This window comes from Lithobates pipiens, unplaced genomic scaffold (genome assembly GCF_037356315.1).
Source record: "Lithobates pipiens isolate NorthernLeopardFrog02 unplaced genomic scaffold, aLitPip1_a1.2 Scaffold_13, whole genome shotgun sequence".
Classification (NCBI taxonomy): Eukaryota; Metazoa; Chordata; class Amphibia; order Anura; family Ranidae; genus Lithobates; species Lithobates pipiens.
In genome coordinates, this window is record NW_027507718.1 from 129,087,244 (window position 1) to 129,231,422 (window position 144,179).

The 144,179-nt window shown below is 44.7% G+C and overlaps 1 protein-coding gene across 3 annotated transcripts; it reads right to left on the reverse strand.

The window, feature by feature from the left end:
* Nucleotides 1-28,956: 28,956 nt before the first annotated feature.
* Nucleotides 28,957-84,987, reverse strand: LOC143974317 (N-acetyllactosaminide beta-1,3-N-acetylglucosaminyltransferase 3-like). Of its 3 annotated transcripts, none has more exons than XM_077475554.1 (3): nt 84,842-84,954; nt 79,827-80,057; nt 28,957-30,408 (listed from the first exon to the last, which is right to left on the reverse strand). In XM_077475554.1, exon 3 carries the CDS (start codon nt 30,399-30,401, stop codon nt 29,262-29,264), a length of 1,140 nt encoding a protein of 379 aa, XP_077331680.1. In that variant the 5' UTR covers nt 30,402-30,408; nt 79,827-80,057; nt 84,842-84,954; the 3' UTR covers nt 28,957-29,261. The 3 variants fall into 3 exon arrangements, with proteins under 3 accessions (XP_077331680.1, XP_077331681.1, XP_077331679.1); XM_077475555.1 differs by lacking the exon at nt 79,827-80,057 and adding an exon at nt 53,585-53,674 and having other exon boundaries at nt 84,842-84,938; XM_077475553.1 differs by lacking the exon at nt 79,827-80,057 and having other exon boundaries at nt 84,842-84,987.
* Nucleotides 84,988-144,179: the final 59,192 nt, after the last annotated feature.

The following is a 144,179-nucleotide window of genomic DNA, read 5'->3' on the forward strand; positions in this document are numbered from 1 at the left end:
AGTAAAAGTGATACAGAACAAAATGCTGATGCGTTTCACACTGAAATCAGTGCTTACTCATAGCTGAGTTATAGCTTACTCATAGAGCTACGAGTAAGCACTGATTTCAGTGTGAAACGAGTCAACATTTTGTTCTGTATCACTTTTGCTGTGGATCGTGTTATGTGATCTTTATTTTACAATAAAAGGCACAAGAAAATAGATTATTTTCGGAGTGTGGCTGTCCAGAGTCTCATAGTTTCATAGTTAGTAAGGTTGAATAAAGACACCAGTCCATCCAGTTCAACCTGGGTGAGTGTCTACAATTTCCCCTATCCCTGTACATTGCACGCTCACATCGCACATCCCTACCCTCAGGGAGCCCACAATCCAAGGTCCCCATTCATATACTAAGGCCAATTTTAGACAGGGGCCAATTGGCCTGCCTGCTGTCTTTGGGTTGTGGGGGGGGGTGCCTGGGGGGGCCTGGGGGGGCGTGCGGGCTCTGGGGGAGTGGTGCGGTGGTTTGGATTTTAACCAGTGACCCTTCCTACTGCTAGGTGAGATCGCTAACCACTAAACCACTGTGCCGCCCCCACCTTTCCCATCCTTCCTTATCAGAGCACTTTGATTGCCCAAAGCATGCAGGTCAGGTGCATGCTTTGGCCAATCATACAGCAATGCACTGCGATCGAACCATACAGAAATGCGGCACTCAAATTTTCCACGAACGCCCCATAATTTTCGCTGCACTGCAAATGGGCAAACACCTGATGTTCGTGTCTAATTTATGTTCAACCCGAACAATGAGATCATCCCTAATTAGAAATGAAAAGACTACAGATAACACTGCAGAGTAAAATTGGTCAGCAGCAGGACATATCTTATCAGGGCTAATGATTCATGCTCAACGTACTATTTAACAATGGGGCAATTGGGGGGGGGGGGGATAAATGTGAGTGATATGTCCTTGTACCTTTTTTTAAAACAATTTACTTGGATGCTGCAAACAAAAAGGTAGTTCCTAAAACAGATGGTCAATTACAAGTGATTGTTGTGTTTAAGCACCAACATAAAATAGCATTGAAACCCCCAACAACGGAAGCCCCAAATAGCACCCCTGAAGCAAAAGCTCAAAGTCTTGAATTCACCCCAGATGCAAGTAGACAGTGATTTTCGGCAGCGGCTACAGCAGCCGAATTTGGAGGGCTGGTTGTACCCAAGTTGATTGATCGAGCGATCAACTTGGTACATTCAGCCTGCCCATTAATGGTTTGAATCTCGGCCCGTTCCTGCTGAACTGTGTATGGTCAGACTTACTGCAGTTCAACCTGAAAAAATAGCCCTATCAGCTTTTTATCCTTCGTACACACAACCAGACTTTCCGGCAGACTAGGTCCGACGGACTTTCGGCGGTGTTCCGACAGACTTTCCAAATGAACGGACTTGGCCACATACAATCACACCAAAGTCCGACGGATTCAAATGTGATGACGTACAACCGGACTAGAATAAGGAAGTTCATAGCCAGTAGCCAATAGCTGCCCTAGTGTTGGTTTTCGTCCATCGGACTAGCATATAGTCGAGCGGATTTCTCCATAGGAACTGGGTCCGGAGGAGTTCCGGCAGAAAAATTTGAAACATGTTCTATTGCTAAAGTCCATCGGATTTTTGGACAGCAAAGGTCAGATGGAGCCCACACACGATCGAATTGTCCAACGGATTCGTTCCGTTGGACCATTGCTGTCGAAAAGTCCGGTTGTGTGTACGCGGCATTAGAAAAACATACCCACAAAATGGGTGGGCGGCCGGAACAGCAGTCATCTCAAATCAACCATAGTGTTAAATAATACCAACAAAATCTCCAATATTGAGAACAAAATGTCAGTAAAGAAGTTGAATGCCTAAAAAGTTAGCAATCACAACAAAACACACACATCCCAACTATCCCTTATCTTTCCCTATGCAGTTTGCTATTTTTGCCTATACTTCCCCTAAAGCAACTTCCAATACACTGGCCCTATGAGTTCTCTGAACAACTCCCTCACTTTTATAGTGGGGGTGCTGGCTTATCAAAATGCCTCCTTAGTAGACCAGTGTGGACCAGGGTGGGAAGCTTAAGTGAATCTGATTTTATTTCATCTAAGAAAGTGAAGAAGCTCCAGCTATCCAAAATCAGCTGTACCAAGGACTGCTGAGCCCATTAGTATTGTTGAAGGGACGTGCCACATGAGGACTGGTTGGCTGTCCTGCCTGTCATCTCAGTTGAATACCCTTGCACAAGATGCCCATAATAATTCAGATGCTTCTGGTTAAATGTGCAGCAATTGCTATAGCAGGATTTTTAAATAACTGGTCTCGGTGTTTACAGTTTTTCACCTCAAGGGATCCACACAAGGGTTTCTCTGCCTTATTGGAGCATCCAAGGTCAGGGACTGTGCTAGGTCAGATTATGAATTTACAAAAGGACAAGGTGATATATTTCACCCCTTTACACTGGTTGTAACTTCTGTGAGGACAACCTTTTCAACATCAAGGAACACTTAAATTACTTTGTGGTCTCAGGGAACACCTGAAAATAATCACTATATCTACTGTACATCTCTACTGTGGGATGGTCAGTAGAAAGAATGCTCCTTACACTTGTTGTCATAGGGAAGAATTACCACCTTACAGATAACTAAAAGGATCAATGGCGTCAGTGGGAACTCTTCTGAGAGGCATGAATGGCTCACTGCTCAAGGAACCTCTTTCAACTTCTGGAAGAACCATAGGCTTTTATGGAACTCTGGTTGAAAAACCTTGCCTTATAACTTGACCAGAGGGTGGAAGTAGGTGGGGCCATTACCACCTGTATTCTGCCATATAAGCACCAGAAAAACATTCCACCAGAAAAACCTAGTCCTCCCCAGGACTGCATATTTTTCCTTGTTCTGTTCTGCCTTCAAGAACAAAGGAAAATCATGTGCAAGCTATTGGTTGCCGGAGTAAGTAATATGTGATGGCGGTTTGTAAATAAAAACAGGCCTGTTTCTGTGTCTTGAAGGGGCAAAGCACAAACTTATGTATGTAGCGCTGGCTCCTGACGAGCAGGTGCTATGGTTTTTGAAACATTAATTTGTCTGAAACCACAGTTGGGTTTACTATTTCTCCAAATTTCTGGTCTCAGTACCAGTCCAGCTGGGTTGCACTGGGTTCTCCTTGACCGCAGGTGTCGCTGTCACCGCCAACAAGAGTAGAAACACAGTCTAGCTGGGTGCATTGAATGCCACTATTCTCTCGTGTTTTCCTGCTGTGCATTCTGGGGGGTGGTAGTTAAGGTACCGACGCCACGTTGGTGGGGTCGTTTTATTTTCTGTCTGTTCGGTTCTGGTGGTCCTCCTGACCCGGCCCCATGGCCCTCCTGGCCTGGGGTGCGGAACCATGCATCCTGAGTCTCGGGCCTCCTGGCCCGAGGCGACGCAACTGTAGGGACAGGCCTGAGCGAATTTCGGGGCCCACTGATCCAAGGGTGGTCCGGTGCCATCTCATCTGAAGAGAGAGGCCCAGCAACTGAAGAACCCCAGGGGAGGACTCTTTCAGGAGAAGACCGTGAGCAAGGCTGGTTTCTCTGAAGGAGCCTGGAGGCTTAGTTGAAGGACGCAACCTGGATCAACACTCATATGGTATCACCGGATCGGCTGAGAGAACCTGGTACCGTATGTCAGTTCTTTAAATTTATCTATGTCCCTCAGTAACGTTCAAGTGTATCTCACAAGTCTGTGGCAGAGACTTTGTGGAGCATCCCTCTGGCTGATAGGCCTAGTGAGAGAGGTCTCTCTGGGGGTTGTTAAATCCCGTTGTGAAACGGTTTCTATTCTCTGGATTTTCTCTAAAGGCTTCCATTTTTGCAATCTAAGTGCCTGAATTCACTCCTAACCCTCTACCCTTTAAGAGACTCTGTTCTGTTCTAAATAAATAACCCAAAAGAGAATTCAGTGTTTCCACATTCTTTGAGCCATTTACCATGGGATTCCCAAGAGAGAGAAGCAACCAAGTGAGGTAACGGTAAGCCCAAATAAAACCAGAAGCTCCTTCGGGGGTCAGTGCTACATGTGGGGGCTCGAGTACGGGATTTGCCGTTACCTCTCACAACTAAAGAGAACTGTTTGTGTGGAATTTATACGGTAGAGGGTTGTTGTTTTTTTGCATGCGCCATTTTTACAAGGAGTGATTGCGGGCCGCTGCCTGGCGCGTAGACTGTGGGCGGATTTGAGAAAAACCCGCAAGTTGCGTGACCAGAGGAACCAGTGGAAGGAGTCTTGCACTTTTTTGTTTTGTTTTTTCTGCACGAGGCACCGCATGAGTGTGTCGAAGAAAAAAAGAAAGAAGAGTTTGTTTTTCTTTGCTAAGAGAAAAAAATGTTCCAGATACCAGGAACACCGTCCATCATGGGACCAAGGATGCCTTCCGTGGGAAACACCACAAGTGTGAGAATGCCTGGGACTTTGCTTACAGATACAGGAATTTGCCTGAGACCGCAGGGGCATTTTGTACTTTATACGATGAGAGATGTCGAGGCACTGGAAATGCTCTGCAACAAGTGCGAGGGACTGGTCACAAGTCTCCGGCCATTTGTCCGATGCCTGCAATGCGGAGAATACCTATTTAAGGTGGAGCAACCCACCGTGCCCCCTCGTGTATATCGTATGGACTGGGCCACAGGCATCGCCACGAGGAGTCTGCTGTATATGCTCCTGTGGCAAGGCCTGCATCTTGTGTACCGATCACTACAACCAGTATCCCGGAGGAGATGCTGTTACTACCATCACCGGAGGAGCCACTCCAGACATCATGGACACTGCTTCATCCACCATTACTACAATCCCTACACCTGCTCAGAAAAAAGTAGGGTATGTGAAAGCCTCCCGTGGCCGCGGTAGAGGCCTATCTCAGATCTCGCCTGGATCGGATCAGGGGAAAGTGATCACTCCCAAGGAATCCGCTGCAGATACGGTTGAGAACTCTGGGGAAATTGTAATGAGTGGGACTGTGTGCCAGCAGAGGAGTTGCGGGACTCAGAAATAGATTCCCTGTCTGACTTATCAGGGGATGATGAGCTGTTCGAGACTATGTGCCAAAAAGTGTTATGAGCAAATGCAGATGATGTGGCTGCAACATGCAATGTATCTGGCTGGTTAGCTTTGAATTCGGGGAGTGTATCGCCTCGGGCGGGAACCCCTGCAACTATTGACAAGACTTTACCCAAAAATGTCAGTTTGTCCGAACCTAAGGGATTGCCTTTTACCGTGGTACGGAAATCACCTCATTCTTGTGTGCCTCCCGGGGATGGAAGTGCCCAAGCTCTGTCTAGGCTGGCACAATCCCAGCGGCTGCTGAACAAGCAGGTGGCTACAGAGTATGGTTTGAAATTTTCTTATTTTCCCAGAGAAATCATGCAAGAGATTGAGAAAAACCGAGAGCATTGGTATGCCAGTGATTTGTGGGACTATCTGAAAGTACCAAAGCCCTTTAGGAAAAAAGGATGTTCCCCCAGTATGTACGAACACTTCACTGGGTGTCTTCAGCACTGGAGCTTTGGGAGACATATACTGTATACTCTGACAAAGTTGCTATTTGCCGGCTGGGAAAGGACAACGTAATATACTTTATAACCACTGTGGATGCAAATTGGAAAACATTAACTTTGACCCTCGCTTTTATTGGTAAAGTAATTATTGAGACTGTTTTTCCTCTGCTTGGAAAAAGTTTTTCTTCTGCAAAAAGTACAAGGACTGTGGGACTAGTTAGATAGTGTCAGGTTTACTAGAGGAAAGCTCCATGTCAAGGTCATCTACCGGCCACAGCACTTGTATGAAAGACAAATACTTGGGCAATTGCACTTAGACATGTAGGTCAAAAACACTGGAGAGAGAGTCTCATTTTCCTGTTGGGAATGGGACTTTGCCTCCTATACTGTACAATATGTGTTTTTGTGGTTTTTGTGTATTTTCTTTTCAGGAATCACCAAGATCCTCTATCAAGCTGCCGTAGAGTGGGTGGTGTAGATAGTCAGGTATTGGGGTTTGTGTTATAATAAGACTTGTTTTATGTCAACTGTTCAATGTATTGTATGTTAATTTTTTTTTTCCCTTTTCCTTTCCATCCCTCATCCCAATTTTGAGTTCAAGTACCCGACTTTCAGGACTGAAAGTCTTTATTTTTTTCCTTCCCAGAGGACATCATCTAAATGGGAGGGGGGAGTATGTAGCACTGGCTCCTGACGGGCAGGCGCTATGGTTTTTGAAAAGGTTATTTGCCTGAAACCACAGTTGGGTTTCGGGACTATTTCTCCAAATTTCTGGTCTCAGTACCAGTCCAGCTGGGTTGCACTGGGTTCTCCTTAACCACAGGTGTAGCTGTCTCCGCCAGCAAGAGTAGAAACACAGTCTAGCTGGGTGCATTGAATGCTACTATTCTCTTGGAACCAGCCCAGTGGGAGTGTTTTCCTGCTGTGCAATCTGGGGGGTGGTATTTAAGGTACGGACGCCACATTGGCGGGCCATTTTATTTTCTGTCTGTTCGGTTCTGGTGGTCCTCCTGACCCAGCCCCATGGCCTCCTGGTCTAGGGTGCGGCTGGCCTGAGGCGATGCAACTTCAGGGACAGGCCCAAGCAAATTTTGGGGCCTACTGATTCAAGGGTGGTCCAGTGCCGTCTCATCTGAAGGGAGAGGCCCAGCAACTGAAGAACCCCAGGGGAGGGCTCTTTCAGGAGCAGAACGTGCCCAAGGCTGGTTTCTCTGAATGAGCCTGGAGGCTTAGTTGAAGGACGCAACCTGGATCAACACTCATATGGTATTGCTGAATCGGCTGAGAGAACCTGGTCAGTTCTTTAAATTTATCTATGTCCCTCAGTAAATGTCATGAAAATCGCAGGAAGAGACTGACCTCCAGGTCTTCTGGTTTACGATCGTCGCAGGTACGCACGATCGTACGAACGTGCATGCGTTCGTACGCAGGTGCCCGTGCACGTGCGCGGTCGCGTGCATGCGTCCGTGTTGGCGCCAAGCGGCCTATTTAAACTAGCCTCTTGCTAATGGTCTCTGCTGTCTGCTCTACAGCGTTATACCTGTGAGACCTGATCCGTAGTGTTCGTTCCTGTTTGACCCGGCCTGCCTGTGACCCATCTGCTATCTGCCTGCACCCGACCCCGGCTTGTTGTGACGATTCTCCTGCCTGTTCCCTTGTACTTAGTTTCCAGTCTGATATCCGACCTGGCTTGCTTTGACCATCCGTCTGCTAAAGGTGAACCTGCTTATATTGAACTGTCTCATCTGCTGCAAGTAACCTGCTTGTATTGAACTGTTCACCTGCTGCAAGTACCTGCTTATATTGCGCTGTTCATCTGCTTCAAGTCACTTGTCATATTGCGCTGTTCATCTGCTTCAAGTCACTTGTCTTATTGAACTGTTCACCTGCTGCAAGTGCCTGCTCATATTGAACTGTTTATCTGCTGCAAGTACCTGTGTATACTGCACTGTTCATCTGCAACAAGTTGCCAACTTCCCTGCACTGCTTATCATCAAGTTACCTGTTCCATTGAACTGTGTTATCTGCTATAAATTACCTGCTCCACTGAACTTCACCTACCCATCCTACTCATCTGTTGATCCTGCCAGGCAACTGTACCCCTCCTTACTCCTGTGTTCCCTGTTACATTGCCAGGAAACCGGTAGTGGGAGTTGTAAGGGAGGTCTCTCTCCGCAATCCGGGCTCGCTACTAGAAGTTACGTGACAGTAACGCTCAAGTGTATCTCACAAGTCTGTGGCAGAGACTTTGTCGAGCACCCTGCCGGCTGCTAGGCCTAGTGAGAGAGGTCTATCTAGGGGTTGTTAAATCCAGTTGTGACATGGTTTCTATTCTCTGTATTTTCTCTAAAGACTTCCATTTTTGCAATCTAAGTGCCTGAACTCACTCCTATCCCTCTACCCTTTATTGAGAGACTCTGTTATGTTCTAAATAAATAACCCAAAAGAGGATTCAGTGTCAGTTTCCACATTCTTTGGGCCATCTACCAAGGGAACCCCAAGAAGCAGAAGCAACTAAGTGAGGTAACGGTAAGCCCAAATAAAACCAGAAGCTCCTTCGGGGTATGTACATATTATAAAAATTGAAAAACGATATATTAATTTTCCACATTGTATACAATTATTTCTAGCCCACTGCTATTGAGCTGAATGATTTAAAGTTAGTAAATTTACTTTGTGAAGGTCTCCACAAATTTACTTCCTTGAATTATGTGACAGATATTCACTTTGCCCTGTGAGTTAGCACTGCTGTGTCACATTTTACAGAGCCTGCCTTTTGAACTACAGAGGTGCGAAGAGGAGGAGATTCAGAAGGCAAAATCAATACAGGAATCACAGCTTGAGGGCAGCAATGTACCATGGAATATGTAGTCCTTAGAAATTGAAATGAAAAAGGCAGAGGAGAATGTGTAAAGCATGCAGGGAATCTAGGACGTTGTGGAAAGAGATGGTCAGCAGACAAGCAGCACTCTCAAAATTGATTTGTGATTTTTTAAGGAAGTTTATTTTAGATTACTAAATAACCATTGTTTGCATTACTATTAACATTCTAGTATTATAAAATGAAAGCGTGTGCTGTGCCTATAGATGATCTTTAGGTTAAATGTATCCCCGTTATATTAATATGAACATTTGTCATATCAGCCTAGCATTCTCTCTCATACATCCTAACATTATTCATTTTACAAGTATCAGCTTTCTATATTGGTTCTGCATATCACTTTACATCAGCTTGGTGACATTGCTGCTTCCCTGCAGCCTCACTGACTTGCCTTCTGCTCATACTAACAGTCACGTATTTTCCAGCCCTACACCATTTCTATTTTCATTTTAATGTTAGAGAGCTGAATCTAATTACAACAAATTAGCCTCCACCTACTTTTAATTTCCAGTTTTCCCAACAATTTTGCCATCACCAAAAATCTAGCAATCATTATCCTACCTAGACAGTATGCCTTCTGTTGCAGTGCTCTAATATGGAGTCTGCATTTTTAATGGGGCTAGTGGTGGTGTGTGCCTCTTGTTCTCGCGCCACTGCACTTACAGGCTCACAAATACACTGTGGGGTTGATTTACTAAAACTAGAGTTTAAGCTCTGCATGGTAGCCAATCAGCTTCTAACTTCCACTTGTTCAATTTAGCTGTGACAAAAAACCTGAAAGCTGATTGGTTTCTTTGCAGAACTGTATCTTACACCCAAGATGCATGCATCAGCCTTTTTCATCCCTCTTTCATTGTTGCTGCTTTCTTAATTTGTCTCTGCTTCCCAAATGCTCAAAATCCAAGTTTTCTGTCTTCGACAGATTTCCGATTTTGCCCTACACATGAGGTTAGTTCATGGTGACCTTTAATGAGAGAAATACATAGACTGCCATTGCTGAATAATGAAAATGCAGGTTGACTAGCTAACATTAACCAGTTCCGGACCAGCTGCCGCAGTTATACTCGGCCCGGCTGCACAAAGCATCGTATCTATACGGCCACCTGAGGGCCTCCTGGCGAAAGAGATCCTTCCCCTGCATGTCATGGCATGTCAAGTGATGTCATCTCTCCTCATGGAAGTCTTTTCGTTCCAGAGAGAGGAGCGAAGTAAGTGCACCAACACTACACTGACACCAGTTCATATAGGTACACTTGTCACCCCCGATCGCTCCCCCAGTTAACCCCTTCACCCACTGTCACTGTGTCACCCAGTGCAGTGTTCATATTTTTTTTTTAATCACTCTACTGGTGCCATTAGTGACAAAAATCAGTGTTTGGGTACTTACTGTAGACCCAGATAGGTCTAGGGACCCCCTCCAAGCCCCCTAATAAAGGTCTGACCCCTTGATCACTGTGTCACAGGTGAAGCTGGTTAGCTAGTTTATTTTTTATAGCATCAGGGCACCTGCCATATTTTGCATAAATAAAGGTTTAACACCCTGATCACCCGGCAGGTGATATCAGTTAGGTTTTAGCGTCAGTCAGGGTCTGCGTCACACCAGGCAGCATCAGATTAGTGCCAGTAGTGCTAACACCCACCCACGCACGCACCATACACTTCCCTCAGTAGTATAGTATCTGAACGGATCATTATCTGTTCTGATCAGATCTATACTAGCATCCCCAGCAGTTTAGGGTTCCCAAAAATGCAGTGTTAGCGGGATCAGCCCAGATACTTGCTAATAATATAGACATATAGTATAAATCAACCCTTATCCTTCATGACATTACACTATATTGACAGCGCTAAAATAAAAATATTTTACAATCCAATGTGCAAAAAAAGTATATAAAAACAGAAAAAAAAAAAGATGACAGTTTCTCAAGGAATAGAATGCACCAAAAATTTTTTTTTGAAACGCCCACAGACGAAGACGTAGTGATGAAATGCGTATGGGCGTGACTAAGCAGCCGTACATCATCGCAAGGGAGAAGGCTTGAAATTTTACCCGGGATCCGCCGTGGACGCTGAGAACGATTACTAGCTTTGCATCTCAGGACTGCGGTGAGACAAACCTGATCGCTCTGCGTATGATTAATGACCTGATGAATTGTACATTGTGTACGTATGTTTTTATTAAGCGCATGAGAATTTTGAATAAATAAAATGGTTTGCACTATGGAATATTTTTATTTTTCCTACATGTCAATATATGCTGAATGGAGTACTATTGAACCAAAGATAGAGCGAGTTTAAACTATTCGTGCTGACAACTGTATTGGCATTTGGTTTGATTGGAAGCACTATTACGAGGAATCTGAGCAACCAATGTGTTTTGTGATGTGCCTGTAACCCTTTAAGTTCTGGTAAGTGCTTTACCATAAGGGGTGTCACTTAGTGTGAAGTTACTACGCACTGGTGTCTTTCACTGGGAGATGGACTATCTTTTTCATCACCTCGGGAATACTACAATGGATGACATTTAAACACCTGTGTTTGGACTTTCAAAAAAAACTTTTTGGTGCATTCTATTCCTTGAGAAACTGTCATCTTCTTTTTTTTCTTTTTTCTGTTTTTATATACTTTTTTTGCACATTGGATTGTAAAATATTTTTATTTTAGCACTGTCAATATAGTGTAATGTCATGAAGGATAAGGGTTGATTTATACTATATGTCTATATTATTGGTAATTTAATTAATGATAGCAGCTGTTAATTGGATGAGATTTTGAGAACTTGCTTTCCTTTTGGGCGCTGGGATCAGTGAGGAATAGTTCATATTGTTCAGTGATATTAGTATTGTACCAGATACCTGCTAGCACTTCCAGTTAGCCCCTCCGCCCAGCCCACCCAAGTGCAGTGTCAATCGATCAATGTCATTTACAAAACACAACACACATAACTGCAGCGTTCCCAGAGTCAGGCCTGATCCCTGCGAACGCTAAAAGGTTTTTTGTAGCGTTTGAAGCAGTCGCTGACAGGAGCTTTTTTTCCTGTGAGTCTCACTACTGTACCAGTAACTTTAGAGACCAAAATGTAAAATCAAAAGGTACAGTAGTGAAGAGGCCTACACGTTTCTGAGCATGACAGATAGTGAAGAGGAAGTCACTCATCTGTCAGATTCAGGCTCAGAATACAAACCGGTAGACAGCAGTGCCAATCTGACAGATAGATCTGACGATGGAGTTGTGGTCCCTGCCAAAGTCAGGCGTACCCGACCCCGTTCTTCTGCTGTCGTTAAGGTTCAAGAACTCTCGTATGGAGCAGAGAGCCAGTACTAGTGCCGCTCATCCTTCTGGTGAACTGGCAAGCACCAGCGGCCTACTACATCCTAGTCATACATCCAGCACTGCAGTAAAACTTGGTGATTTTGTGAGTCCCATAAGTGCAGTTCAAACTGGCTAACACGAGTAGTGTCCCACTGCCACCAAGAAGAAGACAAACACAGGCCCATCGAGCCCATAGTGGCCTTCCTGCTGCATTCGCCAATCCTATCTGGGAGCCCACCACTTCTGCAGCACCCGTACTTCCCCCATTCACTGGCCAACCTGGAATTCAGGTGGAAACAGTTGCTTTTACATCACTTGATTTTTATTCGCTGTTTTTCTCTATAGATCTATTGTGGACCAAAGAAATTTGTATGCTGATCAATTCATCACCGCTAATCCCTAGTTGACCCTTGCCAGAGATTAGAGACCTATTACGGTATCCAAATTTAAGACCTTCCTGGGCCTATCCCTCCTCATAGGCATAAATAAAAAGAGTGAGTTGCGGTCATATTGGTCCATTGACCCAATTCACCATATACTAGTGTTCTCTGCCTCTATGACCAGGACACGATACGAGCAGATTTTGTGGTTCATGCACTTCAATGATGATGAACTCTGTCATCCTCAGGATGACCCTGGATTTGATCGACTCTACAAAATTCAGCCCCTCATAAACCACTTCAACCAACAGTTTGCAGCCTTGTTTACTCCTGAGCAAGTCATCTGCGTTGATGAGTCCCTGATTACGTTTTCTGGCCGCTTGTCTACCAAACATTATCTTCCCAGCAACCGTGCCAGATATGAGGTCAAGATGTATAAGCTCTGTGACAGGGCAACAGGCTATACATATAGTTTTATGGTTTACTTGTATGTGGACAATTATTAGACAAGCATGCCCCTTTTTAATCATCTTTTTTATTATGAAATTGGGGCATTTGGCACTGTGCAATCTAATCACTGGGGCTTCCCCCAACGGCTTGTAGAATCCCGATTTAGACGGGGGAGAGAGCCTGCTTGAAGTGTAATAAATTTGTTAGCAGAGAAGTGGGGGGATTCACTGAATGTTTTTGTTCTGTCCTCCCTTCACGCAGATACAACAGTCCAAATTGCTACAGTGACTGGTGTTGTGGAGAAATCCTGTGTCCACAAATACAACCTTAATATGGGAGGGGTGGACCTCAACAACCAGTTGTTGGCGCCGTACCCAATTGCCCGTAAGGCCAGATGCTGGTACAAAAAAGTGTGTATATTTATTTCAGTTGGCTCTGCTGAACGCGTTTGTGCTATACAAAGCTTTAGAATGGACTGTATCCTTCCTTAAATTCCAGAAAGAGATTGTCACAGCCCTTCTTTTTCCAGATGGTGCTGTGGCCCAACTTCCCAATCCAAATGCAGTAAGCCGGCTGCATGTCCTCCCTGTTACCCCTACCCAAAGAACACCCCAAATAAGATGTGTCTGCAGAAAATGCTGATTTAGGCATGACATCCGCTTTTATTGTCCCTCCTGTATTAGCGTAGGGTACAGTATTAGCGTAGGGTACAGCACTACACAGTCCTAGGGCACACTAACAGGGGGTCTTAGTTTACAGTTTTTATAAAAGTGAAAAAAAATAAAAATAAAAAAGCCAAAAATAGTTGTGGTTTTATTTTTCTTCTCTCTTATGTTCGCTTTCTACTATCCACTCACTATTGTTCTATATCTATTGTTCTCTATTTTATTATGTTTTATTGTATTTGCTTTGTGTCAGAAACCATGAATCAGACAGACAGAAATACAATTAAATCACACTTGTTTATAGCCAGAGTCCAGTAAACAGATCGGGTAGTCAGCCAGTCCAAAGTTCAATAACCAGGTCAGGTAATCAGCCAGGCCTGAAGTCAGGGATCCAAGTAGAGCAACTGCAAGCAGGATAAGGAGCTAGGAGGGATGTCAGCAAGCCAGTCTTGAAACAAACCGCAGGAGATGGTTTCTTGTGATGTGACCAACACGAAGGCAGAGGTGAAGTGAGCTGGAAGGCTTTAAAGTGGGAGTTCCACCGTTTTTTTTTTTAAGTCAGCAGCTACAAATACTGCAGCTGCTGACTTTTAAAATAAGGACACTTACCCGCCCAGTGCGCCCGCGATGTCGGCACCCGAAGCCGATCTCTCGATCGTCTCTCGGGTGCTGCCGCCGCCATCTTGGGTATGGGAATCAGGAAGTGGAGCCTTGTGGCTTCATTTCCCGGTTCCCTACTGCGCATGCGTGAGTCGCGCTGCGCAATACGGACGGTCCCCGCTGTCTCTGGGATCCGTGTGTTTCCCAGCAGACAGCGGGGGACCTGCAGGAAGTGGCGTAAATATCCGCAGATTCTGCGGATATCTATGCCAGAAGTGGGTGCAGATACCTGTACTGTACAGGTATCTGCACCCCCTCCCCCATGAAAGGTGCCAATTGTGGTGCCGGGGGGTGGGGTTTCCAATGAGCGGAAGTTCCACATTAGGGTGGAGCTCCGCTTTAAGTAGACAGGTCAGACGAGCATCATCGGGAACAGCTGTTAACTGTGGAGAAAAGAGAGAGCTGGCAAATAGCTGACAGCTGAGCGGCCAGCCCAGAGAAGGAAGGACTAATGCCGCGTACACACGATCAAACAATCGGGTGGAAAAGTCCGGCAAACTCAAGTCCAGACAATTCCCCCGTGTGTAGCCTCCGGCGGACTTTTTTTTACCCGAAAGTACGGCGAACTTAGAAAGTAGTTTTGCACTCCAATCTTCCCGCCGGACTTGCATTTTGGCGGACAATCCAGCCGTGCGTATGCCAGTCCGCCGTACTTTTGAAATGAACGGACTTTTCCCGCCCGGAGAAAAGTCCGCTCATTTTGAGCACTTCTCCAGGTAGGCGGGGCCCGCGAAGGATGCGTCGCGGGCCCCGCCACCTGGTATGGACTTAAAGGGGAATCCCAACGCCGAAAAAAAAAATCGGCGTGGGGGGTCTTCCCCAGGTCCACATCAGACCCTTGTCCGAGCACGCTACCCGGCCAGCCAGGAAAGGGGGGACGAGCGCCCCCCCCCCACCCCAAAGCACCTTGTCCCCATGTTGATGAGGACAAGGGCCTCTTCCCGACAACCCTGGTCGTTGGTTGGGTCTGCGGGCGGGGGGCTTATCGGAATCCGAGAGCCCCCTTTAATAAGGGGGCCCCCGGATCCCGGCCCCCCACCCTATGGGAATGAGTATGGGGTACAATGTACCCCTACCCATTCACCTGTAAAAAAAAAACACAAACACACAAGGGTTAAAATAGTTTATTGCACAGTTCCGAGGGTCTTCCATCTTCGGGGGTCTTCTCGCCAGACTCCTCCGTTATCTTCTGCTAGCTCTTTTACTAGCGGAGGAGCCCGGCATTCTTCCTCGCCGCCGCCCTCTTCTTCCAACTTCGGGGGTCTTGTCCCCCTCTTCGGTTCTTGCCGGGCCACCGCGCCTTCTTCTTGCTTTATTACAGGCGGTGGCCTGGTCTTGTCGCCGCCGTCGTCTTCTGTTCTTCTCCAGCGACGTCTCCTTTGCGGGCCCCGCCTACCTGGAGACGCGCTCAAAATGAGCGGACTTTCCTCCGCGTGTGTGGGCGAGTCCGTTCATTTCAAAAGTACGGCGGATAGTCCGGCGGACTTAGTACGCCATATTAGTCCGCTGAAAAAGGGCCGTGTGTGGGCAAGTAGCCCGTTCGGAAAGTCCGGCGGACAGTCCGGCGGGAAGTCCGTCAGACTAAGTCCTCCGGATAGTCGGCTACGTGTGTACGCGACATAAGCCAGCCCTGACACTTTGCAGCTATGGTATATTATACTGTAATGTTGCTTTGTTTTATCATTTGCTTAGCAGGTACGCCATTCAGCTGCAGCACGAGTTTATTTATTCTGACAGCAACAGCGTTTTCTCCCACGATACGTAAAGCCGTGACACCAGCGACGTCGGAGGTGATTTCACCACCACAGTTAAAAAAAAAAAAAAAAAAGAGCATATATGCCAAAGCATGAGGGCAGGGGTGGAGGAGCGATTTGCTCCTAACATTAGGGGTGGCTAACCCCTATGCTTCGGCATATATTTTTTAGGCACAGATGGCAGTGTTTTATTTTGACTATGTTTTATTGTATTTGCTTTGCAGGTATGGCAAGTCTTACTGTTATACTGTAACGTTACTTTGTTTTATTATTAACCATAATTTGCTTAGCAGGTAGGCCATTCAGCTGCAGCACAGGTTTATTTATCTTGACAGCAACAGCGTTTGCTCCCACGATACATAAAGCTGTGACTCCAGCACTGTAGGAGGTGATTTTACCACCACAGTTAAAAAAATAATAATTGGTGCATGTATGCCCATCATTAGCAGTGGGTGGATGAAGGGCGTTATTCTAAATGGTGGGCATACCCACTGATCAATCTTTTTTTCATTCAGCCCAAAAGAACATTACAATGTATGGTCAACAAGGACCAGCAACGTACTGGTATGAATATAAATATTAACAGGGAAAAGGGGAAATAGGAGGAAAAATAAAAAAAAGGAATAAAAGAACCTTCACATAAAAGACCTCAAAAGAAAAAATGTGGGTTCAGTTGGACTTTTTAGGCATAAAGAAAGTTGTAAACACAACCAGTATATTCAAAAAGAATTATTTCTATTTATTTTTAAAAAAAGAAAGACAATTTTTTAAAAAAAGAACAGGGAAAAGTTCCATTTCCTTTTTACACAAAAAAAAAAGGAAAATGTTTCCTCCTTAAAACTACACATTTAAGACCTAATTGACATCCTATCAAACATAGTAAAATCCATTTCAAATTTCCAAAAAGGAAAGAAAAAAACAAAATATATATCTATACAAATATAGGATCAAGGATATCAATCATACAGTCAACGATTACATATATTTTTGGTACTCTACATGTTTCGCGTCTACGATGACGCTTCTTCAGGAGCTGATAATAATGTTCTAAATTATTCCTTCGTAAAGTGTGTCCCAAATAGGGATATCACCGTTTCCAAAGGAGGAAGTTGGTACGATTGATTACACAAAACTCATAAAGTTTAAATCTTCAGTGTTTAGTAAAAATTCTTGAGGCGTAAGTGAACACAAGTAAATCCGTGATGGATACTGTTTAGTATCCCCTGAGGTGGTCCTGAGTTGGTGTTGGTATATTTTGATATTGATCGTTTCGTATTAGGTAGTGATGGAGTAGTTGATGCGGATGAATCAGATTCAGTATCTTCCTATTCCTTCGTAAAGTGTGTCCCAAGGACAAGGGCCTCTTCCCGACAACCCTGGCCGTTGGTTGTCGGGGTCTGCGGGCGAGGGGCTTATCGGAATCCGGGAGCCCCCTTTAATAAGGGGGCCCCTGGATACCGGCCCCCCACCCTATGTGAATGAGTATGGGGTACAATGTACCCCTACCCATTCACCTGTAAAATAAAGTACAAAAAAAAAACACAACACACAAGATAAAATAAATTTATTGCACAGCTCCGGGGGTCTTCCGACTTCGGGGGTCTTGTCCCCCTCTTTGGTTCTGCTGGGCCACCGCGCCTTCTTATAGCTCTTTTACAGGCGGTGGCCCGGTCTTCTGTCGCCGCCGCCGCCGCCTTCCGTTCTTCTTCTCCTGGAGATGTTGACTCGAAGCTCTCTCCGGCCGCAAATGCCAGGGACGCGCTGCGCGGTGACTTATATAGGGACAAGGGGCGGGGTCATCGGTTGATGTCACATGGGTTGATGTCACATGGTGACCCTGCCCCCTTACGATGTCACAGTCCCGGAGGATGCTGGGACTGTTGCCATGTGACATCAACCGATGACCCCGCCCCTTGTCCCTATATAAGTCACCGCGCAGCGCGTCCCTGGCATTGTGGCCGGAGAGAGCTTCGAGTCAACATCTCCAGGAGAAGAAGAAGAAGAACAGAAGGCGGCGGCGACAGAAGACCGGGCCACCGTCTGTAAAAGAGCTATAAGAAGGGGCGGTGGCCCGGCAGAAGAACCGAAGAGGGGGACAAGACCCCCGAAGTCGGAAGAAGAGGCCGCGGCGACGAAGAAGAATGCCGGGCTCCTCCGCTAGCAAAAGAGCTACAAGAAGATAGCGGAGGAGTCCGGCGACAAGACCCCCGAAGACGGAAGACCCCCGGAGCTGTGCAATAAACTATTTTATCTTGTGTGTTGTGTTTTTTTTGTACTTTATTTTACAGGTGAATGGGTAGGGGTACATTGTACTCCATACTCATTCACATAGGGTGGGGGGGGCGGTTATCCGGGGGCCCGCTTATTAAAGGGGGCTCCCGGATTCCGATAAGCCCCCGCCCGCAGACCCCGACAGCCAACGGCCAGGGTTGTCGGGAAGAGGCCCTTGTCCTCATCAACATGGGGACAAGGTGCTTTGGGGTGGGGGGGCGCGCGGCCCCCCTTTCCCAAAGGCACCCCCCATGTTGAGGGCACGCAGCATGGTACGGCTCAGGAGGGGGGGGGGTGCTCGCTCGCCCCTCCTTTCCTGGCCGGCCGGGTAGCGATTTTTTTTTGGCCTACCTGGAGACGCGCTCGAAATGAGCAGACTTTCCTCCGCGTGCGTGGGCGAGTCCGTTCAGTAGGGCGGATATTACGGCGCACTTAGTACGCCGTATTAGTCCGCTGAAAAAGTGCCGTGTGTGGGCAAGTAGCCTGTTCGGAAAGTCCGGCTGACAGTCTGGCGGGAAGTCCGCCAGACTAAGTCCGTCGGATAGACGGCTACGTGTGTACGCGGCATTAGTGCATTAAAATTATAAAAAAGAAAAGTGTGTTTTTTCCAAAAAAAAATTGCAACAATTTTATTCTGTAGGACTTTTTCTTTAACAAAATATATAATGTTTGGGGATTCAAAGTAATTGTCTTGGGAAAAAAAATTTATTACAGAAAGTTGTCACTAATCGATAAATTGCTCAAAGATGCCATGGTCATATAGGAAATTGCACCCCAAAACACATTCTGTTACTTCTCCCGAGTACGGGGATACCACATGTGAGACTTCTTGGGAGTCTAACCACGTAGAGGACCCAAAAAACCAAGCAAGACTTTTTCATTTATAGTGTAAAAGATAAAAATCAGAGGCAATTAATTAGTGGAGAAAAAAAAAGTACACAAATTTTGTTTGGGTACAACATTGCATGAGCGTGCAATTACCAGTTAAAACAGCGCAGTGCCAAATTGTAAAAGGTGCTCTGGTCATTGAGCAGCCTAATCTTCCAGGGTTGAAGTGGTTAATCTTAACTAGGAAAAAAGAAAGAAAAAAAACACGCTTACAGTTGATCCAGATAAATTCAGCAAATAGTAAAAAGATAAGCAGCAATTCTACTGTGTGATATCGGCACATAAACAAACATTAGTATGGAACAGAGTCGTGCTAAACAGAAAGGATATTAAATCTCGCAAAATAGTAAAAGTACAACATAAAATGTCCCAATCATGTGATAAAACAGGTTTTCTGTTGAGCTTGCAGGCAACATGCATCTCAGTCAGGGTGACACTCAGTCATTAAACAGTCCCCTGTGTGACTGATCACCATAAACACCGCCACCTTAAGTGGGAAGTGTGTCTGCTTACCAGCAGTACTGCACCTCTTTATTATAAAAAGGCCAGTAACACGTTTGGCTGATTACCCCACCAGGGCCTTTAGATGATGTTCCTGTAGACCCACAATGGCCATCAATGGACCTTTGAAAAAATCCTCCTACGGGGGTGTCCATGATGTCAGGCACAATAATAAAAGATGTGTCACAGTGCAAAATCCCAATGCAGTTTATTTATAAAAAAAAAAAAAAGAGTTGGATTACACTCACCTTTTCGTAAAAGTATGCATAAAAAAAAATAACAACTTGCCGGCCGGAGGATATAACAGCATGTCTGTGCAGCTGTATTGCGATTTTACACTATGTGGAACATCTTTTATTTTTGAGCCTAACATCAAGGACACCCCGGGAGGAGGATTCTTTCAAAGGTCCATTGAGGGTCTACATGAACATCATCTAAAAGGGGTAATCAGCCAAAAGTGTTACTGGCCCTTTTGTAATAAAGAGGTCCAGTACTGCTGGCAAGCAGGCATTCTTCACACACTTAGCCCTTGTATACACGGTCGGAGAATCCATCGGAATGTGTACTATCGGACCGTGTCGTTGGATAATCCGACTGTGTGTGGTATGCATCGGACTGATTCCGTCGGAATATCCGTCGGACCCAGTTTTCCAACATGTTGGAAAAATTTCCCGACCAACTGGGCCGATCGGACATACTCCGATCATGTGTAGAGAATTTTGATTGCATGCTCAGATCAAATTCCTACATCAAAGCTATTGGCTACTAGCCTGAATGTAGTCCCATCATAACGAAATTACGCCATCACGTTCTGAAAGATCGGATTTTTTCGCCAACTTTGTCCGACCGTGTGTATGCAACAGTTTCGGACAAGATCCGACGGACAAAATCCGACAGGCAAAATCCGACGGATTTGGTTGTGGAAATCTCCGACCGTGTGTACAGGGGCTTAGACCTCTTTCACACTGGGGTGCTTTTCAGGAATTTTGCCGCTAAAAATAGCACCTGTAAAGCATATGAAAAGCACCTCTCATACCTCTCCAGCGTGAAAACCAGAGTGCTTTCACACTGGGGCAGTGCGCTTGCAAGACAGAAAAAAAAGTCTTGCAAGCAGCATCTTTGGGGAGGTGGGGGAGTGGTTTATACACCGCTTCCAAAATGCCCTGCCCATTGAAATGAATGGGCAGCGCGAATCGCCTACAAAGCGCTTCGGCAGTGCCACAACACAGGTGCTTTTAACTCTTTCTTCGACCGCTAGTGGGGGTTAAAAGTGCCTCACTAGCGGCAGAAAAGCGCCACTATAACAGCGGTAAAGCGCCGTAAAGCTTTACTGTTAATGCCGGCACTGCCCCAGTGTGTAAGTACCCTCAAGGTGGCAGTGTTTATGGTGGTCAGTCACACAGGGGACTGTTTAACCACTTCAGTCCCAGAAGGTTTTACCCCCTTCCTGACCAGAGCACTTTTTACAATTTGGCACTGCATCAATTTAACTGACAATTTCACGGTCGTGCAACGCTGTACCCAGACTAAACGTGCATCCCATTTCCCCCCCACAAATAGAGCTTTCTTTTGGTGGTATATGCTCACCTCTGCAGTTTTTATTTTTGCGCTATAAACAAAAGACCATTAAATTTTGAAACATTTTTTTTTTTTTTTTTTTTTTTACTTCCCGCTATAATAAATATCCCCCAAAAATATGTAAAAAAAACTAAAATTTCTTCCTCAGTTTCGGCCGATATGTATTCTACATATTTTTGGTAAAAAATAAAAAAATAAAAAAATAATGCAATAAGTGTATAATAGTTTGGGCAAAAGTTATAGCATCTACAAAATAGGGGATAGATTTATGGCATTTTTTTTTTTTTTTTTTTATTACTAGTAATGGTGGCGATCTGGCATTTTTAACCACTTTCAGACCGGACCATTTTGCTGGTAAATGACCAGAGGTCTTTTTACACTTTGGCACTGCGCTGCTTTAACTGGTAATTGCGCGGTCATGCAATGTTGTACCCAAACAAAATTTGCGTCCTTTTCTTCCCACAAATAGAGCTTTCTTTTGATGGTATTTGATTGCCTCTGCGATTTTTATTTTTTGCGATATAAACGTAAAAAGACCGCAAATTTTGAAAAAAAATGATATTTTCTACTTTTTGTTATTAGAAAAATCCAATAAACTAAATTTTAGTCATACATTTAGGCCAAAATGTATTCAGCCACATGTCTTTGGTAAAAAAAAAGTCAATAATTGTATATTTATTGGTTTGCGCAAAAGTTGTCACATCTACAAACTAAGGTACGTTTTCTGGAATTTACGCAGCTTTTAGTTTACGACTGCCTATCTCATTTCTTGAGGTGCTAAAATGGCAGGGCAGTACAAAACCCCCCCAAATGACCCCATTTTGGAAAGTAGACCCCCTAAGGAAATTGATAAGAGGCATGTTGAGCCCATTGAATATTTTATTTTTTTGCCTCAAGCGATTGAATAATGACAAAAAAAAAATATTTTTTTTTTTTTACACAAAGTTGTCACTAAATGATATATTGCTCACACATGCTATGGGCGTATGTGAAATGACACCCCAAAATAAATTCTGCTGCTTCTCCTGAGTACGGGGATACCACATATGTGGGACTTTTTGGGAGCCTAGCCGCGTACGGGGCCCCGAAAACCAAGCACCGCCTTCAGGCTTTCTAAGGGCGTAAATTTTTGAGTTCACTTCTCACTACCTATTACAGTTTTGAAGGCCATAAAATGCCAAGATGGCACAAAACCCCCACAAATGACCCCATTTTAGAAAGTAGACAACCCAAGCTATTTGCTGAGAGGCATGTTGAGTTCATGGAATATTTTATATTTTGCCACAAGTTGCGGGAAAATTACAAACTTTTTTTTTTTTTTTTTTTTTTTTCACAAAGTTGTCACTAAATGATATATTGCTCATGCATGCCATGGGCATATGTGAAATGACACCCCAAAATAAATTCTGCTGCTTCTCCTGAGTACGGGGATACCACATATGTGGGACTTTTTGGGAGCCTAGCCGCGTACGGGGCCCCGAAAACCAAGCACCGCCTTCAGGCTTTCTAAGGGCGTAAATTTTTGAGTTCACTTCTCACTACCTATTACAGTTTTGAAGGCCATAAAATGCCAAGATTGCACAAAACCCCCACAAATGACCCCATTTTAGAAAGTAGACACCCCAAGCTATTTGCTGAGAGGCATGTTGAGTCCATGGAATATTTTATATTTTGCCACAAGTTGCGGGAAAATTACAAACTTTTTTTTTTTATTTTTTTTTTCACAAAGTTGTCACTAAATGATATATTGCTCACGCATGCCATGGGCATATGTGAAATGACACCCCAAAATAAATTCTGCTGCTTCTCCTGAGTACGGGGATACCACATATGTGGGATTTTTTGGGAGCCTAGCCGCGTACGGGGCCCCGAAAACCAAGCACCGCCTTCAGGCTTTCTAAGGGCGTTACAGTTTTGAAGGCCATAAAATGCCAAGATGGCACAAACCCCCCCCAAATGACCCCATTTTGGAAAGTAGACACCCCTAAATTTAGGGGTACACTAGTGAGACTAGGTAATAAATGGCGGGTGCCCTGAAACTATAAAAAAATAACTAACCAACCAGCGTCACCTGTAACAGTTATATGGTGATCACTGGTGAAAGGGTTAACTAGGGGGCAATCAGGGGGCTTTATGCGGTAGTATATGGGGGTCTCTGGCGCTATAAAAAGCTGCGGCGAACCTAAATACCTACCTGCCTAACTAGCGTCACCTGTGACACTAATACGGCGATCAGAAAAACGATCGCTTATTAGGCTGGGTTCACACTGGAGCGATGCGGGAACGCCACGAATGCGCGGCGGGTTCCCGCATCGCATGCCTCCCGGCGGCAGTTCACACTGCCCTATGCGAACTGCTGGGAGTGTCAGTGAAATGTTACTGACACCCCCAGATCAGTTCGCATATCGCAGTGCGATCTGCAAACTCGGATCGCATGGTGTGAACACCCATGCGATCCGATTCTGCTGCGGGCCAAAAAAAGGGTCCCGTGCGAATTTGCAGCGGGTGCGGCGGGTGTGGCGGGTGCGGCGAATGGCTGAACTCGAATCGCACAGAGATCGGATGTGATTTGCACTGCAGTGCGGTGCGAATCACATCCGTTCTCATAAACCGCTGCAATGTGAACCCAGCCTTAGTGACACTGGCGACGGGGGGTGATCACGGGGTTAAACCTTTATTGGGGGGGTTAGGGGGGTACCTTAGAACTAAAGGGGGCTAACCCTAACTGCCCTAACAGTTATTAGTCACAAATGACACCCGCCGGGTGATCAGGGGGTTAAACCTTTATTAGGTAATAAATGGCGGGTGCCCTGAAACTATAAAAAAATAACTAACCAACCAGCGTCACCTGTAACAGTTATATGGTGATCACAGGTGAAAGGGTTAACTAGGGGGCAATCAGGGGGCTTTATGCGGTAGTATATGGGGGTCCCTGGCGCTATAAAAAGCTGCGGCGAACCTAAATACCTACCTGCCTAACTAGCGTCACCTGTGACACTAATACGGCGATCAGAAAAATGATCGCTTATTAGGCTGGGTTCACACTGGAGCGATGCGGAAACGCCGCGAATCCGCGGCGGGTTCCCGCATCGCATGCCTCCCGGCGGCAGTTCACACTGCCCTATGCGAACTGCTGGGAGTGTCAGTGAAATGTTACTGACACCCCCAGATCAGTTCGCATATCGCAGTGCGATCTGCAAACTCGGATCGCATAGTGTGAACACCCATGCGATCCGATTCTGCTGCGGGCCAAAAAAAGGGTCCCGTGCGAATTTGCGGCGGGTGTGGCGGGTGCGGCGAATGGCTGAACTCGAATCGCACAGAGATCGGATGTGATTTGCACTGCAGTGCGGTGCGAATCACATTCGTTCTCATAAACCGCTGCAATGTGAACCCAGCCTTAGTGACACTGGCGACGGATCACGGGGTTAAACCTTTATTGGGGGGGTTAGGGGGGTACATTAGAACTAAAGGGGGCTAACTCTAACTGCCCTAACAGTTATTACAGTCACAAATGACACCAATGCAAAAAAAAAAAAAATATGACATTGGTGTCACTGTGACTGGGGGGCAGGGGTAATTGGGGGGGTGATCGGGGGGTAAAGGGGGGGTGTGAGTGTGCCTGGCATGTTCTACTGTGTGTGTAGAGTGTTGGTGCAACTCACCGATCCGCTCTCCTCCGTGTCGGAACGAAAAATACCGACACGGAGGAGAGAATACATCACTTCCTCTCCTGTGTTTACATTACAGGAGAGGAAGTGATGTCACGGGGGATTCCTATTCGTCGGGAGCGATCGCGAGGGGGTGGCCATGAATGGCCGCCCCCTCATCCCGGATCGCTCTCGAAGGAATGCCGACCGCCGCAGGCACCGGGGGGGGCCCGATCGGGCCCCCCACCCGCGGGCAGGCAGGGACTTATATATACGCCCATATGCCTGCCCGTGCCATTCTGCCGACGTATATCGTCGTGTGGCGGTCGGCAAGTGGTTAATCATGACTGCGACATTGTGGCAGACAGATCAGACACCTTTGACACTATTTTGGGACCTCTGATATATATATACAGCGATCAGAGCTAAAAATAGGCACCGATTACTATATGCATGTCACTGGCAGGGGTTAAACACTGGGGGGTGATCAAGGGGTTAAGTGTGTTCCCTCAGCGTGATCTGATTCCAATGAGTGTGTGAACACCCATTAGAACCGGGGGGGGGTCGTTAACTTTGTATTGACACCCACCCTTTGTTAGGATAAACCTCCCACCCCCTAGGGGGGGAGGCTACCACTGACATGACAGGGAACAGAAGATCCATCATGTTACTAGGCAGAACAGGGGAATGCCTTGTTTACATAGGCAGTACCCTGTTCTGTGTCTCCTTGCCATGATCATGAGCTGCCAGCGGACATTGAGTCCACGGGACCCATTGGCACACTCCTGCAGCAGGCACGCACAACCGCTATCATGGTTTTGCGGACTGACGTAGAGGTACGCAGGAGTGCTATTCTGACAACGTATAGTGATGTGAGCTGATCGGCAAGCAGTTAATGACCGAGTGTTACCAACACATAGTTACATAGTTAGTAAGGTTGAATAAAGACACCAGTCCATCCAGTTCAACCTGAGTGAGTTTCTACAATTGTCCCTATCCCTGTACATTGCACACTCACATTGGTCCCTACCCTCAAGGAGCCCACAGTCCAAGGTCCCCAATCATATACTAGGGCCAATTTTTGACAGAAGCCAAAAAAAAACAGAAGCCAGAAAAAAAAAACCCAAACAAAAAAAAATACTGAAAGCCAGTTTCTAGATTTTTCAGAAATTTAACTATGGTTGTCTAAAGGTTTCTCATATTTCTCTTATGACAAGCATTCTTTCACATTGGCAGTGCCAAGCTTTTAATTTCAACTACCGTATTTATGGGTATATAACACACACACACACACACACAAAATGTAATTTTAAATAAGGAACTTTCAATCAAAATAAGGGTCAGTGCCCATCTGCAGCCTCACCATTGCCGTCAATGCAGCCTCACCACTGCCATTAATGCAGCAGCCTCACCATGGCCATAACAGCAGCCTGATCAGATTCCCATCTGCAGCCTAGGGGGGACAGGGAGGGGGGCGGGATGAGTGTCGACAGATTACATGCAGCGAGAATCTCTTATGATAGACAGAACAGTGGTCCAATGGCGGCCCAGGAGACGGTACTTCCTATTACAGAGGCCACCAAGTAAACAGGAGATTCTCACTGTATGTAATCTGATGGCGCTCGTCCCGCCCCCCTCCCTGTCCTCTCCAAGGCAGATAAAATTTAAGTATTGGCGTATAACACGCACACACTATTTGTACCTGATTTTCATGGTGAAAAAGTGAGAGTTATAAGCCAATAAATACAATAGTTTATACTGCCACATAGCATGTAAAATACTTTAGAAAGCACACCCTCAACTTTATTTTCACTACACTTTGTACTTCTACCCGCCTTAGTAACCAAGATTTCCAACTTTTCAAAATATAACCTTAAGTATCTGTGCCCTATGCCTTTACTCAGGTTTTTCAAAACCTGCTTGATCACAGAGATCTATGCAATGATAAGTACAGCGTTTCCTTGAAATTTTCTTGTTCTCAACTCCTGACCTCTTCTGATCTAGATGCTTCCACAACAGTAGATTATCACCTTGAGCCTGTGTTCACACTATTGCAGGCACAAACCTTGCATGTGATTTGCACTATATTTCTGTGCAATGCAAATTCAGCCATAGAGTTTTATGGCTGAACTAGCATTAGTTTTGCATGAAAGGTGCAGGAACCTTTTTTTCTTTGCATTGGAATCGGATCACATGGGTGTTCACACACCCATGTGATCTGATTCCAATGAGTGTGTGAACACCCATTGGAATTGGGGGGGGGGGGGGGGTCGTTAACTTTGTATTGATACCCACCCTTTGTTAGGATAAACCTAGTTACATCTAGTTATAAATCTAGTTACAATTGAGAATTAAGATCTGCCTGCACAGTACAGACAGGATAAAACTGGCCATAGATGGACCAAATCTCGGCTGGTTCAGCAGGGACTTGTATGGTTTCTTTTACATGTGATTACTGTCGGTGGCAATAGCCATTAGCAGTAATCATTGCGTTCTGCTGTCTGGGAAGGCTCCATGTTGGCAGAACACAATAGAGCTGCAAGAGGGATTCTCCATTTGCACTGAATGTGTCGATAGGGGAATTGGGTGATTTCCTTTTCTTCCACTTGTAATGGAAGGAAAGAAAATCGGATCATCTATGGCTTGCCTAAATTATGGCAAACACAGCTGCCCAGTCCCCTCAAAAACAGACAGCACTATAGTAGCAGTTTTCCTTGTTGGAGGGTTCAGAACATAGCATCTAAAAAGATATGCTGCAATGTTTAAATATGTTTTATTTTTATAATTATTTTATATTTACAAAATGTTTGATTTTTTCAGTTACGTTCTGTGAATGTGTAACAAATATAAAGTGGGTATTTCAATTTAGCTGCAAAAATGAAATAAACTTTTAATCCAGTCCTCAAAGTCACTCTGGCGTACTTGTGATACCATATCAATGCAAAAAAAGGTTGAATACTGTGTATAACTAAACCCAGTTGTGGCATTAGTCAAACTTTACTGCTAAAGCAGTCCTCAAACTCACTCTAGCAATTGATTTCTGTACAACCACCCTGCTGGAAAATTTCCTCTATAGCCAAAATGACAGCGGGAGGATTGAATGTGGGCAGTACAGTGGTGTAGTGGGCAGCACTCTCTCCTAGCAGTAAAAAGGGTTGCTGGTTTGAATCCCAACCACGACACTACCTGCCTGGAGTTTGCATGTTCTTGAGGGTAGGGTTTGTTCATGTTCTTGAGGGAAGGGGCTGATGTGAATGTACAATGTATATGTAAAGTGCTGCGTAAATTGACAGTGCAATAGAAAATACCTTAAAAGTACCTTAAATAATAAATGTGTGGATGGGGGAATCTGGTGTTTTTTTCCCTCATTCAACCTACAAAACAAAAAAACCTGACATCTATGGGCAGCTTAAGGCACTGCTGCCTCTGACTGCAAGTCTAAGGAGTTGTGATTGGGTAATTATTGTGCTTCTTAGGCCGCGTACACACGCGCGGACTGTTCGCCCAACCTTGTCCGCTGAACAGTGTTTGGGCGGACAGTCCGCTCGTGTGTGGGGCTTCAGCGGACAGTTTCAGCGGACAGTTGGCCGAACAAGGTCTTACGGAAATTCCGAAAAACTGTCCGCTGAAACAAGGTTTCAGCGGACTGTTCGCTCGTGTGTAGGCTTGTTCGGCCAACTAAGTCTCGCGCATGGTCAGAAAGGATTTCCACGTCGGAAGGTTGCATTGCAGTGTATAGGACGTCGTATTTTTCGTCCCGTCGTACGTGCCGTTCACGTCATCGCGCACGGTTTCAGCAAACTGTTCGTCCGTCGTGTGTGGCCATGTCCGTCCATGCTAAGTTTGAGCGGACTGTTCGCTCAAACTGTTGGACGGACAAAGTTGGGCCAACAGTCCGCGCGTGTGTACGCGGCCTTAGTGTTCTCCTTGTTGGTGGCCCTTATCTGTATGTAGACCACATGGAATATTGTTGACAAGTCCTTTGCCCTCTCCCTCCATTTTTTCTGCACAGTTTTCAGAGTTTAGATCTTTCTTAACCATTCCATATCTGAATACTTAGTCTACCCCTAAACATTCTGAGCCATTAAACCTTGTCTAAAATTAAACGTCTACATGAGTTTCTATCTCCCAAACATTTAACCCCTAAAAGTATCTAACACTTAACTTAAGTGTGTCCTTAACACTTACATTTAGGTTCAACAACCTCTAAAAACACTGAATCCCAGTGTCTCCTACTGACACAAACCAGATCTAATCCCTGGAATTAATCTTAAAAAATAATTAACTATTTCCTGCTGCTTACTTTCCTTGTCCTACCTCAAAATCCTTTGTGCTGATAGTATGTAGGTTCCATGCCAAAAGCATACTTCAATATTATCTCCAATAAGCTAACAATATGAAGAAAGGTATGTACACCATATGGTTAAATTACTTTAATACAAAATTGAGAATAAGTTAACAAAAGAAGCATAAACAAGTCTAAAGACAGGTGCTTAACCAAGTAACATAATGGCTCTTAACAAAAGGAAGGAAAATGTTTCAAGTCTCATTCTCTCATTCATAGTGTACATGAGAGAATAAACAGTTTGATTCAGATTTCTACTTTGGTTTCCGATTTGCATGGGCAATACAGATTTTCCTTTTTTCGGGTCTTCTAGGTAAGACTGTTTGTTAGAAGTGTCAAATGGTATATGGCTTAAAAATATTCCCAAGTCCATCCCTGTTACTGGCCTATATATAAAGAGAGCTTCTGTCCACAGTTGAGATGAGGATCTTGTATAGCTTTCCACATGACCAGCATCTGATATGGCACAAAACGATGTACCATTAGAAGTTCTCTATAATAGCATGGGTTAAAAGAGTCTAATTTGTCAGATGGCACACGCACACCTACTGTCCTCATTCCCATGTGAGAGGCTGGGACTAAGCCAGCCTTTGCCAGACACATGCCAAGATAAACATCATCAATAGGGAATAGGGAAATTTCCAAGGATTTATTGTAAATGGTATGAGCAGTGAATCTTGATAGAAGAATTCCCCCACCGCCACAATACATTGGGTAGGAATTGGAACTGGTTACCTGTATGGGCACATAATATTTGCTACCAGATTCACGAATAGGTCCAACATTGGCTATCAGCTGTCCAACAAAGAGGTGATCATCTGCCTTCAGTCCATGTAGATAGGTGACAACATTGAAGGTGTTCACAAATACATCATCATCCCCATTAAAAATAAAATGAGCTCCTGGGCAATTATCCTCTAACCACTGGTGGAAGAGGAACTGTTTCAATGTCAGGTTGAAAAAAGTGTCATGGAAGTTCCATTGTAAAATATCACCATAGGTTTCGCTTTCAATTTTTAGAAGTTGCCTCAAATGTTTGTTCTCCCTCTCATTTTGGGAAGTTCCAGAGAGAAAAATCCTTCTGACATGGGCACCATTATAGCTGCTTTCCTCTCCCCAAGTCTGGCGAATGATAGCCCTCCTTTCATAATTTCCAGGGGAAGACTTTATGGCAAGAAGCAGAAATACCCCCATAGATTCAGCTCTTCCACCGCACTTCTGTGGTGCGTTAAGGATCTGTGGAAAGCTTCTGCAATGTCTATATCTCAAAAAGTCTTTAATGTGTTCAGGTAGTTTGGAAAATCCATCAATATTTTCCACTGAGGAGTTAGCCTCACAGTGAGAGACCCATTCAATTTTTTGGGGTGTAACAGCTCCATGAGTAACATGAGGCGCAAGGACAGGCGGTTCTACAATTTCTTTTATTCCATTTTCACTTTCTTGCATAATGAACAAGAGACCAACAAGCCCCACGCACAGCAGTAGTAAGCCTTCCACTGTTAAAATAGACCGCCTCATGCTGACTCTGTAAAAAAAAAAAAATTAAAAAAGTTAAGTAAAGAAAGTCTTATTTTTCGCAACAAATGCATTGCAATATTTATTAAAGTGGAACTTTAGTCAGAATATTAAGTCCTGCTAGATCACTTAATGCTGGCCCCTTCTGCAAGTCCCTTTTGCAGGTTTAGCTATGTAAAACATTAAAAACAAGTGCCTATATGGTTAAAATCTAAACAATTTACTGCCGCTCATGGACTCTTGGCTTCATCAAAATGGCAGCCTCCGGGACGAAGAAACAGGAGCAATGCTGGAGGAAATGTACAGCAAACACTAATTTTGGCAGCATAATTAACGTTGAACGCACTTTCACTGCTAAAAAAAAAACATTTTATCTAGTGGTTTTTGGTAAATGTTAGCTTTCAATCAGTTTTTTTTAAGCTATCATTTACATGAAGAGTGGATCCATGAAAAATTTCTATTTTAGTGTTTAATAGGTGCTGCAGAGTGAAAGAGTCTGCAAGCCCCCGACCGTCCCTCCTCACAGGAGATGCCCGATAGGCAGTCAATGGCTCCCGCTGCTGCCCATCAGTTGCTGTGTAAAGAGGGAAAGAGGAGAGCAGAATGCAGCCAGTCACAGCACTGAATTGATCCAGCAGTCAGGTGTTTAGAGGGGGCACTGCAAGTCATAAAACTTTTACTTTAACCACTTAACCTCCAGGAGATTTACCCCCCTCATGACCAGGCCATTCTTTGCAATATGGCACTGCATTATTTTAACTGACAATTGGGCAGTCGTGCAACGCTGTACCCAAATATGTCCTTTTGTTCCCACAATAGAGCTTTCTTTTCTTTTCGCCTCTGTGGTTTTAATTCTTTGTGCTATAAACAAAAAATAAAAATAAGGACGATAAAAATAAATAAAAAAAGTTTTACTTCCTGCTGTAAAATACATCCAATAAAAAAATAAAAGGTCTTCATCAAGTTACGCAAATATGTATTCTGCTACGTATTTTAGGTAAAAACAAATAAGTGTATATTGACTGGTTTGCGCAAAAGTTATAGCATCTACAAACCTAGGAATATTTTTATTTATATGTTAACAGTATGAGGGATGAATGTGAGGCAATTATGACCCTACAAAAAAGGTACCATTCCATATAAAACATTTACTGAATGAGAACAAAAATGGGGTGAGACTTTACAAGTACCTTGCAGGGTCAACTCTAATACATACACATACCAAATAGGCTTAAAAAATAAACAAATCTTTAAATTTCCATATACAAATGGTTAGCTTTAAAAAAAAAAGTTGAATACAACTAGTTAAAACCACAGTTATCCAGGATGTGCTGGTCTTGGCTGGAGAATTGAGAAAACTGTTTTTTTTTTTTGAACATGGAGAAATCTGTTGCATTTCTTCCATCTAACCATAGAAAATCTGTAGATAATGTATAGATGTATGATTTTACCTGAATGACAGAATGTCAATCTGCTTCGTTTACATAGGCAGACCACCGGTCTGTCTGTGTAACGAACGATCCCACCGAGTGCCAGCGGACACTGAGTCCATGGTACCTGGCGTTTATGGAGGGGCATATGTTGGAACAAGACGCTGAGATACCCATTAGCAAGGCACGAAGCTGTTGTCACAGAGTTGCGAATTTAAATAACACTGTACATAGTTGGTGCACTGGAGCAGCTTGTGCATGGGAGTGTAATATATTTATTATAATGAAGTTCAAAGTTTTAAACAGCCTAAGCACTCTCTTTTGCATGCAGCGGTTAAGCACTGCCATTTGGAGACACATACAGACAAAGTGGAAGGAGAAAAAGACATCTCATTAGTCCTGGGAGACTAAAAAAAAAAAAAAAAAAAAAAAATCGCTTTTTCTAACCAAACTTAGTTGTGAGGTCACATCAAATGATGGGAGCACAAAACCTGAGGGGGGGACATTGGGGAGCAAGTTTTATTTTATGGACAAGAAGATTACCACAGTATCATTTTGCACAGGAGATATACTGGACTTTGAACCGAACCACATAGATAAAATCACACATTGAAATAGAGGTTTAAGGAATGTGTCACTGAAGTTTATGTTTTTCATGTTTTGATTCTTCACAAGCTGATTTAATTAGTTCACTGCACACTTTAAGGAAGAAATTAATCAATGTTGATGGCACAGTTTTTGATTTTGAATATGGATTGCAACAATTAAAGCAACTGTTTATTTACCCAGCGTTTATCTCCCGCTGTGTATAACTCACAGTGGGAGCGGGCGGCCACTACCACTCAGAAGTGCTGGATCAAGTACTAGGTATAAGATTCAGTGCAGTAGACCCACCATGCTGCCATATATCTAAGGGCCCATACACACGATCTGACTTTTTGACAACAAACATGGAAATTAGCCGTTTTAAAAGGCAACATCCGACCGTGTGTGCGCTCCATCAGACAAACTTTTTTGGTTTTCATCTGACTTTTGTTGGCTGTGCGAACGGGCAAACTTTTTGACAACATAAGTCCGATGGAGCAAAGTCCGATCGTGTGTACACAAAACCATCAGACTTTTGTACAAAAGTACAAGCACACATGCTCACAACCAATGCAAAAGATCAGACAACAATACAGAAGTTGACCAAAGGGTGGCGCGGGAGTAATTGAACGTCCTCTTTTGAAGTGTCGTCTGTTCATTGAAACGTCACTACATTCACGTTGCAATACAAATTTACAGCCAATGCCCTTTATACAAAAGTCCATGGGAAAGTTTGTACAAAGTCCGATCGCGTGTATGAGGCTTAAGTGATACAGTTGGCAAGCAGTTAATGCAGTAAGGTAAACATGTTTTAGCTTTAGAAGCACTTTAGCCATCAATATTTCTCTCGGGGACTCAAGTATTTGAGCCCATTGGGTTCCACCACAGCCATTGTGAGATGATTCATCAATCACTGCTAGATTTGCAATTCATTTTATATAACAGGGAATGCAATATGAGCAAGCGGGGGGGGGGGGGCGTTGGGAGCATTCCAATATGCATGGGGACATTCAAAACACTAAGGGGGCAGGAACAAAGCCAGGAATAAATCACAGGGGAATTAATGGGAAACACCAAAAAGGATATAATAAGCCAACAAAACACTCAGTGCACCAGGTTCCATCTATAATGAAAAGATTTCTGAGTGGACCCTTTAAAAAGTGATTCATAAATAAAAGTATGCTACATAAGCATATACAAGTGAATTTAAGATATTAGATATTCAGCGGAAAAAAAGCATTAGGAGAATGCAAAACAAATAAAGTACTGTAATTGTGCTCCCAAAAAAATATTTAATGAAAATTGGAGGTTGACTACAATAAAAAGGAATCTGTAAGGGTAGAAATACAGAAACTGCCATTGCCGACTTGGTTTTTAAAGTTGTAGGCCGTGAAGTGGTCAGGCATACCTGGACTTCGCCAAGAATTCCTGACCTGGAGTAGGCACAGTACACACTTTTTACACTTTGTTGGCTGCAGACCTGTCAGGTCAGTGAGTCTCAACATTTTTCAGTTGTGGTGTCCTTTAAAATTCTGCACAATTATGTAAAAAACAAAAAACAGATATACATAACACGGCAACATCCATACACATAAGACGGCCAACGTTAGAGAGGATTTTATTGTTCTAAAGCAAATACTTTTGTACACTCATACTGTTCCATCATTTATCTTCTTCCCTAGGCTAAATGACCCCAGTGCTGACGGAGATGGGGAAGGGAGGGTCAAAGATGTTAGGGCACCGGCGCTGCAAGGTTGTAATGGTGGACAATGAAAACCTGTGGCTTTGCGCAACTAAAAGGCAGGCTTCATCCACCCACTGGCTTGTATACAATTTATGGGCAGTTTTTAGGCATTTTGCCAAAGGACCCCAGGGTGCAAAAGCTTCAGAATGATCAGTGAAATGGCATCCACCCGTGTACAATTAATGTGTCACTTAACTTGTGTTTTTTCTGTTTTTAAGATATGTTACTTAAATAATAATTGCACTATTGCATACTCCGCTCACATGAATGAGCCTGAAGAGTACTATACACCTTCAAAATGACTGCGCCTGGGAGTACAGGTGTTTGCGTACAGCTGCCTGTACAAATAATTGGCAGGCTACGGGCTGTACACTGGTAAAAAAAACACAAACTTTTTTGCATGCATCCAGGGATGGGTAAACGCTGTGGACGCAAGCGGCTTGTGTCCAAGGTGCACATTCCTCACTGTATATATGCAAAATTCTCAGATGTGCAGTTAACAGCATACAACCACAGATTGTCAAAGATTTGATTTTTACTCAAACACCTGTGACTTTTGGGTGCAGAAATAGGTTTCTTTTATGGCGTACAAGACTCAACCCCCTAGGGGTTAATAATAATAAAAAAAAAAAAAAATGTAGATTTTCTAGTGCAAAATTATAGACTGCTTTATGTAGATCAGTAACAAATCCGTAAAGTCTTTGTGCTGAAATTCAAGCTGGGAGTTCAGCATTGAGTAATAAATAGTGTACATCACTGTTTCTCAGCCGCAGGCTTCATGTAACCCAAACCAAATCAGGTTTTAAGAATTTCCCTTAGATGACATGGCTGTGATAAAATTACCAAGCCCAAAATACCTGTACAAGGTGGAAAAATTTTTAAAAATATCACCCTGTTGAGGATACTCGAAGAATGGAAATCTGATATTCTCTTTTACTTTGCCTATAGTCTAGGACTAGGTAAAATAATCTTTTACTTTGATTATAAACTATATAAAAATAAATAAATTCTATACTTCAACCTCATTCACATGGATAGTGAGGCTGAAAATATGCTGGGTGTAACATTTTAGCCGATTTCTCATTCCGAGGGAGCCACGTACAAGTAAATGGTCCACGTTCGGCAAATACATCTTGTACGTATGAACGGGTAAATGACAATGCACTGAAGAAGCATCTACGCTTAGATGAGTATATGCACTTGTATGGCAGGCTGTAGGTGCACCTGCAGCTCCAGATTTTTCTTCCCACCATATTTTCTGCCAAATTTTATGCCCAGCAATTTTCAGCCTCTTACCACCCATGTGCATGAGGCCAAACACTCAAAAAAAAATCTTATTTGAGCCTTCAAATCTAAACAAGTATCCTTGCTTTTTACAGTTGCTATTCTAACCATAAAAATTAGCTCTCAATCAACAAACACAATTATAAACATCACAGTTCTTCCACAAAGATCATTCCTGTACATCCTCCCTGCCATTATATAAACCCTAGATCACTGGAGTCAGCACAGGGTAGAAGTACGTACAGTCCAATTGGATTTGGGGTACTTAGCAGTGAGATAAAAAAAAAGGTAAGAAGAAATAAACATTTGTATTTTATTTTTTTAAAGGAGGTTTATTTGGTTCCAGACAATTATGGGTCCTTCAGAAGAGTGGACCTTGCACTTCCTCAAAAATATTAAGCACCCTTTTATCAAATCCTATGGGAAATTTGGAGTTGGGCCTTCTAAGCCCTAGCAATCAAGGGAGCAACAAGTTTCACTAACTTAGTCATAGAAACATGCATAACACCAGGGTGGTATTCCTCTCTTCAACACTGAAAAAAAATTATTTTTATATAATATATATATATATATATATATATATATATATATATATATATATATATATATATATATATATAAAATAAAATTTGGGGTGGCATGGTTGTGCTACCGAAGGAGCTGTATGGGGGCAGCTTTACACTGCTCCAGACAACAGAGACATAATGGTGTCTACAGGCAGAACTTTGGAAACTTTAGCATGGCATACACATGCAGGAGACGTACACCCAGAGCATGGCAAGAGTACACAGCTGACAGGAGCAAAACCTGCATGCACATACAGGACTCTCACCGGACATTGTTGGATAGTCACTGAACAGCTGAACCCAATATGTGCCCTGGGTGCACATGCAGGACTTGAGCTGGGCACCGGTTGGATGCTCACTGTATGACTGACTGACAGTGCTCACTTGTAGAAAACAGCAGTAACAGCCCCAAGATGTAATAAAGAGGAGGGTTCCACAAAAAGCAAAGTACAATCCACAGCATGTAAATGTAAAATGGTGCATCAGAGGTGTATCAGAGAACCTAGGAAAGAAAGTGTCAACTTCTGCAGCAATTTGTTTTACCCTCTCTCTGCCAGACGGATTGCTGTAAAGGAGGATCTTCACTCATTATAACCACTTGGTGGTGTTCTAATGAGGAAAACTGCAGTGTCAGAGTTTGCTTCACGCAAGCGGCATGCAAAGCCTCTTTTTCCGGGACTTGACTCCCTCCCCATCAGCAGAGCAGCACAGGGAAGTGTCAGTGAGACACTAATGCATTCCAATTTCAGAATTCCCCACCCTGCACTGAGGGGGAGGCACTGTGCCCCCACACATTGTAAAAGATGGGAAACATTATTTGGTTCTATAACTTTGCTGCAATCATCAGCTTTTGTGATGGGGAAAAGATTGGGTGCAGTTTGCTGGGGGGGGGGGTCCCTGTTTCCAGGAGGAGGAAGACTGTCATTGGCTATTGCTAAAGCCAATCACAGTCCTGCTAGCCTGGTCCACCATCTGGAGGAAGCTTAAGCAATAGATATGTTTGGAAAACCCTTTATGAGGACAGTAAGGAAACCAGTATTGAAGGAACATGTAGATTGTCGTTGCTGACCTCTCCTTAAAATGCTGATTGCCTGGTGTCCAAACTGATGACACTGAACAGCAACAAATCTGCAAAACAAGTCTTCTACCTCTGCCCTGACTTGGGCTGCTGCAGACAATATAAATCGAAGAGCGAACATCTCCCCAGCGTACCAGCAGCAGAGGCCAGATAGCAGCACAGTGGCTTATACTGTGAAAGCCCATCCAACCCCACAGGGGTATAAGTTCTGGTGAGAGCATTCACATTACCACAGCACTGAGTGGCGCACCGGGGATGACTGTTTTCTCTGTATTGAAGATTGGCACTTTCTGCACTAGTCACTTTATTTTGTGTCACTGTTACCTGAGACATTATTATATGGGACATTTTTAGTGATCCTAGGACGCGTCTTTGAAAGTTTTTTCCACGTGCAATGATGTTGGCACAATAATTTTTGAATGAATTTCTGTGTAACTGTTATATGCAATTTATATTAATTTGGCACAGCAGTGTCAGCACGTATTTCACACATCAATTATTATAATTTTTAATTAACCTCATAATGCCCAAATAATATTTCAGCACTGAGTTACAGTTTTTGTATCAAATGTTTTGCACATAGATCACCAACTAGTTTTATATTATATATTTTTTCACAGACAGGCTACAATACGCCAGGTATATAATTTAGGTTTAGCTCCATAACCTATCATTTACACCTTTTAAACCCAATACCCCCCCCCCCCCCATTCTCGGGGGCAGAGGTTTTTAGGTAAAGGCAGCTCTAACCCATTCACTTTTTTCTTCATTTATTTTATTTCAATCTTCACTTAGCTTTACTTTAGTCACTTTAGGGTGGGCAGTCCGTAGCGCGACTTTATTTACTTATTCACAATGAAAAAAAAAAAAATCACACCCAACTTTTGCTGCGGCGCAGAGTGCCGCACTTTTTCTAAGCTGTGGGGACCCAACACATGATTCTGCACACAGGCTCACTGCTTTCAGAAAATGCCACTGACCGGAGTTCATCATTGCGCATCCATTCCAGATGCTTGTATGCGACATAACATACAAGCAGGTGGTCTGGATGCGAGAGGTGGGTCAGCAGGATGAGTGTGCCAGGACAGATAGATGCGTCTCATCTCTGCTTCCTTTCACCACTCTGCATATCACACATATCATAGATAAGAGAGTACTGCGGTGGGGACAATGAGCAGGAGGGGTTCAGAGGTGGGACAGAAGATCAGGAGGGTACAACGCTGGGGTAGATGTGTAGGGAGGTACAGTAGTGGAAGAGATGAGAAGGGGGTTCAGCAGTGGGAATGAAGAGCGGGGGGAGGGGTACAGAGGTGAGACAGATGTGCAGGAGGTACATTTGGTGGGGCAGATGAGAAAGCAGGCTACAGTGGTGGGGCAGATGAGCAGATGGGTTTAGTGTTAGGACAGATGAAAAGGTGATTCATTAGTGAGACAAAAGAGTATGGGGATACAGTGGTGGAGCAGATGTGCAGGGAGGTACAATGGTGGGGCAGAGGAGAAAAGGGGTACATTGAAGGGGTAGATGAGCAGTGGGGTTACAGAGATGGGACAGAAGAGCAGGGGTGTACAGTGGTGGGGCAGATGTGGAGGAGGTACAGTAATGGGCAGTAGTGGGAGGAATGAGCAGGGGGTAGGACAGATAAGCGTTGTGGGGGGGGGGGGGGGAGTTCAGTGTTGGGGCAGATGAGAAGGCGGTTCAGTGATGGGGCAAATGTGAAAGGAGTTGCATTAGTGAGACAGAAGAGCAGGGGGTACAGAGGTGGGGCAGATATACAGGGGGGTACAGTTGGGGGCAGAAGAGAAAGGAGGTACACTGGTGGGACAGATGAGCAGGGGGTTACAGCGGTGGGGCAGAGGCACAGGAGGGTACAGAGGAGAAAGGGGGTACATCGTGGAACACATGAGCAGGGGAAACAGATGAGAAAGGGGGGTTACAGTGGTGGGGCAGAAGAGCAGGGGAAACAGATGAGAAAGGGGGGTTACAGTGGTGGGGCAGAAGAGCAGGGGAAACAGATGAAAAAAGGGTTACAGTGGTGGGGCAGATAAGCAGATAAGTTCACTGTTAGGACAGATGAGCAGATGATTCAGCGCTTAGACAGACGAGCATGGAGGTACGGCAGATGTACAGGGGCAAACGAGCATGGGGGTACAGCAGATGTGCAGGGGGCTACAGTGGTGGGGCAGATGTGTAGGGGGACAGTGATCTGATGTATGAAGGTGCATGAATTGGGGCTGATCTGAGGCCTGAGTGCAGGATGTTAAAAACATTTCTCACTACTACTCAAGTAATTTACAGCATTTACTTTATTTAAAAAATCCTTTTCGTGATTGAGAATGTGAAGTTGACATATTTTTTTGTTATAAAATTGGCATGCTCAATTTCTTTGATAACATTTTTCAGCACGCTGTGCTCAAAACGTTGCCTACCCCTACCTTAGGAGTATCTTGCATCAAAATTAATTTCCTGTTGTCCTATTGCAGGGGATACCTGAAATTTTACTTGTATGGATGCATAGGCTTCAGTTTTTTTTAACCTTAATGCATTCTCTGCAATAGGGTAAAAACCTTTTATGTGTAGCTGCCCCCCCCCCCAATACTTACTTGAGCCCATTCTTGATCCAAAGCTGCTCTCACTCGCCCCTCCCACTGAACTCCACGAGAGCAGCCAGAATTATTAGCTCCTGCTGCGGTCCATCAAATCTAATGATGAGGGAGCATTGCCAAGCCGCACGGTGTGTCAACAGACACACGCGGCGCTGTTCAGGATCAAGCCCACACATGTGTGACCATAGGAACCGGCTTCCTGTGATGGTACACTGAGAAAGAGGAGCCCAGAGCACTAGCAGAGGAACCCAGAGTGGGGAAGATAAGGGCCGCTCTGTGCAAAACCGTTGCATTGAGCAAGCTTGGTATTAAAAAGAAACTCCAAAAAATAAATAAATATAAAAAAAAAAAATGGGAAAGAGAAGAACCCTTACAAATCACTATTGCCTCACACTACTGCAGCTTTCACAAAAAATGCCTTAAATTCTTTATTTATGGTTTTCAGAATACAAAAGAGCCAATTTTAGTACAAGAAAAACATTCAATAAGCCGAAAAAGGCCAGAGTATACAGCACTGGCCTAAATATGCATATAAAAAGAAGCAAAATCAAACAAAGAATGGCATATACACAACTCATTTGAGCTGGCATCAGACCAGTAGCCCATGGATGGTTTGCCTCAATAAGTGTCATAAGTTGAAAATGTCAGGGATGGCATGATGCAAGATAAACAAAAGAGAGCAGCCACGGTTCACCCTCCTTCTCCCATGGGCAGAGTAATACAGTACCCAGCAGAAAGTGTTCTTCTCTGTGGTTGGCCTTGTTTTTTAATCTTATTTCAATTAAAAATGAACCTCATTTGATGCAAGTAAACTAACAGAGGCTAGGGGATTGTATCCTCAAAGCCCTCACTGCACCCCCCTGAAAAAAACAATGCAGATGATTGCATTTTTATAGAACTAGGCACACCCCCACTTCCCATTCTGAAGTGAAACAGAACTCTGTAAGCCATGTCCAGAGAAAGGCAGGTTGAGGGAGGGTAAAGGGAATAATCGCCTCTATTCTCTGTTGTCTACCTGCAGCTAATCTTTCCCTACTACTGACATATCATGCCTTGCTCTGCGCTGTATCTCTGTGTGGAAGTGGCCATCTTGATAGAGGCATGCTTGGTTTACTCACGCCAGAGCCTCCAGTAAGGAGAATAGTGAGCAGCACAATAGTGTCATCACCACATCTTACTCCAAATCTCCTGAGACTTGCAGTAAAGTACAGCTAGTCCTTTTTTTAGTTTGTTCAACAAAAACTGACCGTTCCGGTTGGAGCCGCTGCACTAACACCCCGACGTTAGTACAGTGATCTCTCCTACTGAACTATTGTGTTCTGACAGGGGGCCATTGGCTGAGCACGCTGACTGGGAGACAGTTGGCTGATGGTTTTCCAGCATGCTCTTCCGAGAGAAGCTGGCCAAAACGTGTGCATGTCAGTCTGCTTCTGTCGGACCGGCTAACATACACATGGGCCAAATGGCAGCCGCTTTTTATTAAGGCAGTCAATGTCTCCTCACATGCAGCCTGTGTGTACTAAGCATTTGATTTCACACTGCAGCATACATCCCTCCGCCCCCCCAACCTTCTGAGACGGGAAAGAGGGACATAAGGTACATAGGCAAACCCCTCTCAAACTCTGCATAATTGAAATGCAGAACATGATTTGATAAACCTGCAAGTGCTTCCAATCGGCACTGCTTTTGAGTTATACTGGCTTTTAAAAAGAAGTAATGCAATAAAAAAACAAAACAAAAAAAAAACACTTTGCATGAAAGGTTTACTGCAGTGGGTTTATTGTGCTATAAAACTTTTGGTAGTTAAATAATCCTTTCGTAATGGCGGTCATAAGCAGTAAGCACACCAATTGCTGTCTTGAGATCATGGACAAGATTCTCCCGTGTAGTTCTGGGCTATTTCCTCACTGTTATTTAAAATCCTCGAGGTGAGATTTTGCATGGAGCCCCAGAACGAGGGAGATTGACAGTTATTTTGCGTTTCTTCAATTTGCAAATAAATCACACCAACTGTTGTCACCCTCTCTCCAAGTTGCTTGGTGATGGCCTTTTAGCCCATTCAAGCCTTGTGTGGGTCTACAATCTTGTCCCTGTCATCCTTGGACAGCTCTTGGCCATGGTGGAGAGATTGGAATCGGATTGATTGCTTCTGTGGACAGGTGTCTTTTATACAGGTAACAAGCTGAGATTAGGAGCACTCCCTTTAAGAGAGTGCTCCTAATCTCAGCTCGTTACCTGTATAGAAGACACCTGAGAGCCAGAAATCTTGCTGATTGACAGGGAATCAAATACTTATTTCACTCATTAAAATGCAAAATCAATTTATAAAAAAAATCATTTTTCTTCTTATTTTTGTTATTCTGCCTTTCGCTGTTAAAATAACCCTACCATTATAGACTGATCATTTCTTTGTCAGTGGGCAAATGTAGAAAATCAGCAGGGATCAAATAATTTTTTACCCTCACTGTATAAGCGTTCCCTACACTAAAGCGAATCTTCACTTTTTAGGTTCAAAGTGCTTGGGCCTTGCAAGCAAGAGCAAAAAAAAACCAAAAAAAAAAAAAAAAAAAAAAAAAGGAAGAGTACTGGCGTATTTTGGAACTACCAGATTATTCATTCCACGAGCAAAGTAATAAAATATTGGAGGTGTCAGAGCTGGCAAAAAAGCATTGCTAGATTATTTGAAAGATAGACAACTTAAAGTGATTGTAAAGCTTTGTTCATTTATAAAAAGAAACAAAAACATGTTATACTTGCCTCCTCTGTGCAAGGGTTTTGCACAGAGCAGCCCCGATCCTCCTCTACTGAGAGCAGCTTTCCATGGAGTCCTACTGCTGCTACGTCCTTTTGACAAAGACAGCAGGACTCGGCCCTGCCACGGCTCCCGTGTCGCTTGGCTCCCGCTGCTATCAATCTATCCAATGAGGACCTGAGAGAGGCTGGAGTGGCTTTGCTCGTCCCCGTAACGATCAGGAAAGAAAAAGGGGGGTGCTGAACCACAAAAGGTTTTACAACCCCTTTAATATGAAGTTTGGAACATATTGGTTCTTTTTAGTAAACAGCAGACTATGGAGGCCCAGAGCAAAAGGTCAACATATTTTAACAGATTCACGTCTCCATTTCCTTGGCTTCTGGGTTCTGTCAGACTGCAAGTTGCACAACCTTTCAGACTTCAAACTTTTATGATTAGATAACATACAGTAATAAACTGCAAGCAAACACCAGAGACTACATATTATTTTGCCCTGTGTAGATGAAGCACAAATATGTAAAATCATATGGACAAAGCTGATGCCACACACCCATTATCATATAAATAGCTGCAGAGTTGTGGCGTTTATTAAAATGCTTCTAAAAAACCCAACGTGTCATGTTTGTGCTAAAAACAAAAGTTATTTTGCTACTTGTACTAAACTTCTAGGGCAGGTTTGAATTTGTCAGCTGGCTCAAAGACATGAATTTCAGCTGTTAGCAAGAATGTGAACATACATTAGACTTATCACATTATGATTCCTGGAAACTGTTACATTTGTATTAGGGCTGTTACTGATTAAAATGTCCGTGTTCGATTAAATCGATTTAGTGACTAATTTCAATTATAAACACACATACAGATCCAACTACTTTTAGCTGATCTCCTTGCATTGCAACTCTGCATTAGTCAGTGGTAAATGTGGTATCCACTATATACAATCACCCGACACTAGTTAGTTTCCACAACCCATTACTTAACTTCACAGTTCACACAAATACGTTTTAAATTTAAACTGTAGCACTGACGTAAGTCATTTTTTTTCCCACAGTAGCGTGACAATCCCTCCACCTCGGGTCTAACTAATCACTCTGGACCCCTGTGCAAACAGGTGGTCATGCAAGCGGGTATCAAAGGGGTTAACACGGACCATAAACTTCTCTCAAGTCTCCTTATATCTTTTCTTTCTACCCATGACCTGGCATCCTTGCTGAGATCTAAGTGCTCACCGCTTAACCACTTTCAGACCGGACCATTTTGCTGGTCAATGACCAGAGGTCTTTTTACAATTTGGCACTGGCTTTAACTGGTAATTGCGCGGTCATGCAATGTTGTACCCAAACAAAATTTGCGTCCTTTTCTTCCCACAAATAGAGCTTTCTTTTGATGGTATTTGATTGCCTCTGCGATTTTTATTTTTTGCGATATAAACGTAAAAAGACCGCAAATTTTGAAAAAAAATGATATTTTCTACTTTTTGTTATTAGAAAAATCCAATAAACTCAATTTTAGTCATACATTTAGGCCAAAATGTATTCAGCCACATGTCTTTGGTAAAAAAAAAGTCAATAACTGTATATTTATTGGTTTGCGCAAAAGTTGTCACATCTACAAACTAAGGTACGTTTTCTGGAATTTACGCAGCTTTTAGTTTACGACTGCCTATCTCATTTCTTGAGGTGCTAAAATGGCAGGGCAGTACAAAACCCCCCCAAATGACCCCATTTTGGAAAGTAGACCCCCTAAGGAAATTGATAAGTGGCATGTTGAGCCCATTGAATATTTTATTTTTTTGCCTCAAGCGATTGAATAATGACAAAAAAATTTTTTTTTTTTATTTTTTTTTTTTACACAAAGTTGTCACTAAATGATATATTGCTCACACATGCTATGGGCATATGTGAAATGACACCCCAAAATAAATTTTGCTGCTTCTCCTGAGTACGGGGATACCACATGTGTGGGATTTTTTGGGAGCCTCGCCGCGTACGGGGCCCCGAAAGCCAAGAACCGCCTTCAGGTTTTCTAAGGGCGTAAATATTTGACTTCACTCCTCACTACCTATTACAGTTTTGAAGGCCATAAAATGCCAAGATGGCACAAAACCCCCACAAATGACCCCATTTTAGAAAGTAGACACCCCAAGCTATTTGCTGAGAGGCATGTTGAGTCCATGGAATATTTTATATTTTGCCACAAGTTGCGGGAAAATTACAAACTTTTTTTTTTTTTCACAAAGTTGTCACTAAATGATATATTGCTCACGCATGCCATGGGCATATGTGAAATGACACCCCAAAATAAATTCTGCTGCTTCTCCTGAGTACGGGGATACCACATATGTGGGACTTTTTGGGAGCCTAGCCGCGTACGGGGCCCCGAAAACCAAGCACCGCCTTCAGGCTTTCTAAGGGCGTTACAGTTTTGAAGGCCATAAAATGCCAAGATGGCACAAACCCCCCCCCCAAATGACCCCATTTTGGAAAGTAGACACCCCTAAATTTAGGGGTACACTAGTGAGACTAGGTAATAAATGGCGGGTGCCCTGAAACTATAAAAAAATAACTAACCAACCAGCGTCACCTGTAACAGTTATATGGTGATCACTGGTGAAAGGGTTAACTAGGGGGCAATCAGGGGGCTTTATGCGGTAGTATATGGGGGTCCCTGGCGCTATAAAAAGCTGCGGCGAACCTAAATACCTACCTGCCTAACTAGCATCACCTGTGACACTAATACAGCGATCAGAAAAACGATCGCTTATTAGGCTGGGTTCACACTGGAGCGATGCGGGAACGCCACGAATCCGCGGCGGGTTCCCGCATCGCATGCCTCCCGGCGGCAGTTCACACTGCCCTATGCGAACTGCTGGGAGTGTCAGTGAAATGTTAATGACACCCCCAGATCAGTTCGCATATCGCAGTGCGATCTGCAAACTCGGATCGCATGGTGTGAACACCCATGCGATCCGATTCTGCTGCGGACCAAAAAAAGGGTCCCGTGCGAATTTGCGGCGGGCGCGGCGCGAATTCAGCCATACTATCTGTATGGCTGAACTCGAATCGCACAGAGATCGGATGTGATTTGCACTGCAGTGCGGTGCGAATCACATTCGTTCTCATAAACCGCTGCAATGTGAACCCAGCCTTAGTGACACTGGCGACGGGGGGTGATCACGGGGTTAAACCTTTATTGGGGGGGTTAGGGGGGTACATTAGAACTAAAGGGGGCTAACCCTAACTGCCCTAACAGTTATTACAGTCACAAATGACACCAATGCAAAAAAAATAAAAAAAATGACATTGGTGTCACTGTGACTGGGGGGCAGGGGTAATTGGGGGGGTGATCGGGGGGGGGGGGGTGTGAGTGTGCCTGGCATGTTCTACTGTGTAGTGTCGTGTTGGTGCAACTCACCGATCCTCTCTCCTCGGTGTCGGAACGAATACCGACACGGAGGAGAGATTACATCACTTCCTCTCCTGTGTTTACATTACAGGAGAGGAAGTGATGTCACGGAGGATTTTCATTCGTCGGGAGCGATCGCGAGGGGGTGGCCATGAATGAATGGCCGCCCCCTCATCCCGGATCGCTCCCGAACGAATACTGACCGCCGCAGACACCGGGGGGGGCCCGATCGGGCCCCCCACCCGCGGGAAGGCAGGGACGTACATGTACGCCCATATGCCTGCCCGTGCCATTCTGTCGACGTACATCGTCGTGCGGCGGTCGGCAAGTGGTTAAGTATAAGATTTAATTTTTGTGTTCAAACACATAAAGATGATAAAAACACAGCATGTAAAGCCGACAATCGTGTTAGTTCCGTGGGGCAGCATCGGGTGACGTCATGTGTAGCTCCTCCCCCGTACGCATTATGTTCAATCAGAACTTCAACATCACCGGACTCCTCCCCCCTTCCCTTCATTAGCAGGGGAAGGCTCTTGGGGAAGGGGGAAGGAGTCCAGCGACGTCACTGTCCATGACATCACCGGATGTCCGACGGAACTCCCTGAAGACCTGGAAGCCGGCTGAGAGGTGAGTACCAATCAAAAGAATTTTCATTGATCAAAACAATTAATCGACTAATCAAGAAATTCATCTTAAAATTTCCACAGCCCTAATTTGTATATAACATTTTAAACCAGGGGTAGTCAACCCCCGGGCCGTGGCCTTTCTGCTGCTGGGCCGCGGGCCAGGGCAGCCGGCATGAGACACCTGGGCGGCTGCCATAAGAGAGCCGGGCAGGTGGCATATGACGATGTTGATGGAAGAAGCGAGCGGGCAAGCAGAGATTACATCATCTCTCTTCCGCCCTCAGTGTCCTGTCAGCCTCAGTGTCGGAGGTGGGGCGGGAAGCAGAGAGACGACATCTCTCACTGCCCGCCCTGCATCAGCACTCTGCCTTCATTGACGTGACAAGTGACATTCCACATCTGGTGACAGGCAACGTGGCAGGTAGCGTGGCAAGTGACAGGCAATGTGGCAGGTGGCATGGCAAATAACATTCTGTATCTGGTGACAGGCAACGTGGCAGGTGGTGTGGCAAGTGGCAAGTGACATGCTCAGGGCTCCCACTGATTCTGCATTATGGGGAGTTAAACCATTTCATTTATCACTACAATGTAATAACAGCAAGAATGTGCTTCAAATCACCCTGACACCATATCAAGTATGGTGCTGTGATGATTGAACCAACACCAGCCGTTGCCCACGAAAAATAGTTTAACCCTCGCTGAACAACCCAAAACTTCTATGCAGCTGGTCCCTGGTGGCAAAAAAGGTTGGTGACCACCGTTTTAAACAAATATTTGCTGAATATTCACTTACTGGTAAAATATGGACCGAGTAGTGATATCAGATCGGATAGGGTTGGAAGCAGAAAATCTGCTGAGGTGGGTGGCCGAGTTAATGTTTTGCTTCCATATGGCGAGGATAGGCAAGATGTCGTAGTTAAGTTAAAAAAAAGTAGTAACTCCACTTTGTTTCCTTTTATGCTCTAAAGCTCACCCATATAGATAATGTGCCTGAGTAATAAAACTAAATTTTTTGTGATTTCTTTTATCCTAAAAGTAAAAGAGGGTGACACAAAACTGGTGCGATATTTGACACGGCTTTTTGATAAACTAACACATCAATATCTGGTTTGATGGAGGTAGTTAGCAATTCTCAATGATTTCTCAAGGTGCTCATCGGATATTTTGGCTCTAGTTTTGCCCCCTAGTGTGCTTCCTTCTTGTAAATAGTTGCTTACAAATAAAAGATGCTGCTAAAAATTGATAACATGCATAAGGTGCGATTGTGATGGCTGGGAAATTTTTCTTTGGGAAGATAAAAACTTATAGAAGAAGAAGTAGTAGTCCAGCAAAGAGACACTGTCAAATTTTTCGTTGAGCACATTTTTTAACCAAGTGTAAATGCATTTTTACAAAAAAAAAAAAAAAAAAAAAAAAAGGGGGGGGGGAGGATAGAATTTTTACGTCATATTTACCTGTAAAATCCTTTTGAGTACATCATGGGACAGAGTCAGGCTAACATTCATTACCTGCTGGGTTATGCTCCATCATTAGGTGAATGGACACTGGTAGACCAAAGGTCTTCAGACAGGAAGTGATCCCCTATATAACCCCTCCCATACAGGAAATACTTTAGGTTTTGTAGCAAGCACTAAATCCTCAAAAAAAAAAAAAAAAAGAAGTGGTGAGGGATCTTTGTGTCCCATGATGTACTCAAAGAAAAGGATTTTACAGGTAAGTATGAAAAAAATCCTATTTTCTTTTTCATACATCATGGGACACAGAGTTAGGCTAATATTCATTACCTGCTGGGACGTCCCAGAGCAATAGCCATCAGAACCTATATGGCAGCCTGCAGTACACTGCAGCTGAAAGCTGAATCCTTGGCTTCTCGAACATCCACTTGATAAAATTTTGTGAATGTATGCACTGAAGACCAGGTAGCAGCCTTACAAATCCGAGCCACAGATACCTAATGGTGAAAAGACCAAGAGGCTCCTACAACCCTGGTAGAATGAGCTCTCACCCTAAAGGGAAGAGCTTGATGGACACAATTTGCCTGCCCCTTCTTGGGTTCTTTTAGTAAAATCAAAAAAAAAAAAATAATAATAAAGTCCGATCCTCGGATCTCCTCAAATATAGACAGATAAACCTTGACTGCCCAGACAACGTCAAAGAATGCAGTCGTCTCTTTTCCGTTGAATAAGGCCGAAAGAAAAAAGAAGGCAAAATATCATCCCAATTTAAATTAGAGGCCGACACCACCTTTTGTCAAAAATGTTTGAACATGTCGTAACATGACTGTTATAGTGAAGGATCAAGTACGGTTCCCTGCATGAAAGGGCCAACAACACCGACACCCTTCTAGCTGAGGTGATAGCCATCAGGAAGGTTAGCTTGCGTGACAGCAAGTCTAATGGAATTTCCTTAATAGGTTCAAATGGTTGTTTCTATAACACAGACAGCACCAAGTTCAAGTTCCATGGACACATAGGTGACCTAATTGGGGGGGGGGGGGGGCAAGCGAGTTGCCCCTTGCAAAAAGGTTCAGATCAGTGAATGGGAGGCTAAAGGGCTTTGGAAGAATACTGATAGGGCCGAAAACTGACCTCTGATTGTACTCAAAGCCAATTTGATTTCCACAGCTGACTGTAAGAGCAGAGAGAATTCTCCCAATTGCATATTTCCGAGGATGCCATTTTCTGGCTTCACACCAAGCAATACAAGTCTTCCAGACCTTATGATAAATCTTCCTAGTGGCAGCTTTTATAGCATTCACTAGAGTAGACACCACTGGTCCCGAGATGCCATGGTCCTTTAACACCTTGGCTTCAATAGCCATGCTGTCAAATTTAGAGACTGTAAATTGGGGTGGAATATAGGACCTTGAGACAGTAGATCGGGGCGACATGCCCCTCTATCGTCAGTCTCACAATCTCTGGGAACCAGGGACTTCTGGGCCAGGCTGGTGCCACCAGAATGACTGAAACCCCCTCTCTCTGAATCCTGCACAACAAAATGTGGAAGGAGAGGGATCAGAGGGAAAGCATAAACCAGGGTGTACTGGCTCCAATTGCCAGAGGATCTCTTGTTTGAGACCAACTGCTGTAGCTTGTTGTTGAACTTGAATGCCAGTAGGTCGACCTCTGGCCATCTCCAACATTGGCAAATTTCCTAGAACACCTCTGGGTGTAGGGACCATTCCCCCAGGCAGATCTGCTGGCGGCTGAGATAATCTTCCCTCCAGTTCTCTACTGCCGGGATATGAACTACCGATATCATTGGCACATGTTCTCCTGCCCAGGCTAGTATGGAGTTCACCTCCTTCAGAGCTGGACTACTCCTGGTACCGCCTTGGTGGTTTATATAGGCCACTTCCGTGGCATTGTCAGACTGAACCCTGATGGGGCAATCCTGAAGCTCCACTGTCCAGGACCGTAGGGCCAGACGTACTGCCCATAATTCTAGGACGTTGATGGTCAGGGTCTGCTCTGTCCCTGACCACTTCCCCTGAGCTGTGAGCTAATCTAGGGTTGCTCCCCAGCCTGAGAGACTGGCATCTGTAGTCAGTACTCCAAGTTACTGGGAGAAAGGATTTTGCCTTTTGCAGGTTCCGATCCTGCAACTACCAGTTTAGGCTTAGGCAGGCCTGAGGAGGTAACAATGGATAATCCAGGGCTATTCTTCCTCTGTTCCAAGTCGACAGGATGTCTTGTTGTAAAGGCCTGGAATGGAACTGCCTCGAAGGAGGATACCATCCTCCCTAGAAGTCTCATACAGAGCCGAATGGAGGGTTGTCTGGTGCCACTTATCTGATGCACCTGATCCTTCAGGGCACAGAATCTTAAGGGTGGCAAGAATACTCTTGCTTGGACCGGGTTTAGAATCAGACATAAATATCTTAGGCTTGGAGTTGGTCTCAAGGCTGGCTTTACGGTATTTATGATCCAGCCTAACCTTTTCATATACATCACTGTGTATATTATGCTCTGTTCTAGAGCCTGTACTCTTTTTGGAGGATCAGAGGGAACGCTGGATCTTAGAAACCTCTGAGGTGGAACCCCCCCCGTAACTACGAGGTATAATTGAGGTGAGTACAGCAGCCTTCCCCCAACCAGATCGAGTGGAGGTGTCCCCTCAAAAGCTTGGTGCTGGGTTTAGAATAATTTTCGACCCACTGCCTTTTCTGGCCCTGGCCCTAGCTCCCTGTTGGCGGCAGAACCAACCTGATGCCGAGACATTTGAGGAAGCAGTCCCTGAGTATTTAAACGAGGGATGTTTGGTGCTTTTCTTCACAGGAAGTAGAAAACTCTTCCTTCCGGAAATCTTTTGGATATATTTGTCCAAGTGATCACCAAATAAACTTAAGACTTTAAAGGACTGGTATCCTTTCATGTTTAGGGTCCGCTCCATTGGACATGTACAGAACCCTGCAGGAAATGCCTTAGTGCTGCAGTGTCCAAGATTTCCACTCTGCAGGGTCCAGCGACCGGAAGCCACGTCACAGGCAAAACCTTGCAGGATCTTGAGTCTTCTTTGCGAGGCTCGGGTACCATTTATTTAAGCATAAAAGCCTGTGTCAAATGGATCTGATCGGTCAATCCCTTGTTTCAATTTTGAAACCGTTTGTGGGACTAGAGACCTGGAGCTCAGAGAGCGCAAACAAACCATGCCATCCACCTTGCAGACACTGGTAAAAAACTGAAGTACTTCCTGTATGGGAGGGGTTATATAGGGGATCACTTCCTGTCTGAAGACCTTTGGTCTACCAGTGTCCATTCACCTGATGATGGAGTATACCCCAGCAGGTAATGACTATTAGCCCGACTCTGTGTCAGATGATGTATGAAAAAGAAATGCAAGTTTACAATTTTGTGTTGGCTACATTCATAGCCATCTTGGGCCATAGGTTGGACTCCCCTGCTGTAAAGCCTGCTCTTTGTCCTTCGAATACAGATTCTGAATTGCTCATTTCATTATAAATCACCTGGAGGACATTTAGTGTTCAAATGAAAGCTGTAGACTGCCTCCCTTTTGAAATCGCTCACCAAAACTGAATCTCCTATTGCAGGGGGTGCCTAAAATCTGACGGGTACCTTAGTGCAGACTTCAGCAAAAATTTGTGAACCAATCACAAAAATGCAGGAAATGAAATTTCAACGTTTGTTGTGTACACCAACTGTGTATAGAACTCCCGCAGGTTGCCATACTGCATTACATTTTACAGAAAATGACAGCGACTGTGGATTGAAAGGCCAAAGTAATTTTTAAATAAAAATTACAAACATGGCTTGTGTAGCAATTGTATATGCCAACAGGTCACCTAAAGTGAGCAAAGCACTTAGATTGGCAGTACTTATCATACTGTATTTGTTCAAAAAGGCAAGAAAGCAGAGTAAAGAAGAGGCCATTCTCACTGAGACTATAAAATCCTAGAGGCCACAGTTGTGCATTGGCTCCCAGAGTTTAACACTCAGGCCTTGTTCACACCATGTGCAGAGATGTGCGTTTTTCTGCAAGAGTCTCTGCAAGAGCACAAAGAAAACAATTGTTCTCTATGTGAACTGTTCACACCACAACACTGGTATCATGTGCAGAAATCTTCAACATATACGCATCATTCTGCACAGAAGAAAAACTCACATGACATCAACATTGTGGTGTTCAGAAAGCACATAGAAAACAATTGTTTTCTACGTGCCCTAGCAGAGAATTAATACTGCAGAAAAAAAAAAACACACACACACACACACACACACACACACACACCAGCAGTATTATGGTGTGAACAGGGTACATAAGAAACCATTAAAAATCTATGCAAGTAAAAAAAATAAAAATAAAATAAAAAATCTGCTCAGTTTTTCTGCACGTATGGTGTGAACAAGGCCTTACTGCCTTTGTCATTTCAAATACTCTCCCATTGCTATGTTATTCTCTATACTCAGCAGTCCTGGGTCCCCTTTGCCACCCCAAAGACGTTTATGCCATTGCACTTTTACCCCTAGTTAAAAAAATCTGCTCCCATGCCCACACCCTCACATTTACTTGGTATTGATTATCACAGAAAGTACCGCTGTACCATTTATTATAATGCAAATAGCTGGAGTCCGTGACGGAATTGTGATTCACTCTACAATCCTAGTTTCATAGAAGATATGGCTGGTAAGAGGAAAAAAAAAAAAAAAAAGTGGTTTGTCAAGTCCAAACTATGCATCAAGACACACATTTTTCTTCTTGAATAAAAAAAAATAAAAATAACAAAAAGAAGGTCAAGCGGTATCCTGACATGGGTAAACATTTGCTGACCAGACTAGTTTCTCAACTATTGCTTCATATGAGACAATAGGAAGTGACATTACACATGAGGTATGGTTCAGTCAAGCAGTAAATGCCATCTTTCAGTCATTGTGAAACTGGCTGATTGCAGTAGTGAGCAAAGAAATTTGCCTTCCTCTAGCTAGTTAGTCATTCATTGTGTGTCTTGGTGACAATGTCATTCATTCACAGAAATCTAGCTTTTGGGACAGTTCCAGGTACTGAGCCAAATGACAGAGCCTAAGTGGGTTGCATGTGTTCTAAAACAATAGGCTTCACTGTCAGTTTCCCTTACATGCAATGCTGGGGTCTGCCCCCGAAACTGATGGATGGATTAGCTTGGGGTGCAGACATTACAGGAACCTTGGACAGTAACTGTCCTTATATAAAAAGTTAGCAGCTACAGTATTTATAGCTGCTAACTTAAATTTTTTTTATACAGGCTGGAACTCTACGTTAGATGATAGGAGTTGTCGCAAAAAGAGTAATAGCATGTAAAAAGATACTTTATAGTCACGCTGGTCCAGCTTGGACCAAGGTAAATATGTATATACCATACTTGATCAATGGCCCTGGAAGCTGGAATTAACTGAAGTGGACACCACTACTCCAGTGATCTCCAATTGCTTCTGGGTCCCTGTGACGAGTGGCTGGCCTGCTGCATTGTGAACACAGAAGGTCAGCCACTCAGCACTAGCACCATTCAGAGAATGGTTTACATTTTCTCAATGAATGCAAATCGATTTTCTCATTGGTTGATGTGCAGTTGGGGAAAAACCTGTCATAAGAGAAATATGTAAGATTCCACTGCAAACCTCTTTTTCTAAAAATGCAGGTATCTGCCAGTCATGCTGTCCTTCATGCTTCAGTAATCATAATTATTTAATTCTTCAATAGTCACCATCCTAAAAAAAAAAAGGGTTTAAAGTTCACCTTAGTAGCATGTTACACCCAAAATACAGCAGGTTACTAAAGCAGAAGCCCCACACTCCCTCGATCCCTCATTGATGACCTCTCCCAGCACCCAATGTCACAATCTGAAAACAGCCCAGCTGTGCGGGGCTCTGCCAACACAGCCGAGTCATTTAAAGAGTTCTGTGAATGAATGAACTACAAGTCCCATCTTACACCACAGTAGGTGGCTTGTAGTTATCAATAAACTGAGGGTGCTGGTGAGCGATCTTTTAGTTTATTGATGCTTCCTGCACTTCAGTAACCATCTGCTAGACATGTGTGATTAGTTTCGTACACAACTTAAATTCGTACGAATTTCCAGAAATTCGTACATTAGTACGAATCCGAAATATTAATTTTTATGCATGCGAATTCTGTACAAAATTTCATTTACGAATTTCGGATCTAAATTCATAACGAAAATTCGTAATTAATGAACAGTTAACAAACCTAAAAGTTAAAAACCCAGGAACTCAGCACATGGAGGGTGGGAACCCTACGGGAATTTCTATGCTTGCGAATTTCATACAAAATATGAAATTTTGTTAACGAATTTTTGAATTTCGGATCCAAATTAACAGAAACACGACTAGTGTTTTGTTCACCAATCAGAGGAAGTCAGCACAGCACAGGGATGGTGGGAACCCCTCGTAATGGGCACAGTGGGTGTACACTCAGACCCAGGAACTCAGCACAGGGATGGTGAGAAACCCTCATAATGGACACACAGCAGGTGTACAGACCCAGGAACTCAACACAGGGCTGGTGGGAACCCTATGGGAATTTCTATGCTTATGAATTTCATACAAAATACGAAATTTCATTGATGAATTTTGGATCCAAATTAACAGAAACGCGACTAGTGTTTTGTTCACCAATCAGAGCAAGTCAGCACAGCACAGGGATGGTGGGAACCCCTCATCATGATAAATTCATCATAACAAACTTTCGTTATTTTTACGAAAAGTTAACGAAACTAAAGGTTAAAAACCCAGGAAGTCAGCACAGCACAGGGATGATGGGAGCCCCCCATTATGATAAATTCATCATAACGAACTTTTGTTATTTTAACGAAAAGTTTACGAATCTAACGAAAATTCGCATTTTGTACGAATCCAAATTAAATTTTTCGTACGGAACTAAACAAATTTTTTGACGGCGCCCATGTCTACCATCTGCCCATACGGGAGGTACAGGCAGACAGCTAGCTGTACTGAGAGTCTGCAGGAGCATGACATTGCGCCCACAATCTGCTGATCTCAGGTGCAATGCTTTGCAGACCCCTAAGAAAAAATAATAATAAAATGCACATTTGTTTAACTGCAAACAATGTGCATTTATTTATAAATTCTTTACAAAAGTGAACCATTTTAAACCAGACTGGAAGCTTCCTTTTTCATCCTAATCCTTGGATATGGAGATTCCCATGTCATTTAGATGGTTCTACTTGTAGCACTGACCCCCAAAGAATCTGCTGGTTTTATTTGGGCTTACCGTTACCTCACCTGCTCACTTCTCCGTCACAGGGGTCCCATTGAAAAAGTAGCCCAAATGATGTTGAATCCGACACTTAGTCCTTTTTTTAACATTTATTCAGGATAAGCACAAAAGTCCTTCAAATAGAGGGTCAAAGGATAAAGGGGGAGTTCAGGCACCTGGTAATTGCGGGTTAGAGGTATAGGTCAGATCCAGTGGACAAACAGCTCCACAGACTGGATCCAGCAACCATCAGATAGGCCCCTCTCACTTGATCTAGCAGCCGATACGATGCTCAACAAAGTCTCTGCCACAGACTTGTCAATTAAACTAAGGAATCTTGAGCGTTTTGAAGAACTACCATACAGTATAGGTTTTTTCAGGGCAACCCGGTGATACTGTATGGGTGTTGATCCGGGGTTGTGTCCTCCAACTGAGTTTCCAGGCTCCTCCAGAGATACCAGCCTTGCGCTCGGTCCTCTGCTAGAAAAGTCCTCCCCTGGTGAAGGGATATTTAGTTTAACTGCTTTCATTCTTTAAGAAATTCGGTTTCCATTTTGTGTCTCTCTAACATCCACTTCACAAATATACATGCTCTAGTTTTGCTAATCTAATTTTGTTTCTCATGTTGCTGTCATCTTCTTCCAGTTGTTTAGTTTCTTGGAAAGCACATGATTTTGAGGAATCACTAGTTTCACTTTTATTGTGGGCTGTACTTGTATATGATTGGATAATCTGTATGACACGTTCAAAGGGCGGTGCTTTCTGAAAGCCCCCTTTAAATATTCACACCAAAGAATAAAGATTAGATTTGCTCGGAGAGACTTTGCTGTTTTGTTTCATTGTCTCAATGGGCTAATCTCCCAGGCCTGATTGGACATCACACTTTGACAGACATCGAAGGGGTTAAAAAACCACCTCTAGACAATCTACATTCCCTTCACCTGGATCCTCCAGTTTTTCTTGGACTCTCCGCGCAGGCGAGACAGCACAGGACCACCCCTGGATCAGTAGGCCCCAAGGCTATTCTGGGCCTACCCCCTCAGTTGCAAAGCCTCAGGCCAGCCGGCTCCGAGGCGCAGGACCAATGCAACACAGACCCTAGACCAGGAGGGCCATGAAAATGGCGTCGGTACCTTAAATACCCTCTCCCAGAATGCACAGCAGAGAAGCCACTCTCACTGAGCTATTTCCGAGCAAGAGGTGGTATTCAATACATCCAGCCTGCTGCATTTCCACACTTACCGGCAGTCAGCAACACCTATGGTCAAGTGGGAACAAGTGCAACCCAGCTGGACTGCCACAGAAACCAGAACTTTTAGGAAAAATTAGCCCGAGCCCAACTGCAGCTTCAGACAACTAAATTTGAAAAATAATAGCGTCTGCCCATTAGGAGCAGGGCACTACATACCTATACATTATTTTAAGAAAAACAGAATGCATATGGGAGGTATTGCATCATAACAAAACTCAAAAGATTTACTCTTTCCACCACAATCTATTGGAAGTTTTTCCAGACTAGTCTGGTCGATACTTGAAACAAAATCTCCTTACCCTAAAGACAACCTAACAAGTATAGTGCTCATAGACATGAACTGATCAGATGTCTGAGGTTGGGCAACAAATCTCATGTATGCAGAAAGATGATCTGCCGCTTTCAAGTGTTTTCAAGCTACTTATCTAGCCAGGTGCCAAAACCAAGCAGGGGCATATGCTCCTCTCAAACTGTTTAACCACTTCAATACCGGGCACTTTTAGCCCATTCCTGCCCAGGCCAATTTTTGGCTTTCAGTGCAAATAATTGTTCTTCATAAGTTTAGACAAAGGGTATTCTCTTACATTTCTTTGGCGAAAATAACCCATATCCGTGCATATTTTAGACTGCAGGAAAGTTATAGAGTCCAAAAACTATGGTATATATCCCGATGTATTGACAGTGTGCCAGGACAGTACAAATACCCCCCAAGTTACCCCTTTTTGGGAAGTAGACAGTTCAAGGTATTCAGTAAGAGGCATGGCGAGTCATATTGTACTACTCTGGGTAAGTGATCATGACCCCCCCCCCACATTGATTGCTTGTTGTGATTAGCTGTTATTGGCCAGAGCTAATGACGTGGCACAGAAGATGGGCTGTGATACGTCTTGTCTGTACCATGTGATAACATTGAATTGTACACAATGGATGGCATGGAAGGAAGCCATCCATTGTTTACAACTGTCAAGGGAGGCCTGGAAGTAAAAGAAGAAAACAATGGACGTACAGCCGGCATGACAGGGGTTAAAGGGGCTTGGTATGGTTAAAGGTTGGGCCAAGTTGGAAGTGCAGGGTCAGTTTCTTGCCGGACAAGTGGGGTGGGCTTCAGTTAGAGGTCAGCAAGAGAGAAAGCTTCCCGCCCTCATTTTATGGATGCTTCAGTTTTGGGTGCTGGCGTTGTGAGGGGGTAACCTGATAAGATGTGGCGGGTGCAAGGTGCCTTTTAGGTGATATGGGCACAAAAAGTTCAGGGACCCCGTCTGATGTATTGCTCCCAGTGCTGGGATGTGCATCTGCGTGTTTTCTCAGATTCTGTGTTTCTTTTGTGGCTGGAGGCCTAAGTGACACGCAGGTACTGTCTTTCGTTTTTTTAATCCCCCATAGGACCCTGTGACTCCATTCTTTTATACACAGGGGGTTGATGTTATGTATGTTAATTATGTTATTTATCGGTTACTTGTTTGGTAATAAAAGACTGCTGTGGCCATTAACTCAAACATGTGTTGTGTGGTTATTACCCTGGGTGGGTTGTTTTTTTTTTTGGTTATAGCTAAATGGCAAAACAAGCCATAATACATACCCTAGTCATGTGACCTGCAGCCGGTACACTGATCAGTCATCAGCTGTGTCCAATGGATGATTGCACTGCCCCTTCTGGTAGGAAAGAAAAAGGAAAAAACCAAACCCAAACAAAACCAAACCCAAAACAAAACAAAAAAAAGGGGGGAAAGCAGTAAAATCCAGTGCAAGTGAAGCTTTATTGTTTTGCGCAAGAAACAAAAGACCTGCCTGGACGCCTCCTACTTTGAAGAAGGCCTAAGGAGGGTGTTCATGTTGCTTCCATGTACCAATAAAACTGCACTTGTGCTGGATTTCTTTCGGATTTACAAACAACGTCATATGTCTGGGCAGCATCTTGCCCTAAACCAACAGTTCGTAATTTCAAATAGTGACACCTGGCCTCTGCCAGTATCAGAACAGCTTGCAGCATGCAGCTGCCCTCTGAAATCTATGGGTAGCTTAAAGCTACACTAATATATATTATACACACACATACTATACACTATTCGATTTCTTAACATCTAAAAGATTCCTACAATCTACAATACAGTTCTGTTTCTGCAATTGGTATGAGTGTTTACTGTCGGCATAACAAACTGCGCCCCCTCACAAGTAGAAGGGGACCAGAGGGACAATTAGACAAAATTCAATGAGTGTATGACCAGCTTTATACAACCTTCTAAAAGCCAAATAAATCAGAGACATTTGCACCAAAATGGTCACACATTTAATCTGTCAAATGTGCACCTTTCTTCAACGTCTGGATTTTTGGACTTTGTAAATTAATAGTCATTTGCTCTGCAGTGTTCTGTTATGAAACCTTGGTAAAAAAAAAAACTAAAACATCACACAAAAAATAAAAATAAATAAATAAAAAGAAGCTCATCTATGAAATGGAAGCTAGCCCTCAAAAAAGTACACAGCATAATGTGTTTTTTTCCTGTGATACCAGCATAATCGTCAGACAAATTATCTGGGCACCTTTCCAATGGGAAGTTGTATAAAAAAGCTACTTTTCCATAAAGATGAAGTATCAATTATTCATTCAAAATGCAGAAGTTCTAGCCAAATATCCTGCTAGGGGTTACATTTGAAAAAAAAAAAGAAGTGTATTACACGTGTCCAGTCTAGTCCTCTTGTACATGCACCTTTATAACCCTGCTGCATTGCAGTGCAAAGAAAAGTTGCTTTAAAATCTAAACTCTGTGCAGAGATTTGTAGAAGACAAATCTTTGCAGTACCGTAGTCATAAACAAATTTTTATGTATTTTTTTTAAGTGCAGGTAGCAAGAGTACCTGAATTTAACCTGGTATCAGCCTCATGCATTCTCCTGTACAGCACAGCTCAGACATGGAGAGGGAAACACAAGGAGCCAACCAGTCATGCTGCAGTGCACTTAATGCTAAAAACGGATAGGAGAGAGCAATGTGACAGAGGGTTTTTTTTACTGCATTAGGAAAATCAGATTTCCTTCCAAGCCAGACAGGGCTGTGTGGTTTGAAGCCGGACACGCAAAGATTTTTTCCCCCCACTCAACCAACAGACAGAAAGAAAAAAAAAATTGAACAGGATCCCTACATCCCCACAATCAAGGTGGATGCAGGAACCTCTCCCACTGTATTCCAACAGCAGGACTCTTCCACTGTCTTTCTTTTGGTAGTATGTGATCACCTCTGCGGATTATTTACTTTTTGTGATATAAAAAAAAAAAAAAACAATTTTGAGAAAACAAAAATAAAATAAATAATAATATCAAATATATTCTTTCCGCTATATAAACAGAAAAAAAAAAAAAAAAGTCTATCAATTAAAGCTAATTTGTACTACATATTTTTGGTAAAAAAATCCCAATAAGCGTATATTGATTGGTTTGCGCAAAAAGTTATAGCTTCTACAAAATAGGGAATAGATTTATGGCATTTTTATTATTATTTTTGTTTTTTTTACTAATGGCGGTGATCTGCGATTTTTAAATCAGGACTGTGATATTGCAACAGACAAATTGAACACTTTTGACACATTTTTGGGACCACTGACAATTATACAGCAATCAGTGCTATAAAAATGCACTGATTACTATATAAATGTAATGGACAGGGAAGGGGTTAACAGTGTTCCCTATGTGTGTGTTTTAACTGTGGGGGGATGGGACTGACTAGGGGAAGAGAGAGAGATCAGTATTCATAAATTAGTATGAACACACGATCTGTCTCTACTCCCCTGAGAGAACTGGGATTTGTGTGTTTACACACACACACAGATCCCGGTTCTTGCTCTATCACGAGCGATCTTGGGTGCCGGTGGTCATCGTGCCCGCCAGGCCCTCGCAATGGCTCCTGGCACGCGTACCCCTAGCGGCCAAAAGGCAAAGCGACGTAAGGCAACGTGGTTTCGCCCAGCCGTGCCATTCTGCTGCACTAAAACTGTGGCGGCTGGTCGGCAAGCAGTTAATAACATTCAAGTACAATATGACTTTTGTCGCAATTGTACATGCTATATATTTTTTTAATTGCCATTTTTTTTCCCCATGAACGTGGAGATACACTTTAACTGAGCAAATATCTTCCCGATTCTACCTTTCCACCTCCCTGCGTCAACTGGGCCTTTGCTCCAATGTGACCATGCTCGATCATTATTTGCCAAGCTAAAGTATGGTCACTTAAAGTAGAAGTAAAAACTAATAATTAACATCTCCCCTGCAATCATTAATGTGAGCCAAGTTCAGCCTTATTCCCTAAAATGAAAAAATCCCAGTTTTTCTACCTTTATTTTGCTGTATCCAGTGTCGTCACATGACTTCAGTTCCTCTTTTATCTGAGTCTAGTGACATCACTTCCAGGGAGAGACACTGTTCCTGTGTAGCCAGTGGGCGTGGTTATTGAAATCTAGTGACATCACTTCCAGGGAGGGACACTTCCTCTGTAGCCAGTGGGCGTATACAGGATGGGAGGAGCTGATCACAGGTTGCTGCCCAGTGTTCTCATCAGTAAGGGCCGGTTCACACTGCAGGCGAGGCGAGGCGACACCGACTTGCCTCACCGAGACCTGCCGCGACCTCAGCGGCAACTTGCAGATGACTTCTGTATAGAAGTCAATGCAAGTCGCCCCGAGGTCGCCCAGAAGTAGTACAGGAACCTTTTTTCTGAGTCGGAGCGACTCGAGTCGCTCCTCTCAGAACGGTTCCATTGTACAGAACGGGGGCGACTTGTCACACTGCGGCGAGGCGAGTCGTGTCGCCTCGCATCGCCCGCAGTGTGAACCGGCCCTAAGGATGCATTGTACATTCTAATTCATGAGAAAATAGGGAGGCTGGGTGGTGCAGTGCACATACAGTATAGCTGTGCTGGGCTTTGAATGAAGACTACCATAGGAGAAGGGAGCTGGACGGGGAGGGGGGGGAGAACTGTCAGTGTAGCAGGAAGTGCTCTGAGGTCTCAGCTCATAGTCTACGTTTCCACTAGTGCGACTTGTCATGCGACTTTGAACACAAAAAGTCACAGCCCACCGATTTCAATGGCGCCCGTTCCAATCTATGCGCCTTTGAAAATCAGCCACTTTGAAAAAGGTACATGCAATGTTTTGATGTGACTTTTAACCAGAGAGTGTAAAGTTGGATCAAAGCTGCACTTAAACTCACACTCTTAAATCGCACGACTTTGGGGTGGCAATAGTGGAAACGTAGACTAAGGCTCCGTTTCCACTAGTATGACAAGTGATTTCAATGGCACCCATTCCATCTATGCGACTTTGAAATAGTGCCTGCACTACTTTGATGCATATTTGATCCAGAGAGTGTAAAGCTGCATCAAAGTCACACTCTAACCTTAGGCTACGTTTCCACTAGTGCAACTCCAAAGTTGCACTATTTTGAATGCGAATCAGTGCAGCCTTGGTCCAACTTTACTTTTTGGATCAAAGTCGCATCAAAAGTATGCAGGCATCTTTTCAAAGTTTGTAGACAGTATTCCCAATCCCAAAAAATAATGAAAAATAGAAATAGCAGCGCTCAGCAACGTGAAAAAAAAAATTATACTAGTGAAATAATATCAAAACCACCAAAATAAGTGACATTATTAACCTTACATAAGCATACACATGAGTGCTGGATGCGAATCCAAACAAATCAAAATATAGTGTCTGCAAAAGAGAAACAATGTATATAAACATCCATCTAAAATGTATAAACAGATAAATCTGTTTAGCAACAAATGAATCAACACCCTGTGAAAGCATATAAATACACACACACACACACACACACACACACACACACACACAAAAACCAACTGTGATAGCAGTCCGATGAATGGTGAAAAGAAAGAAATAGTTGATCTGAAGTTCTAATGATCTTCCACCACACCGCTGTACTTGTGCCGTCACCCCCTTATGCAATTGCACTCACTAAATGGATCTGCCTCCCACTCTCGTGTTTGGCTCAATGCACATTCACCCACTCATGAATGAGGATATAGATGAAAATCTCAGACTACCGTCCGATATGACACAATTCCAAGCACAAGTTTCCTCCACATGCAAATAAAAATGAGATGCTCCAATAGTGCATTACAGTTTCAAACACTTTATTTAAACCAACCACTCTCAAATCATTGCACTCACATGTGCCCAAAATAAAACACGCCAAAGTGTAATCACATCACAGGAATTCCATACATTGATAACTGGGGTTAAAGCGGTCACGGCGGGCCCAGGGTGTGCGATTCATATACAGCGATCTCAGCGATCTCACCCACTCCTTGTCCCGTGAAGGACCCGTTGATGCAGCGAATCTTGTAACACCGTCCTATGCCTCGCTCAAATGGTTGCCATGTAGCAAATCCTAGACCTGCTTTCACAATACCTTTTCAAAGTTGCCGATTTTCAGAGTTGCATAGATGGGAACGGATGCCATTGAAATCAAAGGGCTGTGACTTGTCATGCGACTTTGTGTCCAAAGTTGCATGACAAGTCTAACTAGTGGAAATGGAGCTTTAATCTCATTACTCACATGTAATGAGCAATAGATCTGTATGCTTCCAAACTTTAAAAAAAAAAAAACGTTTTATTTCTTTCATCTATTACGCTGGTCACATGTCATTTCTTCCCCAACTCACTCTGCTGTTCACAGCAGCTGGGCATGTGCCACATGGTGCCCATCACAGTGCCATGCAGAAACAACCACGTGGTTGTACACTGTAGAAAATCTGCAGCATGTTACATTGTAATCTTACAGTTTCTTACAAACAGTGTGTGTTATGTGCTACTGGAAACATGGGGAGTAAGCATAATATCTCTCCCTCTCTCCCCCCCCCCCTCTCTCTCCCCCCCCCCTCTCTCTCACTCTCTCCCCCCCCCTCCCCCTCTCTCTCTCCCTACCCCACCTCTCTCTCTCTCTCTCCCCCCCCCCTCCCCCTCTCTCTCCCCCCCCCCTCCCCCTCTCTCTCCCCCCCCCTCCCCTCTCTCTCTCCCTACCCCACCTCTCTCCCCCCCCCTCCCCCTCTCTCTCTCCCTACCCCACCTCTCTCTCTCTCACTCTCTCTCCCCCCCCTCCCCACCCCACCTCTCTCTCCCCCACCCCACCCCTCGCCAAAACAGGCAATGAAGACAGGAGGAGATCATGTCCTGTGAAGGATAGGAGGGGTGGGGTGGGTTGCTGGGCAGGTCTAGGCATGCCTGTCTAATGCTGGCCATACACTAAACGAAAAATCGGCCAAACCCAGTTTAGAAAAAACGATCGTTCGGCCATGAGCGCAAACTATGGCGCCATTATGTAATGACCAATAAATGCATTTTATGTTCTTTTTTTACATATACCTAGAGCAGACAGGTCAGACTGAAACACATTAACCTTTCAATTTATCGTTCAGTCGGCAGAAAATTTCCAAACTTGTCCTTCCTTTTTTCGGCTCATAAACGTCCAAACGATTATCGATTTTGTGCCCATTAACTGGCCGAAAAAAACGAAGGAACGGTCTGATGATCGAATTTCGAAAATTTTTCGTATAGTGTATGGCCAGCATTAGACCAACCGACAACCTTTTCAGGAAGCGAAAGACAGCTTGGAAAATTCAGATAAAAAGAGAGATATTGTTGTCCCTGAAGAAGAACAGGAATAAGCTGATTGTCTGGCTTCCATAATGCCCTGTACACACTGTCGGACTTTCCAACAACAAAATCCGTCCGATATGCCCAAACTTGTCTAGCATACACACAGTCGCACAAAGTTGTAGGAAAATCCGATTGTTCCGAACGCAGTGATGTACAACACATAGTTACATAGTCAAGTTGAAAAAAAAGACACAAGTCCATCCAGTTCAACCTTAAAAACAATAAATAAAAAAATCGTACAATCCAATATACCCAATTCTATACCCACAGTTGATCCAGAGGAAGGCAAAAAACCCCAGCAGAGCATGATCCAATTTGCAACAGCAGGGGAAAAAAAATTCCTTCCTGATCCCCCGAGAGGCAAATCGGATTTTCCCCTGATTAGGGATGAGCCGAACACCCCCCGGTTCGGTTCGCACCAGAACTTTCGAACGGACCCCAAATTCGTATGAACTTTAGAACCCCATTGAAGTCTATGGGACTCGAACGTTCAAAATTAAAAGTGATAATTTTAACGGCTAATATGCAAGATACTGTCCTAAAAAGGGTTTGGGGACCTGGCTCCTGCCCCAGGGGACATGGGTCAATGCAAAAAAAAAGTTTTAAAAACGGCCGTTTTGGCGGGAGCACTGATTTGAATGACGATTAAAGTGAAAAAAAAAGTGAAATATTCCTTAAATATCGTGCCTGGGGGGTGTCTGTAGTATGCCTGTGAAGTGCCACGTGTTTCTCGTGTTTAGAACAGTCCCTGCACAAAATGACATTTAACGGAAATAACGTCATTTAAAACTGCTTGCGGTTTTAATGTTATATCTGGTTCCTGCAATATGGTTGAAAAAATTGAGAAAAATGGCATGGGTAGCCCTCCCTGCCCATTACCAGCCCCTTTGGGTCTTGTACGCATATTAAGGGGAACCCCGTACCCATATTAAAAAAAGGAAATGTGTGTGACCCCCAGGCCCTATATACTCAGAAAAGCAGTATACAGGCGGTGCAAACAAGACAGGGACTGTGTAGGTTTGTTGTGTTAAGTTGAATCTGTTTGTAATTTTCAACTGGTACATTTTTAAAGTGTAGCTCCAGTCAAAAAAAACTATTTTTAAGCTTTTTGGAAAACATAGGGAAGGGTTATCACCCCTGTATAATTTGTTTTGTCGTCCATCTTTTTTCATCTCACTTGCTGTGGTCTCCTTCCGTTTGCAAGTAGGAGATGTTTGTAAGTTGGATGTTTGAAAGTAGGGGCCTGCCCTATATGCTCTGCAGAAATGGCGGAACAAGGTGTTGGTTTTGCCACAACATTGTAAGCCCTCAAAGTGACTCTTGGTTGGGCGCTGGAGCGCCCTGCTGTGAACGATTATATCAAGAATTGTAATTACATGCCATTGTTGAACAGTGGTAGAAAAATTGACCTTTGGTGGTTGTGGTGCTGGTTCCACAACACTATAAGTCCTCACAGTTACTCTGGGTGGGCACAGGAACGGGCCCTCCTGTGAAATATTATATCAAGAATTGTAATTACATGTCCCTGTTAAACAGGGGCAGAAAAATTGGGCTTTAGGCACTGGTGCTGGTGCCACCACACTGCAACCTCTCCCATATACTCTAGTTTTATTGCAGGAATTAGCCCTGCTGCAAAGCATTGCATCAAAAATTGTAATTAAACGCCCCTGTTAAACAGGGGCAGAAAAACACCCAGAACCAGAAATGTTCTTCCAACATATCAGCGGAGGAGGAAGAGGATAGACAATCAACATAACAGGACAGTCACTCAGCATCAGCATAGGCAGTCTTGAAGGGATGTGATATTTCAAAAAAAATTATTCGGTTACATCAGCTTCAGGTGCTTGGTAGCTGTGGGTGATCCAAGACTGATTCATCTTGATGAAGGTCAGTCGATCAACTGATTCGGTGGACAGGCGCACCCTGTGATCGGTAACAAAGCCACCAGCAGCACTGAAGGTGCGTTCCGAAAGCACGCTGGATGCAGGACAGGCCAGTAGCTCAATTGCATACTGTGCAAGCTCTGGCCAGTGATCCATCCTAAAGACCCAGTAAGCCAGAGGATTTTCGGTGGGAAAGGTGTCCAAGTCTGACCTTGCCCCTAGGTATTCCTGCACCATGTAAATCAGACGCTGGCGATGGTTGCTGGAACCGATCATACCTTGGGGCCGCGGACTAAAAAATTGTCTGAAAGCATCAGTCAGACGGCCACCTTCTCCACCGCTCCTTCTGACCGATGCCTCAGCAACACGTTGTCCAGGACCAGGAGTTTGTAACCTCCCAGTCTCTGGGAACGCGTTGCACAGACCTTTCTGCAAGGCCTCCCGGAGATGTCTCATCCTCTGCTCCCTCTGCGATGGCAAGATAAGGTCGGCAATCTTACCTTTGTACCGTGGATCAAGGAGAGTGGCCAGCCAGTAATGGTCCCTCTCCTTGATCCGAAGAATACGAGGATCCTTCTGCAGGCTTTGCAGGATCAGGGAGGCCATGCAGCGTAGGTTAGCTGAGGCATTCAGTCCGGAGTCCTCTGGGTCACTAAGGACAACATGATCCGCATCTACCTCCTCCCAGCCACATACAAGTCCACGTGTTTCTTGGGACTGTAAATCATCCCTACAAGACTGTTGCTGCTGCTGCTGATGCTGAGTGCCAGCCTCCACCTCCATGCTGACACAATCCTCCTCCTCCTCTTCCTCCTCCTCATCCTCTTCCTGTGTGATGGGTGGCACAGCAGGAACACTGTCTGGATAAAGGGGGCCTTGAGAGGCAAGGAAGTCCTCCTCTTCCTGCCTCTGTTCTGCCTCAAGTGCCCTGTCCATTATTCCACGCAGCGTATGCTCCAAGAGGTGGACAAGAGGTACAGTGTCACTGATGCATGCACTGTCACTGCTCACCATCCTTGTGGCCTCCTCAAACGGTGACAGGACAGTGCATGCATCCCTGATCATGCCCCACTGGCGTGGTGAGAAAAAACCGAGCTCCCCTGACCCTGTCCTGGTGCCGTAGTCGCACATGTACTCATCGATGGCCCTCTGCTGCGTGTGCAGCCGCTGCAGCATGGCCAACGTTGAGTTCCACCTGGTGGGCATGTCACATATAAGGCGGTTCTTGGGCAGGTTCAACTCCTTTTGGAGCTCAGCCAGCCGAGCACAGGCATTAAATGATCGGCGGAAATGCACACAGACTTTCCTGGCCTGCTTCAGGACATCCTGTAAGCCGGGGTACCTGCCCAAGAACCGTTGCACCACCAGGTTAAGGACGTGAGCTACACAGGGCACATGGGTCAGTTGTCCCTGTCGGAGGGTGGAGAGGAGGTTGGTGCCATTGTCACAAACCACCATTCCTGGCTTAAGCTGGCCTGGCGTCAACCACCTCTCGGCCTGCCCCTGCAGAGCTGACAAAACATCCGCCCCAGTGTGGCTCCTGTCCCCCAAACAAACCAGCGCAAGCACGGCATGGCATAGTTTTGCCTGCGTACTTGCGTAGCCCCTGGAACGCCTACGGAGCACCGCTGGTTCTGAGGACAGAGCACTGGAGGAAGAAGAAGAGGAGGGGGTGGAGGAGAGAGGTGTGTCACAACCAATAGTAGCATTTTGGAGGTGTGGTGGCGAAACAACCTCCAAAACTACTGCACCTTGTCCTGCATCCTTCCCAGCTGCCAGAAGAGTGACCCAATGGGCCGTGAAAGACAGGTAACGTCCCTGTCCATGCCTGCTGGACCATGAGTCAGCGGTAATATGCACCTTACCGCTGACCACCCTGTCCAGCGAGGCAAGGACATTGCCTTCCACATGCCGGTAGAGAGCCGGAATCGCCTTCCGTGAGAAAAAGTGGCGTTTGGGGACCTGCCACTGAGGAACCGCACATTGTACAAACTCACGGAAGGGGGCAGAGTCTACCAACTGAAAAGGCAGCAGTTGAAGTGCTAGCAATTTAGCCAAGCTAGCATTCAACCGCTGGGCATGTGGATGGCTGGGAGTGAACTTCTTTCGCCGGTCCAGCAGCTGGGGCAGGGACATTTGCCTGCTATAATCGGATGTGGGTGTACTGCTAGCAGAGTGCCCAGAAGCACTTGGCTGTGACACACCTAATTCTACACCTTCATTCCTCTCAGAGCAGGTTTCAGAGAGGACTGAAGGTCTAGTGGGGTTGGAGATGGCAGCTGATGAGGAGCAAGGAGAGGTCCACTTTGTTCTTTGGTGTGGGTCTTTGAGGTACGCTTGCCAAGGAGCTGCATGGCAGGTCAACATATGTCTGGTCAAGCATGTGGTGCCCAAGCAGCTGATGTTTTGGCCACGCGAGATACGCTTGAGACATATGTTGCAAATAGCAGCGGTGCGATCTGATGCACTCGTCTCAAAAAAGGCCCACACCAAAGAACTTTTAGAATAACGTGCAGAGGCAGCGCCCTGCACAGGCGGAGCTCTGCGGTGTGATTCAGTCGGTGTGCTGCCCCTAAGCTGGCCCCCGGAGGGCATCCTGCCTCGTTGGACATGTGCCTCCTCCTCCTACCAGGCACCCACGTGGAGTCAGTGCCCTCATCATCCCCTCCCTCATCATCGCTGTAGCAAACCTGGCAGTATGCTGCAGCTTGTGGAACATGACTGCCAGATTGCTGTCCTTCTTGAGCATCCCCTCTCTCTGCGCTCACGCTACTGCCTTCCTCTAGGGAGAAGAGAGAGAGAGAGAGAGAGAGAGAGAGAGAGAGAGAGAGAGGAGGGAAGGGAGGAGAGAAGGAAGAAAGGGCGGAGAGAGGAGAGAAGGAAGAAAGGGCGGAGAGAGAGGAGAGAAGGAAGAAAGGGCGGAGAGAGAGGAGAGAAGGAAGAAAGGGCGGAGAGAGAGGAGAGAAGGAAGAAAGGGCGGAGAGAGAGGAGAGAAGGAAGAAAGGGCGGAGAGAGAGGAGAGAAGGAAGAAAAGGGCGGAGCGAGAGGAGAGAAGAAAGAAAGGGCGGAGCGAGAGGGAGAGAGGGAAGGAAGGGAGAGAGAGGAGAGGAGAGAGGAAGGAAGGAGAGAGAGGAGAGGAGAGAGGGAAGGAAGGGGAGAGAGGAGAGGAGAGAGGGAAGGAAGGGAGAGAGAGGAGAGGAGAGAGGGAAGGAAGGGAGAGAGAGGAGAGGAGAGAGGGAAGGAAGGGAGAGAGAGGAGAGGAGAGAGGGAAGGAAGGGGAGAGAGGAGAGGAGAGAGGGAAGGAAGGGAGAGAGAGGAGAGGAGAGAGGGAAGGAAGGGAGAGAGAGGAGAGGAGAGAGGGAAGGAAGGGAGAGAGAGGAGAGGAGAGAGGGAAGGAAGGGAGAGAGAGGAGAGGAGAGAGGGAAGGAAGGGAGAGAGAGGAGAGGAGAGAGGGAAGGAAGGGAGAGAGGGAAGGAAGGGAGAGAGAGGGAGAGAGGGGAGAGAGGAAGGAAGGAAGGAAGGAAGGAAGGAAGAGAGAGGGAGGGAAGGAAGGAACGAGAGAGAGAGAGAGGGAGGGAGGGGCAAGAGAGGGAAGGAAGGGAGAGAGAGAGAGAGAGAGAGAGAGAGAGAGAGAGAGAGAGAGAGAGAGAGAGAGAGAGAGAGAGAGAGAGAGAGAGAGAGAGAGAGAGAGAGAGAGAGAGAGAGAGAGAGAGAGAGAGAGAGAGAGAGAGAGAGAGAGAGAGAGAGAGAGAGAGAGAGAGAGAGAGAGAGAGAGAGAGAGAGAGAGAGAGAGAGAGAGAGAGAGAGAGAGAGAGAGAGAGAGAGAGAGAGAGAGAGAGAGAGAGAGAGAGAGAGGGCAAGAGAGATCTGTCCCTGTCTGCAGCCCTTGGGATGGCAAAGAGCAGGGAGGAGCTGGAGAGTGCTGGGGGTGGAGGGTGCTGGGGGCAAGAGAGAGCTAGAGGGTGTAGGGTGGAGAGTGCTGGGGGCCAGAGAGCGCTGGGGGTGTAGGTTGGAGAGTGCTGGGGGCCAGAGAGCGCTGGGGGTGTAGGTTGGAGAGTGCTGGGGGCCAGAGAGCGCTGGGGGTGTAGGTTGGAGAGTGCTGGGGGCCAGAGAGCGCTGGGGGTGTAGGTTGGAGAGTGCTGGGGGCCAGAGAGCGCTGGGGGTGTAGGTTGGAGAGTGCTGGGGGCCAGAGAGCGCTGGGGGTGTAGGTTGGAGAGTGCTGGGGGCCAGAGAGCGCTGGGGGTGTAGGTTGGAGAGTGCTGGGGGCCAGAGAGCGCTGGGGGTGTAGGTTGGAGAGTGCTGGGGGCCAGAGAGCGCTGGGGGTGTAGGTTGGAGAGTGCTGGGGGCCAGAGAGCGCTGGGGGTGTAGGGTGGAGAGTGCTGGGGGCCAGAGAGCGCAGAAAGAAGTGGAGAGCAGGGGGTGCTGGCGAAATGGGGGTGGAGCCAGGGAGGACAAGAATGGGCTGGAGAGCAGGAGGGCGGAGCCAGGGAGAAAAAAAGAGGGGCTGAAGAGAAGGAGGCTCGGAGAAAGGGAGTACTAGGAGGGGCGGAGCCAGGGAGCACAAGGAGGGGCTGGAGAGCAGGAGGGGTGGAGCCAGTGAGCACACGGAGGGGCGGAGCCAGAGAGCGCATAGAGGGGGAGAGCCAGGGAGCACAAGGAGGGGCCGAAGAGTACGGGGGATGCAGAAAAAGTTAGATAGGAGGAGCGGTGGGGAGACTGCACATAGATAGTGAAATTGATTTTTCCATATTCCTCCATACAGCCGCTGAATGATCACTTCTCCTCCTCTCCTCCCTGCAGACATTCAGTTGCTGTATCGCGTAATATGGAAAAATTGCGAGGCCCCTGAGACTGCGGGGCCTTAGGCAATTGCCTAATTTGCCTAATTAGAGAGCCGCCTCTGGCCTGAAGGGAGTTGGGTAAAACAGCAGTTGAGTAGTGTATATTGTGCTGGAGGCACACAACACCCACTAAGCCCTGCAGATGGCTCTATTAGAGAACAGCAATAAACGGTAGATACAGGTGTATATTGTGCTGGAGTCACACAACACCCACTAACTCCTGCAGATGCCTTTATTATAGAACACCAGAGATAAAGGGGTATACTGTAATTGAGTCACACAACACCCACTAAGCCCTGCAGATGGCTCTATTAGAGAACAGCAATAAAGGGTAGATACAAGTGTATATTGTGCTGGAGGCACAAAAAACCCACTAACTCCTGCAGATGCCTTTATTATAGAACACCAGAGATAAAGGGGTATATACAGATGTATACTGTGCTGTGCTGGAGGCACACACAACTTCCAATAACTCCTGCAGATGGCAAGTGGGCTCAAATAGAGAAGAGCTATGTAGGTGGATATAGCGGTGTATACTGGGTACAGAGCACGCAGACAGCACGCACAAGCTCCTAACACTACTGACTGCAAGCTCTATTATAAAAGATAGATCACTAGCTATATAGGTGAGGTGAATATAGCGGTGTATACTGCGGTCAGGGCACGCAGACAACAACCACTACAGAAGAGCAAGATCGAAAATCGGCCGATAACGATCGGTGTGTACTGTGTTGAAGGTACACAGAACACTCACTAACTGCTTCAGACGCCAACACACTATACAAGGCCGCCGCGCTGGCGGCCTTATATAGTGTGGGGCGTGTACTACACAGCCTGAGCTATGATTGGCCACAGGCATCCTGCCTGTGGCCAATCATGGCTCTCCTCGCTGTGACGCAGTGCATTGTGGGCCGTGAGCGCCACACGAATTTGGCGCGAACGGCCCATAACGTTCGGAATTCGCCGAACGGGCGAACAGCCGATGTTCGAGTCGAACGTATGTTCGACTCAAACACGAAGCTCATCCCTACCCCTGATCAACTTTACCTATAAATGTTAGTACCCAGTTATATTATGTACACTTAGGAAAGAATCCAGGCCTTCTGGCAATCCAGCAATCTACTGAGCTGGCCAGAACCACCTACGACGGGACTATAAACAGGCCTGTAGCCAATAGCTTTCGTCTCGTAATTTATTCTGAGCATGCGTGGCACTTTGTCCGCCCGAATTGTCTACACACGATCGGAATTTAAACTATCGTATTTTGTTGTCGGAAAATTTTCGATCCAGCTCTCAAACTTTGTGTGTCAGAAATTCCAATGGAAAGATTCCGATGGAGCCCATACACGATCGGATTTTCCGACAACACAATCTGATCGCACATTTTCTGTCGGAAAGTTGGACCGTGTGTACAGGGCATAAGACTTTCTAAGCTAATCAGCTAGCCAGAAAATTAATAAATATTAAAATATAAAGATATTTAAACATACTACGAATAGGAACAATTTCATTTTAGACTGGAATTAGCCTTTAAAAGGAGGACCCATCATCCACTCAATTGGGATATTTTTAAATATTGTAGAAATTCTGTCTAGATTTGGAGCTGAATGTCCATATATTTCTCTGACTACCTCTTGTCAGTACTATAATGCTCTTATTTTACAACCCATTAACAGCTATTGAGCAACACAGTGGTTACAACATTTGCTTTGCAGCACCGGGGTCCTCGGTTTGAAATTGGCATGGAGACATGCTGGTGGGTTAACTGGCTCCTGACTAAATTGGCCCTATAGACACACGTGAGAGAGAAGCCTTAGGCCTCTTTCACATGACCGATCCGTTCAGGTCCACCTGTCAATTTTTTAGGCGGACCTGAACGGATGCTCCATAGACCTCTATGGAGCGTTGGATGTCAGCGGAGACATGTCAGCTGACATCCGACCCGCTCCGATCCGAAAAGTGTGACGGAGGAAAAACCTACTTTTCCATCCATCATCGGATCGGGTGATGACGAACTTTGCAGATCATCACGGATCCGTCCTGTGTGAAAGCCCTTAGATTGTACACTCCTTGAAGGCAGACACTGTGAATGTCAGGTATGTAAAGCACTGAATAAATTGCTATACAATTACCTAGAATGCAATCCCTCAGGACATAAGGTGTGGTGTGCACCTAATGCACTCAGCTAGTTCTAAACATTCTTGCACTGACATGGCAACGTCTGAGAATTCCATTTTTACAGGCATACCATGTTTTACGCTAATGTAATAAGTCATAAACCAATGTAATTTAAAACACATGTTAGTATTACAGTTGTTTATCTGTGTACTAAGTAAACAGTCACTGACACGTTAACTGCCTTTGGACAAAAGAACTGTGCAAGGTGCAGCAGAATTAGTCATCTTCTTATCTGACTGCAATAAACTGTAACCATCATACACTCAGCTGAATTCGCATGATCTCTATCCCGCAACAGTGTGATCCTGGGCTAAATATTTCTCCCTGCACTACTTGAACCACTTGACCTTCAGAACAATTTACCCCCTTCATGACCAGGGAATTTTTTACCAGTATCCACCAGCAGTACCAGCCAGCTGCAGGAATCCTGAGGAAGAAGTGAAGATTGAGGTCAGTTGAGGAGCAGGAAAACCGCTGTGCATGAGTGTGAAAGCAGCCTTAGGCCCCTTTCACATGATCGGTCCGATCAGGTCCATCTGTCTGTTTTTCTGGTGGACTCAAACGGACTCTCCATTCACCTCTATAGAGCAACAGATGTAAAGAACTTGTGTCTGTTTACACCTGCCTATCTGCAATCTGATCTCCTTAAAAAAAAAAAAAAAAAAAAAAAAAAAAAAAACACAGAAGGGGATCTGTCCCCCTCTGTCTGGGCGGATCAGAGGGCTCTTAGGGTTGAGCGGGTTGCATCCGTGTCTGCTCTACATATGCAGAGTGGACACAGACCTGCCATCCCCCCCTTTACACTCATTGTGGCTTGCAGCCGGTTACCAAGTCAATAAAGTGGCCCTCGCTCCTCAAAAGGTTGGGCACCCCTGTTCTAAAACCTCCATCAGGAGGAGAGTAGGCGTCAATACCAGTGAGGTGCTGCCCACATCATACCATTATTATGATGAGGATACAAAGAAATTCCAGAGCCCCGCCATTTATCAGTTTTCAGCACTATGATACTTTGACTGACAATTACTTGATCATGCAACACACCCAAGTGAATTTTATATTGTTTTATAAGGCAGATGTGCAAGTAGGTGCTTACTAAGGTTTAATTGTGTTGGTTATGCTCATTTTTGGGTTAAGTGTATTTTCTACTGTGAACTGCACTGTTTTTGCCCAGCAGAAGTGGTGCTGTTTTGGTAAGCATGGGTTAACTCTGATATCCAGGCTCTGCCCCTCCTGGACAAAGAATGTAAAAAGGGAACTCTGATCTGAAAGCTGCATTTGTTCATATGCACTACATAGTCCTAACTTGCATTCTGATTTTTGTATATGATGTCCTAACAACTTTTTGGGCAAACCGTATATTTCATCAGTTTTTTTCCCTCAAAATCTTGCATCGACTGAATATTTGCCAGTCAAAATATCACAATACGGTTGGCATACGCGGCTCTTCAAGATGGCGAACACGTGATCCGTGAGCTCCGGTCCTGCTCAGTGTTCCACAACTCCTGCACAGCTTCAACAGCAACCGATTGCAACGGGAGTTAGCTACCGTGACCCCTCAGACCTAACACTACATGGGAAAAATTGAGGACCAGCGATCCTACTACCGAGCCACACAAACACTAGGCCCCAATCCCCAGTCTCAATTTCATGGGGAGACCCGGAGGATTACATCAGTACCCTGATGGCGGAGGATAGCTCACAGCAGGCTCTCCCCCACATATCCCCCTTCTCCTCAGCCTGTATTAACGCCTGAGATGCTGGATCTTAAACTCCAGGCTCTGGCCCAACAGCTCACTAGGGGCATTGCCCAGGAGATGGGGAAGATCTCCAGAGAACTCGGGGGGGGGGGGGGGGGCGGTTTTAAAAATAAAATTAAATTAAAAGTCAGCAGCTGCAAATACTAGCTGCTGACTTTTAATAAGCACACTTACCTGTCCAGGGTGCCCGCGATGTCAGCCGCCCGAGGCTGACCCGTCCCTCAGTCTCGGGTCCCGGCGCCGCCATTTTGGCTAAGGGAAACAGGCAGTGGAGCCTTGCGGCTTCACTGGCCGTTTCCTACTGCGCATGCGTGAGTCGCGCAGCGCTTTTTGAATGGGGCGCGCTGTGTTCTGGGACACACAGTTCCCAGAGCACAGCGCAACCCATTACCCAGAAGACGCCGCACAGAGGAGAGAAGACAGAAGATCTCCACGGAGGAGGAGGAGGCAGATTAGGATGATGTGCCTAGCAACAGGCATTTCTGGTAAGTTAAAAAAAAAATCTGATTTTTTTCAAATTTTTTATGTATTTTTTTTTTTTCAGGGTGGCCCTCCACTTTAAGTTTGATGAATCTTTGCACTATGGTCAGGCTTTAGAAGAGGAGAATGCCTTCTTTAAAAGTTCTGTATCCCAGCTCCAGCAATAGGACCTGGAGAACAGGGAACGGCGCCAAAACCTCAGAATCCGTGGCGTCCCAAAACAAGTGGCTGACAATAATATCAGACCCTACCTGTTGGGCCTATTCAACACCCTGGAACCTGACATTGTGGACATAGACTGACACCTTGACAGGGCCCATAGGTCCTTAGCCCCCAAACCCTCTGCGGGGGCCAGACCGCGTGACATAGTGGCAAGGCTCCACACTACTATGAAAGCAAAGAGGTGCTCACTTTGGCCACTTGCAACCAATCCAATATTGAATACAAGGGAGACAAAATTCAACTATTCAAACGCTGCTCAATACTGCCCATCACCTCTCACCTTCAACGACACAAGGTACCCCATTATCAGGGCTTCCCCTTTTGCCTCAATGTCAAGGATAGTGTCCAACACGTCCTTCGAGACCTGCAAGCAAGAGATGCCTTTCTCAAGCACCTAGGCCTCCCACCATTGCCTGCAGAAGAAGGTCAGTTCACACCTGCCACCCCACACCCTTCGCTGGGTCCTTCTAAGATTTGGACACCAGTGAGAGGAAGGGGGAATAGAGGGCCTACTCCACACCCAAGCACTCTCAATGTACCAGACTACCCACTTGACCTACTGGGAGTCATCCTTTTTGCCCTTCTTTCTTCCCACGTGGGAACCCAACTCCTTGGCGACCCCTTCAAGGCACTGTTTCGCCTTCTATTTTCTTCACCCATGGAGGTGCTTTGAATTGTTTTTTGTTTTTTTCTACTTGTCAACTTCTACAAAGTTCAGAGGAGTTCTTTAGATTGGACTATTTCCTTATGACAGCCCCCCCCCCCCTTTACCTCATACAGTGTCATCCTACCCCATCACCTGTTCGGATCACGCGCCCCTGACCCTGGATCTTTGCCTCTCACCTGCATTTCCCAGGAAGTGCCATTAGAGACTCAATGAATCTTTGCTAAAACATCTTGAAACCAAAAAGATAAACTCTCCCAAGTGCTAACTGAATACTTCCAGCTAAATACGGGTTGCGTATCCAGTTCACCCACCTTATGGGTGGCTCACAAGGTGCTCTTCAGGGGGCAGTGTATCTCTGTAAGCTCACAAAGAAAGAAGGATGCAATCCTTTTGAAATCCTCTTTACTAACCAAACTGCTAGCCGCTGAATTTTCCCTGCTCTGCTCTCCTCCTGGTCAGGGCCAACTTTAAGGCAGGGCAAAAGGGGCAGCTGCCATGGGCCCTCTCATTGTGGGGCCCAAAGCAGTTCCCTCATACTTGCCAACTATCCCAGTTATTTCCTCTTCCCTTGAGGTCTTAGTCCCATGCTTTGTCCTGATATCTCAGTGTGAAGTCCTGTTACTAATGCTGCCCAGCTCTGTCCTATTGTATACAGATGACTCACCCGCACACCCTGTGTTTACATGTAAATGCCGGTATTGATATATAATGTTACTGCATTCATATGTAAATTGTGGCGAACAAGCAGCATTCATGTGTAAATGGAGGCGGTATTAATATGTATGTCATGCCCCCCTGAGGTCATATCCACCTATACTGAATGCTGCCCACTGGGGAGATAAAAGGGCATTCTTGAAAGTGCCGACTACAACTGTGGTCATTAAGCCCACCATCACCCTGTTCTGCAAAAGGTAAGCAAAATTAGTGTGTGTGTGTGTGTGGGGGGGGGGGGGGGGGGTAGTGTGGGGTGTGCAGAGTAGGAATTTTTGGGTGCACAAGTAGGCAAGGAGGGTATGTATGCAGGTAAGGAAGGTGGGCGAAAAGATGAGCAGAGGAGGCTGGTAGAGTTAAAAGGGAGCGAGATTGGAGTGCAGAGGATGGGGGAGGTTTGGGGTGCAGAGATCAGCAGATCATGCGATAAAGCTGTAGGTCACATGTTGGGCAGCCCATTCATCTTAAATCGGCTGCTCTACGTGACACAAATGCGGAAGAAAGTCCCAAACCCTTTTTTAAAATCACATGGTGCCAAGGCACACGTCAGCAGATTCGTGAGGGTGTCATGAACAATTAAGTCTCTGACACACATGGGGGGGGGTCTCTCGGACACACATGGGGGGGGGTCTCTCGGACACACATGGGGGGGGGTCTCTCGGACACACATGGGGGGGGGGGGGGGGGGTCAGTCTGATTCCCAACAATGTCTATGGTATTTGCAGCTTGCAGAAATGTTTCCCCGGCCTTTATCCCCAGTTTGCACATGTACAGAGCTGTATGCCAACAGCTCTTTGCTGGGAATGTGGGGCTGACAGAGCAGGGGGAGGGCTCCATACACTGACAGGAGACTGGGCTAATAGGAAAAGGTAAGAAAGGTGCCAATTGTGGCACAGGAGGGGGGGGAGGGTTCCGATGAGTGGAAGTTCCACTTTAGGGTGGAGCTCTGCTTTAAATTGGCCCTACATGTTTGCCACCCTTACTAAATTTTGTTTCCACGGTCTCTTCATAAAACTCTTCAGCAAAACTCTTTACTCCAACCCCTCATCCCAGGTCCAAATGGCTTCTTTCACATCCGGATCCTTTCCAATGTTTAATGGTGAAAGACAGGGCTCCCCTCTCTCCCCACTTTTCATCCTATGCCTAGAACCCCTAGCAGAGGCTATAAGATCCCGTCCTAACATCCGAGGGGTCCCCATGCGTCACAGGGAATATAAATTATCTCTATTTGCGGATGATGTACTTCTGACTCTTACCAACCTACATATATCCCTCCTGTCCCTGCATGTTCTATCCCAGTTTAGCTCTCTATCTGGATACAAAATGAATGCAACTAAAACAGAAACCCTACCGCTACATATACAACCTGCAGATCTTCTATTGCTCCAAAGCTGGTGCACCTCATCTCTCAAGTACCTGGGTGTGCAAATAACACCATTGTGTTATTTCCCTCTATTCAGCCAATTCAATCCCCCTGTTCAAGGACATCAAGCCCATGCTGTCTTGATGGACTTCCCTCCCAATATCTGGGATAGTTAAGATTAATGTGTTGAAAATGTCAGTTATGCCAAATCTACTGTATTTTCTGCATATCCCTATTCCTATGGCCCAATTAAAACTGATTAAATGATGGTTTCATAACTCTATTTGGAAGGACAGGGCACATATCAAGCTCATGATATTTCTCCCCAGAAGCTGTGGAGGACTAGGAGCCCAGAAAGTTTACAAATATTAGTTGGCCTCCCACCTTCGTACAGTGGTGGCCTGGTCTAGTTTAAGGGCACCGAATAGGTGAACTGAGATAGAGATATGTTCTCTGTTTCCGGCTCATCTCTGCTCTCTTGTATGGTTGCCTGCATTATTTTCAGACCCCAAACTCCATAGCCTCTGTTTGGACCCCATGTTTTCACTGAGGATATGGCAGGATATGTAGACTCCCACTCCTACATGTGCAAATGGACTCAAATTATACAACAAATCTCCCTCCAACAGTGGGCCAAAATATGGACCTTGAATTCCAAAATATCCAGATGTGTGGTTCAGAGAGAGACAGCATTTAAAGTGTTATTTTTTTGGTATAGGACCACAAGATATTACATCATTTTGATCCCTCCCTCTCCCCCCTATGTTGGGGATATGGTAAAACAAGAGGAACTCACTACTATTACTTCTGGCAGTGTTTTGTTTGATTGTTCCTTTCTGGTCTATGGTGATGTCTCTGCTCCAGCAAAGTTTTGAGTCCCCCATTTCGCTGGATCCGTTACATCTCCTCCTGGGCCTCCCATTTCCGGGTCTGGGAAAGACCTTGAATAGATTGGCTTCCTATATTTTACTAGCTGCAAATAGTCATTCCATTTTGTTGCCTCCCCCCAAACCAAGCTCAGTTTCTACAAGCTATTACTAACAAACTTAGAACGGATTATATGACAGCTATGGTAGAGGATGCTGTTGACAGGTTTGTAAAGATCTGGGATGGATGGGATCATTCCGAGTACGGTTCTCCTCCCTGAATCCCTCCAGTGCCCCGCATGCAGTTCTATGTCACCCCATTTCCTTGTTGACCTAGTTATACATAGCAGCCCACTGCTTAACACCTCCTAGGTCTATGTCCCCAGTGTACACCCAGATAACACTCAAATGTCATTGGCTATAGCCTTTTCAGTAGTTATGCCTTTATTATGATCAACATATTTTTCTTTTTATTTCTTTGTCACTTCTTTTTTTATGTTTGATCTCTCTGACTTTAATAATATGTATAACTTACTTATCATAGTACTGAAAAATGGCCTTGTAATGAAAGGGAGTGGTTGGGGAGACAAATACCATCTGTGCAACGTATAGAAGTATTTATGAATTACCTGTGGCATGGAGGTCAAATGATGTGTTTAGCATTGCATTTTTTTTTAGCTAAAGTATAGCCAAAGATTTTTTGCCCACGCGTCTCGTGGTTAACAGGAGTGCACTTACCTTTGCTCTCCTGTGACCCAGAATCATCCGACAGTGATCTATAGCCCGCTGTCAGCTCCTCCAGGCTTAGGAAAGACCCTGATATGTCGGGATGCACCCAGCTACCAGATTGACTGAGTGGCCGAGAGTTGGAGTCAGCTGTGTTCACCCCCTGCCCAGCGCTTGCGCTCTCCACTCTGAACAGATTGAAAACTGGGCGATAAGTGGTCATGTGATCGCTTGGTTCTGTATCTAAGAAAGGCCATACAAAAGGGCAAATTTATTTTCTGTAAGAACAGGTTGCAAGAACAAAAAAAAATTGCTCGATTTCCCCCCCCATCAACACAGACAGTGTTGACAGGGGAATCCCTCCCGCTGGGCCATTATATTCTTCCAGCGGGCGTGGGGGGTGTGGAAGAAGCCATCCCCGCCAAGTGATTTTTGCTAGTGATAATTGCTTGTTTCATCTGGCAGGCTGCTTATACCCAAGTTAATCGATCAATCAACTTGCCCATACAGAATCCTGCTGAACTGGCTGAGATTTGAGCAGTCTATGGCCGGCCTTACAACTGCAGTATCACACCCATGTGTTTTTAGGTTCTTTTTGTTTTACAGAGAAGTTTACCACACCATTAACAACAGTTCATTTCATAAAACTAGAAGAAAAGTTTGAGAAATAGTGTAATAAACTGAATGAGTAAGGCTAGGTTCACACCACTGTGGCTGCAATTTGGTCCAATTATCAGTGCGACTTGGTTGCATTTTGATACATTTTAAGCGTTTTTTAAAAAGATTTTGATGGCTCTGCATTTTTGGTTTTGTCCTATAATAAGCATTTTTCCAAATCGCTTCACGCTGTGCTGCATTGATGTGAACAGACACCAAAATGTGATCTATGGGACCCAAGTTGCATCTGAAATCGCACTAGTATAAACCAGGCCTTTAGGTTCTTTCACATGGGTGGTGGGCATAAAAAAAATAAAAATAAAAACACAGGTGGCTGAGTCATAGTTTTTTAATCCCCAGGCACCCACCTTAAATCTAACATTAGAGCCAGAAAGAGCATATACATTCCACATAAACAATATACATTCCATGACAGGATTTAACTTAGCCTGCAGAACTGGAAAGGCCGCACCACCTGTCAAACCTGCCCTTTGTGGTCTATGGGAGTATGCTGCAAATGCTCACTTCATGGTTGGAATGTGGCATTTAAAAAAAACAAATAAACAAAAAAAACAACCCTAGGGTTTACCCTTTTCAGGGCTAAAACAGACATTGAGAAGGTGACAGCTGACAGTCAACCACGCTCTGAAAAGTGAACCGCGGATAGCTTTTCAGAGGGGAGGCATGGACTGTCACATGTCTGAATGAGAAGTTAGAAGTGTTTGTTATCATGGACAAAGTTTTTCCATCGTGTCCCTTCTGTCAGAGAAGAAAGGGAACTATACCTTCACATACAGTAGGTGCAGCTGGACTTACTGCACTGAGACATACTGCAGAGCTGCAATTGATCCCAGCAATACAGGGCCCAGATAGGTATGGCCTGGTCATCTCTTTTTTCTCCTGTCCTGTGTGAACACCCATGTGATCCGATTCCAGTCCAGACAAAAAAAAAAAAAAGTACTCCAAAAAAAAAAAAAAAAAAAATCACACGATATTTGAACAGGAATGTATATACACATACCATACTTGAAGTGCCTGGTAAGGATTGGAGGGGGGGGGGCACACACAGTTTTTTTTGTTTTTTCTCAATTTGTGTTTAAAACTGATGACGTGCATTTCAGATGCGTTCCCATAGAAGGCAATAAGCCTAGAATTTGCATCTGAATCGCACTGCAGTGCTCAGAAAATGCACAGGGCTCTTTTTAAAATTTGCACTGCAGATATGTGAACCGGCTCCATAAGAAGCCAGTTTGGTTCACATTGCATGCGAATCGGATGCTGTGTAAAATGCATCCAATTCACATATACATGAACGGAGCCTACTTTTCAGTACATTTGGCATCTTACTGTACATATCGCCAGTAACAGTGCTTGTGTTGGACAAAACTACAGCTGTTTATACCATTTTCCTTTAGATTTACCAAAAACATATAATATGAGGTCAGAACTAAACACTTTCAATTTGTATGCTATCAGGCAGGCCCTTGCACTATATAGTTTAATGTAAATCTAAAGGAAATTGTACAAGAAAATTGTATAATGTAAGCAAAACTCCACTTTTGCTGGGGGGGGGGGGGGGGGGGGATACATTCCCCTCTGTGTGATCTATGTGCATTGCAAGGATTATAACAAACTTTGTTGCAGATTCCTACCTTTTGTTATTCTGAAGAAATCACTGTTTGTTCCTCTGTGCCTCTGCAATGAGTGGGTCTAATGCAGGGGTCTCAAACTGCCGGCCCTCCAGCTGTTGCGAAACTACAATTCCCATCATGCTTCTGCCTATGGGAGTCATGTTTGTAACTGCCAGCTTTGCAATGCCTCATGGGACTTGTAGTTTAGCAACAGCTGGAGGGCCACCTGTTTGAGACCCCTGGTCTGAGTGCCCGTTCACACAGGGGCGACGCGACTTGCAGCGCGACTCACAGACGCGACCTGCACACGACTTCAGCGCCGACTTGCAAAATGACTTCTGTATAGAAGTCAATGCAAGTCGCCTGAAGTCGCCCCAAAAATAGTACAGGAACCTTTTTCTAAGTCGGAGCGACTTGAGTCGCTCCTATTAGAACGGTTCCATAGTACAGAACGGAGCGCGACTTGTCAGGCGGCTAAGTCGCCTGACAAGTCGCGGTAGTGTGAATGGGCACTAATGGGAGCAGTTTCATAATTATCAGTCAGCTGTGCACCTGAAGAGCTCTAATGAGGAAATTGGCAGAGTCTGCATCCCTTTAGACCAGTGGCGGCTGGTGTTTTTTTTTTTTTTTTTTGGGGGGGGTGGGAGCGGCAAACAATCGGTTGCAGACGGGTGGGCTCCTATGGGCAACGTGTAGCGGCTCCTGTGTCCTCTCTGCATCACGACAGCTCCTCCCTCTCCTCCAGGGCATCCAATAGGATTGCCTGTCTTTTCAGCTATTTGGGTGACCGGTGTTTTAACCCGCTTCCCGATTGGCCAGGAGGAGGAGGATTAGTGTTACAACAGCAAATATTGATTTGCTGTTGTAACACACCTGGGTGGGCCCGGAGCGCACTCTGTGCGACCCGAGCCTACCCTATATTGAAGCCCATTTGAGCTCCAATTGGTTCTTCAAATAAAAAAACAGCCCCTCCGCATTGGAATCCATGTGTCAGAGTCCTGAAAGGGGCCGGACGCATGGATAGGGGAGGCAGCGATTGAAAGGGGAGCAGGGGGAGTCGCCCGTACTTTAGATGTGTTCCTATTGGGAGTATCTCGCCAAAAATGAAATTTTTGTTGCAGTGGATGCCTGAAATCAGTCTTGCATCTTAGCAGACATCTGGGAAAATCGGTGAGCCAATCACACAAGCAGGAAATTATGTTTCTGGGTGGGTTGCTGTACAACATCTGTGTGCAGAACTCCTCCAGGTAGCCATATCGCATTTTAAGAAAATTACAGTGCTGCAGATGGAAAAGAATAGATTATTTTTAAGAACATTTAATTACAATATGACTTGTGTTGCAATTGTATAGGCTACAGTAAAAAAATAAAAATAAAAAGCCCATGCTATTTTTGCCCCCCCACGAAAGTCGCTAATTATGAGCCACTGCCTCATAATTAGCAGCAGTGTTGTCAGTGTGTCTTGTGAGCGTCTCCCCAACAGCTATCTGGCAATTGGAAAACACCTGTGTAGACATATAGCCTGAAGGACTGTGCACGGCTTGCTGGTTTCTGATGAGCCGGCTGAAATCTGAGCAGCGGTAATCCCTGTCGGCACCCAACCGTATGACATCCTTCAGTCTGAACATCAGAATCTGATCATCAGCCGCATTCACAGTTTGGCAGCACTCACTGTATTCCATCAGTCGGCAGCTGACAGACTACAATAACCTCAGCGGGACATTCATCTGTGCTTCATAGTGTGGATGGAGGGATCCAAAACTCCTCCACCAGGTTCTGTGCTTCTCTGTGCAGCCGCAGAGAGGCTCATCTGTACTAGAAGATCGCGCCAAACTCAAGCTCACATTATATAATCAGTTACAGCAAACATCGTTTTCTTTTTTTGGGATAAAGGTTTTACAAAAATATATAAAAACTGATCATTGTAAGCTCCCCTGCCAGTGGTAAATGGTCTGTTGCATACCTTTAACTGATACATTCTGCTGAAGAGCTTTTTTTTTTTTTTTTTTTTTTTTTATAATAAAGAACAACCACACAAACACACGCAAATCCTCATAGCTGGATCACCTGACGAAAATCGAAAAAAGAAAGCCTAAAAAAAAAAAAAAACGCAGCCACCATATTTAGACCCCTCACACATTGGAGGCGTTTTTCAGGTGCTACACACTGGGGTGCTGCGCTGGCAGGGCGTTACATAATATATATATATATATATATATATATATATATATATATATATATATATATATATATATATATATACACACACACACATTTTTTTTTATTATTACACACAACAAATATTTTATTCTATTTATTTCAGGTACTGATATAACGCTGTCAAAATTACACAGCGCTTTATATACATTGTACATCCACCATTATATATATATACATACATACACACACACACACACACACACACACACACACACACACTCTATGTGGTGATAAACCCAGACTAACAACAAGACAATAATCTAGAGGAAGGACTTTCCTAATCAGATACAAAGTAAGCAGATAGTTTTAGGTAGATCCTCATATTACATGGTTTTGGTAGATCTAAAGCAGATTGTATGATCAGATTGTAGTGGAAGGACTTGTCTGGATACAATCTGATTGGATCCTTTAGGTTTGTTCTTATATTAGATAGTTTTGGTAAATGTAAAGTTGATTGTACAGAGATTGTAACCTGTATGGTGACCCCTGAAGCCAACAATGATAAAAGTGTGTACTTACTTCCTTAGAATAGCAGTGGTGTTCCAGCAACGGTCTCAGCTGTCAGCCATATGCAGTTTGCTCTTGTACAACTACTTGTCACACTTGTCCGGTAATAGTTTCTCTGGCACAAATCAGTAGGCTGGCCCCTCCCCTAGTGATCCCCCACGCCCACTTCTTATGTCAGTCCTAAGACATGTACATCCAGTAGTGGACTCTAATGACAGCTCTCCCTTCTCCCTCCTCCCACCACCACTACCCCACCCACACCCCCCTTATCTGCGTTCTGTATACAGGCTTCTCCCTCATCACCTCCCCTCTGACATTTCTACTGATCTCTCCTACAACATGTTCTGCTTCTGATAAGTTCTGTCCACTGATCCCTCTATACTACTTCCTATAATGCTATGTACTGAGTACAGACAGCCCTGCTCTTATGGTGGCCATAGACACAACAATCTCATCAAACCATCCTTCAGAGAATCACATAATATGATCGGATGATCTATGAATTGCCCAAAAGACACATACCCTGTGTCTTTAAATTGAAATGATTCTGATTAGTCTGTAGGAAAGAAGATAATGCGATCTGATAGTTGTGGTGATTCACACTAAAGCCATGTCAGACATCGCGTGTGATTTACACCGCACTACTGTGCGGATTACGTGCGATGTGAATTCGGCCATACAGATTGTGTCCGCACCAGAATAGGATCGCATGGGTGTTTACTGTCCGAATTTACAGTTCTCACTGCGACATGCAAACTGATCTGAGGGTGTTTCTATTGATCCCCGCAGAAGCTTGCATAGGGCAGTGTGAACTGCCTGCAAGTTCTATGCGTTGCGAGACCCCGTACTGGAATGTGAACCAGTGCGGTAGATGTATTGTGCATTGAACGGTCTTTTCAATCATATCTCTGATTCGAAAATTAATAATTGCCAACATTAGATCACACATGATATTAGTCCTTATTAGGGATGAGCTCAAGCGTGTTCGCACACTCCATGTGCAGAGCCCGCCAGGAAGTCGGCGCTGCGCTAATCACAGTCAGTGAGACATTGCCCAAACTCTGCAGCCGCACATCGGGCAATGTCTCACTCACTGTGATTAGCGCCGCTCTGCGCCCACTTCCTGGCAGCTCTGCACGTGGCATATGTCAACACGCCTGAGCTCATCCTTAGTCCTTGTACACACAGGCAGAAAAAAATGCCAATTTTAGAGTTACTATATACTTTTTTTTTTCCATGTCTTTGTACTTAGCTATATTTTAGTCAATGTGTCCACACATATTGTGATGTTTAGACTCATGTTTAACCATTTGCTGACCAGACGCCATCATTATAATGTGGCAGGTCGGCTCCTTCCTACAAATCGCCGTAGCTGTAAATCGTTCAATTTCACAGCTATAGCAGGCGCACACTGCACTACGGGGGAGCTGATGTGCGTGGCCGGCGGCCACCCGCGATCGATCCACAGAGAGACAGAACGGGGATCTGTCAATGTAAACAAACAGATCCCTGTTCTGTCAGGGAAGTACAGTAAGTACGAGTAATCGTCTGTTCCTCCAGGTAAGAAACTTTGCAGGAATTTAACAAAAAAAATTCTAAACAATGAGATATGGTGCCAAACATACTAGAAAATAGATTTTTGACTACACATTTTAAAGCGGTATTAAACCCAAAATCAAAAAAATTATTATATTGCAGCTTACCAATCATTAGATGTGGTGGCCGCATCAGTTTTCTTTTTTAGTCTTTTTCCCCTCAGTTTTCACCTGGTGATATGGCCAGTAACAAATCTATATATTAGAGTGTCCCCACTGTGGAGGAAGGATAACAGGAGGCACAGCAAACAGCAGCCTTGTTAGCCTGGGGGGAGGGTGTACTAGCAAATCGCGCCAAACTCCAGATCACACTTTATAATCAGTTACAGCAAACATCGTTTTCCTCTTTTGGGATGAAGGTTTTACAAAACATATAAAAACTGATAATTGTAAGCTCCCCTGCCAGTGGTAAATGCTCTCATCCCTTTAACTGATACATTCTGCTGAAGAGCTTGTTCTTTATAAAAAAATAAACACAAAAAACACACACACACACACAAAACACACCTACTTGCTGGATCACCTGATGAAAATCAAAAAAAAAAAAAAAAAAGCCTAAAAAAGTAAAAAACAAAACGCAGCCACCATATTTAAGAATTAGTAAGCTGCAATATGATAAAAGTTTGCTTTTGTGTTTAATACACAATTGTTCATAAATTTAAAGTGAGTATATATATATACACACACACACACACGTATACATACATATATACACACACAAAATAATTGTTTTAATTTTAATTTTTTATTTCAGGTACTTACATAACGTTGTAAATGTATGGGCACATACTTAAAAGGAATGACATGAATAGTGAATGCCCATAAGATTAATTTGATAAGTCGAAAGTTTCTGTCACTAAGGCTGCTTTCACACTGCAGCGGGAGCGGCGTCGGCGGTAAAGTGCCGCTATTTTTAGCGGCGCTCTACCGTCGTTTTAGCGGCGGTGTGCGGGCGCTAGCGGGGTGGTTTTAACCCCCGCTAGCGGGCGAAAAGGGGTTAAACCGCCCGCAAAGCGCCGATTTGCCGGCGGTATTGCCGCGGTGTCCCATTGATTTCAATGGGTAGGAGCGGTTTAGGAGCGGTGAATACACCGCTCCTTCACCGCTGCAAAGATGCGGCAAGCAGGATTTTTTTCACCGTCCTGCCAGCGCATCGCTCCAGTGTGAAAGCCCTCCGGCTTTCACACTGGAGTTAAAGGGGCCGTTTTTTTTCAGGCGTTACACAGGCGCTATTTTTAGCGCTGTAACGCCTGAATACCGCCCCAGTGTGAAAGCAGCCTAATTTAAATATTTTGTTTCCATTATTCTCTATGGGCATTCCACCTCCCTGTTAAAGTCTATGGGCATTCGTTTCTTTCATGTATCTGTCATGCCATAGAAAACAGCTGTAATCCCAATTAATCTCAGTCTTACATTCTCCGACTCTACTTGAGGAACACCTGTGGGAAAGGATAATTTGCTATGTCTCTCAGATTTGCCTGCAAATGAGTGTATTTTTTGCTCCCATTATACTCTATAGGCATCCCCTTCTGTCATTCACCCTTGTCATTCCATAAAAAAAACAATAAGAATCCCACCTAATCTCAATATTTAACATCACCACTGATATTTAAAAATAGGTTTGTACAAGATTCATTTTATATGTCTAAATATTTTGTCACTAATTGAAATATACTTACGCTGGACTGATGTGACTGTAGGGTTGCCACATCATCCCTTTAATCCAGGACACACATTAATTACTGTGGCTAATTGAGATGGTAATTAAACTCACTTGGTGCCTATACCTGCATTAAATCAGCCTCAGAACCTGTGTAATTATTATGTGTCATGGATTAAAGAGATAATGTGGCAACCCTACTTATAAAGCGCTGTGTAAATTGGGGACATATTAATAGGAAGGACAGACTAGAATGCTTTTAAACTTTAACAGGGAGATGGAATGCTCATAGAGAATAATGGAAAAATAATTATATGAGAAAAAACTTAGGGATAAATTCTCCAATGCAAAAATCATATATTGTATCAGTTGCTCCCAAGGCATAAAAAAGTTACAAATAGCAGCTACTATACAGTTGCGAGCATCTCACGCTCTTCCTCATTCTTCGTGCAACAATCCATTACTAACCACATACTTTTATATTCAACGCTACAGGTGTATCACACTCAATCATAACCGCTAATTAATGAGAAGCAGTTTAACCTGCTAACCTACCTCGAACAGCCTCTAGAAAAAAAACATACTTTGGGCTCTTTCGCAAGGTGCGGATCCGTGCTGATCCACCCGTGAACATCCGCTCACTCCGTCGATCTCCGCTGAGCAGGCAGAGGACATGTCCATCTCTGCACACTGCTCAGGGATGGACCTGTCAGAGCGCTGCTCTCCCCTATGGGAGATCAGATGATGACGGACCGCAGTGTCCGTCGTCTCCCGATCCGATGACAGATGGAAAAGTAGGTTTTTCCTCCGTCACACTTTTTCGGATCGGAGCAGGTCGGATGTCAGCGGACTTGTCACCACTGACATCCGACTCTCCATAGAGTGTCCGTTCAGGTCCTCCTAAAAAACTGACAGGCGGACCTGAATGGATCGTCCACGTGAAAGAGCCCTTAATGTATAAAAATCATACATCTAACAATTAAATTATCTAAAATAGAGGTCAAATTTGGTTATTGTATCAATCATCAAATAAATCAGCATATAAAAGGATCAAAAACAGAACGAAAAAAAAAATCACATAAACGTCCTATATTTGAATAAGGCTGTTGAGTCAGCCAAAGTCCTGTTCAGGGTGTATTCCATCTTTCCTGTCCTGTATATATCCTCTAAACCTATAATAAACATCAAATACATCTCACAGAAGTCTTATAAAAACAAATATAGGTCATAATCTCTGTTCATTCATTCAGGGTGCAATGATCTAAATTTGTTTATCCACCAAACCTCTTCATTTTAGTTTGAGTATCCTATCTCCCCATCTCTGATCTCTAGGTACCGTCTCTAAAATCATGAATCGCAAATCCGAATAGCTATGACAATGCTCTGGAAAATGCCTGGAAACAGGCAAACCTGGCTGCTTATGTCTAATGGTACTGTGATGCTGAGAAATCCTATCTTTAATTTTCTATGTGGTTTCACCAACGTAAATCAAATGACATGGACATATTACAATATAAATAACATATGAGGATTGACAAGTATGAAAGCCTTTTACAGTATTTTTTTCATCACCAACTGAATGGACATAATGATCACCCTTCATCAATAGATTACATTAGATACAGTTCAAGCAAGGAAAACAGCCATGCCTCTTTTTACCCAAAAAGGTCATTTTAGATTGATATTCCCTCGGTCGATATTCAGACCTTACTAGTGAATCTCTAATTGTCCTGTTCCTCCTGTATGCTTTCAGGTACATGCTGAAATTCTTGGAAATTCTGGGGTAAGCTCGTCTGAGTAATGGTCTATAACTGTTAAATTGGAAAATGAAGAGTAATCTCCTCACTCCACATTTACGTTTGTCTGTGGTGACCCTCATCTCATCCTGTAAAAGTTTGTTACGTTCTTGTGCAATAATATTTGCAGGGCATCCCGCTCTCTAAACTTATAGCACATGTCTTCCAATAGTCTCTCTCACTGTCATGTAACTGAAAATACGTCTTACCCTTATGGTTGCCCCCTGTACGGGAATGACCCGGACAGCCCGGGTTTGTGTTCTCCCGACACCCGGACACAGCAGCAATGCAAAGGCTCCTCTCTAGACCAGTCATGCAGACCAGTAAACAAAAAGCAAATATATGTTATAGTGTAATTGAAATTATTATGGATCATAATACCTTAACTGTAAAAGGATTATGATTCATAATAATTTCGATTACACTATGACATATCCTTGCTTTTTGTTATAATAGTATATATATATATATATATATATATATATATATCTATATATATATATATATATAAACAAAATAAATAAATAAAAATAATTATATATATATATTATATATATATATATATATATATATATATATATTATTATTATTATTATTATTATTATTATTATTATTATTTTTATTTTATTTTTTTATTTTTTTCGGACTGTGGGAATAAACTTTATTCTAAAGTTTTTCCAGACTCTCATATTGCCAGGAAAATGCACTGTGGAAGAACAAAATGTGAAGCTATTGTCCAAAATGTTTTATCCCCTTCTTCAGTTGAAGCTGTAGTAAAGCAGATTCAAGGTGGAAAACCTTTTTCAGTTTTGCTTGATGCATCGAACAAAGGCAAAGCAAAATATTTTCCACTTGCGGTGACCTATTTCCCCAAGGGTAAAGGAGATCAGAAGAAAATTCTGGATTTTTATGAGGATGCTGATGTCAGGTTCTGAGCTCATTTGATCTGGACCTCAGGCAAATAATTTCTTATGGTGCAGATAGCACATCCGTCAACTATGGTATCCGTCATTCTGTCTATACCAACTTAAGGTCGGAATATTCTTTCCTTTTAGCTGCAGCTAGCAACTGCCATCTGTTGCACAACGCTGCAAAACATGGCTGTAAAAGGCTGATGTATGATGTGGAAACATTCGTAATTAAAGTCTACAATTAATTTTCCTGCAGCGCTAAGCATGTTAAAGAACTCAAGTCATGCTTTGAATTTTTGGATATGGGTTATCATAAACTTTTCCGACATGTACCAACACAACGGCTATCGTTATTTACAGCTTTGGATCGGTTGTTGAAGAATTGGCCTCCTGTGAAGATATACTTTATTCAGAAGGGAGAAGAGAACTTCTCATTTGGAATTTCATTAGGTCTCAGGAACCTGGTCTTAATTCCGATTCAGATCTCACATTCCACGAACGTTACCTTTTTCTGGTACACAATTTTATGTTTATTTATATTTCAACCTGCCATATTAAAATTGGAGAGTGACACAATGCAGTCAACTGAGATCTTTCATATTCTTGAGGGCGTTCTTAACAATCTCAAGTTGAGAATAACAGAGAATTTTTTTGGCTTCAAAGTAAACCAGTCACTGAAGAATCTTCCACCAAGTTCACAGGAGGCATTCAAGAAAAATGCTTTAGCAATTTATAATGCATGTGTACAATATTTGGAGAAGAGATTTAATTTCGGTCAGATTCCTATTTAAAAAAAATTGGCATTCTAAGTCTTAAACCTAAAGAGACTTTAACATTTGACAGTTTATGTGACATTAAAGTGGTTGTAAACCCTTACAACACACTTTGACCTACAGGTAAGCCTAGATTAAGGCTTACCTGTAGGTCCAAGAAATATCTCCTAAACCTACACGGATTAGGAGATATTTACCGAAAGACAGGTACCGCTGTCTACGGCACATGCACCGTAGACAGCGGCGTGCAGGCGCACTGAGCACGGCATCGTCAACGACGAATATGCCGCGTGTGGCAGCTCCCTTGCACATGCGCGGGAGTGACGTCATCGCGGCTTCGCCGAATGACAGCGGCGGAGCGGCGAGACCCTCCGAGAAGATGGATGCGCCGGACTACAGGGGACAGCGGTGACATCGCTGGCTCCTGTGTCAGGTAAGTGACACATAATGGACTACTATGCGATGCATAGAAGTCCATTATGGTTTACCTTTGCAGGGAATGAAAGAGAAAGTAAACTCATCAGGGTTTACTTCCTCTTTAAGAAGATGTTCAACATAGATGTTGATGGTGATGAGCTCTTCATTCTGAGCAAAGTTCTTCACACATTGGATCCTGATGGAGAACATTCGGTGGACCAAAGATGGGTAACATTCTTTGAGAAATGCTCTGCACCTAATCTATAATTATAATATAATAAACTATAACAAACTCTAATAATTTTTTACTTGATCTCAAAAACTTTTTTTTAAAGCAATGTCTTATTTAGTTTGAGTTCTGAAAATCAGTATTTTATTTATCAACATAGGGTGGGTTGTCATTTCTTATTTATATTTGAAAAGCACTTTTTGGGGGGTTTATTCATTATTAATACTGGATGTAGTATTTTTGTATTGGTAATTGTTATGTATCAAGTCCACTCTGTTTCCTAAAAGTTAAAATAATATTTTATTTATGTACCCGAGCTGGGTCATTCTTATGTTTATACTGTACAAGTTATGTTGTTGCATCACAAAGTTAAGAAATAAAATAAATATGTTACTAATTTGTTTTGTTTCTTTCTGTTACTATTTGACTAAACTACAGAAGATAAAAAGCTTACTAAATCTCGACTTTTTACTCATTACATCCAATATTTTTGCTTTCTTATAGGTAATATTTTTTATACACAGGTAGTCTTCCAATGCATAAATAGTGTTTATAAAGTTTATTTCATCACAAAATATATGTATAGTTTATACTACAAAAAAAAAATGCAGTGCGCCGCTAAAGTGTTCGGGTTTGGCTTGAAGAAAAGATGGCAACCCTACTTACCCTACACAGTTGGCTTCTTACAATCAATCTAAAGACATGTGGTAGATGTCAAAAGACAGCAAATGATTTTGATCGGTGGGTTTTGTGTATAAATCAGATTCTATCCGATTCTGATTATTGTAGATCCTAGTGTCTAAGAAAGGAACAGACCTACCCCCCCACATTCATTTAAAAACTTGATTTCAGGGCAACACCCCAGATGACCAGTAATTAATGGCATTGACACTGGGAAAATTTCTTTAGTTTGTGCAAAAAAAAAAAAAAATTCACTAATGTCTTGAATGTATGATTTGGTATCCCTCACCAGAGGCAACAGAATTTTGTCCAAGAGTTGTGCTGAGGGGACAAAAATGGAGTCTCTGAAACGATAGGACGCCCAGGAGGAGTTTTTGTTTTTTTTTAATCTTTTTATTCAGTTTTTTCATACATGTCATACATTCAAAACATAGAGGCCGAGAAGACAACATACTCTCTCTCCTCTTGGCCTCACAGGGCCATCCTTAGGAACTAACATAGTCCAACTAGCCACCTAAGTGGAAACAAAACGCCCCCCCCCCAAAACTCAACAATCAGCACTAGTTCAGGAGAGTCGACGTACCAGTAAATTGTAATCAAATCACATTTATGTCACTTGTCCTTTTGAACTTCAGGGACTAATTGGTAGCGTAATCATATGTATGTGCAAAGCAGGTTCTTCCACCCAGTAGTAGCGTGGGGGTGCCGTGGCCCTGGACGTGACATTTAGGGGGGTAATTTCATTTACTGTGTCCCCGGTGCTCCGGCCACCATGTACAGTGTTCGGCGTCCTGTGATTGGAAGTATGGGTGTCATTTGCGGCGTGGGGCTGAAGTCCCAGAAAGCGCTAGCCCCCCTGCCCCCATGGTTCCTGAAGTACCTTTATACCTATGCGGGGTGACTTGGGGGTCCATATAAAGGACCCAATAATGCTGTTCAGTTTGTGGAAAAAGGATTTGGGAATCCATACTGGAAAGTGTCATAGAAAGTACAGAATTATTGGCAAGAATTTAATTTTCAGGAGGTCTATACGTCGTATTAGAGACAGGGGAAGCATTTTCCAGGCCTGAATTTTTTGTGTCAGGCAAGGAACTAATGGTATAAGGTTTAGTGGTATATAGTCTTGTATATTAGCCATAACTTTTACCCCCCCCCCCCCCCCCGGTAAGTGATGGATGAGACCCATTGCAGTGGGAGATTATCCTCGTCTATCTTTTGCGCCTTCGGACCCTGCAGTAGTATTAAAGACTTGGTCCAATTCACCCGAAGACCTGAGAAGGCAAACCTGTAGGAAAATTCTCGGGTCTCTGAGGAACAGAAGCAAGTCATCTGCGTAAAGCGAAAGGCTCTCTCTTATTGAACCCATCTGTATGGCACCCACCTCCTGAGATTGACATAACGCTCTAGCTATAGGCTCCATCGTTAGGGCAAATAGGAAGGGAGGAAAGAGGGCAGCTCTACCTAGTTCCCCTTCCAATCGCAAAAAACTCAGAAGTCAGAGGCCCCAACTGAATTGTCGTCCAGGGGCCACTGTACAATAAAGTGACCCATCGCCGGAAATTAGGCCCAAAAGCCATACTCTCTAATACCTTGTGCATATAGAGCCAGTCGACCGAGTCGAAGGCTTTTTCAATGTCGATAAACACTATAACTTTTTCTGGAATTTCAGTGGAGTCTAATAGTAAATGAGTGAACAGTCTCCGCAAGTTGGTGTCCATGGATTTCCTTGGTATAAATCCCGTCTGCTCAATGTCCACTAGTAAAGGAATGACCTCGGCCAGACGTGATGCCAACACTTTTTAGTCAGTATCTTTAAGCCTGCATTTAGTAATGCTATAGGACCATAGGACGAACACTCGTGTGGATCCTTACCCAGCTTCAACAGAAGAACCATGTATGCTTCCATCATTGAACTCGGGAGGGCTCCATTTTTAAGGCAGTGATCAAAAAGAACACTGAGTCTTGGGGCTAGTTGTGGTATATAGTGCTGATAGAAGTCCGCCGGGAAGCCATCCGGGCCCGGTGACTTGTGTGGTGGAAAGCTGCCTCTATTTCTAGTGCAGTAATATCAGCATTGAGAAGGGTAACATCTGAGTCTGAAAATATGGGGAGAGAGAGGTCACTTAATAGCTCATCTAGCTCACTGGTATCATATGCTGGTATAGGGGAGTACAGTGCCGTATAGTACCGCACAAATTCCTCCAGTATATCAGAAGGGTCTGTAACCTCACTCCCTCCAGTATTTTTTATGATAGGGATATTAACTGGTGTTGTTTGATCTGCCGCTAAAAGGGCTAGTAGTTTGCCATTTTTGTCCCCCTGAGCAATTAATGATTCTACTCTTTTTTTATGTTCGTCCCAAATCCGAAAAGTGTACAGAAACAAGTCACCGAGTCTCCAGCAGAGATATATAATTGGCCTCTGTCGGAGAGTCAGCATAAGCATCTTGTCGCCTTGATCGGAGAAATGCATTCACCTCTTGTCACAGCTTTAAATGCATCCCAAACCATGGGAAACAGGGTCAGCTGTATCTACATTGGTTGACCAGTAACCTTTCATAGAGCCCTGCACTTGTGTGGTGACCTGCTCCTCCTGTAACCAGTTCGGTGACAACTTCCAGCCCCCTCGCCTCCTCCCAACTGGGAGTGCCAGGTTGACTGAAAGTGGGCAGTGGTCTGAAGTCCCCCCAGCCAAGTATTCAGTCTCCTTAACATATCGTAGCAGTGAAGGGCCACCAAATGCAGATCGATTCTGGCAGATGATCTATGTATGGTAGAAAGGTGGGAATAGGATTTAATACTGGGATGTTTCCAACGCCATATTTCTGTGAAACCTGACACAGATATCCACGTGCATAAATTAGTTGAGGCCGGTCTATCTGTATTGGATGAATCTAGCACAGGGTCTAAAATGGCATTGAAATCCCCCAAAAATATGGTAGGCAGGTGAAGACAGGGTGCTAGTTTTACCATAAGGTCATAAAGCACTTGTATATGTATAGGAGGGGGCAAGTATATATTTACTATCAGCATTTTCCAGTAGTGTATATCCAGTACCACAGCCACATATCGACCCCCTGGGTCAGAGAACACCTGGTGGACCATGCAAGGGACAGCCTTGCTAATTAGAATGGAGGTCCCTCTAGCGTAGGTGGAATACATAGAATGCAGCGCTCTTTGAATATAGGCCTTGCACAGAGATAGAATTTTACTTCCCTCAAGGTGGGTCTCCTGCAGTAGGACGACATGTGGCTTTACCTGCTTAAGGTACTGAAAAACAGCTGCTCTTTTAAATTTACTATTCAATCCCCTTACATTCCAGGACATTATCTTAAGGCTGCTATCCATTAGTAACAAACAGATGAATAAACAATATATATGAACCAGTGTCAATTGTCTACACATGATTGGAATCGGATAAACGATCAGATTTTGTTGTCAGAAAATTTTAGATCCTGCTCTCAAGCTTTGTGTGTTGGAAATTCCAACGGAAAAAGTCAGATGGAGCCCACACACGATCAGATTTTCCGACAACATAGTCCGATCGCACATTTTCCATCCGACCGTGTGTACAGGGCATTAGACATAAGCAGCCAGGTTTGCCTGTTTCCAGGCATTTTCCAGAGCAGGGTCATAGCGATTCAGATTTGCGATTCATGATTTTAGAAGAGGTACCTAGAGATCAGAGAGGGGGTGATAGAATACTCAAACTAAAACGATCATTGCACCCTGAATGAATGAACAGAGATTATGACCTATATTTGTTTTTATAAGATTTGTGTGAGATGTATTTCATGTTTCTTATCGGTTTAATGGATATATACAGGACAGGAAAGATGGAATGCACCCTGAACAGGACTTTGGCTAACTCAACAGCCTTATTCAAATACAGGACATCTTTGCGATTTTTTAATTTTTTTTTTTTGATCCTTTATATGCCGATTTATTTGATAATTGATACAATAACCGAATTTGACCTCTATTTTAGAGAATTTAATTGTTAGATGTATGATATTTATACATTAAGGCCTCTATCACCCGGACTGTCCGTTCAGGTGTCAGTTTTTTAGCCGGACCTGAACGGACGCTCCATAGACCTCTATGTAGCGACGGATGTCAACGGTGACGTGTCCGCTGACATCCGACCCGCTCCGATCCAAAAAAGTGACGGAGGAAAAACCTACTTTTCCATCCGACATCGGATCGGATTGGGTGACGACGAACTCTACGGCCCGTCCTCATCCGATCCCCCATAGGGGAGAGCGGCGCTCTGACAGGTCCGTCCCTGCTCAGCGGGGATCAACAGAGCGATCCATACATGGACACGTCCGTTTGAAGGAGACCTAAGGATGTTTATTTCTAGAGGCTGTTCGAGGTAGGTTAGCAGGTTAAACTGCTTCTCATTAATTAGCGGTATTTGATTGTGATACACCTGTGAAGCTACATTCTGTAGTGTTGAATATAAAAGTATGTGGTTAGTAATGGATTGTTGCACGAAGCCTGAGGAGAAGCGTGAGATGCTCGCAACTGTACAGTAGCTGCTATTTGTAACCTTTTTATGCCTTGGGAGGAACTGATACAATATATAATCATAATAATAATATACAATTTTTGCATTGGAGAATGTGTCCCTTTGCTTTATTCCTATGGAATATTGGTGGAAGTTTGGGAGGTCATCCTGACATTGATCTCTACACGAATCATCATAGAAACAGTAGAAGTAACCCACCCAAATATTTTATATATATATATATATATATATATATATATATATATATATATATATATATATATCACACCTGTCACAGTCCATCAGAGTACCCGGGTACCTGTCACAGTCCCTCAGAGTACCCGAGTAACTGTCACAGTCCATAAAAATACCTGAGTACCTGTCACAGTCCATCAGAGTACCCGAGTACCTGTCACAGTCCATCAGAGTACCCGAGTACCTGTCACAGTCCATCAGAGTACCCGAGTACCTGTCACAGTCCATCAGAGTACCCGAGTACCTGTCACAGTCCATCAGAGTACCCGAGTACCTATCACAGTCCATCAGAGTACCCGAGTACCTATCACAGTCCATCAGGGTACCTGAGTACCTGTCACAGTCCATCTGAGTATGGGGAACTATCCCCTCCATACTGCCAGCGTGACCCCAGGAGAAATGGTGAACAGCCCCACCATGCTGCCAGCGTGATCCCTGGAGAAAGGGTGGACAGCCTCTCCTCCTCCCTGCGTTACCCCGGGAGAAAATGGAGGACAGCCCCCCCCCCCCGCTGCCAGTGTGACCCTGTGATGGTGGGTGGACAAACCCCCCCATGACAACGGCGTGAGCCAGGGAGGAGGAGTTGGGTGGACAACCAGGCAGCCCTGCAGACAATGCCGGTGTTCTGGCAGATAGTGTCCTGCCATCATATAGTGTCCGCCCCGTACTGCGCATGCGCAGTACGGGGCAGAAGAAGCTTCGTAAAATCTCCGAAGCTGAATGGTGCCTGCGCCGTGAGTGGAGGTGGTAGCCCCACCATCCAAGCGGGCATAGGGTTGTGAAAATTAGAGGGTCCCTCGCGGGCGAGCTTCGCTCACCACGCTTCGGGCTCGGCCTCGCTGCGCTTGGCTCTTTTTTATTCCTACTCTGTGTCCACTTGGATGGTGGGGCTAGAACCTGGACTCACGGCGCAGGCGCCCTTCATCCTCGGCTAATTTCGGAATCTGTTATAGCCTAGGCCATCTTCATGTAGAGCAACAATTCTTTTTTTTTTAGATGCTCAGAGAGTTCTTTGCCATGAGGTGCCATGTTGAACTTCCAGTGACCAATATAAGAGAGTGGGAGCGATAACACCAAATTTAACACACCTGCTCCCCATTCACACCTAAGACCTTATAACGCTAATGAGTCACATGACCACGGGAAGGGAAAATATCTAAGTGGGCCCAATTTGGACATTTTCACTTAGAGGTATACTCACTTTTGTTGCCAGGGGTTTAGACATTAATGGCTGTGTGTTGAGTTATTTTGAGGGGACAGCAAATTGACACTGTTATACAAGCTGTACACTCACTACTTTACATTGTAGAAAAGTGTAATTTCTTCAGTGTTATCACATGAAAAGATAGAATAAAATGTTTACAAAAATGTGAGGGGTGTACTCACTTTTGTGAGATACTGTGTATGTATATATATATAAATATACATATACACACACACACACACAAAACATATTTTATTTTATTTATTTCAGGTACTTGTATAATGCAGCGCTTTACAATTGTACATTCACATCCAGCGTAAGGGCCGGTTCACACTGCGACGCGAGGCGAGGCGACACGGCTCGCCTCGCCTCGCTCCCGCAAGTCGCCCCCATTCTGTACAATGGAACCGTTCTGAGAGGAGCGACTCGAGTCGCTCCGACTCAGAAAAAAGGTTCCTGTACTACTTTGGGGCGACTTCGGGGGCGACTTGCATTGACTTCTATACAGAAGTCCTCTGCAAGTCGCCGCTGAGGTCCGTGCAGGTCGCGGCGAGGCAAGTCGGAGACGCCTCGCCGCGCATCGCTGTGTGCACCGGCCCTAATTAATATAAGTCCAGTCCAGTCCAGCGTAATTAATATAAATAAATATATATATATATATATATATATATATATATATATATATATATATATATATATATACATACACACAGACACACACAAACACACTCTTCACCCTCTCCTCCTAATGATCACCACACATCACGTTACTACAATCTCCTTTACTCCGATGCGTCACCATTCACCATTTCAGCCTGAATTTTTGGCTGAATTCGGACCTGAAATGGACCAAATAACGCACAGGACCAGTGTGCAAATTCGTAACGGAGGTATGTGCTCCATAGAGAACCGGTGAAAATCTGCTGCTATTGTGAATTGCATGCGGTGAACCCACATCCAATTCGCAGTGGTGTGAACCCAGCCTTAGCCCACGTACACACGGTCGGAGATTTCCACAACCAAATCCGTCGGATTTTGTCCGTCAGATTTAGTCTGACGGATTGTGTCCGAAACTGTTGCATACACATGGTCGTACTAAGTTGTCGAAAAATCTGATCTTTCAGAACGTGATGACGTAATTTTGTTACGATGGGACTAGATTCAGGCTAGTAGCCAATAGCTTTGATGTAGGAATTTGATCTGAGCATGCGTGGCACTTGGTCCGATCAAAATTCTCTACACATGATCGGATTACGTCCGACCGGCCCAGTTGGTCGGGAAATATTTCCAACATGTTGGAAAATTGGGTCGGACGGAGATTCGGACGGAATCAGTCCGATGCATACCACACACAGTCGGATTATCTGACGACACGGTCCGATAAGACGCATTCCGACGGATTCTCCGACCGTGTGTACGCGGCATTAGACATACCAACAATTATGTTGTACATGGGCCTTCCTGATTGGATAGGTAGGTATTATATTAGTTTTGAGAAATATAAAGTTGATTGCATCATGTATGGTGACCTGAAGTATCACCGCATAATATGTGGTGATAAACCCAGACTAACAACAAGACAATAATCTAGAGGAAGGACTTTCCTAATCGGATACAAAGTAAGCAGATAGTTTTAGGTAGATCCTCATATTACATGGTTTTGGTAGATCTAAAGCAGATTGTATGATCAGATTGTAGTGGAAGGACTTGTCTGGATACAATCTGATTGGATCCTTTAGGTTTGTTCTTATATTAGATAGTTTTGGTAAATGTAAAGTTGATTGTACAGAGATTGTAACCTGTATGGTGACCCCTGAAGCCAACAATGATAAAAGTGTGTACTTACTTCCATGGGCGTCCGCAGAACTTTTTTCAAGGGGGGGGCATAATTTTAGGGTCACCCATGCGCCGCCCCTTTTCGACAATGTCATTATCAGATTATCATGGTCAGAGACTGCAGATTTAGTACAATCCCTAGGATAGGTAATGGATAATGGCCAACAGGCACTCTTATCAGACCCAGCGAAACAACACCAGTGATCCCTCCGGCTGGAAGATCGCTCACGCGCCACGGGGGCAACTCTGGTCAGTAGTGTAGCATGTATGTACCCTGGCAGTGACTCAGTCTTTCTCTCTCTGGTGGTGCTGGACAGCATGACTCTCTCTGGTGGCATGGGGCAGTGTAGTTCTCTCTCTGGTGGCGCTGGGCAGCGTGGCTCTCTCTCTCTGGCTTCTGCCCAGCACAATCCTTGTTCTTTTTCCTGTAGCACCCTCTCCCTCAGCTTTTTTCCCAGACTACAGTCTCTCAATCTCTCGATCGAGCTGTATCCTCCTCCCTGTGGAAAATGGGGCCACCAATCTTTTAGACTACATGTCCTATGATTCTCTCCTCTCCTAGTCTCTTTTGATTAGCCCTCAGTTATAGCCAATAGGGAAGGAACAGAGCGGGCAGGAACAGTTATGGCCAATAGGGAAGGAACAGAGCGGGCAGGAAGCTGGGCGAGGAACCTGGTGAGAGCCGTCATCTCTTCTCCCTGACAGGAGAAAGGAGGGGGTGACCGGGGTAAACCTGATAGCACCGCTGCCGAGTTCTCTGCTGGACTGAGCACGGAAAAGAGCCCGCAGTCACGCTACACTGATAGGGGGGCTTGGCAGAACCTTGATGGTGTCACCCCACTGGCGGGTTGCACATGGGTGTGGGCTGCCCGCACCCCGATAGGGATGAAACTGTGTTGAATTTAAGATCTCATCCCTGATTCCAGGGGGGGGGGCACTTGACCCCCCTTGCCCCTACCTGCAGACGCCCATGCTTACTTCCTTAGAATAGCAGTGGTGTTCCAGCAACGGTCTCAGCTGTCAGCCATATGCAGTTTGCTCTTGTACAACTACTTGTCACACTTGTCCGGTAATAGTTTCTCTGGCACAAATCAGTAGGCTGGCCCCTCCCCTAGTGATCCCCCACGCTCACTTCTTATGTCAGTCCTAAGACATGTACATCCAGTAGTGGACTCTAATGACAGCTCTCCCTTCTCCCTCCTCCCACCACCACTACCCCACCCACACCCCCCTTATCTGCGTTCTGTATACAGGCTTCTCCCTCATCACCTCCCCTCTGACATTTCTACTGATCTCTCCTACAACATGTTCTGCTTCTGATAAGTTCTGTCCACTGATCCCTCTATACTACTTCCTATAATGCTATGTACTGAGTACAGACAGCCCTGCTCTTATGGTGGCCATAGACACAACAATCTCATCAAACCATCCTTCAGAGAATCACATAATATGATCGGATGATCTATGAATTGCCCAAAAGACACATACCCTGTGTCTTTAAATTGAAATGATTCTGATTAGTCTGTAGGAAAGAAGATAATGCGATCTGATAGTTGTGGCGGTTCACACTAAAGCCATGTCAGACATCGCGTGTGATTCACACCGCACTACTGTGCGGATTACGTGCGATGTGAATTCGGCCATACAGATTGTGTCTGCACCAGAATCGGATCGCATGGGTGTTCACTGTCCGAATTTACAGTTCTCACTGCGACATGCAAACTGATCTGAGGGTGTTTCTATTGATCCCCGCAGAAGCTTGCATAGGGCAGTGTGAACTGCCTGCAAGTTCTATGCGTTGCGAGACCCCGTACTGGAATGTGAACCAGTGCGGTAGATGTATTGTGCATTGAACGGTCTTTTCAATCATATCTCTGATTCGAAAATTAATAATTGCCAACATTAGATCACACATGATATTAGTCCTTATTAGGGATGAGCTCAAGCGTGTTCGCACACTCCATGTGCAGAGCCCGCCAGGAAGTCGGCGCTGCGCTAATCACAGTCAGTGAGACATTGCCCAAACTCTGCAGCCGCACATCGGGCAATGTCTCACTCACTGTGATTAGCGCAGCTCTGCGCCCACTTCCTGGCAGCTCTGCACGTGGCATATGTCAACACGCCTGAGCTCATCCTTAGTCCTTGTACACACAGGCAGAAAAAAAATGCCAATTTTAGAGTTACTATATACTTTTTTTTTTCCATGTCTTTGTACTTAGCTATATTTTAGTCAATGTGTCCACACATATTGTGATGTTTAGACTCATGTTTAACCATTTGCTGACCAGACGCCATCATTATAATGTGGCAGGTCGGCTCCTTCCTACAAATCGCCGTAGCTGTAAATCGTTCAATTTCACAGCTATAGCAGGCGCACACTGCACTACGGGGGAGCTGATGTGCGTGGCCGGCGGCCACCCGCGATCGATCCACAGAGAGACAGAACGGGGATCTGTCAATGTAAACAAACAGATCCCTGTTCTGTCAGGGAAGTACAGTAAGTACGAGTAATCGTCTGTTCCTCCAGGTAAGAAACTTTGCAGGAATTTAACAAAAAAAATTCTAAACAATGAGATATGGTGCCAAACATACTAGAAAATTGATTTTTAACTACACATTTTAAAGCGGTATTAAACCCAAAATCAAAAAAATTATTATATTGCAGCTTACCAATCATTAGATGTGGTGGCCGCATCAGTTTTCTTTTTTAGTCTTTTTCCCCTCAGTTTTCACCTGGTGATTTGGCCAGTAACACATCTATATATTAGAGTGTCCCCACTGTGGAGGAAGGATAACAGGAGGCACAGCAAACAGCAGCCTTGTTAGCCTGGGGGGAGGGTGTACTAGCAAATCGCGCCAAACTCCAGATCACACTTTATAATCAGTTACAGCAAACATCGTTTTCCTCTTTTGGGATGAAGGTTTTACAAAACATATAAAAACTGATAATTGTAAGCTCCCCTGCCAGTGGTAAATGCTCTCATCCCTTTAACTGATACATTCTGCTGAAGAGCTTGTTCTTTATAAAAAAATAAACACAAAAAACACACACACGCACAAAACAAACCTACTTGCTGGATCACCTGATGAAAATCAAAAAAAAATAAAAATAAAAAAAAAGCCTAAAAAAGTAAAAAGCAAACACAGCCACCATATTTAAGAATTAGTAAGCTGCAATATGATAAAAGTTTGCTTTTGTGTTTAATACACACTTGTTAATAAATTTAAAGTGAGTATATATATATATATATATATATATATACACACACACACACACACACACACATACATACATACATACATACATATATATATATATACACATACACACACACACACACACGTATACATACATATATACACACACAAAATAATTGTTTTAATTTTTTTTTTTTTTTTTTATTTCAGGTACTTACATAACGTTGTCAATGTATGGGGACATACTAAAAAGGAATGACATGAATAGTGAATGCCCATAAGATTAATTTGATAAATCAAATGTTTCTGTCACTAATTGAAATATTTTGTTTCCATTATTTTCTATGGGCATTCCATTTCCTTCCATTATTCTCTATGGGCATTCCACCTCCCTGTTAAAGTCTATGGGCATTCCTTTCTTTCATGTATCTGTCATGCCATAGAAAACAGCTGTAATCCCAATTAATCTCAGTCTTACATTCTCCGACTCTACTTGAGGAACACCTGTGGGAAAGGATAAAAAAACAATAATAATCCCACCTAATCTCAATATTTAACATCACCACTGATATTTAAAAGTAGGTTTGTACAAGATTCATTTTATATGTCTAAATATTTTGTCACTAATTGAAATATACTTACGCTGGACTGATGTGAATGTAGGGTTGCCACATCATCCCTTTAATCCAGGACACACATTAATTACTGTGGCTAATTGAGGTGGTAATTAAACTCGCTTGGTGCCTTTATCTGCATTAAATCAGCCTCAGAACCTGTGTAATTAATATGTGTCATGGATTAAAGAGATAATGTGGCAACCCTACTTATAAAGCGTTGCGTAAATTGGGGACATATTAATAGGAAGGACAGAATAGAATGCTTTTACACTTTAACAGGGAGATGGAATGCCCATAGAGAATAATGGCAAAAGAATTATATGAGAAAAAACTTAGGGATACATTCTCCAATGCAAAAATCATATATTGTATCAGTTGCTCCCAAGGCATAAAAAAGTTACAAATAGCAGCTACTATACAGTTGTGAGCATCTCACGCTCTTCCTCATTCTTTGTGCAACAATCCATTACTAACCACATACTTTTATATTCAACGCTACAGGTGTATCACACTCAATCATAACCGCAAATTAACCACTTAAGGACCGCCGTATTGCCATTGTACATCATTACAATGGCACAGGCAGCCACAAGCACGTACATGTACGTGCCTGCCTTCCAGCGGGTGGGGGGTCCGATCGGACTCCCTCCCGCTGGATACAGCGGTCCGGTTCGCTGCAGGAGCGACCCGTGATGAGGGAATGGCCGTTGGTTTCTGGCCACCCACTCTCGATCGCTCCTGGCGAATGAGAAGCTTCCTCCCACTGTGTATTGTATACACAGGAAGGAGGAAGTGATGTCATTCTCCTCGGGGCGGTCTTTTTGACCGGACTACGAGGAGAAGACAAAAAGTAAGTGTGCACCAACACTACACTGACATGTAGGTACACACAGGCACACAACAAATTTTTCTGATCGCTGCATTAGTGTCGCTATTGTCGCTAGGTAGCTAGTTATTTTTTTAGGTCCACCGCCAGGTTTTTTATAGCGCTAGGTACCCCAATATACTACCCAATAATGGTTTTAACCCCCTGATTGCCCCTAGAGTTAACCCTTTCACCCCCTTTTGCCAGTGTCACTAAGCGATCATTTTTCTGATCGCTGCATTAGTGTCGCTAGGTAGCTAGTTATTTTTTTAGGTTCACCGCCAGGTTTTTATAGCGCTAGGTACCCCGATATACTACCCAATAATGGTTTTAACCCTCTGACTGCCCCTAGTTAACCCTTTCACCCCCTTTTGCCAGTGTCACTAAGCGATCATTTTTCTGATCGCTGCATTAGTGTCGCTAGGTAGCTAGTTATTTTTTTAGGTTCACCGCCAGGTTTTTATAGCGCTAGGTACCCCGATATACTACCCAATAATGGTTTTAACCCCCTGATTGCCCCTAGTTAACCCTTTCACCCCCTTTTGCCAGTGTCACTAAGCGATCATTTTTCTGACCGCTGCATTAGTGTCGCTATTGTCGCTAGGTAGCTAGTTATTTTTTTAGGTTCACCGCCAGGTTTTTATAGCGCTAGATATCCCGATATACTACCCAATAATGGTTTTAACCCCCTGATTGCCCCTAGTTAACCCTTTCACCCCCTTTTGCCAGTGTCACTAAGCAATCATTTTTCTGATCGCTGCATTAGTGTCGCTAGGTAGCTAGTTATTTTTTTTAGGTTCACCGCCAGGTTTTTATAGCGCTAGGTACCCCGATATACTACCCAATAATGGTTTTAACCCCCTGATTGCCCCTAGTTAACCCTTTCACCAGCGATCACAGTATAAGTGTCACTGGTTAGCCAGTTAGTTATTTAGGTTCCCCGTCAGGTTTTTATATAGCGCCAGGGACCCCCATATACTACCTAATAAAAATTTGAACCCCCTGATTGCCCCTAGTTAACCCTTTCACCAGTGATCACCGTATAAGTGTTACGGGTGACTCTGGTTAGTTTGCTTTTTATAGCATCAGGGCACCCACCATTTATTACCTAATAAAGGTTTAACCCCCTGATCACCCGGCGGGTGATATCAATTAGGTTTTAGGGTCAGGGTCTGCGTCACCCCAGGCAGTGCTAGGTTAGTGCCAGTACCGCTAACACCCACGCGCAAAGCATAAACCTCCCATAGTGGTATAGAATCTGAACAGATCAATATCTGATCTGATCAGATCTATACTAGCGTCCCCAGTAGTTTAGGGTTCCAAAAAAACGCATTGTTAGCGGGATCAGCCCAGATACCTGCTGGCACCTGCGTTTTGCCCCTCCGCCCAGCCCACCCAAGTGCAGTATCGATTGATCACTGTCACTTACAAAACACTAAACACATAACTGCAGCGATCGCAGAGTCAGGCCTGATCCCTGCGATCGCTAAGTTTTTTTGGGTAGCATTTTATATTTAAATCCGGAAGGCAGTGCTTGGGTTTTCGGGGTCCCGTACGTGGCTAGGCTCCCAAAAAGTCCCCCACATGTGGTATCCCCGTACTCGGGAGAAGCAGCAGAATTTATTTTGGGGTGTAATTTGACTTATGCCCATAGCATGTGTGAGCAATATATCATTTAGTGACAACTTTGTGCAAAAAAAATAATAATTTTTAAATTCCTGCAACTTGTGGCAAAATATAAAATATTTCATGGACTCAACATGCCTCTCAGTAAATAGCTTGGGGTGTCTACTTTCCAAAATGGAGTCATTTGGGGGGGTTTTGTGCTATTTTGGCATTTTATGGCCTTCGAAACTGTGATAGGTAGTGAGGAGTGAAATCAAAAATTTGCACCCTTAGAAATCCTGAAGGCAGTGATTGGTTTTCGGGGTGCCGTACGCGGCTAGACTCCAAAAAAGTCCCACATATGTGGTATCCCCGTACTCAGGAGAAGCAGCAGAATATATTTTGGGGTGCAATTCCACATATAACTATGGCATGTGTGAGCAATATATCATTTAGTGACAACTTTTTGTAAACTTTTTTTTTTTTGTGTCATTATTCAATCACTTGGGACAAAAAAAAAAATATTCATTGGGCTCAATATGCCTCTCCACAACTTCCTTGGGGTGTCTACTTTCCAAAATGGGGTCATTTGGGGGGGTTTGTACTGCCCTGCCATTTTAGCCCCCTCAAGAAATGAGATAGGCAGTCGTAAATTAAAAGCTGTGTAAATTCCAGAAAATGTACTCTAGTTTGTAGACGCTATAACTTTTGCGCAAACCAATAAATATACGCTTATTGACATTTTTTTTACTAAAGACATGTGGCTGAATAAATTTTGCCCTAAATGTATGACTAAAATTGAGTTTATTCGATTTTTCTTATAACAAAAAGTAGAAAATATCATTTTTTCTCAAAATTTTCGGTCTTTTTCCATTTATATCGCAAAAAATAAAAATCGCAGAGGCAATCAAATACCATCAAAAGAAAGCTCTATTTGTGGGAAGAAAAGGATGCAAATTTCGTTTGGGTGCAATACTGCATGACCGCGCAATTACCAGTTAAAGCAGTGCAGTGCGAAATTGTAAAAAGACCTCTGGTCCTTAGGGTGTTTATTGGTCCGGGGCTGAAGTGGTTAATGAGAAGTAGTTTAACCTGCTAACCTACCTCGAACAGCCTCTAGAAAAACACATCCTTGGGGCTCTTTCACAAGGTGCGGATCCGTGCTGATCCGCCCCGTGAACATCCGCTCGCTCTGTCGATCCCCGCTGAGCAGGAAGATGACAGGTCCGTCTCTGCACACTGCACAGAGACGGACCTGTCAGAGCGCCACTCTCCCCTATGGGAGATCGGATGACGACAGTCCGTCATCACCCGATACGATGACGGATGGAAAAGTAGGTTTTTCCTCCGTCACACTTTTTCGGATCGGAGCAGGTTGGATGTCAGCGGACACGTCACCACTGGCATCCAACGCTCCATAGAGGTCTATAGAGGTCCGCCTAAAAAACTGACAGGCGGACCTGAATGGATCGTCCACATGAAATGTATAAAAATCATACATCTAACAATTAAATTATCTAAAATAGAGGTCAAATTTGGATATTGTATCAATCATCAAATAAATCAGCATATAAAAGGATCAAAAACAGAACGAAAAAAAAAATCACATAAACGTCCTATATTTGAATAAGGCTGTTGAGTCAGCCAAAGTCCTGTTCAGGGTGTATTCCATCTTTCCTGTCCTGTATATATCCATTAAACCTATAATAAACATCAAATACATCTCACAGAAGTCTTATAAAAACAAATATAGGTCATAATCTCTGTTCATTCATTCAGGGTGCAATGATCTAAATTTGTTTATCCACCAAACCTCTCTTCGTTTTAGTTTGAGTATCCTATCTCCCCATCTCTGATCTCTAGGTACCGCCTCTAAAATCATGAATCGCAAATCCGAATCGCTATGACCCTGCTCTGGAAAATGCCTGGAAACAGGCAAACCTGGCTGCTTATGTCTAATGGTACTGTGATGCTGAGAAATCCTATCTTTAATTTTCTATGTGGTTTCACCAATGTAAATCAAATGACATGGACATATTACAATATAAATAACATATGAGGATTGACAAGTATGAAAGCCTTTTACAGTATTTTTTTCATCACCAACTGAATGGACATAATGATCACCCTTCATCAATAGATTACATTAGATACAGTTCAAGCAAGGAAAAAAGGTCATTTTAGATTGATATTCCCTCGGTTGATATTCAGACCTTACTAGTGAATCTCTAGTTGTCCTGTTCCTCCTGTATGCTTTCATAGGTACATGCTGAAATTCTTCTATCTGGGGTAAGCTCGGCTGAGTAATGGCCTATAACTGTTAAATTGGAAAATGAAGAGTAATCTCCTCACTCCACATTTACGTTTGTCTGTGGTGACCCTCATCTCATCCTGTAAAAGTTTGTTACGTTCTTGTGCAATAATATTTGCAGGGCATCCCGCTCTCTAAACTTATAGCACATAGCACATGTCTTCCAATAGTCTCTCTCACTGTCATGTAACTGAAAATACATCTTACCCTTATGGTTGCCACCTGTATGGGAATGACCCGGACAGCCCGGGTTTGTGTTCTCCCGACACCCGGACACAGCAGCAATGCAAAGGCTCCTCTCTAGACCAGTCGTGCAGACCAGTAAACAAAAAGCAAATATATGTTATAGTGTAATCGAAATTATTATGGATCATAATACCTTAACTGTAAAAATATTATGATTCATAATAATTTCGATTACACATCCTTGCTTTTTGTTATAATAGTATATATATATATATATATATATATATATATATATATATATATATATATATATAAACAAAATAAATAAATAAAGAAAAATAATTATATATATATATATATATATATATATATATATTTATTTATTTTTTATTTTTTATTATTTACTTTTTTTGGACTGTGGGAATAAACTTTATTCTAAAGTTTTTCCAGACTCTCATATTGTCAGGAAAATGCACTGTGGAAGAACAAAATGTGAAGCTATTGTCCAAAATGTTTTATCCCCTTCTTCAGTTGAAGCTGTAGTAAAGCAGATTCAAGGTGGAAAACCTATTTCAGTTTTGCTTGATGCATCGAACAAAGGCAAAGCAAAATATTTTCCACTTGCGGTGACCTATTTCCCCAAGGATAAAGGAATCAGAAGAAAATTCTGGATTTTTATGAGGATGCTGATGTCAGGTTCTGAGCTCATTTGATCTGGACCTCAAGCAAATCATTTCTTATGGTGCAGATAGCACATCCGTCAACTATGGTATCCGTCATTCTGTCTATACCAACTTAAGGTTGGAATATGCTTTCTTTTTAGCTGCAGCTTGCAACTGCCATCTGTTGCACAACGCTGCAAAACATGGCTGTAAAAGGCTGATGTATGATGTGGAAACATTCGTAATTAAAGTCTATAATGAATTTTCCTGCAGCGCTAAGCATGTTAAAGAACTCAAGTCATGCTTTGAATTTTTGGATATGGGTTATCATAAACTTTTCCGACATGTACCAACACAATGGCTATCGTTATTTACAGCTTTGGATCGGTTGTTGAAGAATTGGCCTCCTGTGAAGATATACTTTATTCAGAAGGGAGAAGAGAACTGTCCACTTCTCATTTGGAATTTCATTAGGTCTCAGGCCGCGTACACACGGGCAGACTGTTCGCTCAACTTTGTCCGCTGAACAGTGTTTCAGCGGACAGTCCGCTCGTGTGTGGGGCTTCAGCGGACAGTTTGACGAACAAAGTTTTTCGGAAATTCCGAAAAACTGTCCGCTGAAACTTGGTTTGAGCGGACAGTCCGCCCGTGTGTAGGCCACTTTCGAAATGAGCAAATTGTTCCCGCTCGGAGGAAAGTCTGCTCATTTCGAGCGCGTCTCCAGGTAGGCGGGGCCCGCGAAGGAGACGTCGCGGGCCCCGCCGCCTGGTATGGACTTAAAGGGGAACCCCAACGCCGAAAAAAATCGGCGTGGGGGTCCCCCCAAAGTCCACAACAGACCCTTGTCCGAGCACGCTACCCGGCCGGCCAGGAAAGGGGGGCGAGCGAGCGCGCCCCCCCTTCCGAGCCGTACCAGGCCGCGTGCCCTCAACATGGGGGGTGCCTTGGGGAAGGGGGGGCCGCGCGGCCCCCCCACCCCAAAGCACCTTGTCCCCATGTTGATGAGGACAAGGGCCTCTTCCCGACAACCCTGGCCGTTGGTTGTCGGGGTCTGCGGGCGGGGGGCTTATCGGAATCCGGGAGCCCCCTTTAATAAGGGGGCCCCCGGATACCGGCCCCCCACCCTATGTGAATGAGTATGGGGTACAATGTACCCCTACCCATTCACCTGTAAAATAAAAGTACCCAAAAAAAAAACACAACACACGAGATAAAATATTTTATTGCACAGCTCCGGGGGTCTTCCGTCTTCGGGGGTCTTCTCGCCGGAATCCTCCGCTATCTTCTTGTAGCTCTTTTGCTAGCGGAGGAGTCCGGCTTTCTTCCTCCCCGCCGCCGGCCTCTTCTCCCGACTTCGGGGGTCTTGTCCCCCTCTTCGGGTCTTCTGTCGCCGCTGTCGTCGCCGCCGCCTTCCGTTCTTCTTCTTCTTCTTCTTCTTCTTCTTCTTCTTCTTCTTCTTCTTCTTCTTCTTCTTCTTCTTCTTCTTCTTCTTCTCCAGGAGATGTTGACACGTCGCTCTCTCCGGCCGGAATGCCAGAGCCGCGCTGTGCGGCCACTTATATAGTGACAATGGGGCGGTGTCACATGGTATATGTCACATGGGTTGGTCACATGGTGACCCCGCCCCCTTACGATGTCATAGTCCCCATGTGACATCAACCCATGTGACCAACCCATGTGACATATACCATGTGACACCGCCCCATTGTCACTATATAAGTGGCCGCACAGCGCGGCTCTGGCATTCCGGCCGGAGAGAGCGACGTGTCAACATCTCCTGGAGAAGAAGAAGAAGAAGAAGAAGAAGAAGAAGAACGGAAGGCGGCGGCGACGACAGCGGCGACAGAAGACCGGGCCACCGCCTGCAAAAGAGCTATAAGAAGGCGCGGTGGCCCAGCAGAAGAACCGAAGAGGGGGACAAGACCCCCGAAGTCGGGAGAAGAGGCCGGCGGCGGGGAGGAAGAAAGCTGGACTCCTCCGCTAGCAAAAGAGCTACAAGAAGATAGCGGAGGAGTCCGGCGAGAAGACCCCCGGAGACGGAAGACCCCCGGAGCTGTGCAATAAAATATTTTATCTTGTGTGTTGTGTTTTTTTTTGGGTACTTTTATTTTACAGGTGAATGGGTAGGGGTACATTGTACCCCATACTCATTCACATAGGGTGGGGGGCCGGTATCCGGGGGCCCCCTTATTAAAGGGGGCTCCCGGATTCCGATAAGCCCCCCGCCCGCAGACCCCGACAACCAACGGCCAGGGTTGTCGGGAAGAGGCCCTTGTCCTCATCAACATGGGGACAAGGTGCTTTGGGGTGGGGGGGCCACGCGGCCCCCCCTTCCCCAAGGCACCCCCCATGTTGAGGGCACGCGGCCTGGTACGGCTCGGAAGGGGGGGCGCGCTCGCTCGCCCCCCTTTCCTGGCCGGCCGGGTAGCGTGCTCGGACAAGGGTCTGTTGTGGACTTTGGGGGGACCCCCACGCCGATTTTTTTCGGCGTTGGGGGTTCCCCTTTAAGTCCATACCAGGCGGCGGGGCCCGCGACGTCTCCGTCGCGGGCCCCGCCTACATGCACACGCGCTCGAAATGAGCGGACTGTTGCCTCGTGTGTGGGCGAGTCCGTTCATTTCAAAAGTTGCGCGGACTTAGTACGACGAACAAAGTTTGCCGTATTTGTCCGCTCAAAAAGTGCCGTGTGTGGGCGTGTTCGTTCATTCAAAAGTTTGAGCGGACTGTTTGACGAACTTAGTTTCGGCAGACAGTCCCCACGTGTGTACGCGGCCTCAGGAACCTGGTCTTAATTTCCGATTCACATCTCACACTCCACGAGCGTTACCTTTTTCTGGTACACAATTTTATGTTTATTTATATTTCAACCTGCCATCTTAACCACTTGCTTACTGGGCACTTAAACACCCTTCCTGCCCAGACCAATTTTCAGCTTTCGGTGCTCTCACAATTTGAATGACAATTACTCAGTCATGCAACACTGTACCCAAATGAATTTTTTGTCCTTTTTTTCCCACAAATAGAGCTTTCTTTTGGTGGTATTTGATCACCTCTGGGGTTTTTATTTTTTGCGCTATAAATGAAAAAAGACCGAAAATTTTGAAAAAAAAACGCATATTTCTTTGTTTCTGTGACAGAATTATGCAAATTATTAATTTTTCTTCATACATTTTGGCAAAAATTTATACTGCTACATATCTTTGGTAAAAAATAACCCAAATTATGGATATTATTTGGTCTTTGTGAAAGTTAGAGAGTCTACAAGCTGTGGTGCGAATCGCACAAAATTGATCACATCTGATGTACCTGGTGGCCTATCTCGCTTCTTGTGACCCGAACAAGTCAGGAAAGTACAAATACCCCCCAAATGACCCCTTTTTGGAAAGTATACATTCCAAGGTATTTAGTAAGAGGCATAGTGAGCTTTTTGATGTTGTCATTTTTTTCCCACAATTCTTTGCAAAATTAAGATTTTTCATTTTTTTTTCTCCACAAAATTGTCATTGTAATAGGTTATTTCTCTCACGTGGCATGTGTATACCACAAATGACACCCCCACAAAATTCTGCTACTCCTCCTGAGTATTACAATACCACATGTGTGGGACTTTTTCACAGCCTGGCCACATAGAGAGGCCCAACATGCAGGTAGCACCATCATGTGTTCTAGGAACATAAATTACACATCTAACTTGTTGACTATTTATTACACTTTTGAAGCACCAGGACAATGACACGTGACACTGATGACAGATGGCACTGATACGTGGCAATGATGACACTTATACGTGGCACTGATGACAGATGGCACTAATATGTGGCACTGATGACAGATGGCACTAATATGTGGCACTGATGACACATGGCACTTATACCTGGCACTGATGACACGTGGCACTAATACGTGGCACTGAAGACACGTGGCACTGATGACAGATGGCACTAATACGTGCCACCGATGACAGATGGCACTAATAAAGACATGCAGGTAGGTTAATTGGCTTCTGTCCAAAATTGGCCCTAGTATATGAATGGGGACCTTGGATTGTAGGCTCCTTGAGGGTAGGGACCGATGTGAGTGTGCAATGTACAGAAATAGGGACACTTGTAGACACTCACTCAGGTTGAACTGGATGGACTGGTGTCTTTATTCAACCTATGAAACTAATACATGGCACCGATGATGTGTGACACTGATGACAGATGGCACTGATAAGTGGCATTGATGACACGTGACACTGACAACAGATGGCACGTGACACTGACAGGTGGCACTGATGACAAATGGCACTGATACGTGGCACTGATGACAGATGGCACTAATACGTGGCACTGATGACAGATGGCACTATGTGGCACTGATGACACGTGGCACTGATGACAGATGGCACTTATACGTGGCACTGGGGACAAATGGCACTGACAACAGGTGGCACTGGGGGCAGGTGGCACTGGGGGAAGGTAGCACTGGGGTGGATGGCACTGGGGGCAGGTAGCACTGGGGTGGATGGCACTGGGGGCAGGTAGCACTGGGGTGGATGGCACTGGGGTGGATGGCACTGCTGGGGGAGGATGGCACTGCTGGGGGAGGATGGCACTTTTTTTTTTTTACTTTTTTTTTTACTCGAGGCAGAACGGCTGCCGCTGCAGCCGTTCATCTCTCCCCTCTCACACTGTCTGTGTGAGGAGGGAGAGCGGCGCTGAGAGATGATCTCATATGTTTACATATGAGATCATCTCCCATTGGACACGCCGATCATGCTGTAAACGGCTGCTGTGATTGGCCGTTTACAGCGATCTGTGTTTGCCTGTTCCCGGGGGACACGGCGAACACAGAACTTCCGCGATGCGCACGCGCGGCGGCGCGCATTGCAGAAGTAAACATTAGGACGTCCAGGGACGGCCACCCGGACGAACGCGCCTGCTCTACGGCCGTCATTTGGCTATAGGTGGTTAAAATTGGAGAGTGACACAATGCAGTCAACTGAGATCTTTCATATTCTTGAGGGCGTTCTTAACAATCTCAAGTTGAGAATAACAGAGAATTTTTTTGGCTTCAAAGTAAACCAGTCACTGAAGAATCTTCCACCAAGTTCACAGGAGGCATTCAAGAAAAATGCTTTAGCAATTTATAATGCATGTGTACAATATTTGGAGAAGAGATTTAATTTCGGTCAGATTCCTATTTTAAAAAAATTGGCATTCTAAGTCTTAAACCTAAAGAGACTTTAACATTTGACAGTTTATGTGACATTAAAGTGGTTGTAAACCCTTACAACACACTTTGACCTACAGGTAAGCCTAGATTAAGGTTTACCTGTAGGTCCAAGAAATATCTCCTAAACCTACACGGTTTAGGAGATATTTACCGAAAGACAGGTACCGCTGTCTACGGCACATGCACCGTAGACAGCGGGGCGCAGGCGCACTGAGCGCGGCATCGTCAACGACGAATCTGCCGCGTGTGGCAGCTCCCTTGCACATGCGTGGGAGCGACGTCATCGCGGCTTCGCCGAATGACAGCGGCGGAGCGGCGAGACCCTCCGAGAAGATGGATGCGCCGGACTACAAGGGACAGTGGTGACATCGCTGGCTCCTGTGTCAGGTAAGTGACACATAATGGACTACTATGCGTTGCATAGAAGTCCATTATGGTTTACCTTTGCAGGGAATGAAAGAGAAAGTAAACTCATCAGGGTTTACTTCCTCTTTAAGAAGATGTTCAACATAGATGTTGATGGTGATGAGCTCTTCATTCTGAGCAAAGTTCTTCACACATTGGATCCTGATGGAGAACATTCGGTGGACCAAAGATGGGTTACATTCTTTGAGAAATGCTCTGCACCTAATCTATAATTATAATATAATAAACTATAACAAACTCTAATAATTTTTTACTTGATCTCAAAAACTTTTTTTTTAAAGCAATGTCTTATTTAGTTTGAGTTCTGAAAATCAGTATTTTATTTATCAACATAGGGTGGGTTGTCATTTCTTATTTATATTTGAAAAGCACTTTTTGGGGGGTTTATTCATTATTAATACTGGATGTAGTATTTTTGTATTGGTAATTGTTATGTATCAAGTCCACTCTGTTTCCTAAAAGTTAAAATAATATTTTATTTATGTACCCGAGCTGGGTCATTCTTATGTTTATACTGTACAAGTTATGTTGTTGCATCACAAAGTTAAGAAATAAAATAAATATGTTACTAATTTGTTTTGTTTCTTTCTGTTACTATTTGACTAAACTACAGAAGATAAAAAGCTTACTAAATCTCGACTTTTTACTCATTACATCCAATATTTTTGCTTTCTTATAGGTAATATTTTTTATACACAGGTAGTCTTCCAATGCATAAATAGTGTTTATAAAGTTTATTTCATCACAAAATATATGTATAGTTTATACTACAAAAAAAAAATGCAGTGCGCCGCTAAAGTGTTCGGGTTTGGCTTGAAGAAAAGATGGCAACCCTACTTACCCTACACAGTTGGCTTCTTACAATCAATCTAAAGACATGTGGTAGATGTCAAAAGACAGCAAATGATTTTGATCGGTGGGTTTTGTGTATAAATCAGATTCTATCCGATTCTGATTATTGTAGATCCTAGTGTCTAAGAAAGGAACAGACCTACCCCCCCACATTCATTTAAAAACTTGATTTCAGGGCAACACCCCAGATGACCAGTAATTAATGGCATTGACACTGGGAAAATTTCTTTAGTTTGTGCAAAAAAAAAAAAAAATTCACTAATGTCTCGAATGTATGATTTGGTATCCCTCACCAGAGGCAACAGAATTTTGTCCAAGAGTTGTGCTGAGGGGACAAAAATGGAGTCTCTGAAACGATAGGACGCCCAGGAGGAGTTTTTGTTTTTTTTAAATCTTTTTATTCAGTTTTTTCATACATGTCATACATTCAAAACATAGAGGCCGAGAAGACAACATACTCTCTCTCCTCTTGGCCTCACAGGGCCATCCTTAGGAACTAACATAGTCCAACTAGCCACCTAAGTGGAAACAAAACGCCCCCCCCCCCCCCAAAACTCAACAATCAGCACTAGTTCAGGAGAGTCGACGTACCAGTAAATTGTAATCAAATCACATTTATGTCACTTGTCCTTTTGAACTTCAGGGACTAATTGGTAGCGTAATCATATGTATGTGCAAAGCAGGTTCTTCCACCCAGTAGTAGCGTGGGGGTGCCGTGGCCCTGGACGTGACATTTAGGGGGGTAATTTCATTTACTGTGTCCCCGGTGCTCCGGCCACCATGTACAGTGTTCGGCGTCCTGTGATTGGAAGTATGGGTGTCATTTGCGGCGTGGGGCTGAAGTCCCAGAAAGCGCTAGCCCCCCTGCCCCCATGGTTCCTGAAGTACCTTTATACCTATGCGGGGTGACTTGGGGGTCCATATAAAGGACCCAATAATGCTGTTCAGTTTGTGGAAAAAGGATTTGGGAATCCATACTGGAAAGTGTCATAGAAAGTACAGAATTATTGGCAAGAATTTAATTCTCAGGAGGTTTATACGTCGTATTAGAGACAGGGGAAGCATTTTCCAGGCCTGAATTTTTTGTGTCAGGCAAGGAACTAATGGTATAAGGTTTAGTGGTATATAGTCTTGTATATTAGCCATAACTTTTACCCCCCCCCCCCCCGGTAAGTGATGGATGAGACCCATGCAGTGGGAGATTATCCTCGTCTATCTTTTGCGCCTTCGGACCCTGCAGTAGTATTAAAGACTTGGTCCAATTCACCCGAAGACCTGAGAAGGCAAACCTGTAGGAAAATTCTCGGGTCTCTGAGGAACAGAAGCAAGTCATCTGCGTAAAGCGAAAGGCTCTCTCTTATTGAACCCATCTGTATGGCACCCACCTCCTGAGATTGACATAACGCTCTAGCTATAGGCTCCATCGTTAGGGCAAATAGGAAGGGAGGAAAGAGGGCAGCTCTACCTAGTTCCCCTTCCAATCGCAAAAAACTCAGAAGTCAGAGGCCCCAACTGAATTGTCATCCAGGGGCCACTGTACAATAAAGTGACCCATCGCCGGAAATTAGGCCCAAAAGCCATACTCTCTAATACCTTGTGCATATAGAGCCAGTCGACCGAGTCGAAGGCTTTTTCAATGTCGATAAACACTATAACTTTTTCTGGAATTTCAGTGGAGTCTAATTGTAAATGAGTGAACAGTCTCCGCAAGTTGGTGTCCATGGATTTCCTTGGTATAAATCCCGTCTGCTCAATGTCCACTAGTAAAGGAATGACCTCGGCCAGACGTGATGCCAACACTTTTTAGTCAGTATCTTTAAGCCTGCATTTAGTAATGCTATAGGACCATAGGACGAACACTCGTGTGGATCCTTACCCAGCTTCAACAGAAGAACCATGTATGCTTCCATCATTGAACTCGGGAGGGCTCCATTTTTAAGGCAGTGATCAAAAAGAACACTGAGTCTTGGGGCTAGTTGTGGTATATAGTGCTGATAGAAGTCTGCCGGGAAGCCATCCGGGCCCGGTGACTTGTGTGGTGGAAAGCTGCCTCTATTTCTAGTGCAGTAATATCAGCATTGAGAAGGGTAACATCTGAGTCTGAAAATATGGGGAGAGAGAGGTCACTTAATAGCTCATCTAGCTCACTGGTATCATATGCTGGTATAGGGGAGTACAGTGCCGTATAGTACCGCACAAATTCCTCCAGTATATCAGAAGGGTCTGTAACCTCACTCCCTCCAGTATTTTTTATGATAGGGATATTAACTGGTGTTGTTTGATCTGCCGCTAAAAGGGCTAGTAGTTTGCCATTTTTGTCCCCCTGAGCAATTAATGATTCTACTCTTTTTTTATGTTTGTCCCAAATCCGAAAAGTGTACAGAAACAAGTCACCGAGTCTCCAGCAGAGATATATAATTGGCCTCTGTCGGAGAGTCAGCATAAGCATCTTGTCGCCTTGATCGGAGAAATGCATTCACCTCTTGTCACAGCTTTAAATGCATCCCAAACCATGGGAAACCGGGTCAGCTGTATCTACATTGGTTGACCAGTAACCTTTCATAGAGCCCTGCACTTGTGTGGTGACCTGCTCCTCCTGTAACCAGTTCGGTGACAACTTCCAGCCCCCTCGCCTCCTCCCAACTGGGAGTGCCAGGTTGACTGAAAGTGGGCAGTGGTCTGAAGTCCCCCCAGCCAAGTATTCAGTCTCCTTAACATATCGTAGCAGTGAAGGGCCACCAAATGCAGATCGATTCTGGCAGATGATCTATGTATGGTAGAAAGGTGGGAATAGGATTTAATACTGGGATGTTTCCAACGCCATATTTCTGTGAAACCTGACACAGATATCCACGTGCATAAATCAGTTGAGGCCGGTCTATCGGTATTGGATGAATCTAGCACAGGGTCTAAAATGGCATTGAAATCCCCCAAAAATATGGTAGGCAGGTGAAGACAGGGTGCTAGTTTTACCATAAGGTCATAAAGCACTTGTATATGTATAGGAGGGGGCAAGTATATATTTACTATCAGCATTTTCCAGTAGTGTATATCCAGTACCACAGCCACATATCGACCCCCTGGGTCAGAGAACACCTGGTGGACCATGCAAGGGACAGCCTTGCTAATTAGAATGGAGGTCCCTCTAGCGTAGGTGGAATACATAGAATGCAGCGCTCTTTGAATATAGGCCTTGCACAGAGATAGAATTTTACTTCCCTCAAGGTGGGTCTCCTGCAGTAGGACGACATGTGGCTTTACCTGCTTAAGGTACTGAAAAACAGCTGCTCTTTTAAATTTACTATTCAATCCCCTTACATTCCAGGACATTATCTTAAGGCTGCTATCCATTAGTAACAAACAGATGAATAAACAATATATATGAACCAGTGTCAATTGTCTACACATGATTGGAATCGGATAAACGATCGGATTTTGTTGTCAGAAAATTTTAGATCCTGCTCTCAAGCTTTGTGTGTTGGAAATTCCAACGGAAAAAGTCAGATGGAGCCCACACACGATCAGATTTTCCGACAACATAGTCCGATCGCACATTTTCCATCCGACCGTGTGTACAGGGCATTAGACATAAGCAGCCAGGTTTGCCTGTTTCCAGGCATTTTCCAGAGCAGGGTCATAGCGATTCAGATTTGCGATTCATGATTTTAGAAGAGGTACCTAGAGATCAGAGAGGGGGTGATAGAATACTCAAACTAAAACGAAGAGAGTTTTGATAAACAAAATTTAGATCATTGCACCCTGAATGAATGAACAGAGATTATGACCTATATTTGTTTTTATAAGATTTGTGTGAGATGTATTTCATGTTTCTTATCGGTTTAATGGATATATACAGGACAGGAAAGATGGAATGCACCCTGAACAGGACTTTGGCTGACTCAACAGCCTTATTCAAATACAGGACATCTTTGCGATTTTTAAATTTTTTTTTTTGATCCTTTATATGCCGATTTATTTGATAATTGATACAATAACCGAATTTGACCTCTATTTTAGAGAATTTAATTGTTAGATGTATGATATTTATACATTAAGGCCTCTTTCACCCGGACTGTCCGTACAGGTGTCAGTTTTTTAGCCGGACCTGAACGGACGCTCCATAGACCTCTATGTAGCGACGGATGTCAACGGTGACGTATCCGCTGACATCCGACCCGCTCCGATCCAAAAAAGTGACGGAGGAAAAACCTACTTTTCCATCCGACATCGGATCGGATTGGGTGACGACGAACTCTACGGCCCGTCCTCATCCGATCCCCCATAGGGGAGAGCGGCGCTCTGACAGGTCCGTCCCTGCTCAGCGGGGATCAACAGAGCGATCCATACATGGACACGTCCGTTTGAAGGAGACCTAAGGATGTTTATTTCTAGAGGCTGTTCGAGGTAGGTTAGCAGGTTAAACTGCTTCTCATTAATTAGCGGTATTTGATTGTGATACACCTGTGAAGCTACATTCTGTAGTGTTGAATATAAAAGTATGTGGTTAGTAATGGATTGTTGCACGAAGCCTGAGGAGAAGCGTGAGATGCTCGCAACTGTACAGTAGCTGCTATTTGTAACCTTTTTATGCCTTGGGAGGAACTGATACAATATATAATCATAATAATAATATACAATTTTTGCATTGGAGAATGTGTCCCTTTGCTTTATTCCTATGGAATATTGGTGGAAGTTTGGGAGGTCATCCTGACATTGATCTCTACACGAATCATCATAGAAACAGTAGAAGTAACCCACCCAAATATTTTATATATATATATATATATATATATATATATATATATATATCACACCTGTCACAGTCCCTCAGAGTACCCGAGTAACTGTCACAGTCCATAAAAATACCTGAGTACCTGTCACAGTCCATCAGAGTACCCGAGTACCTGTCACAGTCCATCAGAGTACCCGAGTACCTGTCACAGTCCATCAGAGTACCCGAGTACCTGTCACAGTCCATCAGAGTACCCGAGTACCTATCACAGTCCATCAGGGTACCTGAGTACCTGTCACAGTCCATCTGAGTATGGGGAACTATCCCCTCCATACTGCCAGCGTGACCCCAGGAGAAATGGTGAACAGCCCCACCATGCTGCCAGCGTGATCCCTGGAGAAAGGGTGGACAGCCTCTCCTCCTCCCTGCGTTACCCCGGGAGAAAATGGAGGACAGCCCCCCCCCCGCTGCCAGTGTGACCCTGTGATGGTGGGTGGACAAACCCCCCCATGACAACGGCGTGAGCCAGGGAGGAGGAGTTGGGTGGACAACCAGGCAGCCCTGCAGACAATGCCGGTGTTCTGGCAGATAGTGTCCTGCCATCATATAGTGTCCGCCCCGTACTGCGCATGCGCAGTACGGGCCAGAAGAAGCTTCGTAAAATCTCCGAAGCTGAATGGTGCCTGCGCCGTGAGTGGAGGTGGTAGCCCCACCATCCAAGCGGGCATAGGGTTGTGAAAATTAGAGGGTCCCTCGCAGGCGAGCTTCGCTCACCACGCTTCGGGCTCGGCCTCGCTGCACTCGGCTCTTTTTTATTCCTACTCTATGTCCACTTGGATGGTGGGGCTAGAACCTGGACTCACGGCGCAGGCGCCCTTCATCCTCGGCTAATTTCGGAATCTGTTATAGCCTAGGCCATCTTCATGTAGAGCAACAATTCTTTTTTTTTAGATGCTCAGAGAGTTCTTTGCCATGAGGTGCCATGTTGAACTTCCAGTGACCAATATAAGAGAGTGGGAGCGATAACACCAAATTTAACACACCTGCTCCCCATTCACACCTAAGACCTTATAACGCTAATGAGTCACATGACCACGGGAAGGGAAAATATCTAAGTGGGCCCAATTTGGACATTTTCACTTAGAGGTATACTCACTTTTGTTGCCAGGGGTTTAGACATTAATGGCTGTGTGTTGAGTTATTTTGAGGGGACAGCAAATTGACACTGTTATACAAGCTGTACACTCACTACTTTACATTGTAGAAAAGTGTAATTTCTTCAGTGTTGTCTCATGAAAAGATAGAATAAAATGTTTACAAAAATGTGAGGGGTGTACTCACTTTTGTTAGATACTGTGTATGTATATATATATATATATATATATATATACATACACACACACACACACAAAACATATTTTATTTTATTTATTTCAGGTACTTGTATAATGCAGCGCTTTACAATTGTACATTCACATCCAGCGTAATTAATATAAGTCCAGTCCAGTCCAGCGTAATTAATATAAATATATATATATATATATATATATATATACATACACACAGACACACACAAACACACTCTTCACCCTCTCCTCCTAATGATCACCACACATCACGTTACTACAATCTCCTTTACTCCGATGCGTCACCATTCACCATTTCAGCCTGAATTTTTGGCTGAATTCGGACCTGAAATGGACCAAATAACGCACAGGACCAGTGTGCAAATTCGTAACGGAGGTATGTGCTCCATAGAGAACCGGTGAAAATCTGCTGCTATTGTGAATTGCATGTGGTGAACCCACATCCAATTCGCAGTGGTGTGAACCCAGCCTTAGCCCACGTACACACGGTCGGAGATTTCCACAACCAAATCCGTCGGATTTTGTCCGTCAGATTTAGTCTGACGGATTGTGTCCGAAACTGTTGCATACACATGGTCGTACTAAGTTGTCGAAAAATCAGATCTTTCAGAACGTGATGACGTAATTTTGTTACGATGGGACTAGATTCAGGCTAGTAGCCAATAGCTTTGATGTAGGAATTTGATCTGAGCATGCGTGGCACTTGGTCCGATCAAAATTCTCTACACATGATCGGATTACGTCCGACCGGCCCAGTTGGTCGGGAAATATTTCCAACATGTTGGAAAATTGGGTCGGACGGAGATTCGGACGGAATCAGTCCGATGCATACCACACACAGTCGGATTATCTGACGACACGGTCCAATAAGACGCATTCCGACGGATTCTCCAATCCGTGTGTACGCGGCATTAGACATACCAACAATTATGTTGTACATGGGCCTTCCTGATTGGATAGGTAGGTATTATATTAGTTTTGAGAAATATAAAGTTGATTGCATCATGTATGGTGACCTGAAGTATCACCGCATAATATGTGGTGATAAACCCAGACTAACAACAAGACAATAATCTAGAGGAAGGACTTTCCTAATCGGATACAAAGTAAGCAGATAGTTTTAGGTAGATCCTCATATTACTTGGTTTTGGTAGATCTAAAGCAGATTGTATGATCAGATTGTAGTGGAAGGACTTGTCTGGATACAATCTGATTGGATCCTTTAGGTTTGTTCTTATATTAGATAGTTTTGGTAAATGTAAAGTTGATTGTACAGAGATTGTAACCTGTATGGTGACCCCTGAAGCCAACAATGATAAAAGTGTGTACTTACTTCCTTAGAATAGCAGTGGTGTTCCAGCAGCGGTCTCAGCTGTCAGCCATATGCAGTTTGCTCTTGTACAACTACTTGTCACACTTGTCCGGTAATAGTTTCTCTGGCACAAATCAGTAGGCTGGCCCCTCCCCTAGTGATCCCCCACGCCCAGGGGCGTAACTATAGGGGGTGCAGCAGTCGCGACCGCAACTGGGCCCTGTGATGCAGGGGGCCCATGCAGCCCCCTCTACATATGTCTGGCAGCAGCATAGGCAGCTAGCACACACTATTACATACCCCCTCCATATCCCCCTGGGGACAGGGACCCCCACCTCCCCTGGGGACAGGGACCCCTTCTCACCTGGAGGCAGTAACTTCATCTGCCCTGGAGAAAAGGACCTCATCTCTTCTGGGGACGGGGACCCAATCCTGCCTAGGGACAGTCCCCCAATGGAGCACCTAAAAATGTAAAAAATAAATAAATAAAAACTACTGATTCCAGTGGTGGAACTACAGGGCTCGCAAAGGTCATACCTGTGACCACACCCCAGAGTTCCACCGCCAGACTCGGAGGGAAGGGCCCATGCTGGGGTTCAGGGGGGCCCTTCATGGTTTCTTGCATCGGGGCCCTGAAGGTTCTAGTTACGCCACTGCCCACGCCCACTTCTTATGTCAGTCCTAAGACATGTACATCCAGTAGTGAACTCTAATGACAGCTCTCCCTTCTCCCTCCTCCCACCACCACTACCCCACCCACACCCCCCTTATCTGCGTTCTGTAGACAGGCTTCTCCCTCATCACCTCCCCTCTGACATTTCTACTGATCTCTCCTACAACATGTTCTGCTTCTGATAAGTTCTGTCCACTGATCCCTCTATACTACTTCCTATAATGCTATGTACTGAGTACAGCCAGCCCTGCTCTTATGGTGGCCATAGACACAACAATCTCATCAAACCATCCTTCAGAGAATCACATAATATGATCGGATGATCTATGAATTGCCCAAAAGACACATACCCTGTGTCTTTAAATTGAAATGATTCTGATTAGTCTGTAGGAAAGAAGATAATGCGATCTGATAGTTGTGGCGGTTCACACTAAAGCCATGTCAGACATCGCGTGTGATTCACACCGCACTACTGTGCGGATTACGTGCGATGTGAATTCGGCCATACAGATTGTGTCCGCACCAGAATCGGATCGCATGGGTGTTTACTGTCCGAATTTACAGTTCTCACTGCGACATGCAAACTGATCTGAGGGTGTTTCTATTGATCCCCGCAGTGTGAACTGCCTGCAAGTTCTATGCGTTGCGAGACCCCGTACTGGAATGTGAACCAGTGCGGTAGATGTATTGTGCATTGAACGGTCTTTTCAATCATATCTCTGATTCGAAAATTAATAATTGCCAACATTAGATCACACATGATATTAGTCCTCATTAGGGATGAGCTCAAGCGTTTTCGCACACTCCATGTGCAGAGCCCGCCAGGAAGTCGGCGCTGCGCTAATCACAGTCAGTGAGACATTGCCCAAACTCTGCAGCCGCACATCGGGCAATGTCTCACTCACTGTGATTAGCGCAGCTCTGCGCCCACTTCCTGGCAGCTCTGCACGTGGCATATGTCAACACGCCTGAGCTCATCCTTAGTCCTTGTACACACAGGCAGAAAAAAATGCCAATTTTAGAGTTACTATATACTTTTTTTTTTCCATGTCTTTGTACTTAGCTATATTTTAGTCAATGTGTCCACACATATTGTGATGTTTAGACTCATGTTTAACCATTTGCTGACCAGACGCCATCATTATAATGTGGCAGGTCGGCTCCTTCCTACAAATCGCCGTAGCTGTAAATCGTTCAATTTCACAGCTATAGCAGGCGCACACTGCACTACGGGGGAGCTGATGTGCGTGGCCGGCGGCCACCCGCGATCGATCCACAGAGAGACAGAACGGGGATCTGTCAATGTAAACAAACAGATCCCTGTTCTGTCAGGGAAGTACAGTAAGTACGAGTAATCGTCTGTTCCTCCAGGTAAGAAACTTTGCAGGAATTTAACAAAAAAAATTCTAAACAATGAGATATGGTGCCAAACATACTAGAAAATAGATTTTTGACTACACATTTTAAAGCGGTATTAAACCCAAAATCAAAAAAATTATTTTCCTGACAGACTCCATGGCAGCATACGTATGGGTTAACCCCGCCTCTCCTACCTCATAGGACTCCACTCCCATAAATCTTTGCTTCCGGACAGAAACCACGTTCCTTTTTTGTCCTCCTCCTAGGACTAAGGTTTTGTGAAGTTGGATCCAGGCCGGCTGGTTTGTGCACGATCCCAGGATGGCGGTTCTTCTGGAGCCCAATGACCCAGCTATTAGCAGGGTGGGCACGGGCAATTCTGATGCGATGCCATGAAGAGCTTACTAACCAGCCATTGGCTGGCAAGCGGCAAATGCGGCCAAACGTCCTTGCTATTAGCAGGAGGCCCCCCCATTTATGATGCCCCGAATGCACTATGAGCCCTTTAAGCTCCCAGTTCCAGGTCGGATCAGGAGATGTGCGGGACTGGTAATGTATGAATATTTTATCCATGGCAGCAGTTTTTGTTTGTTACCGTTTTGTCTTTTTCTTCCTGTTATGGCGCTGGGACGCTCCTGCGTTCCATCTCGCCGCTTCCTGCTTCCTTCTGCGCAGCTGCCGAGTCTCGTTTGATACCGAGGCTTGGTTTGCACAGGCGCGGTCGGGGCAAGATGGCGGCGGCCGCGCATGCGCGCGGGCGCCGTACGGCGGCGCGGTGGGCGTGATGACGTCATCGTTCGGCGGCAGATTCAAATAGCTGTCAGAGACAGCTTTTTGGTTGGGATGTGTTTGAGCTCTGCTGTGATCCCGGTGCCTGCTCTCTGTCTTCTCAGAGGTATGTCCCCATCTTTTCTCATGGTCAGTTACACTACTCTGCTTTTATACTCTGTAAGCACTCTGTAAGCACTGTATTTATTTTTCCTAGCTGTTTGAGTCTGCCGCTATGGACGTATCACCGCCCCCCAGTGGCCAACCCTTATGCCGCAGGTAGGAATGAATTTTTCCTTTCATTCTGCCTGTATTGCTTGGGTTTGGATTAGGATGACTTTGTTTTGCATGTTTTTTTCCCTTTTCAGCCCTTCCAGGTCTGAACCTCAGTTATCAGCACACAAGGATTCACATCATCACCATTCCATGTCAGGTTCTAGACTTTCCAGGTCTCCATCCAGACAACATAAAGAGAGGTCCAGGTCTGAGTCTGGTCGTCATTCTCACCGCCATACCAGCCGCTCAGAAAAAAGAGCCTGCTGGGGATGTAATGCTCAGGTCCCAGAAGGTAAATCCCTCTGCGAGCTATGTTATGGAAGAGCCATGAAGGAAAGAGGAGCTGGGGACCAGCAAGTAGAAGCTCTGGTCAGGAGGGTAGTTCAAGAATCACTGAACAAGACAGATTCTGATCATCCGTTTATCCCTCCTTCCGGTATGGCTCTAGCCGCTGATGTCTCGGATTCTGAGGTTCCCGGTCCGTCTCGTCATAATCCCTCTGTTTCCGGCTCTTCTGACAGTGAAGCTGAAAGTTTGGAGCCTGGTGCCGGTTTTGACTTTTCCTTAGTTCCACAGTTGGTCAGGGCAGTCAAAGAGACGTTGAGATGGGAAGATCCTGTAGAAGCTCCCTCTAAACAGAGGAAATATTTTAAGCATCTCAAAAAGGAGCGCCCAAACTTTCCCCTCTTGGGTGAACTTGGCGAAATTATTTTGGACGAGTGGAGTAATGTTCAGAGGAAAAACTCCCTGTTTTCGAAAATTTCAAAAATGTACCCATTTAAGAGCGACGAAGTGAAACATTTAGAGTCGGCCCCTCTTATTGATGCAGCCTTGATGAGGCTAGTGAGACATGTTACACTTCCTCTGGAAGATACTGTGTCCTTCAGGGATGGCCTGGAAAGAAAGATTGATACGGACTTGAAACGTATTTATATTACAGCAGGTATGGCTTGTAAACCAGCCTTAGCTCTGGCAGCGTTATCGAAAGCTATGGAGGCCTGGACAGATGAAGTCAGTGCAACCCTGGGCAGTATGTCCGAAGAATTGGTCAGGAGATCACCTTTACATGAGATGAGACTCGCTTCGGTCTTTCTGGGGGAGGCGTCCCTTGACATTATTCGCCTTGTAGCACGTGTTATGCTCTCTTCTGTTACGGCTAAACGTGCCCTATGGCTTCGTCCCTGGGTTGCTGATCCTGCCTCCAAACAGGCATGGTGCAGAATTCCCTTTGAGGGATCTTCCCTTTTTGGGAATAAATTAGATTCTGCCATTTCACGCGCTACAGGTGGTAAGTCGGGGTTCCTACCCCAGGATCGCCGCCTCCTGGGTCAGAGGAGATCTCAATATAGACCGGATCCAGAACGCGCTAGAGATGCCCGTCGCTACAGGCCTGGTCGTGAATTTAGAAAAAATTGGAGGAGAAATCAGCCCTCTGGCCAGAAGGCCTCAAAGTCAGCCACATCTGGAGGACGGGAGCCTTCCAAGTCTTTTTGATATAGAGCCTGTCCAGGCGGAGCGGGTTGGGGCCCGGTTACTCCTTTTCCAGCACGTCTGGGCAGCCTCAGTCAAAGACTATTGGACAATCAAAACAGTGTCAACAGGCCATTCCTGGGTGTTCAGCAGCCCACCCATACACCGATTTGTTCCGACGGTCCTGCCACACTCAGAAGAAAAGAGACAAATTCTCCTATCTTATACAGATTCCCTGTTGGCCCAAGGAGCCGCCGTTCGGGTTCCATCCGAGGAAAGGTTCAAAGGCATTTACTCCCCCCTTTTCATGGTCCTCAAGAAGAGTGGTTCCTGGAGGCCGGTCATCGATCTAACACACCTGAACACATTCATAAAGAAAGAAAAGTTCAAGATGGAGACATTGCTAACAATTCGCCAGACGATCCAACCAGGCGATTGGCTTATCTCCATAGACCTGAAAGATGCTTACTTTCATGTTCCGATCGCAAGGGAGTTTCAGAAGTATCTCCGCTTTGCAGTGGGCCAAATGCACCTTCAATTTACATGTCTCCCATTCGGGCTTACAACATCGCCTCGAGTATTTTCCAAGCTCTTACTAGCCATTGTAGCTCTAATCCGGGTCAAAGGGATTCGTTTGCACCATTACTTGGACGATCTGCTCTTACTCTCTCAAAACAGAGACCATCTTGTGGCACATCGGGACCAGGTCATTTCTACCCTCACGGAGTTCGGGTGGCTACTGAACAAGGAGAAAAGTCATCTATCTCCAACCCAGTCCTTAACGTTTCTTGGGGCCCGATTCAACACGGTAAAGAGTACAATCTCCTTACCTCTAGAGAAGATTCCGGTGGTTCGCGACAGAATCTATCTTGCAATGTCATCTCCCCTTCTCAGGGCCTCACAGTGTATGATGATAATAGGTACCATGGTGGCCACGGCTCCAATGGTGAAGTGGGCGCAATGGAGAATGCGTCAATTTCAGAGGGGTTTTCTCCAGCAGTGGGATCCGAACTCCGGAGATCATCTGGTTCGGATAACCCCTTCAATGAGGGAAAGTCTTCCTTGGTGGCTACAGCAGAAGAATCTTCTGAATTGCCATTCAATAGCCCCGGTCTCCTGGATAACGGTGACAACGGATGCCAGCAACAGAGGTTGGGGTGCTCTATGCCTGTCGGAAGTAGCCCAGGGCACGTGGGACTTCCCATCCCAGAAGGTAGTCTCAAATGTGCTGGAACTTCGGGCCGCCTTCCGTGCCTTACAGGCCTTTCTCCATCTGACATCAGGAGCCTCAGTCCTTCTAAGGATGGACAATACGACGGCTGTCTCTTACATCAAAAGACAAGGGGGCACCCGCAGTCTTTCCCTACTGAGGGAAGTGAAGCCAATCATGACTTGGGCCCAGTCAAATCTGTTGAATCTATCGGCAGTCTATCTTCCGGGAATTCAAAATGTCCAGGCGGACTTTCTATCAAGATTTTCTCTGGACAACAACGAGTGGTCTCTCCACATCGAGGTGTTCAACTGGGTTCTGTCTCTGGGAGTTCTACCAGAGGTGGACCTGTTTGCCTCCCCGTGCAACTTCAAGCTGGAGAAGTATTACACGAGATGTCGTTGTCCCCAGGCATTCGGAGTGGATGCATTGACGGACCAGTGGAGATTCCGCAAGGCTTATGCCTTTCCTCCGGTTCCTGTCATTCTCCGGTTTCTGTCCAGGCTCAGGTGGGAAGAAGTCGATGTAGTAGCAGTTGTTCCATACTGGCCCAACAGACCATGGTTCCCTCTCTTATTACAACTCAGCTACCGAGATCCAGTTCCGCTCCCTCTCAGGCCGGACCTCTTGTCACAGGGAACAATCTTTCACCCTTGCCCGTCTCAGCTTCATCTGATGGCTTGGTTTTTGAAAGGGAAAGGTTGGAGGCATTAGGCTGTCCTGACACAGCCATCTCTACTCTGCTAAATGCCAGAAGACCAGGTACCAACAAAGTTTACCAGAGGATTTGGGCTAAATTTGCGGACTACGTGTCTACATTCAACGGTTCATGTAGAGATCCGAAGATACGAGATGTTATCGGTTTTCTTCAGAAGGGTCTAGACCTGTCACTATCTGTTAGTTCCTTGCGGGTCCAGGTCTCTGCGATCTCTGCTTTTTCAGGTGTTTCCTGGGCCAAGCATCCTCTCACTAGGCAGTTTTTCAGAGGAGCAAGTAGACTCAGGCCTCAGAGAAAACCGAGGTTTCCAAAATGGGATCTTCCTTTCGTCCTGGATTTTTTCTCAGAAATGCATATGGGTCAAGCATCTATTAAAGATCTCTCTCTCAAGACTGCCTTCCTCGTGGCCATAACATCGGCCAAAAGGGTCTCTGAGATTAGTTCCCTAGGCTGCAAGGAGCCATTTCTAACCTTTTTCCCAGATCGGGCAGTCCTGATTCCTATGTTAGGTTCAAATCCGAAAGTAACATCTGTTTTTCACGAAAATCAGGAAATTGTCCTTCCAGTCTTCCAGGCAGATGAAGACTCCAATATTCATCCTCTGGACGTCGGAGAAGTCCTAAAGCATTACTTGGAAGCCACAGCTCCTTTCCGGAATTCCGACCACTTATTCGTCTACTTTTACGGGAAGAACAGAGGTCTACGTGCCTCCTCAAGAACTATAGCGTCTTGGATTGTCCAAGCTATCCAAAGGGCATATAAGGCTAAGGGTCTGGCTCCCCCGGAAGCGGTTACTGCTCATTCTACCAGGAGTGTTTCTACATCATGGGCAGCTTCCCGTCACGTTCCCCCGGAAGTGATCTGTAGAGCGGCCTCTTGGTCGTCAATTAATACTTTCATGACACACTATTGTGTGGAGCCGGCTTCCTTATCCTCAGTTAATTTTGGTGTGAATGTTTTATCTGTTGACGGTGCCAATTAAACCTTCTTTCTTTATCCAGCAATTGCCCACCCGGGTGTGTATGGCTAGTCATTTCCCATACGTATGCTGCCATGGAGTCTGTCAGGAAAATGGAAAATTTATATCAAATACTTACCGTAATTTTCCTTTCCTGATGGACTCCATGGCAGCAGGAGTTCCCTCCCATTTGCTGGAGTTGGCTAAGTTACGGAACGTGGTTTCTGTCCGGAAGCAAAGATTTATGGGAGTGGAGTCCTATGAGGTAGGAGAGGCGGGGTTAACCCATACGTATGCTGCCATGGAGTCCATCAGGAAAGGAAAATTACGGTAAGTATTTGATATAAATTTTCCATTATATTGCAGCTTACCAATCATTAGATGTGGTGGCCGCATCAGTTTTCTTTTTTAGTCTTTTTCCCCTCAGTTTTCACCTGGTGATTTGGCCAGTAACACATCTATATATTAGAGTGTCCCCACTGTGGAGGAAGGATAACAGGAGGCACAGCAAACAGCAGCCTTGTTAGCCTGGGGGGAGGGTGTACTAGCAAATCGCGCCAAACTCCAGATCACACTTTATAATCAGTTACAGCAAACATCGTTTTCCTCTTTTGGGATGAAGGTTTTACAAAACATATAAAAACTGATAATTGTAAGCTCCCCTGCCAGTGGTAAATGCTCTCATCCCTTTAACTGATACATTCTGCTGAAGAGCTTGTTCTTTATAAAAAAATAAACACAAAAAACACACACACGCACAAAACAAACCTACTTGCTGGATCACCTGATGAAAATCAAAAAAAAAAAAAAAAAAAAAGGCTAAAAAAGTAAAAAACAAACGCAGCCACCATATTTAAGAATTAGTAAGCTGCATTATGATAAAAGTTTGCTTTTGTGTTTAATACACACTTGTTAATAAATTTAAAGTGAGTATATATATATATATATATATATACACACACACACACACATACATATATATATATATACACATACACACACACGTATACATACATATATACACACACAAAATAATTGTTTTAATTTTTACATTTTTTTTTATTTCAGGTACTTACATAACGTTGTCAATGTATGGGGACATACTAAAAAGGAATGACATGAATAGTGAATGCCCATAAAATTAATTTGATAAATCAAATGTTTCTGTCACTAATTGAAATATTTTGTTTCCATTATTTTCTATGGGCATTCCATTCCCTTCCATTATTCTCTATGGGCATTCCACCTCCCTGTTAAAGTCTATGGGCATTCCTTTCTTTCATGTATCTGTCATGCCATAGAAAACAGCTGTAATCCCAATTAATCTCAGTCTTACATTCTCCGACTCTACTTGAGGAACACCTGTGGGAAAGGATAATTTGCTATGTCTCTCAGATTTGCCTGCAAATGAGTGTATTTTTTGCTCCATTTATACTCTATAGGCATCCCGTTCTGTCATTCACCCTTGTCATTCCATAAAAAAACAATAATAATCCCACCTAATCTCAATATTTAACATCACCACTGATATTTAAAAGTAGGTTTGTACAAGATTCATTTTATATGTCTAAATATTTTGTCACTAATTGAAATATACTTACGCTGGACTGATGTGAATGTAGGGTTGCCACATCATCCCTTTAATCCAGGACACACATTAATTACTGTGGCTAATTGAGGTGGTAATTAAACTCGCTTGGTGCCTTTTTCTGCATTAAATCAGCCTCAGAACCTGTGTAATTAATATGTGTCATGGATTAAAGAGATAATGTGGCAACCCTACTTATAAAGCGTTGCGTAAATTGGGGACATATTAATAGGAAGGACAGAATAGAATGCTTTTACACTTTAACAGGGAGATGGAATGCCCATAGAGAATAATGGCAAAAGAATTATATGAGAAAAAACTTAGGGATACATTCTCCAATGCAAAAATCATATATTGTATCAGTTGCTCCCAAGGCATAAAAAAGTTACAAATAGCAGCTACTATACAGTTGTGAGCATCTCACGCTCTTCCTCATTCTTTGTGCAACAATCCATTACTAACCACATACTTTTATATTCAACGCTACAGGTGTATCACACTCAATCATAACCGCAAATTAACCACTTAAGGACCGCCGTATTGCCATTGTACATCATTACAATGGCACAGGCAGCCACAAGCACGTACATGTACGTGCCTGCCTTCCAGCGGGTGGGGGGTCCGATCGGACCCCCTCCCGCTGGATACAGCGGTCCGGTTCGCTGCAGGAGCGACCCGTGATGAGGGAGTGGCCGTTGGTTTCTGGCCACCCACTCTCGATCGCTCCTGGCGAATGAGAAGCTTCCTCCCACTGTGTATTGTATACACAGGAAGGAGGAAGTGATGTCATTCTCCTCGGGGCGGTCTTTTTGACCGGACTACGAGGAGAAGACAAAAAGTAAGTGTGCACCAACACTACACTGACATGTAGGTACACACAGGCACACAACAAATTTTTCTGATCGCTGCATTAGTGTCGCTATTGTCGCTAGGTAGCTAGTTATTTTTTTAGGTCCACCGCCAGGTTTTTTATAGCGCTAGGTACCCCAATATACTACCCAATAATGGTTTTAACCCCCTGATTGCCCCTAGAGTTAACCCTTTCACCCCCTTTTGCCAGTGTCACTAAGCGATCATTTTTCTGATCGCTGCATTAGTGTCGCTAGGTAGCTAGTTATTTTTTTAGGTTCACCGCCAGGTTTTTATAGCGCTAGGTACCCCGATATACTACCCAATAATGGTTTTAACCCTCTGACTGCCCCTAGTTAACCCTTTCACCCCCTTTTGCCAGTGTCACTAAGCGATCATTTTTCTGATCGCTGCATTAGTGTCGCTAGGTAGCTAGTTATTTTTTTAGGTTCACCGCCAGGTTTTTATAGTGCTAGGTACCCCGATATACTACCCAATAATGGTTTTAACCCCCTGATTGCCCCTAGTTAACCCTTTCACCCCCTTTTGCCAGTGTCACTAAGCGATCATTTTTCTGACCGCTGCATTAGTGTCGCTATTGTCACTAGGTAGCTAGTTATTTTTTTAGGTTCACCGCCAGGTTTTTATAGCGCTAGATATCCCGATATACTACCCAATAATGGTTTTAACCCCCTGATTGCCCCTAGTTAACCCTTTCACCCCCTTTTGCCAGTGTCACTAAGCAATCATTTTTCTGATCGCTGCATTAGTGTCGCTAGGTAGCTAGTTATTTTTTTTAGGTTCACCGCCAGGTTTTTATAGCGCTAGGTACCCCGATATACTACCCAATAATGGTTTTAACCCCCTGATTGCCCCTAGTTAACCCTTTCACCAGCGATCACAGTATAAGTGTCACTGGTTAGCCAGTTAGTTATTTAGGTTCCCCGTCAGGTTTTTATATAGCGCCAGGGACCCCCATATACTACCTAATAAAAATTTGAACCCCCTGATTGCCCCTAGTTAACCCTTTCACCAGTGATCACCGTATAAGTGTTACGGGTGACTCTGGTTAGTTTGCTTTTTATAGCATCAGGGCACCCACCATTTATTACCTAATAAAGGTTTAACCCCCTGATCACCCGGCGGGTGATATCAATTAGGTTTTAGGGTCAGGGTCTGCGTCACCCCAGGCAGTGCTAGGTTAGTGCCAGTACCGCTAACACCCACGCGCAAAGCATAAACCTCCCGTAGTGGTATAGAATCTGAACAGATCAATATCTGATCTGATCAGATCTATACTAGCGTCCCCAGTAGTTTAGGGTTCCAAAAAAACGCATTGTTAGCGGGATCAGCCCAGATACCTGCTGGCACCTGAGTTTTGCCCCTCCGCCCAGCCCACCCAAGTGCAGTATCGATTGATCACTGTCACTTACAAAACACTAAACACATAACTGCAGCGATCGCAGAGTTTTTTTGGGTAGCATTTTATATTTAAATCCGGAAGGCAGTGCTTGGGTTTTCGGGGTCCCGTACGTGGCTAGGCTCCCAAAAAGTCCCCCACATGTGGTATCCCCGTACTCGGGAGAAGCAGCAGAATTTATTTTGGGGTGTAATTTGACTTATATATATATATAGATAGATAGATATTTATTTATTTTTTATTATTATTTACTTTTTTTGGACTGTGGGAATAAACTTTATTCTAAAGTTTTTCCAGACTCTCATATTGTCAGGAAAATGCACTGTGGAAGAACAAAATGTGAAGCTATTGTCCAAAATGTTTTATCCCCTTCTTCAGTTGAAGCTGTAGTAAAGCAGATTCAAGGTGGAAAACCTATTTCAGTTTTGCTTGATGCATCGAACAAAGGCAAAGCAAAATATTTTCCACTTGCGGTGACCTACTTCCCCAAGGATAAAGGAATCAGAAGAAAATTCTGGATTTTTATGAGGATGCTGATGTCAGGTTCTGAGCTCATTTGATCTGGACCTCAAGCAAATCATTTCTTAGGCCGCGTACACACGGGCGGACTGTTCGCCCAACCTTGTCCGCTGAACAGTGTTTGGGCGGACAGTCCGCTCGTGTGTGGGCTTTCAGCGGACAGTTTCAGCGGACAGTTGGACGGACAAAGTCTTTCGGAAATTCCGAAAAACTGTCCGCTGAAACTGTGTTTGAGCGAACAGTCCGCCCGTGTGTGGGCCTGTCCGCTGTACTTTCGAAATGAGCGGACTGTTCCCGCTCGGAAAGTCCGCCCATTTCGAGCGCGTGTACAGGTAGGCGGGGCCCGCGAGGGAGACGTCGCGGGCTCCGCCGCCTGGAATGGGCTTAAAGGGGAACCCCAACGCCGAAAAAAATCGGCGTGGGGGTTCCCCCAAGTCCACACCAGACCCTTGTCCGAGCACGCTACCCGGCCGGCCAGGAAAGGGGGGCGAGCGAGCGCGCCCCCCCTCCTGAGCCGTACCAGGCCGCGTGCCCTCAACATGGGGGGGTGCCTTGGGGAAGGGGGGGCCGCGCGGCCCCCCCACCCCAAAGCACCTTGTCCCCATGTTGATGAGGACAAGGGCCTCTTCCCGACAACCCTGGCCGTTGGTTGTCGGGGTCTGCGGGCGGGGGGCTTATCGGAATCCGGGAGCCCCCTTTAAGAAGGGTGCCCCCGGATACCGGCCCCCCACCCTATGTGAATGAGTATGGGGTACAATGTACCCCTACCCATTCACCTGTGGAATAAAGTACAAAAAAAAACACAACACATGGAAAAAGTATTTTATTGCACAGCTCCGGGGGTCTTCCGTCTTCGGGGGTCTTCTCGCCGGACTCCTCCGCTATGTGTGTGTAGCTCTTTTACTAGCGGAGGAGTCCGGCTTTCTCCCTCCCCGCCGCCGGCCTCTTCTCCCGACTTCGGGGGTCTTGTCCCCCTCTTCGGTTCTTCTGCCGGGCCACCGCGCCTGGTCCGGTGGCCCGGTCTTCTGTCGCCGTCTTCCGTTCTTCTGTCGCCGCCTTCGGTTCTTCTGCCGGGCCACCGCGCCTTCTTGTAGCTCTTTTACAGGCGGTGGCCCGGTCTTCTGTCGCCGTCGCCGCCGCCGCCGCCGCCTTCCGTTCTTGTTCTTCTTCTTGTTCTTCTTCTTCTCCTGGAGATGTTGACTCGACGATCTCTCCGGCCGGAATGCCAGGGACACGCTCCGCTGCCACTTATATAGTGACAATGGGGCGGTGTCACATGGTATATGTCACATGGGTTGGTCACATGGGTTGATGTCACATGGGGACTATGACATCGTAAGGGGGCGGGGTCACCATGTGACCAACCCATGTGACATATACCATGTGACACCGCCCCATTGTCACTATATAAGTGACCGCACAGCGCAGCTCTGGCATTCCGGCCGGAGAGATCGTCGAGTCAACATCTCCAGGAGAAGAACAAGAAGAAGAACAAGAACGGAAGGCGGCGGCGACGACAGCGGCGACAGAAGACCGGGCCACCGTCTGTAAAAGAGCTACAAGAAGGCGCGGTGGCCCGGCAGAAGAACCGAAGGCGGCGACAGAAGAACGGAAGACGGCGACAGAAGACCGGGCCACCGGACCAGGCGCGGTGGCCCGGCAGAAGAACCGAAGAGGGGGACAAGACCCCCGAAGTCGGGAGAAGAGGCCGGCGGCGGGGAGGAAGAAAGCCGGACTCCTCCGCTAGTAAAAGAGCTACACACACATAGCGGAGGAGTCCGGCGAGAAGACCCCCGAAGACGGAAGACCCCCGGAGCTGTGCAATAAAATACTTTTTCCATGTGTTGTGTTTTTTTTTGTACTTTATTTCACAGGTGAATGGGTAGGGGTACATTGTACCCCATACTCATTCACATAGGGTGGGGGGCCGGTATCCGGGGGCCCCCTTCTTAAAGGGGGCTCCCGGATTCCGATAAGCCCCCCGCCCGCAGACCCCGACAACCAACGGCCAGGGTTGTCGGGAAGAGGCCCTTGTCCTCATCAACATGGGGACAAGGTGCTTTGGGGTGGGGGGGCCGCGCGGCCCCCCTTCCCCAAGGCACCCCCCCATGTTGAGGGCACGCGGCCTGGTACGGCTCAGGAGGGGGGGCGCGCTCGCTCGCCCCCCTTTCCTGGCCGGCCGGGTAGCGTGCTCGGACAAGGGTCTGGTGTGGACTTGGGGGGAACCCCCACGCCGATTTTTTTCGGCGTTGGGGTTCCCCTTTAAGCCCATTCCAGGCGGCGGAGCCCGCAACGTCTCCTTCGCGGGCCCCGCCTACCTGTACACGCGCTCGAAATGGGCGGATTTGCCTCCTCCTTACGTGGGCGAGTCCGTTCATTTCAAAAGTTGAGCGAACTGTTTGCCCAACCTTGTTCGTCAAACAGTCCGCTCGTGTGTGGCCAAGTCCGCTCATGCAAATTTTGAGCGGACTGTTTGCCCAAACTGTTTGACGAACAAGGTTGGGCAAACAGTCCGCGCGTGTGTACGCGGCCTTATGGTGCAGATAGCACATCCGTCAACTATGGTATCCGTCATTCTGTCTATACCAACTTAAGGTTGGAATATGCTTTCTTTTTAGCTGCAGCTTGCAACTGCCATCTGTTGCACAACGCTGCAAAACATGGCTGTAAAAGGCTGATGTATGATGTGGAAACATTCGTAATTAAAGTCTATAATGAATTTTCCTGCAGCGCTAAGCATGTTAAAGAACTCAAGTCATGCTTTGAATTTTTGGATATGGGTTATCATAAACTTTTCCGACATGTACCAACACAATGGCTATCGTTATTTACAGCTTTGGATCGGTTGTTGAAGAATTGGCCTCCTGTGAAGATATACTTTATTCAGAAGGGAGAAGAGAACTGTCCACTTCTCATTTGGAATTTCATTAGGTCTCAGGAACCTGGTCTTAATTCCGATTCACATCTCACACTCCACGAGCGTTACCTTTTTCTGGTACACAATTTTATGTTTATTTATATTTCAACCTGCCATCTTAACCACTTGCTTACTGGGCACTTAAACACCCTTCCTGCCCAGACCAATTTTCAGCTTTCGGTGCTCTCACAATTTGAATGACAATTACTCAGTCATGCAACACTGTACCCAAATGAATTTTTTGTCCTTTTTTTCCCACAAATAGAGCTTTCTTTTGGTGGTATTTGATCACCTCTGGGGTTTTTATTTTTTGCGCTATAAATGGAAAAAGACCGAAAATTTTGAAAAAAAAACGCATATTTCTTTGTTTCTGTGACAGAATTATGCAAATTATTAATTTTTCTTCATACATTTTGGCCAAAATTTATACTGCTACATATCTTTGGTAAAAAATAACCCAAATTATGGATATTATTTGGTCTTTGTGAAAGTTAGAGAGTCTACAAGCTGTGGTGAGAATCGCACAAAATTTATCACATCTGATGTACCTGGTGGCCTATCTCGCTTCTTGTGACCCGAACAAGTCAGGAAAGTACAAATACCCCCCAAATGACCCCTTTTTTTACATTCCAAGGTATTTAGTAAGAGGCATAGTGAGCTTTTTGATGTTGTCATTTTTTTCCCACAATTCTTTGCAAAATTAAGATTTTTCATTTTTTTTTCTCCACAAAATTGTCATTGTAATAGGTTATTTCTCTCACGTGGCATGTGTATACCACAAATGACACCCCCCAAAAAATTCTGCTACTCCTCCTGAGTATTACAATACCACATGTGTGGGACTTTTTCACAGCCTGGCCACATAGAGAGGCCCAACATGCAGGTAGCACCATCATGTGTTCTAGGAACATAAATTACACATCTAACTTGTTGACTATTTATTACACTTTTGAAGCACCAGGACAATGACACGTGACACTGATGACAGATGGCACTGATACGTGGCAATGATGACACTTATACGTGGCACTGATGACACGTGGCACTGATGACAGATGGCACTAATATGTGGCACTGATGACAGATGGCACTAATATGTGGCACTGATGACACATGGCACTTATACGTGGCACTGATGACACGTGGCACTAATACGTGGCACTGAAGACACGTGGCACTGATGACAGATGGCACTAATACGTGCCACCGATGACAGATGGCACTAATAAAGACATGCAGGTAGGTTAATTGGCTTCTGTCCAAAATTGGCCCTAGTATATGAATGGGGACCTTGGATTGTAGGCTCCTTGAGGGTAGGGACCGATGTGAGTGTGCAATGTACAGAAATAGGGACACTTGTAGACACTCACTCAGGTTGAACTGGATGGACTGGTGTCTTTATTCAACCTATGAAACTATGAAACTAATACATGGCACCGATGATGCGTGACACTGATGACAGATGGCACTGATAAGTGGCATTGATGACACGTGACACTGACAACAGATGGCACGTGACACTGACAGGTGGCACTGATGACAAATGGCACTGATACGTGGCACTGATGACAGATGGCACTAATACGTGGCACTGATGACAGATGGCACTATGTGGCACTGATGACACGTGGCACTGATGACAGATGGCACTTATACGTGGCACTGGGGACAAATGGCACTGACAACAGGTGGCACTGGGGGCAGGTGGCACTGGGGGCAGGTGGCACTGGGGGAAGGTAGCACTGGGGTGGATGGCACTGGGGGCAGGTAGCACTGGGGTGGATGGCACTGGGGGCAGGTAGCACTGGGGTGGATGGCACTGGGGCGGATGGCACTGCTGGGGGAGGATGGCACTGCTGGGGGAGGATGGCACTTTTTTTTTTTTACTTTTTTTTTTACTCGAGGCAGAACGGCTGCCGCTGCAGCCGTTCATCTCTCCCCTCTCACACTGTCTGTGTGAGGAGGGAGAGCGGCGTTGAGAGATGATCTCATATGTTTACATATGAGATCATCTCTCATTGGACACGCCGATCACGCTGTAAACGGCTGCTGTGATTGGCCGTTTACAGCGATCTGTGTTTGCCTGTTCCCGGGGGACACGGCAAACACAGAACTTCCGCGATGCGCGCGCGCGGCGGCGCGCATTGCAGAAGTAAACATTAGGACGTCCAGGGACGACCACCCGGACGAACGCGCCTGCTCTACGGCCGTCATTTGGCTATAGGTGGTTAAAATTGGAGAGTGACACAATGCAGTCAACTGAGATCTTTCATATTCTTGAGGGCGTTCTTAACAATCTCAAGTTGAGAATAACAGAGAATTTTTTTGGCTTCAAAGTAAACCAGTCACTGAAGAATCTTCCACCAAGTTCACAGGAGGCATTCAAGAAAAATGCTTTAGCATTTTATAATGCATGTGTACAATATTTGGAGAAGAGATTTAATTTCGGTCAGATTCCTATTTTAAAAAAATTGGCATTCTAAGTCTTAAACCTAAAGAGACTTTAACATTTGACAGTTTATGTGACATTAAAGTGGTTGTAAACCCTTACAACACACTTTGACCTACAGGTAAGCCTAGATTAAGGTTTACCTGTAGGTCCAAGAAATATCTCCTAAACCTACACGGTTTAGGAGATATTTACCGAAAGACAGGTACCGCTGTCTACGGCACATGCACCGTAGACAGCGGCGTGCAGGCGCACTGAGCGCGGCATCGTCAACGACGAATCTGCCGCGTGTGGCAGCTCCCTTGCACATGCGTGGGAGTGACGTCATCGCGGCTTCGCCGAATGACAGCGGCGGAGCGGCGAGACCCTCCGAGAAGATGGATGCGCCGGACTACAGGGGACAGTGGTGACATCGCTGGCTCCTGTGTCAGGTAAGTGACACATAATGGACTACTATGCGTTGCATAGAAGTCCATTATGGTTTACCTTTGCAGGGAATGAAAGAGAAAGTAAACTCATCAGGGTTTACTTCCTCTTTAAGAAGATGTTCAACATAGATGTTGATGGTGATGAGCTCTTCATTCTGAGCAAAGTTCTTCACACATTGGATCCTGATGGAGAACATTCGGTGGACCAAAGATGGGTAACATTCTTTGAGAAATGCTCTGCACCTAATCTATAATTATAATATAATAAACTATAACAAACTCTAATAATTTTTTACTTGATCTCAAAAACTTTTTTTTTAAAGCAATGTCTTATTTAGTTTGAGTTCTGAAAATCAGTATTTTATTTATCAACATAGGGTGGGTTGTCATTTCTTATTTATATTTGAAAAGCACTTTTTGGGGGGTTTATTCATTATTAATACTGGATGTAGTATTTTTGTATTGGTAATTGTTATGTATCAAGTCCACTCTGTTTCCTAAAAGTTAAAATAATATTTTATTTATGTACCCGAGCTGGGTCATTCTTATGTTTATACTGTACAAGTTATGTTGTTGCATCACAAAGTTAAGAAATAAAATAAATATGTTACTAATTTGTTTTGTTTCTTTCTGTTACTATTTGACTAAACTACAGAAGATAAAAAGCTTACTAAATCTCGACTTTTTACTCATTACATCCAATATTTTTGCTTTCTTATAGGTAATATTTTTTATACACAGGTAGTCTTCCAATGCATAAATAGTGTTTATAAAGTTTATTTCATCACAAAATATATGTATAGTTTATACTACAAAAAAAAAATGCAGTGCGCCGCTAAAGTGTTCGGGTTTGGCTTGAAGAAAAGATGGCAACCCTACTTACCCTACACAGTTGGCTTCTTACAATCAATCTAAAGACATGTGGTAGATGTCAAAAGACAGCAAATGATTTTGATCGGTGGGTTTTGTGTATAAATCAGATTCTATCTGATTCTGATTATTGTAGATCCTAGTGTCTAAGAAAGGAACAGACCTACCCCCCCACATTCATTTAAAAACTTGATTTCAGGGCAACACCCCAGATGACCAGTAATTAATGGCATTGACACTGGGAAAATTTCTTTAGTTTGTGCAAAAAAAAAAAAAAATTCACTAATGTCTCGAATGTATGATTTGGTATCCCTCACCAGAGGCAACAGAATTTTGCCCAAGAGTTGTGCTGAGGGGACAAAAATGGAGTCTCTGAAACGATAGGACGCCCAGGAGGAGTTTTTGTTTTTTTTAAATCTTTTTATTCAGTTTTTTCATACATGTCATACATTCAAAACATAGAGGCCGAGAAGACAACATACTCTCTCTCCTCTTGGCCTCACAGGGCCATCCTTAGGAACTAACATAGTCCAACTAGCCACCTAAGTGGAAACAAAACGCCCCCCCCCCCAAAACTCAACAATCAGCACTAGTTCAGGAGAGTCGACGTACCAGTAAATTGTAATCAAATCACATTTATGTCACTTGTCCTTTTGAACTTCAGGGACTAATTGGTAGCGTAATCATATGTATGTGCAAAGCAGGTTCTTCCACCCAGTAGTAGCGTGGGGGTGCCGTGGCCCTGGACGTGACATTTAGGGGGGTAATTTCATTTACTGTGTCCCCGGTGCTCCGGCCACCATGTACAGTGTTCGGCGTCCTGTGATTGGAAGTATGGGTGTCATGTGCGGCGTGGGGCTGAAGTCCCAGAAAGCGCTAGCCCCCCTGCCCCCATGGTTCCTGAAGTACCTTTATACCTATGCGGGGTGACTTGGGGGTCCATATAAAGGACCCAATAATGCTGTTCAGTTTGTGGAAAAAGGATTTGGGAATCCATACTGGAAAGTGTCATAGAAAGTACAGAATTATTGGCAAGAATTTAATTTTCAGGAGGTTTATACGTCGTATTAGAGACAGGGGAAGCATTTTCCAGGCCTGAATTTTTTGTGTCAGGCAAGGAACTAATGGTATAAGGTTTAGTGGTATATAGTCTCGTATATTAGCCATAACTTTTACCCCCCCCCCCCCGGTAAGTGATGGATGAGACCCATTGCAGTGGGAGATTATCCTCGTCTATCTTTTGCGCCTTCGGACCCTGCAGTAGTATTGAAGACTTGGTCCAATTCACCCGAAGACCTGAGAAGGCAAACCTGTAGGAAAATTCTCGGGTCTCTGAGGAACAGAAGCAAGTCATCTGCGTAAAGCGAAAGGCTCTCTCTTATTGAACCCATCTGTATGGCACCCACCTCCTGAGATTGACATAACGCTCTAGCTATAGGCTCCATCGTTAGGGCAAATAGGAAGGGAGGAAAGAGGGCAGCTCTACCTAGTTCCCCTTCCAATCGCAAAAAACTCAGAAGTCAGAGGCCCCAACTGAATTGTCGTCCAGGGGCCACTGTACAATAAAGTGACCCATCGCCGGAAATTAGGCCCAAAAGCCATACTCTCTAATACCTTGTGCATATAGAGCCAGTCGACCGAGTCGAAGGCTTTTTCAATGTC

Excerpts from the sequence above, each read along its gene's own strand:
- LOC143974317 (XM_077475553.1), bottom strand. The coding sequence starts at position 30,401 with ATGAGGCGGTCTATTTTAACAGTGGAAGGCTTACTACTGCTGTGCGTG.